The sequence below is a fragment of the Lissotriton vulgaris genome, unplaced genomic scaffold (genome assembly GCF_964263255.1).
Source record: "Lissotriton vulgaris unplaced genomic scaffold, aLisVul1.2 SCAFFOLD_415, whole genome shotgun sequence".
NCBI lineage: Eukaryota > Metazoa > Chordata > Amphibia > Caudata > Salamandridae > Lissotriton > Lissotriton vulgaris.
The window spans coordinates 1,268,252-1,412,430 of record NW_028248207.1 but is presented as its reverse complement, the minus strand read 5'-3'; positions in this window follow the sequence as shown (position 1 = coordinate 1,412,430).

Here is a 144,179-nt window from a genome sequence, read left to right as displayed (position 1 = left end):
CAGTTCGACATAGCACAACCATCTTCTTCACTTTCACTTGATACGGATACAGAAGTGTTTAATGATTTATATGACAATCGACTTTGATCAATGTCTATGTCTTAACAGATGTCGCCGCTTGATCTTGTGGGTGCGCAAACGTTGCTTCTGGAATGTTCTGGCAGCCATATTGTCTTTGCACTGTGATGCACTTTTTCCTTCGCTTTGCAAACAGTCAACATTTTTCTCCTTCCCACAGCCTTTACATATCTGTCCAATGGCAGGACATTTAACTTTGTGTGGAAATTAAAATCCACATCTAAAGCACAAATTCTTTTTACGTTTAGACATCACTTTCTGTGCTTCAGTCTTTTGCTGTGGCTTACTTTTCACACTCATGACTGATTGATTTATTCTGGGCACTTCCGGTCTCCATGTCAGCAGCTGGTCTATCAGAACACTCTTCAGCATTGACAGTAATTAACACTTTCTCCAGAGTTTCTCTCAGCATTTGTAATCTGAATGAATCAGGCAAGCATCCATCAATAACTCTAAAACACATAGCTTATTCATCATTAAATTCATTGAACTTACACTGTTTGATGAATGTGTCGAGGTCTCTCCACAAATACATTAATGCTTTACCAAATTTGTCATTCTTGACTGAAAATGCATATTTCATAATCAACATTAGATTATAGTTGAGATTCAAAGCTTCTTTGATCTGACGGTATGGAACTACTTAGTCAGTTCGCATTTTCTTTTACACCATCACCAGCAAGATTTTAAAGATACTTGGTCATCTTTATCATCAGTCTCTACAAGTGCATGAATGAAATCATCAAATGTCTCTATCCAAACAATCCATCTATCGCCAATATTTTGGTGGTATCAGGAATGCAACAGCTTTGTAGAGTAGTGTGGAACTTAATGACACTGCTTGTGGATCACTGTGAACTGGTTTATGCAAATCATGTGTGAGGAATTGTGACAGGCTGGCCTCTGGATGATCTTTAATGATAATTGGAAACATAACTTTCCAATTGGTCTCCATCGGAAAATACAACCTTTCATTTTTTCTAAACGTCAATTTGCACTTTGACATCAGGTTGACCTACGCCTTGCAACGCTTCTGTTTGCAGCACTATTTTGCAATTTTTGATTATCAATGGCTGCTTTTTGAAAACCTGGTTGTACCCACCTTCAGAGTAAACACTCCATATAACTATCCTGCAAGGCAGCGCAGTACCTTTATGTATGGCCTGACCAGCAGGTTCTTGGCCCATGTGGCACGCACAAGCAGTTTGCTTGGACCACAGCAAACTCTCTGGGAGAGCACCATTGATCTTCAGGTTACTTATCCCCTATCTCGTCGCCAGTTGTAGCGGCCTTCCCAGTCTGGGTGCTAGCCAATGACTAAGCCACACAGAGCTTAGTATCACACTTCTTTATTCTTCTGCATGTAACTGTATACTCAACATTCTAAGCCAGCCATCATTGCATTCCTCTCTTAAACTTATGCCACAGAGTCAATAAGGAGCCAAAAGGATTTAGTCATTGGTAACGGTCATTGCTAATTTGCAAGACATTACAGTGTCTGTACGAGCTTTGGGGCCAGAGTTCCAATAATAACATTATACAGTTTAAACAGCCAGCACTAAAAGACGACAGAGAGGAGACTAAGGAATGCGTTAAACACTGCTACTCTTCAGCCATAACATTATCAATGCAATTAGATTTTATTGTCTGGAGGAGAGGTTTTGATTACCCAGTGCATTCAAACATCAGGAATGTGGATGGTACACCTACTGTGAAACACATCCTCAGTCTACCTACCACCCAAAGAACCGCTCTGGTGGTGTATGGGCTATGGGTGCCTGGTGTCTGGGACAGATACAGGAGCCACACCAATCTATTTGTTACTAAGGCAGCTGTAACTGGGTACTTGCTGGTCAATATGCCAATATACTTTCATACCCTCAGAGGACACAAGAAGTCAGTGGCATTGACACCTAACCCACCAGTGGTGATCACTTGTTGTGGTAGACGTGGATAGTGCCACATATCATTGGGCATAGGACATGCAAGCACCTCAGGCCAGAGGTTGAAGTTACCATGATCCTGAATAACTGAGAAGAACCTCATTTATGTCAGTGTGATCATGGGCTTACTTTGGGCCCTAGATGCTGTGTGGTGATGTTCCTAATTCTGAATAGAGGATCCTAGAGACCTCATGGTGTGAAACAGGCGCAATTCCATGACTGCCCCTATAGATCCTTGTAGGCAGCTAGCTCTCTACTCGACTCATCCAAGGCTACTCTTAGTTTATGCTCAGTTCCTTCATCAGACAAGCATGTAATTCTCTAAACTTACGCCAGTCACAGCAGCACTCTTTCAGAGGGGTCCAGACTTTAGCCCCGTTCAGGGCAGGAGAGTGGAAGCGAGCAGATACTTCACTCCTGGATCTTGGATTCGGATATGCATGTCTACCATAGGTAATAGCAAACAAAAAATCCACCTCTAGGAGGTTTCCTGTGAGCCAGGGAATAGAAGGCATACACAGTATTTCTTAAAAAACCCCTCACACACCAAAAGGGCCCTTGGTGTCATGCTTCATCATCGGGGTCTTCCCGCCCCGGGACGGGGCGTGCTACGACTGGCGACTACGCTGGAGCACTTTCAATTTGTAAGTGCTAGGTGAGGTGTATTTGAGTGAGTGAAAGTAGTGTCAGGGGTGAATGAAAAGTGAGGTTAAAAAATACCTGGCCTTATGAACTCAAAATTAGTTTTTATTGGTCATAGGCTGGTATTGCTAAAAAGGGTGTGTCAGAGAAAACAAAACTAGTTCCTCGGGTGATGTCAACATGTTTCGAGGCCTTGCATGCCTCTTCGTCAGGACGGACGGAGTTAGATCCCTGTCACTCACTATAGTTGCCATCAATTGTGCAAAGTGTATATACAGGTGAAATAAAATACAATACCTATGTGGTTTGAAAGTATGTCTAGTTATAGCCCTGTCAGTATTTCAGATAAATGAGCCTGTAAAAATAAATAAAGAAAGAGCACTTTTCATTCACCCCTGACCCTACTTTCACTCACTCAAATACACCTCACATAGCACTTACAAATTGAAAGTGCTCCAGCGTTCGGAAATCTGCTGCGGGGTAGAAACCAGAGTGCCATCATTGGTATGTATCTGTGCTATTCACCTACTCTCACGCCTCCGGACCGAACATTCGGTCAGGAGGCGTCCGAGTAGGTGAATCGGCCACTAGTATCCTGTAATCAAATTGATGGGATACAAACCCTCCGAGTCCATGGGGCAAAGTTAGGCCCTGCTACATATACCACATGATTAATTTCTTACGTAGGTACTGGATGCATGCTTTATTCCCTTGCAGCATTAATTTGATTTATTTTCTATTTTTTTTTTAATTATTAGCTCATTTGGGCATTATTAGGAGTGATTTCTGACTTGTATAAACTATGGAGGGTGAGCCTTAGCATTTTCCCTTTATCTCCCCTTGTTTTCTGATAAAGAAGAGACTGACTGCTCATTTTCTTCAAAGTAGCTTTTTGTGGCCTGAAGTAAGGATTTCCGTAGCCACCGATCTCGGAGGTAGCCTGGTCTAATGGGGAAGAGTCTCCGATTTTGCGGTTGCGGGTTAAATGATGTATATGTAATGGTGACTGGGGAGTGATCTGAGATACCTCTAGGGAGATGTCTAATGTCTTATCATGCCCAGCATCCCTGTGGCCAACGTGAAAATATAGTCTAATCTAGAGAGACTATTATGAGCCTCAGAGTGAAACTTGTATTGTCTGTCAGTCGGGTGCCTAGTCCACCACACATCCAATAACCCAAGCGCCTCCACGAAGTCCTGTAGTCTGTGGGTCGCCCCTCCTGTCCCTCTCGGAGGCTCTTGGTCCATCTCTGGGTTCATTACTGTGTTAAAGTCTCCCCCTATAATCAATTCCCCAGTGGGTAGAGTAAGCAGGAAGTTCCCCAAGTCCGCGAAAGTAGTCTGGTGCAGCGTCGGTGGGATGTATATCGACACAACATTGTATGGTCTACCGTCCCATTGGTCTGAGACTGCTGCAAAGCGTCCCTGGTCGTCATGGTAGGTCTTCGACACCATCATAGGGAAACGTTTGTTTATCAAGAACCCGACCCCTCTAGACCCAGAGGTAAACTCAGAGTGTACTGCCATGTGGAACCCCCCATCTGTTTAGGGCCTTAACAGTCGTTCCTTGCAAATGTGACTCCTGAATTAATGCCACTGCCTGGTTCTTCCACCTCAAATATTGCAATACCAACCCACGTTTGATTTAGTCTCCCAGCCAGTTTACATTCCAGGAGAGCACCGTTAACTGTGGCGACTGTTGCTGAGTCTCCTGTGTACTTGGGACCGTATCTATCTTCCTGGCCTGTGGCTGGCATGGCAATCAATGGCTGACCAACTTCCAGGGACTGACTCAATACGATCCAACACGGCATGCTTCATAGTTACTTGCCACATATTACCATAAATGGGGGACGTATCCCCAACAAAACCTCCCCTTGCTAACTGACCCGCCCTCCCAACCCTCCTTCCTTCTCCCCTGCCCAGCGGATTTAAAACTACCCGCCACCCCAACTTAGCAGAGTGCTTCAGACTCATAACTGTGTACTTGCGTAACGGTTGGAGGTGTGGGGGGGGGGGTGGGGGGGGGGGGGGGGAAGGAGGTCCATGCTGACCACCTGCCCTTTGCATAGCATCCTTCTAGAGCCTGTAGCGGTGTCATGCATGGTCTGTATCCAGTCTCTTCACTGCAGTAGCTCTCCCTCACATGTTCCATTAATCATTGTCTGAGTCTGCTGTGCCAACGACGCTCCATTAGCGCTCTACCAACTCATCCGAAAGGAGACCCTCAAGCCCCCTCCGCTGCGGAGTATGACCATACGAGGCGATGTTCCCACAGGTGCATTTCCGGGTTATCCGCTGAACTGTGGCGAAGTCACTCCTCTTCGTTGCCTTGCCTTGATTCTCCGTTTGTATCCTGTTTCACCTCTTCCTGTACTTCTGCATCGTCTTGCAAGGATTGCCTCAGTCGTCGTCTTCCCTGCGGTTCCTATTTACCGGCCTCCAGCCCTCCAGCCAATCTTGCGCCTCGCCGGGTGATTCAAAGAACCAAGTTTTACCTTCCACCTCTAGTCACAGCTTGGCTGGAAACAGCATTGTATATTTCAGTTCTCTACTGCGGAGCTCCTTCTTAACCTCCGTAAAGCTGCGTTGTTGGGCCGTGACTGCCGCTGTGTAATACGGATATAATGTCACTGTGCTGTTGTCTATTCGGAGGGGAGGACCTGTCCGGGCTGCCTGGAGGATCGCATCTCTGTCGCGAAAGTTGAAAAGTCTTGCCAGGATAGGCTGCAGGGGTGCTCCCGGTCTGGGTCGCCAGCCCGGGACCCTGTGCGCTCTTTCAACCGAGAAGAATTTGGAGAGTCCTCAAGGGTATAACTGAGTTTGTACCAATTCCTCGACAAATAAGTCCAATGCCGGCCCCTTGACACTTTCCGGAAAGCCAACTAAGCGCACGTTATTGCGCCGAGAGCGCCCTTCCTGGTCATCCAGTTTTGCCGCCAGTTTTTGATTCTCATGTTCCAGTTGAGCCACCTGCTGCTGCAACGTAGTAGTATCCGCAGAGAGGGCTTTTGTAGTGATCTCCACCTCCATCATCCTGGAGTCCATCTTTGAAAAGTCCACCCTCAGCAGCGTCACTTCACTGGAGATGGAGCCTATGGATGTCTGCATCTGTAGTAGGGTGGCCATCACATCTTGTAGCGTAACTTCTTTCTAGAGCCCTGCTGTCTGTCCATTCGCAGCAGGATCTGCAGCTTGTTGCCCAGCTTGCTGGCCCTTTGTTAAGGCATACTTATCTATGCGGTTACTCTGTACTGGTTTTGTTCCTCTGGTACTCGTATCTTCGCCCAGAGGCGCGCCCGGCGCCAACGCCGTCCCAAGGGGCACTTCGGGGTGAACCTGAACCAGAAAGGTCGAGGCAAGCGTCTAGAAGCTTTGCCTCTTTGCCGTTGGGTATCCGGTACTATAGATTGCGTGCACACCGCACTTCATTGCGTCTCAGATGCCCACATCAATGGTGTTTTCTACTGAACTCTATCGAGTATGTTCAGGGCCCTTCTTTCTGATCCTACGCTCAGCCCACTAGTGTCTTCCACGCTCAACGTCTGCAGCTCTCACCTCGCTCCCAATGCTCTTTAAGCTTCCTCCCCACCTATGCCTCCACTTCTCTGCCCTTCGAACTGCAGCCGCCCGCGGCCCCACCGGTGCCAACGTCACAAAGCACCTGGGGCCCCGGGGTTTAGTACTGCCTCGTAGCTTCAGTTTTCAACCCAGATCATTTAGTTCCCCCCGAGTCATGCAGGACTTACTGTAGGGGGAGCACCTCCGGTATCGGCTTCTTTCACCTCATTGGCCGGAGCGAGGGAACAAGGGACCGGCTATACCTGCGATGTCGGGCCGCACTGCGTGACCGTGCGTGCGGCCCGATGGTCACTGTGGCTCCCGGCTTCTTCCTCGGGTGTTGGGCCGCGAATCCGCTTGTTCTCGGCAGCTCCTCGCAACCCACCGGATAGATCCTCCTGCACCGGAGGTAACACTGCGGCTATGCCCGCGCTTCTATCACTTCAGGATATTGGCAGGATTCGCGGGGCAATGTGGCCGGGTCCTGGAGCTCCTCTAGGCTGCGGCCATTTTCTTTGGTCGCTAACCACGCCCCCCTAACAATTTGGATTTGGAACATGTGGAGGCAGTGTCAGCCCTCATATTCATTTCGGCTAACAAAGCTCACTGTAGACCAGAATGGAGTGGTCACCCTATTGCTTCTGGACCTATCAGCAGCATCTGACACTATCCGCCACCACACACTACTATTAACCCCTTAAGTGCTGCTGACGGCCAATGGTCGTCAGCAGCGCTACCTCCCCAGTGCTGCGCACGACCATTGAACGTCCATTCAGCACTAGTTCTAATGGACAGCGCAGCACTGGGGAGAAATGTTTACACGCAGCTAAGGTGTTAAGATTCCATGAATCCCGAATACGTCAAAATGATCTAGAATGGATTGCATTTTACTCAAAGATAGACATAGCTTGGTATACCTACCACCTTTCACATCAGCCCTTCACAATGTGGTATCCCACAGGAGTCCATCATATCTCCACTATTATTTAATATTTACATAACTCCCTTTCCCAGATTGGATTAGCACATAGAACCTCACCTTATACAACTACACAGATGATACGCAAATCATTCTAAAATGGATGGCGAAGAAGACCTCGACAAATCAAAACTTGACTGTCTATGCGCAATAAATGCATGGATAATTAGTAACCACCAAAAGCTCAACCGCCAAAACAGAGTTCATGTGACCAGTGGACAATGGAAAAAACACAATCTGCCGCCATGTGGACTAAGGAACCAGAGGCACCTCCATCGACAGAGGCAAGAAACCTAGACGCAACCATGAATTCAGATCCATCCCTGATACCATGTCTACAAGGTCACAAAGACCAGATCCTTTACAATAAAAACACTGGGGTGTTTCTTCCCATACTGTGGAGACCAACAACATCTACAAACTAATCTCACATTCATATTCTCCAAGGTTGACCATGCCAACAGCCACTACTTTGGCCACCAAATTATCATCAAATGCAAAATGCAACTAATCCAAAACACTGTCGCAAGACTCCTTCCCTGAACTCCTCCTAAGAGAGCTCTTGACTCCAGTTGTGCAATCACTCCACTGGCTACTTGTAGGTAGACTAGCAGTGTTCAAGGAATTCTGCATTGTCCACAAAGCATCACAGAAAAAGGGCCATTATACCTTCAAGTTAAATTCAAGCAATACAAACAAAATAAGTCACTAGCTCTCCAGACCTACACCAGGGATCAGCACATCGCCTCACTTTAAGAAAACCATAGGAGCAACTACTTTTTCAGTGCAAGCTACCAAGCTCTAGAACTCACTAGTAGCCAATGATAGGATGCATTCAGGAGTATTTACACTTCAAAAGAGAGCGGAAATATTGCTATTTCCAAGATAACTACTTCATACCATACTCCTGGGATTCAACCTGAAAAAATAGAATTGCTCTTAGAGTACTATCTACAGTCCACAGTTCTGGAACCGGCCAACAAGCACACAACATTCTATTTCCAGGCAAGTTATGACGCACTGACCCGTGTCTAGACTGGATACATGCGTTGCAGGAGTTTAATCCGCAGGTAGGTGAAAGCGGATGTCTCCCGTTGAGTTACTTCTCTGGATGAGGCCTTTGAGGTTTTCCTATGGGTCTGCCAACCCCATGCCTCGTGATTTTTGAGGAATTGATTTTGAAGTCCGACTCTTGAGAGAATTGATCTAGCTCCCTCATCAGTGCCAAGTGGCAGTATCTGGGTCATTAATGACTGGGGGTAAAGGTTTGATTTATACAGCATTCCGTCCATCGATTGTTGCCACATCACTTTTTGCCTTAAGTGGGATGGGTATGCCTAGATGTGGGTCCCTTGCTTGCTGTGCCACTGGAGTCAACCTAGTCTCGCTGATGAGGGGTGTTACCTAGTAACCGGTCCCAGGATGCTGGTTTCCGGTCCAGGGAGGACCCAGCTTGGCAGTTCGGGCTGGACTGTTCCCTTGAGGAGCAGCGTCAAGACTGATTGGCATATGGCTGAGTCCAAACTGGGGTGACTTAGTGAGCAGAACGATTGACTTAACCCAGATCTCTTGACTGGGGGTGAATGTTTGATTCATTCAGCATTCTGTCCATTTGTTGCCTCAGTAATGAAGGATCGTAGGTTATTGGCGAAGAGACCCAATTTGTGCTCTCTGCCACCTACTGTCAAGCCATATATTGCATGGTTATTTTTGATCCTAGTGTTCCATTATGAGGGCGAAGACTAGGGAGATTGGGGACACCACTGCCGTGTACCCCTAAGTGAGTGTGATTGGCCGAGAATATGAGCCACCGATTTTGAGTTTGGCAGCCGGTTTCTTAAAACTGGCTTGAAGGTTTTCATCTTGAGCCCCAAATAGATCTCATCAAGAACCTTGGACAGATATACTCTATCAAACACCTCCTTGGCTTTGAGGGAGAGGCGAGCCATTGGCTGCTCCACTGTTCAGCCACTTCCATGAGTGCCACAGCTAGCCGTGTGTGGTCATTTGCCGGTCTATTATGAATTAATTTGGATTGGTGCGGAGCTATACGAGGAGCCCATATGTTGCCAAGACAGGCTACAAGGATGGGGGCGAACAACTTCACATCGCAGCGCAGTGGGCCTGAATGTGAAGCAGTGTGTTGGGGATTTACCCGGCTTCAGGAGAAGCATAATATGACATTCTAGTATGGAATCAATAACCACTCCGGATATCAGAAAGGAACTGAACACCCTCACCAGCGGTTCTATCAGTAGGGAGGCGTAGGCGTTATAGAATGTTGCGAAGTACCAGTCTAGGCCTGGTGCTTTTCACAAGGGGAGATTACCAATTGCTGCCTAGACCTCATCTGGAATAAGGATTATGTTACTTACCCTGCAAGTATCGGTTTGTGGCATGTAGTGCTGTAGATTCACATGCTTTGCACACTCCTGCCATCTAGTGCTGGATCCGGATGTGCGCAGGGTGTTTTACTTAAAATTAGTCTTTTGAGTCACAAGATTGAGTCCTCCTCTTGGTAATAATGCGCATGGGCATCAACTCAATTGTTAGGTTGCTTTGCCCCAGGCGGGTGAGAATGGAATGTAAGTAACGGCAGTAAAGAGATGTCCATGTGCAGCAAACTGGGGTCCGGGGAGGAGGGTGGGGGCATGAATCTACAGCCCTACATGGCACGAACAGATGCTTACAGGGTAGGTAACCTAATACGTTCAAGGCATGCGTAGTTATAGATATACATGCTTTGCATAGACTGTAAAGTAGTGTCCCTCAAAGCGGTGGCTAATCTGTGAATGATGCAGTTGTTTGATAGAGTATACTTCGCACTGCCTGCCCTACAATAGCTTGTTTGCATGCCAGAACATCCACACAATAATTCTTTGGTGAAGGTGTGGACCATGTAGCTGCTTTGCAAATATCAGCTAGTGGAATATTTCCCAGTAAGGAAATAGAAGCCCCAAGTTTACGAGTTGTGCAGTCTAGAGGGTGTTGGTAAAGTTCTTTTGGCTGTAATGGAACACGTCTGAATGCATTTCACTATCTATCAGGCTATTTCTAATTTGGATATAGTGTTTCCTTTTTGTGGTGCCGAGAAGGCCACAAAATGTTGTATTGCTTTCCTAAAAGTTTTCCTCTGTCAATGAAGTACATGATGGCTCTTGACATTTAATGTATGTAGTTCTCTTTCTACAACAGTCTGGTTGTGGGAAAAAACACTGGCAACTCAATTGACGGGTTGAGATAAAAGTGTAAGATGACCTTTGGGAGGAATTTGGGGTTGGTGCAAAGAACCACCCAGTCTTTGTGGAGTTGGAAGAATAGTTCTTCTAAGGTTAACGCCTGGAGCTCACTAGCACGTCCAAGTGATATGATGGTAATAAGAAATGCTACCTGACATAATTGAAACTGGAGGGGCAGTTATGTAAGGGTTTGAATGGAGGACCCAGGAGTCTTGTGAGAACAATGTTAAGATTCAATGAGGGCAGAGGTGAAACCCAAGGTATAATCACCCTTTTAAGCCATTCCATGAAGGCCTTAATCACAGGTACTTGAATAATGAGATGTGTGGTCTGTTTTGGAGATAGTTAGCCATTTCTGCTAGGTGTAATCGTATGTATGTGAAAGCGAAGCCAGAGAGCTGTAAATGCAACAAGTAACAGATGAGGTTTTGTTTAGTGGCACTGAATGGATTTATTTATTGTGGCAGTAACAGTCAAATCTATTCCATGTGGCGGTGTAGCATGTCCTTGTGGTTGGTCTACAAGCTTCTTTGGGAATAGTCATACATTCTGATGGGAGATTGAGATATCCGAATTCTATGACCCCAGGAGCCATATCGCTAAGTTTAGTGTTTTAGGATTTGGGTGCATGATAGCTTGACGGTTCTGAGTAAGAAGGTCTAGCCCTTTGGGAAGCGTCTAGGGGGGAAACCCTGAGTTCTAGCAGCACTGTGTACCATGGGTGGCGTACACATGTAGGGCCTACTAGAACGAGTTTGAATGAGGTTTGCCTTTGCCTGGGTTCTGAACCAGAAAGGGCAGGAGAAGGGGGGCGGGCTAGGCAAATATTCCAGACTAATTCATCCACAGAGCATTGCCCTTGATAGAGGGAACCTGGAGGCAAAATCTGGTAATTTCACATCGTGGTTGCAGAACAGATCTATTTGTGGAAATCCCCATTTGTGAAAGTAAGGAAAGAGGACTTGGGGGTGGAGTTCCCACTCGTGGACTTTTTGCTACACCCTGTTGGGGAGGTCTGCAAAGTCGTGGTCTGTCCCAGACAGGTTTACTGCTAACAGAGAAATATTGTGATGTAGAGCCCAATGCCAAACGGTCTGAGTAAGGCGTGAGAAATGTAGAGAGTGTGGCCCCTCCTGCTTTTGTAGATAATACATGGTTGCTGTATTGTCCATCAAGACTAGAACCTCCTTGTCGATGAGTTTAAGTAGGAAGGCTTTCAATCATAGGTGAACAGCTTGCAGCTCTAGGTAATTGATGTGGAGAGTCTGGTGCTTGGAATCCAAGTGGCCCGGACTGTGAGGTCTTGTAAGTGTGCACCCCATCCTGTGAGAGATGTGTCAGGTATCAGTGATGTGGGGAACAGGGTCTAGAAAAAGCCACTACTTTAAGGTGTTGTTGGTATTCCACCACTGCAGGGATTGATGTGTGCGGCTATTTATCAACAATGGATCTCCTAAGTGACTCTGTGACTGAGACCCTTGTTGTGCTAGACATTCCTGTATTGGACGTATGTGAAGTCAAGCATGGGGTACTATGGCAATACAGGATGCCATCATGCCTATGAATTGCAGATTGATATGAAATTGGGATATCAATGTTTAGATATTTTGAATTCTTGTTGTATTGGGATATGCTAATCTTAAGTTTGTGTTTAGAATTGCCTCAGGTATGGCTGTATTTGCGGAGGTTGAAGGTGAGATTTTGTGGGATTGACCGTGAATCCCAATTGGTGAAGGAGATTTATGGTAGGTTGTGTGCATTGCTGACAGACTAGGAGTACTGGAGTACTGGCTTTGATGAGCCAATAGTTCAGATAAGGGAAAACAGGAATGTTCTGTCTGCGCACATGTGCTGCTACCACAGCTAAACACTTGGTGCAGTAGAGATCCCGAAGGGTAGGTCTTTGAATTGGAAGTGTTTTCCTGCTATCACAAATCTGAGATATTTGCGATTAGCAGGGTGTATTGGAATATGGAAATAGGAGTCTTTTATATTGAGGTCTGCTAGAAAGACACCTTGTTTAAGGAGTGGGATCGCATCTTGGAGTGTGACCATATGAAAGTGCTCTGAAAGGATGTAGCGGTTTAGGGGCCTTACATCTAGAATAGGGTATAGAAACACATCCTTTTTGGGATTAGAACGTATAGGGAGTAGACTCCTAAACATTGATGGTGTAGAGGGACGGGTTCTAAAGCTCCTTTGAGAAGAAGAGCTTGAACTTATTGCTTTAGCAGCATTTGATGCTCTGGTAATAACCTGTGGGTTTAAGGTTGTATGTTGGGAGGTGTGGTAATGAGCTGCAGAGAATATCCATGTTGGATAATGTCCAACACCCACTGGTCTGATTATATTATTGACTGTCATGTGGGTAGAAACTGTTGTAGAGGCCCAACAGATGTAGTCGGGGGGAGGGTGAGGGACGTCCTTGTTTGAAGGTGTTCCCCCCCCCGCATGGGAAAGCACCTTTGCTTCTACCTTTAGCATTGTTGTCCCTATAGGAAACTGTAGTTACCTCTGGAGGAGGAATTCAGTCTTTGGCATGGTTAGTAAGAGGTGGAGACTTCCTGAGATGTAGTTTTGGAGCCCCCACGATAACTGGAGCAGTGAAAGGAGTCTCGAGGTCAAGTTGTCTGAAGGGCTCCCATGGCTTTTGCGGTTTGTGTCCTCTTTAATTTTTTCTAGGGCCTCATCAACCTGTGGCCCAAATAGGTGCTCATCAAAAGGGACACTTAAGAGGCTTTGCTGGACCTCTGGCTGAAAGCCTGAAATATGTAGCCAAGCATGGCGGCATAGTAGGATGTTTCTATTGATTTCTCGTGCCGTTATGTCGGCTGAATCAAGGGGACATCTGATAGAAGTATTGGAGAAAAGTTTGCCCTCTTTGACCATTTCTTGTCCCCTTTTTCTGTGCTCATCTGGGAGCTCCTCCATCTCATTTCAGTGAGCACGCTCATACCTGGCCAACAAACCCAGAGAGTTGGCAATACGCCAATGGTTTGCGGATTGGGCAGGTACTCTTTCCTGCTGCGTCGATTAGTTTGCTCTCCTTGTCGCGAGGGGGTGAATTTCCGCTTGTTTTGGAGTTTGCTTTTTTACGAGTACTGGTGACCACTAATGAGTCTGGTGGGACCTGTCCTCTAATAAAATAGGGTCTGAGGGAGAGAGTTTATACTCTTGGTCACCCCTTGGTGTTATGACAGGGTGTTATGACAGGGTCTTTGAAGATGTCTGTGAGAAGCATCATCCCTTTCAACATATGTAGGAATATGTACCCCTTGTGTGTTGTTGACAAGGTTTCAAAAAGAAAATCCTCCTCTATAGGTTCTCTCTGTAATTCAACCTCATGGAAAGCTGTAGCCCTGCCTATTAACTCCTGGTATGTAGTAGAATCATCTGTAGAGGAGGGGCACGCTGAATATAAATCAGGGTCAGGGTCCCCTGGAGGGTCTATGTCATATGCGTTCCAAGGGTCATCTTGTGGTGGTGTACAAAAAGTGTCATCCCCATATCTTGTCCAACTGTGCCATCACTGGGGATCCCTGAGGTGATACGCCTTAAGGATCCTCAATAGACTCTGGTGGAGATGGCGAGTCATGTGGTGGTGGAGGTGGTAGAGGCTGGAAGCACTGTCCATCTTTTTCTTCTTTGGAAGGGTAGGCATGTCAATAGCCTCTTCAAAAGACAATTGTTTCTTACATGGCTATGTTGGAGCCGGAGACTTTGTGAGGATGAGTCCAGTTTGTGGATGTATCTGTATTTGTCTAGGTTTGGTGTCCACTTTCTCATGAAGTTTGTGGAGAATGGGCTCCATCGGAGCCTTGACAGTCTTTTGGGGTGTCGGCTTGGAAGCTTTTGGTTCGGTTTGTTTGCGCTTCAGTGCCAAAGTTCCGCTCTGCACCAAAGATGTGGAAGGTGGCTGGGTACCGATGAATGGGTAGATGCTGAGGGGTCGATGCCAAAGGCTTTGGCTGGTCTTTTGGAGCCAAGCTGGAGGGCAGGGCTTCCAAGCCAGTTGTTCAGTGTTGACCATAGGCACGAGGCAGTGGCGGTCCAAATACCTCTTTTTATAGAGGTGTTGGGTGTATTTCATGGTCTTACACTCACTGCTTTGACCTCTCCTGGGGTTCCTGTGTTTTCGAAGTCCTAGTCACGTTCGGATTCCGAACAGTCTTCGACAGAGAATGCTTCATCCTCAACCACGGAAGTAGGTGGGTGTTTTCCAATGTCTTTGTGGCCAAAGAGGTCGGGAGTGTTGTTGGTGCCCCTCCACTGCATTTCGAGCCAGCATGCTAGTCGATCCCCAGAGTCTCTTTGGAGCAGAAAGCTTGACCGAACTCTCAATCTGCTTCGCTGTGTTCTGGTGACACAGGTTACAGACCTGATGGGAGTCGGTCCATGGGTATTTTGCGTGGCAGCAGGGATAAAAACAGAAAGGCGCGCATTCCATCAGCAGGAGGGATGTTTATGGAGGACCTGTAGAGAGTAAATTCGAGGCCTTAGAGGGGTTGCATTAGAAGCGCGTGGATCCAGGGGGTGATTGTCCTTTGATACACAGAGTAGTACCAAGATAAAAAAATAATATGGGCGTGGGTTAGAATGGATTGGGGGCCGAAAACAGATCTGTACAGTCTCTACCTAGAGCACAAGCATACACGTCCGAACCAAACGGCAGAGAGAAAACATTTTAACAATGGAGTTGATGCCCATGGACAATATCACCAAGAAGAGTCTTCACTCGATCTCATGACTCAAAAGATTTCTTCAAACAAAAACAACTTACACAAATCCGAATCAAACACTAGATGACAGGAGTATGCAACACATGTGTATCTACAGCTACACATGCCTCAAACTGTTTTCTTCAGATGGCGCAACACCTCATCTCTATTCAGGGGAGCGGGGATATAGGTAAGAAGGCAATGATTTTTATGTTGGTCACAGAGATATTGGGCCTGGCAGAGCGCTAAATAGTGGTGGTGAAAGACTGAAATTATGTTGCGAGTCTCTTGTTGAAGGCGGCCCTCTGTCGTCAATCTCCCAGATGTGATTGCATGTGGCGCGAATACCTAATTTATGGGCCAAGAGCCTATCAGACTTATCCCCTGCTCATAGTAATTTTGTTTAATGTAAAGCCGCTTTGTAGTTACTTCCTTCATCAAAATGTGCTCTAGTTAGCTCTCAAGTTGCAACAAAACCAGCAAGGTAACAAGTGACTCACTTCAGCTTGTTGTATCTGTGTTTCCAATTCTGGCTTGCCGAGTTTTGCCACTTGCTCAAATGTTGCTGTACAGGAGAGAAGCTACCCACTGAAGACCGCTTTGGAAGCACCCATCGAGTTGCAGAGGATAACTCAACTGTGTCATTTTTGGTGAAGTAATGTTAGATTACATCTTTAATGCGGTTTTGAAAGGTTTGGTCTCGAAGAGTGATTTCACTGATTACTCATGGCCTTAGAAACGGTCTGGACAACCGGGCATATCGAGAGCCACACCAGGGCGTGATTGGACATCTTTGTGTCCACAAGCCTGGCGAGCAGGTACTGGGAGACCAAGAAATAGTCCAATCATGAGTGCATCTTGAGAACATTCTAATAAAACGTGTAGTCACGCTCCGGAGGGTGTTGTGGCTGCCAGGCGTCCACTTGAGCCAGGTCTAGTATCACCTGGGTTATAGCAGCGGTTGCATGAGGTTCGCACTGCCGGGGGTGAGAGAAATCAAGTCTTGGGTCTAGTGGATAAATTTCCCACACATCACAACCTCACGCATTGCAAAGTGAGAGAGCCTCGGAAAAAGTGGAATACAACTCCTCCCTGTTCCCATTGGGGCCATCTATGGAAGCTATAGTCATCTGGGTGGAACCGAACATCCCATGTATCCCCACGTCGTCCCTCCCAATCTCTTTATGTGCTGTCTAGTTTGAAGAGGTCTCATAGGAGAATAGCCACCCCCTGGTACTTAAGAGTATAACATGAGTGGAACTGTGTAGGGTACCAATAGGAGTGGAGGCCTTTTGTATGGATTAGTGAGAGGTGTCTCCTGCAGGAGTGACATATCTACCTTTTTGTGGCGTAGCCAATTCGTCAAAGCCCTGCACTCGAGCGGGGTATTCAAGCCTTGTACATCGAGGGAAAACGATGTGCAGAATGGTCATTGAAATGTATGTAGGTGATCCCTGCTCATGAGGGTGGCGTAGTGTATGGAGTGTGGCCTCTCCAAGTAAGTCCGGAACTTGGCGCACGTGTCAACAAAAACAAGTAAACAAAATAACAGTAACATTAAAATAGGCAGGAAGACAAGATTCAAGGGGTCAACCCAGCTACAAGACTTCTGTGTGGTCTATAGGCCTTCTCACTAGGGTTGATCGAAGTAGAGAATCTTGACAAATAATGGTTCAACAAGAAAGGTGAGCGGTGGTCCTTGTCCGCTTGACGCCGCTGCTTACGCACTTTATTCTTCGCCCATTAGACTTGGCATCTTTTGGTGTGTTTACCCTGTCTTTTTGCTTTTTGACCTCCCGGTTTTGACTCTGTTTTCACTGGTTTAGTGTCTCTGCGCACTTTCTCACTGCTGTTCAGTGTTAAAGTGAACGTGCTGCTGTTGTATATTTTGTAATTGATTGGTGTTTCCATGATTGGCTGATTTGATTTACTAGTCACTCCTTAGTACAGTGCACCGTGTGTGTCCAGGGTCTGTAAACCAAATGCTGCTAGTCGGCTTGCAGCAATGGTTGTGCCAGTCACACAAGCAGCCTGTAAATGTAACTCTTGTCTGCCATTGAAGAGCCTGTGTGCAGTCTGGTACTGCCATGTTGACTTGGCAAGTGTACCCACTTGCCAGGTCATAACTTTCCATTTTCTTACATATCAGTCACCCCTAAGGTAAGCCCAAGGTACCCCTGTGGGCAGGGTGCAGTGTATGTGAAGGCAGGACATGCCCTGGTGTATGTGGCATGTCTTGATAGTGAATTACAGTCAATTTCGTTTTTCACTATTGCAATGCTAGCTGTTCCTATAGGACAGAATTGGGAGTTTCCTTATAACATTTTATAAACATAACTACCCCTGGGAACAAGGTATGCCTGAACTCAGAATCTAAAGATGCATCTTTTAGTAAAGGTGATTTTTACATTCTGTGTTTGAAAATACCCTTTTTAGTAAGTAGGTATTTTCTTGCTCAGCCATCCAGTGTATCTCTGCGGGGTTTGTGGATGGACTGCCTGGCTTTGGGATGACAGGGGCAGAGGAGGAGCAGTGGCTCCAGAGAGTCTAGATGGGTCAGGGATGGGCTGAATAGACCTGGGCTGCATTTAGAGTAGGGGGAGGAGATTTCCTTTCACCTGAATAGGCCTGGTCTGCCTCTAACAATGCTATCTCCCCCTCCTGCCAGGAAGCTGCACCAGAGAGAAGACCATAGCCCTGGTCTCTCAGTCGCCGCCTGACGAGCGTCCCAGAGCCGCTGTCTGCACCGCGACCAGAGGGCACCGCACTTCGCACTGCAGCACCAGACGCCTGCGCTACGGACTTAAACTGCGAGGGATTCGATCTGCAAAGCGTTTGACTTCAAGGGCCCGACTACTCCCGCACCGAGCTCCAGAACAGACGCCTGCAGACTCCGGGCTTTCGGAGATCAACAAGAGGTTGCAGATGCCCTGCATTTCTAAAGGTTCTGTTTTGCGGGCCTTCCCAACACCGTAGCTGGCCTGCAACGCCGCGGTCAGCCAGAACTGTTTGGATTTGTTAATCACAACGCCGTGATACCCCAGATGGAGCTATTGACTTCAAGGAACTTTATTTCAAGTCTATTTTGACTACTGAAGATTTCGAAGTACTGTATTGTGGATTTTTATCATTTTGTTCTTGTCTTAAGTATATAAAAATATTGGATATTCTTCTAAACCGGTGTGGTGTTCTTTTGTAGTGCTTACATTGTATTACTGTTGGTTATGTGCAAATGCTTTACACACTGCCTCTAAGATAAGCCTACTGGCTTAGCCTTTTAAAATTGGGTGTGCCATTGTATATCCTGGCTTTTGTTATTAAACTCTATACGGACAATTATCCCCCAATCTACTGATTAAAACCCTCTCAGGGTAACAGCTCCCCCGAAACCTATGGGACCATTCGCCTGTGCTGCTGATGCCCTCTTCCCCAGTGTTGCACGACCATCTATACCCTGGCGTTTCCCAGCTGAGGCCCTGATTGACCATGTGTTCTACAATGACATCAGAGACCATATAGTTGAATACTTTCAATCAAATGTGGGCTCTGTGCCCTGCTACGATACACTTTGGGAATCCGTTAAAGACTATATCCGGGGCATTTGTATTGCCATGTAGGCCGGAGTACTGCGATCTGCTGAGATCTCGAGACCACGGAGGACGCGTTGCTGGATCTTAGCGAGCGTGCTCTAGCAGAGGATCCTCCGCCTTCATTACACCACCGCGTGAAGCTTCACGCTGAATTTAAGGACCTTGGTGCTCGCTAGGTTAGCTACCTTGGCAAATGTGTGTGCAAGAGTTTACCGGGAGGGTGTGAGGCCAGGCCGGACACGGGCCAGACTCCTCCGCCCTCAACATCAGTCCTTCATTACACAGTTGCAACTTGAGGACGGTGTATTACTTACACGTGGTGCTGATATCGTCTCCACCCACTCTTGGTTATACACCACTCGCTCCCCCTCCACCCCCCCACAGATGATCTCACTGATTATCTTGCGGAGGTGGCAGTGGTCTGGCTTGATAACGGTCAGTGTCAATTTTTAGTGTCACCTATTACAGCATGGGAATTGTTTCAGGCCATTGACAATCTCAATGGAACTAGCGCCCCAGGCACGGACGGTCTACCTGAAATCTTTTATAAAACATATAATCGTTAATTCCTCATACGCTGGAGGTCTACGCGGAGTCGCTTGAATGCAGACAGATGCCTCTTTCAATGCGAGAGGCCATCATTACTTTTCTCCTTAAACCAGGCAAACCCTTAAACCGATGTGCCTCATATCAACCTTTATCGCTGTTAATCAGGAATATAACAGTTTGGCTAAAGTTCTGGCAACACAGCTATTATTATTAGTAGAGTAAATTATTTCCCCATTCCAATCTGGCTTTGTTCCAAATCGATCCATATCTGTGAATCTACGCACAGTGTTTGCAATCATAAATCAAATAGATCCCAGTCTTCCTGATGCGGCTGTATTACTTGACGCAGAAAAAGCGTTTGATTAATTGGAGTTGCTGATTTCATACGCTTACTCTATACAGACCCATTTGCCAGGCTTCGGGTAAATGGCAAGCTTACCGGACAATTTACCTTATCGTGGGGTACTATACATGGCTGCCCCCTATCGCCGTCGAAGTTCATTATAGCCATAGACGCTTGTGTGCCACCTACAGGAGCGCAATCTCCAACGCGGGTTAGGATTCCATTGTGGTCCCCTTCTGGCCTCACTGTATGCAGATGATATCCTGCTGTTTGTCAGGGATTTGGTCGTTAATCTCTCCTCTTCTCCGTGAGATTGTGCAATTTGGGGCTTTTTGTGGGTTAGTCATGAATTGGAACAAATCTGAACTTTTTCCGCTAACAGATGCTACGGCCCAATTCCCCCCAGACTACCCCCTGCGCTGGTGTGACGAGCCTCTTCGCTATCTAGGTATCCTCTTACATCGCACTGCATCAGAGGTCATTTGCCTCAACTATGGCCCAGCTATTGACTGACTATCGACTCAAATAGACGGCTGGATCAAGCTCCCACTTTCTATTGCTGGTAAGATTGACATCATAAAGATGGTGGTATTACCCCAGTTTCTATACCTCTTCCTTCACATCTCAATCACTTCAAACTTGTTGGATACACTTTGGGATATGCTCACAAGATTCATTGGGGCCAGCAGTCGGGCACAGATCAAGGTGCAGACGTGGACTATGCCCTATCGCGCGGAGGATTTGGCGTCCCGGACTTCCATTTATGTATTCTCTAGTGGCGCAGGCGCCTTTTGCGTATTTTTGGTGCCACCTAGATGCAAGATTGCAGTACCTAAAACCTGAGTGGTTGCAGGCTAATCCCTGTTCTCTTTCCACCATTATCCCACATGACCGTACCAGATCACCCACAGAGATAAAAACACTTCAGATCACATATTGGGCCTGGAAAAGGCTTCGTCAATATCTGGATATTGGGCTCCTCTACTCCCCACACTTGCCACTCCACGACAACCCACGGCTATCTCCAAACATGGAAACATCAACCAAAAGGACTCACTCAATACGGGTTACACAGTATTGGGGATCTGTTCCACGAAGCCCAACTATGCACAGCTGTTGACCTAGCAGGGCGGCAGGATATACCTTACATGGATAAGTTCCTATTGCATAGAAAGGGCACATCCATGCACGCTGCACTTCATTCATCCACCGCCGAGCCTGCTGATTTTTTGCTATTTTCTCGGTTGGGGAGGGAGCGGGCACAGCATGGGAAGAGGACCTGGGGCACTCCCTATCAGATGAGACATAGATGTTTTTCTGCGATCAGACCTGCTTTTATTTCTGGCAATCATCGGCATAAGCTTCTTCATTATAAATACCTACATAGAGCATTGTGAGGTACTAGCCGGAGATTTTCGGGTATCTTGCACTAATGATGGACTCCGACTTAAGCCCTTCCCTGCTGCTCACCTTACTGGAATACGTCAAGCCAGTGAGTACTGGGGTTCGTCACTTTACTGCCATTGCCTTGCTTCTTGCTAAGGCACATTTCAAAACACAGGTGTGCCCCCAGAGTCCCCACAACTAAGGGCAGGATATTAGACCTAATATATTGTTAAACCACTAGTGATATAAAAAAGCTACATTGCAACCACCCTCGTCCAGACCTAAAAATATCTGACAGCCACTTCGTACTTACCGGTTGCTTCACCCAGAGGAGACAGAATGAAGGGGTGCTGAATGGAACCGATGTATGGGGCTGAATGTCCTAATTACTGGGGATTTGGGGACCGGTCACAGATTTGCATTGTATTATTTGCCATTGTCAGATATGATCTGGTTATGTCATGTCTTGCTTATCCCATTTTCTTTATTTCTTCTTTTTTTTCCCTCCCCGAGACTGAAATGCCTGACCTGTTCCCACCTCTATCACTCTGCTGGACTTGTTGCAATATTGGACACTTGGTATCATTAACGATAATGATGCTATGGCTGCTCTCTCATTGTACTATTATCAAATACTTCTGTATGAACCTTTTTCTCTTGGGAAAATATACATATTGTGATCTCTCCTGCATTTGTTTATGTTGGCTTATAACTGATGAAAAGCTTAATAAAATGAATAAAATGTAAAAAAAAAAGATATACCAATGATAAGCTAAAAAATAAAATGTAAAGTCCTTAAATATGTTGGGGTACGGCAGCATAGCTGGCATTCATATTGAGGAGTGTTTCTCAACAGCCAGAACACTTGTGGAGCAGGGGCACGAGGATGCCTACATGTTTCATGGGTAATCATTTTAGAAAATGAACTTTATAGAAATGCGTGTGCAACACCTAAACAGTGACCATGAAATACTCTGCCTTTATCCTTTGGAGCATCTGGTATCCTATGCTCTCAAGTCCCGCAGTTTATTTTGTCTGTGGGGGGACTAAAAATGTATATATAAGTGGATGACGAAAAACTCCGATGGGAGCTTGAAGCGGTAAAAACAATTGTTAAACACAAAAGCTGCTTACTTACTATTTCTCCTAGAAGAACAACGTTTTCTCCTCTTACAACAAATATGCCTCGAGGGATGTCACCATATTTCTTTCCGACATGAATGCGCTCTACTGTCTGATGTAGCACCAGGTTCGCTGTAATAAAGAGGGAACATTAATTAATGTTAGTTTGAGTCCAATTTCCCAAAAATGTATTTGCAAATGTGCACTTTGGAATGAAGAGAACCTTAAAACTGCCTTTAGCCATTGGCCTCGGTCTTGCATTCCATGATTGGTTAGATCTGAATGTGCCGCTGCTCCTAGCAAGTTGACCATCAATGAAAGCATCGCGATCTCAACAAAGATTGTTCAAAAACACAGGGTCCACGTGTTATGAGCTGCACCAATTTTTACTACTGTTCCTTAATACGTTTCATCTTGAGACACAAAAATAGCAATTAGATATTGTCAAACTTTTAACTAATTTGAAGTAAGAAAGTTCGCGTACACCCCTATCGTTCCCCAATTTGTGTCTCTCTCTACCAGAGTACTTACTACTGTTGTGTATCAGTCAAATTTTAAACGAACCACTTATACTCCTACTTAAACTAAATATATTATAAACAGGTTTTACCCTACACGTTTCATCGGTTATCCAACATCACTCAATATCTTCATCTAAAATCGTTACAGACAACTTCAAATGTATTGGGCAGCACAAGCTAAACAGAACTCTATCTTCTGCATGTGTAAAACAAAGCACTTAAACCATGCCTGCAAACATTGGCAATGTAACACCACTGTCTCACACCACAACAATACACACTATAGAACATAGTGGAAAAGCTAGCACAAATGAACATGCCAGCATGAAAGAACCCATACTATCCAAGAACTTACCCACAACTTCAAACAACAATCTTAGCCAACACTACACTGCCTGCAAACATACTAGAAGAGAACACACTAAATCGGTTTCTCCACAGCATCTGGCACAGCCAGCCCTTTAAATTCAGAAAAACCGCTGAATGCACAATCAACCAAACTACCACAATAATCTGACCCCAACCTACACCCCATTACTCACCGTCCAGATATCATGAAATAATTGAATAACTAATTGCACAACAGAACTGAAAGACCGCACTGTTTGGTCCATGACACAGGAATAATAGGGTAGGCAAGGGCATCTGGAATGTTAAGGATGTGCAAAGTTAAAAAAGGTAGAATCCTCAGGCAAGTCATAACCTAGCCTCTGAGGGGGAAAAAAAGGAGGGAAGAAGAGTACGCAAAAACATATGAACCAGAGACAAGGAGTCAATTAGAATACTGGTCAGAACCCAAAGAAGGATTGGAGTACACTAAAAAGAGCTATAAAGACAAGTTAATCCCTTGTCTAAGGAAACGTTAAACCCACCCTAATAATACGAGAGCTGAAGGCTCAGCTAGAAGACAGCAAAAGCCCCAGGAGGGGATGGCCTACCAGCTGAATTTTATAAAAGTAGGGTGGGGGATAGCCGACAGACTACTAGAGATTTATACTGAAGCCTATGAAAGGGGAATACTCCACGCATTCACGAGGGAGGCCCTTCTAGAAATGCTCCTCAAGCCTGACCAGGATAGTTCAGAGGTGCCAAGGCTTAATGTGGATGTGAAAATTCTCAGTAAAATATTAGCCACTAGATTATTAGAGTAACTGCCCCAATTGATTGCAGAAGATCAGGGTAGGTTTATCCCAAGAAAAAAACCCTCTTTGTAACCTACAGAGACTATCGTTGGTGATTCAGCCACCAACTTTAGAAGGTGATCAGTTTGTGCTTGCGCTGCTGGACATCGAACAAGCATTTGATTCCCTGTCATGAGAGTTTTTATGGGAGGCGTTACGCAAGGCTGGCATATAAGGGACCTTTATAAAGTGGGCGAAGTGGTTATATGGTGCTCCCTCAGGGAGGGTGTGAGTGGGGGCGTGGAGTCGCAGATTTTTGCTCTGAGCCAAGGGCCGGTCAGGGGTGCCCCCTGTCGCCCCTGCTCTTCGCCTTGGCAATAGAACCACTGACTTGCCTGTTGAGGGTGATGTTGCAGGGATACAAATCGGGGTGACCACACACGTGGTCTCCCTAAATGCTGATGATGCACTGATATACCTGCACAGCCTGTCGCATTTGGTCCCCATCATGCTGGCAGTTCTGGATGAATTTGGCGGACTCACCAGGCTACGTGTAAATGGCACTAAATTAAAATTGTTTCCATTGGGGATGTTGGCAGATAGGCTGGTGCAGGATTTGCAACAGCGAGACCGCCCATGGGAAACTAAGGGCCAGATGTATCAAAGGATTTTACTCAATCTGTGTTTATGGGAAAATGTATTCATATATATGGCCCTAAGATAAGATACCTGGGGATACAGGTAACACATGGGGCTAGGGAATTTGAAGCAGCAAATATATGCAGGGTGGTTGATGGGCGGAAGCCTACAGTAACATTTTAGAATACACTTCGTCCCTCCTTGATGAGGAAGCTAGCTTTGGTAAATATGATAGTACTTCCTCGATGCCTCTATGTTTTTCAAGGGACCCTTTTCGACATACATAGGAAGTTTTTTCTGGACATAGCTAGGTTGATAGTGGAGTTACCAGGGGCCACTGGGAGGAAGAGAGTTAGCCTGGCTTCTCTAAAGCACCCACGGTGTAAGGGCAGTCTTTTGTTACCCTGTTTGTAATATCTTGCTGCACATCTGCAGCAGCATGCAGTCCACTGACTGGAGGAACAGGAGAACTGGGAATGCAGACTATTGAGGAACACCTGTAAAGGGGTTCCATTGCTGGAGCTATTGATGGGGGTGAGGGCCCTGCCAACCTTTCCATATGTGGTCAGGCAGGTGTGTGGGGCTTGGGAGCGGGAGGCCAAGACTGTGCTGAAAAGGGCTCACTTTGCGCCAGATATTAGCCATCTGGGCATTGCATCCGTTCAAACTTATTGAACGTTCTATGTCCCTACACAAATGGCAGGTTGGCGGTTGTGATACTCTACGAGATTAATACCCCAACAGGTTTATCACCCTTGCCGATGCCATAGAAATTTTCTAACTTGGAACTGGACAATTCCTACAATTTACCATAATTGCAGGTACAGCACACAAGATTTGGCTGTCCTTACCTGAGGTCCCGCAGCCCCCCCCCCCTCCCACTTTGGAAACCCTAATAACCATGGCTGGAGGCTTATCTCACATATATACAGGGCACTGAGCGAGGATGCTCCTCTGCCTGAGCTTTCAGTACTGTTGAAAGTTAAGGAGATAGGTCCCGGGACGTGGGGTAGGCTGGACCGTATATATATTAGAAAAACAAGTGCCACCCCCACTACTATTCAGTGCTCTTTACTTCGAGCAAACAAATCAAGAAATGAATCACCGATCTGTTTGGTACATTTATTTATACCTGTTGTTTAGAAAAGTTCAAAATTTTAGGCTTAAACGAGTTGTCCGAGGAAGACACTCAACATATAACCAATGCTAGACAAAAAAAGAAGAAAATATATTTGACAAAATTCACAAAAACAATTTCACACAAAGGAGAACACACAACTAGTGTGATACACATTTCATAATGAATGGTCATTTAGCAATATTCATTTAGCGACATTAATTTCATGCTAAAACATTCATTGTAGTAATCGGAACATTAGCTCATCAAACAATATATATTCAATGAAGGAGACACGTTCTAGGTGAACCATGGAAGAATGCAGACAAATTAATCAAACAACCAATTGAAACAAGAAAACAATTATGTGTTCTCTGCGTATTCCTCCAATGATGCCGACGCGTTTCGAGACCGTGCAACAAGTTAACGGACTCTCATCAGGGCTCATTCAATGTGGATCTGATAGTGGTTCCGGAGGCCTGATCTCGAGGATCTGAATGTGCCAACACTTGTGGCGGGACCTTGTTATCTAGGACAGTACCGGGAAAACTCCCTGTCCCCTTCTTATTTCAACAGTCCCGTCAAGTTCGGAATCGAACTTGCAAGTCTGACAACGGAGCGCCTACTGAGTTGGCTGCAGACCACGCAATTGGGGTGCAGTGCCATTTTGCTATTACCGGCTTCATCGTAACGTAAGAAGTATCATTGATTGGGCTGGATCCACGGAAACTGAAGCGAAGAACGAACAGCAAGCCCATCTACCTGAGACCACTGACAAAATGCTGAGTGTCCAGGTCTAAAGAAGGAATGACGGGACTGTTGAAATAAGAAGGGGACAGGGAGTTTTCCCGGTACTGTCCTAGATAACAAGGTCCCGCCACAAGTGTTGGCACATTCAGATCCTCGAGATCAGGCCTCCGGAACCACTATCAGATCCACATTGAATGAGCCCTGATGAGAGTCCGTTAACTTGTTGCACGGTCTCGAAACGCGTCGGCATCATTGGAGGAATACGCAGAGAACACATAATTGTTTTCTTGTTTCAATTGGTTGTTTGATTAATTTGTCTGCATTCTTCCATGGTTCACCTAGAACGTGTCTCCTTCATTGAATATATATTGTTTGATGAGCTAATGTTCCGATTACTACAATGAATGTTTTAGCATGAAATTAATGTCGCTAAATGAATATTGCTAAATGACCATTCATTATGAAATGTGTATCACACTAGTTGTGTGTTCTCCTTTGTGTGAAATTGTTTTTGTGAATTTTGTCAAATATATTTTCTTCTTTTTTTGTCTAGCATTGGTTATATGTTGAGTGTCTTCCTCGGACAACTCGTTTAAGCCTAAAATTTTGAACTTTTCTAAACAACAGGTATAAATAAATGTACCAAACAGATCGGTGATTCATTTCTTGATTTGTTTGCTCGAAGTAAAGAGCACTGAATAGTAGTGGGGGTGGCACTTGTTTTTCTGAGCTTTCAGTACAGCATAAATGGCAAGAGAATCTGGAGGCACCCCAAGCCACGAAAGGGATACATGAGGGTATAAAATCGCCAATGCGGGATTCAAACTGCTGCAATGCAATGCGATACATCAGGTGTACCTTTCTCCAAGTAGGTTACATGCTATATACCAGACGCGCTCTTCTGGGTGCCCCCGATACAGAGGGTAGAAATCTGGAGGTGCTCAACATAGATTAATATTGGTCAATAACAGTTCTTGAGATGTTAAGTAAGGCCTCAGGTTGGCGATACCCAGGGAAGGGAGTCCTTGCCTTTAGGAAAAAGAAAAACTGAAGTAGAATTTTTTTTCATTTTGGGGCTTGTATTGGCAAAGCGTAGAATTGACATGGAGTGGCTGTCACCGACTGCACCGAAAGTTGGTTACTGGTTGAAGGATATGGCTGAATATACTAGCGCTGAAGAGAGACATGCACAAGGATAATAAACTGACAGAGTATTTGTGGCCCTGGGTCGCAATGCTCTCTGAGTTGATGACTCCACCAGATGAGTTGTCAACTTAGGAAAGTGAGTGGCTTCGGACAAAGGGACGATATGGTTATAATAGAAGCTATGAGTTGACCTTTAACTTCTGCTTTATAAAAGCCGTGCTTGAACTGTTGCCCTTCTCCTGCCAAGGGAAAATATCAACATTGTATTGTAAGAATGTATTATACGGAGACTGTCTTAGAGCCTGAGGGAAGGGGGGGGCTATAAGAGGGGTTGTGTGGGTTTTTGGCATTGTGTTATCATTTAATTTGTCAATATTAGTAACAAATTTAGAAATGCCCAAAAAATGTATAATTAAAAAAATGGTGCTAGGTGAAACCTACACCACCTCTGCACTATAAGCACAAGCATTCACCAACACATACAAAATGTGTTCAGTGAGAACCCCCCCCTAACACAAACCAAACACATGCCAAATCCACATGGGTTTGGACGGTGAGAGGCAAGGCCCATCCTATAGATTCCCACCAGTAGGGAAAAGCCACACACTCAACTGCACACTCGCTCATCAGGTGTGGGCATATCCACTGATATTGCCCCATCCCCAAAGCAACCAACGTGTTATAAGCACAAACCCACAAGTGAAAACAAGCTCTGCATCAAAGCACTAAAGAATACATTAATAAATGCACTATACAACTATACAATATAAAATAACCTGCAAATGATTAACAACCTAATTTTGCATTATATCAACTATAGGTTATTGTAATTTGGAGAGCCGAAGCTTGTGTTTAAAGAGTGTGACAATACCACAAACAAACGCTGATATGGGCTATACCGTCCACCCTGGGATGTTGCAATAGCACAGGACTATTTCCACATTTGAACTATAGGGGGTTGGATGGCACTTCCGTATTTCCTTTGCAAATGGCCTCAGTGCAGCCACTTGATGGTCAGGGATTTGAGTTTCCGTCCTGGAACATTGATCTAACCCGTACACCCAGACTATACAAGCCACTACCCTGGAAGACCATACATCGACTTCCAACAGAAGCTGTCGTAGCTTGCTCTGAACATCAGTACCTTGCTTCCTCGGGCATTGGTACGGGTCCGACTTCACCATCAATCTGGTGTAACGATGAACATTTCATGCTTGTCAGTAGTTACTCTATCACCTATTCCTGTCTGCATTCTTTCTTAATGGGGGATAACCACTGAACTCTTTACACCTTCCTCACATCACCACAGGACGTTTATCCCATAACAATGGTGCTTCCTTATATTTTCATGTCTCTGCCCACTGTTGATATTCAACACACATTGACTGTCTCTGCCATCTTTCTGAACCAATCACTTTGGTTCTCATTAACGGATCCCAACCTCACATTTGCGTTCCCTCCTACCACCTCTGTGGTTCTTCCACCAACTTCCCTTCACCAGCCTCCTCCTCACTGGTCATCGGGTTTTTTCCCACCCAGTTACTAATGTTCTTCTCCCCATCATTGTCACTATGGGGTTTTCTACTGATATTCGTGCTCTGGCTCCTTCAAAAGGCCCTTTGCAGTTCTCCACCTGTGTATCCTGTGTAGATTACCTATTCTGTAGGAGACAAAATAAAATACTCATGGCATCCACCCATGCCATGTGGTGTCCTATGCTGCTGTTACACCGTACCATACATTCTGCAGATCCTTGCACTGAAAGTTTCTGCATAGTTTGTCAAACAAGACACACACTTTACACACAGCCCAACTGGGTTGTGGACATGTCCCGAAGTGAATGTGGGTGACACCATCGAGATTTAACAGACTGTGTACTAAACAGAAGCATAAGATGACCCAGCGCAGAGCATTAAGTGTGTGTAGCCGTCACTAATGTCCTAGTCCACAAGGTGTTGAACCTCAGACATGACAAGGTACACTGTTTGGATTGAAAGAGCTAAAAAAAATTTAACTGAGTGGAACAAAAAGAGTAGTGCTTAGATTGAGAAAAAAATCGGGTGCCATCACCTTTCAACGCTGCTGTAACTAATAGCCATACTGCAGGTAAAAAACGCTAGTTTGGAGTGGACCTAGCGTTGTTAAAGATTTACATATGGTGTCTGCCAGGGCTACTGTACTTAAAAGCAGGATTTTAGATCTGGAGGACATGGTAAGTTTTCAAGTGCACTTATCCATGGTGTGTGCAATATATTGCTAGAAAATATGCCATATTAGGTCGAAATGGTAGAGAGTAAACCTGTACCCCGTATGGCGTGTTATATTTCTACTGTGTCTGCATGGGCACTGGATACAACTTTGAGGGGAACGGGCTGGAGGGGGTGGGGGGCTGACAGACTCACGTTTACTCAGGGATGACAGCTGATGTATAATTAACTCTGGAGCAGAAAAGGGCTCTCACACATGAAGGATGGGCTAGATTAAGATTGTATGTAAAGCCGGAGGTGATCAGAATGTGCTTGTTCGGGTTAATTGAGAATATAAACTGAGTAGTCAAGGAGAAAGAGGTGTGTACCCAGCTGCTAAATGGATGAAAGGATAAAGTGGATTTTTCATTGGGGTGGATGGGAAGTCCACCACAAGTAATAATATCACAATCTTGTCAAGTCTAGTAACAGTTTCATATTTTAAACATCAGCTCAACCCTTCGTAGCTAGGGCACAGAGTAGAAAGGCTTAACTTAAGAAAATGTGTAAAGCACTTAGAAAGAACACAGGCAAAATATAAAAAGAAAAAGAGAACAAAATACAAATCCCACTCCAATTTAGAATAAAATAATTACAAAAAAGGAGAAATTGAGATATGAATTTTGAAAGTTTTAAGTAAAAACAGAGCTAAAAAGCAATAAGTGGGTCAACTGGTTGCTTTACACATTGACCTAGATGCAATTCAAAGCCAACCTTGATGAAGCTTTTATCAGATACACTAAAGATGGCTGGAGCCGAGACCAAAGCATATTCGCCTCCAGAGCCTCCAGGCAGGGGAAAGGTAACTTTTTAAAACGTACATTTTCCTTAAAATTCATTAAAACCTCAACTTCACCAGTGATTTGTGCTTATTATTAATATTACAAAGAGTCAAAGAATGACATTTGCAGCTGTTTCTAAGCCGAAGATAGCACTATTACATGTAATAGTGCAACTCCGTGTTTTTCTAAGGAACAGCCAGCCTTGCTCAGTAAAAATAGCTTATAGATGCTAGTAACTTTATGGACATGGTTAATATTAACTTTCTACATGTGCTACTTTTAAATACCCTGAACCCTGCCTTATTGGCCAAAAGGTCTACTTAAGGGTGACTTATTAATATTTAGAAGGGAGATTAAGACTTGTCAAAACGGTTTTTTGATAGGTGGAAATACAATTTAAACTGCCACAGTCAGGCTACAATGGTAGGCCTGAAGCCATGTTTACAGTCATTGTAGTGGATGGCACAATAGATACTGCAGTCCACTAGTAATATTTAAGTTACAGGCCCTGGGTACAATCTGCACTATATATTAAGGACATATAGTTTGCTGACTAAGATTATAATTAATACTAACATGTTTTAGCGGTCAGAGGACATGCACTTAGGGACCTGGTTAGCAGAGTCCCACTGCACGGAGTAAAAAAAAAGCACCACTGGTCCACACAAAATTTGGGTGACCACGCAAAAAGAGGCACTTTCCTAAAGGTGAGCTTTACAAATAATTCAAGAATAAGCATGTTGTCATGTAAAATAAGCACACAGAATGAAATCTGTTGGTCACGGACTGTTCTGCGAGCCTCTCCTTCAGCCACTTAAGATTGACTGATGCTTCCGCTGTGTTCAAGTGGGTTAGGTTAAAAGATCATGAAGGAAATGCAGTGTTCCAATATGATACTCTGGTATGAAGGGGAGTATATGAAAAAGCAACATAGCAATCAATAAAGTGTGATGAGAAGTTAAAAAGGCCATGTTTTGAAACTGAAGGTTAAATACAAGTTCACAGAGTGAGGTGAAAACTTTAGGTCACACATTGTTGGTACATTGCATGAAATAAAAAAAAACCTGGTTGAATCAATCAATAAATCACCCTTTGAGTCGGCAGTGTGTGGTGACAGTGGACGCTCAGAAACAAAAATTTTGAGCATGCAGTCTCACGTACTTTGGAGAAAGAAGCAGGTATTGCGAGGGCTACACAAATGTGTGCATAAAAAGATTTAATCTGCAAGCGAAAGAAAAGGCTTCCTTGATCTGTAAATTCACATGAATCATTTTCGCATTTTTACATGGGTTTACAAAATCCATGTTTAGCATTAATTCTACACTGCTGCTGTTCGTATTGAATGCTAGGGTGATGATGATGACTGAGATGATCAAGAATTCTTACGGGACAAGAGAACGGTGAGGGCAAAAGCAGATTCGCACGGAGAAGTGCGGCTCACTGGTTAGAGGAGGCAGACCCTGATGCAGAGGTCAGATCGGGGACCAGGGTTCAATTCCCGACGCGGCAGGGTCTTGAGCTCAAAATGTCCATGGACTCGATAATTCTCGCCTCGGTGCTTACTCGAATCATGGGTTCACACTCTGCAACTCTGGGCAGTAGCTTGCTTAATCTCCACTACGGCCCCACCGCGATGGGATGCCTGGTCCTCACCTTGGGGATGCCCAGTAGGGGATATCTCGCAGGGAAAGCCAGGATATTACCACTTTTTATGTTCTAAAGGTCAGGCTGGGCATTTCCACAGTAGTAGGCTGGGCATGCCCACAGTAGTATGCCTCCATTAAGTAGTGCCTATTATCTCTATTGCACATGTCCTCTATGTCAGCCTTCCTGGAATACTCATTTACTAAGGGCCTGATTTGGATGTCTGGCAGAGAGCCACCAACCTGCGGTCAGAGGCTCTCTGCCCGATATCCTGAGTTTTGCTTCCAACCGCCGTATTTTGATTACAGTGGTTGGATGGAAAAGCGCAAGGGGGTTCCGCTCCTGTTCTAACAGGCTCTGAGAGCCCGTCGGAACAGGAGCGGAATAGTAATCCCTTCAATGAAGTCTGAATTATGATGTCAGTTTCTGACAGCCTTTCCATGTCGGCCTTTCCAACATTGAAAGGCTGTCGGAAAGACATTGGGGGCCCCTAGCAGGGCCCCCTTCCAACCTGGTTCTCCGCTTAAGGGACGGGGGGGGCACATATGGTGCACCCCTGAAAATCCCTGCACATGCGGCAGGCAAACTCCCATTTCTCAATGGGAGCTTGTGCTGTGGGCGGTTTCCACCCACCGCCCAAGCTCCCATAGAGAAATGGGAGTTTGCGACCACACCATGTTCGTTTGCATTGTAATCAGGTGTGTGGAACCGCAGACATACAGATGAGCATTTTGTGCACCGGAACAGTGTTGGTCGGTGGCAACTCCAACCAACATCGTAATGAGGGGCCAAGTGCTTTGTTATCTGTTTCTGCTGCACTACAGACATTTTGAAATACATACCAGAGAGGCCTTGACATCCAGGAGATTAACAACCCATTGGCCAATGTACTTCTTTTGCAGGTAAGATTTTATTATTTGCCTTAAGTTGCCCTCCTCCACCTTATGGAGAGAAGACCAATAGTTAAGGATCTGCTGTTTATATTTAAATATTATGTTAGTGAGACCCAGTTCTAATCTCAGGGAACGGTTTATGGATCCTGTGGGAAAGCGGAGCCATTTTTTTTCCAGGTGTTCATTTCAGTAGTCTGCAACTGCTTAAGCTATTTTGCTGGCATGGCTTCACAGCCATACAATAATAGATTTAACATGTTAGCATTATAGGCTGCTCTTAAAACTTCAACTGACTTGTGGCCCAGAGCAAGGTCCAACCTATGTAATGGACCTGCAATACTCTTTGAACAGGCATCCTGGAGATCTATATGGGGTTTACAATGTAGGACATATCTAAAAAGAAGGCCTACATATCTGTATTCGTTAACACCACTTGGTCCTAATGGGCTGCACTCTTCCTTTCGAAAAGACCATAACTTCTGCTTTGGCCATATTTATTTTAATATCATTGGACTTACAGTATTCCGCTAAGAAATCCAGTTGCATTTGAAGGTCGACCAGCATAAGATCCAACAACACAGAATCATCAGCATAACCACAAAACTGAAAAGGCCTCGGGTACTAATTTTGGTGGAAAAGACAGAACCTGGTTGAATCCTACCATGGCATCTGCAATATACATACATAGAAAACAGGAGCAGAACAAGCATGCACTCCTGTCTAGGTCCATCAGGAGTGGCGATTTTTCTGGACAGCCATCCTTTGCCCCCTAGTTCAACCCTTTTCCACAAGCCTTCATGTCGTTCAATTATCAGCTGTACTAGACCAGAGGGACACTTCCATTCATGCATCTTTTCCCAGAGTAATGCCCTATTAATAGTGTCAAACACAGTTGACAAATCGATATATGACACATAAAGGGGCTGTTTGTTTAAGGGCATATTTTTCGGCCAAGAGATTTAGCATTAAACAATCTGTTGAATAGCCTTTACAGAAACCCATTTGGACCTTAGGTAAAATGTTTGTGTCACTTACCAGAGTCTTTCAATAACCCCAGCAAATGTTTTGCATAAATCTTACTGGGGATGTCCAACAGGGTAATCGTATGATAGCTCAACGGAAGATCCAGTTGACCCTTTTTATACAGCTGAACCCTAATACTACCTTTATAGGTTTCGGGCATGGCAAATCCAATGATTATCGCTCCAAACACCGGAGCAAAGACTTGGGCCCACAAACTAGGGTTGAGTTTGATTATATTAGATGACTGGCTATCAGGGTCCTGAGCCCTAGAAATTTTCAGGCCTTTTATTATAGATTCAATACTACTGACAGAAGAAGCCAGATACCTCTCCCCAACCCCTTTTCTGGGATCCCAGTATACAGGATCCCAGATACCCCCACATTTGATTTTTTCAATTTGTACAGCTCAGTTATATACCGCACCCATGTTTCTTCAGGAGCCGGCACAGCTACAATCAAAAAAATTTTTTAGACAACCCCAACACACCATTAACTAGAAGTAAAGAAGATTGGGGTAGTAGCGGCCCAAAATAGTTGTACCGGAATGACAGGATTCGGTACCTTTGCTCTTCCTTCAGCAATTTAGACTGGCAGGAGAGCTTACTACAGACTTCGTTTTTGATGCTTATTAAGGCGGCCGATTACTAAAACACATGGAAAGTGCTCTGGTCTTGGAAAGTGATTATTTTCTACTGAAGGCCACACGTATGGACTCTGACTAGCAAGTGATTCAGCAAATTATTGTGGTCAATTACAATACGTGGATGGCCCCAGTTTTTGCGTATATGAGACAATATTCTAATTCCTGTGATATTTTCCTATGCATCGAGTGCGACGGTTTTTAGAAGAAATTGCATTACACCAGTGACATTTCTACTTACCTGCCTTGAAAAAGTCAAGTTTGACAAAACGTGCCAGCTGAGTTTTCTCTGGAGGCGTTATTTCTTCCAAATAAACCAACTTTAAATGGAAACAGGATTATGTTCTTTGTCGTAACAGATCATTGTCTGGACTTGTATGTGTTCTAATAATATAGTAAAGCATGTTGTCATATGAACAAGTATCCACTATTGTTCTGGGTTAAGTGCGTTTTTGTCGAGTGCTCCTTGCAGTTCCTCTATATGCACACCATGAACTATGTTGCAGAAGCCCCTAATGCTTCCAGTTCGCAAGGAGACAATTACCGTTGTCCAAACAATCTCCATTTCTTACCAAACTATTCATTGTCATCTCTTTCCTATAGTTGTTCCTATGCAGTTTATCACCTACTTCTAGGTCCATTAAAATGTCCAAATTGTCGGAAGAGATTGCATAATTCAGTGTGGACATCCTCCCATTAACAGAAGTGACCTGTGCCAGCTCATCCCCTACACATCTGCCATTAAGGATAGTCATGTTCTGGCTATCTAACAGTGTAACTAAGTGTTTACCCATCACCCCCAACATCCCATGCCCCAAGCTGGAGAGGCAAAACCGGACACAGAATCCTCAAAGGATTTTCTTTCTCCAATTGGTATTTATCCTTTGACGGGTTGGGGGGGGGGGGGGGGGGTGATCTTAGCTTCAAGGAGGAAAGGTTGAACGGGGTCGACTTGGGGGCCTAGCAATGCAGGCATAGATAGGGGCTAGGCTGCTGCTTTCAAGATATGAACTCTGCTGTTGCTTCGAAATTGGAGAAGTCATCCAGTTACCAAGCACCCAAGTTCCAAAGGCCTCACATGTTTTCACAGCAGGTGTGGCTCCAATCATAAGAGCCCACCTGTATCACATGCCCAATGTCCAGTCCAAGCCGCCAACTGAAGGCATGTGCAGGGCCTTATGGCTTAAGACTGCTCAGCAGACATCTCAACAACAGTGGCCTTGCGTCGCAATGCCTGGCTGCGGTCCACGGAGTTCCCTCATGGACATGTCTTTTGATGGTACTCGCCTGTTTGGCGAGAAGGCAGACAGTACACTGGAGCGTTTCAAGGACTTTCGGGCTACGGCCAAGTCCTTGGGTCTCTCCACCACATGCCCAGCCACGTCTACCTTTCGTGGCCATGGAAGGGGCACCCCAAATTTCAAGCGGAGGCTTGAATGTAAGGCTTGAGTGTAAGCACCCTATGTGATGCAGGTGAGTTGAGGTAGGATTGATTGAGAGTCCCTTGGAAAGGTATTGTGGGTATTTTGTTCCCTTTTTCCCAGCTACTTTTACTTGCAATGTCAGGAGATGAGAGAACGTGAGTGTCTCTGGTAGGTGACCTGTGAAATTGCTTCCATTTCTAACGATAATGGCATTACTCCTAGTCCTACTCCCTCGCCTTCCTTCAGTACAAATGAGGCCCCGCCTCCCATCCAGACCCACCCCCAGCATAAAAACTCTGCCCGCCCCCACCTCCACCTGTACACAAACAAGCCGAGCTAGCACTCAGTTGAACCGCACCGGGAGGGAGGGAGGGTCCTTGAAGGAAGGCGAGGGAGTAGGACTAGGAGTAATGCCATTATCGTTAGAAATGGAAGCATTACCTCCCGTCCCTCCCTCGCCTTCCTTCAGTACAAATGAGGACATAGCAAGCAGAAGAAAACAGGGACGGACAACTGAGTGACAAAGAACACAAAACAGTGCCCAAAACACAGCAGATCAACATCCCCGGCCTCGCAAAGAGGACAAGACTCTGAGGCCCGAACCCCCACCAGAGGAAAAGCCACCAAGACGGAGGACCGAAACCAACAACCCCACGGAGGGGGAAGCCAAACCCCGGAGTCGGACCAAAGCGAACAAACAGAGTCCACCACCCGGAAGGACACCACAACCAGCAGGCACCACAGCAAAAGAGGCCGGACAGCCAAACAGAGCAAACGAGACTCCACAGCCAAGGAAGGAGCAGGACAGAACACAGGCAAAACCACCCCCTAACAGAGCGAAAACGCCGAGCCACCGGAGGGACAAGGGACGGAACCGGACCCAAAACCAGCAGAACCATACAGACCAGACAGAAGGGAACGCACAAGACAGGGCCCAAACACCCCCAAGTGCCCAGCAGGGGCGACAGCAACCAAAAAACAAGGCCCAAAAGCCAAGAGTCGCAACCCAAGTCCCAAAGGAGCCCAAAGGGCGGACCGGACAGGACATCCAACACAAGCAGCAAAGACCCCGAAGGGAAGGACACGTCAGGGCAGGGAATCAAACACCAGACCCGGTAAAGAAAACCAGGCAACAGACCCCAGGCAACATGCAAGGAAGCCAGTAGCACCAAGAAGCAGGAAAGCCGCCCCCCTGCACCCGCAGAGGAGCCACCGACAATCCCAGAAGAGCCCCAGAAGGAGCGAACCGCTACACAAAAAGGAGGCCAGCACCAAGGGAACAACACCAGAGCAGAACCCCGGGCCAAAAGGGCCAGCAAACACCAAGCATAGGACAGCCGAGAGGAGGACCGACGGGAAGCTCGCAAGCCACCGCCAGCCGGCCGAGAACCCCCAACCCAGCCAAGGCCAGCCGCACAACCGCCAGGCAGCAGGGGCAAGCCCCGCACAGAACCCAGGGGAAGGGCACGGAACATCAAAGGGCACGGAACCCCAGGAAGGAACCCACACTGAGCCCAACACAACCCGGACAGGAGAGGAAAACAAGGAGTCCAAGGCCAACAGGGAGCAACCAACCCCCGAGAACAGACCCACAGGGCCCGCACCAGAAACGCCCAGAGCAGCAGAAAAGCAGCGAGGGGGAAGGGGAAGGCACACAGAAAAACCCAGAGGCCAAGGAGAGGGCCAGCCGCCGACCACCCCAAGACCCGGGCCCCTGGCCCAGAGACCAGAATCGGGCCACCCAGGCGCCGCAATAGGACCACCACAGGGAGGCCCCAACGACCCACCAACAGGCTGGACACAGGGAAGGAGCGAGAAACCCCAGGAGGAAGGAGGGACCCAGCACAACAGAACAGCCAGCACACAGGCCACCCGCCAAAGGCAGAGAGCAGACAGCCCCAGCACCCAGACCAGAGTCCACAGACACAGGACAAAGGAAACCAAGGAACAAGGACCAGAACCTGGACCAATGTCAGCAAGAGGACCCCCGGGAGATCAGCAGGAACCAGAACCGGAACCCAAACAGAACCCAGCAAAGCCAAGGACAGGCCGGCGACCGAAGCCACCAAAAGCGGAGCCGGAGGAGCCAGTGAACAACCGGCCATAAGGCAACAGCGGCCGAGCCACCAGGAGAGCACCCCCGGTGACGGACCGACAAGGGCAGCAGGGACAACAGACCCCGGAGACCAACCCAACAGGAGCCGGATGGACAGGCAGAGAAGAAGAAAACGAGCCCAGGCAAACAGAAACACCACAGGAGCCAGGCGCCCCAGCACCCGCAGCCACAGGACCGCCCAAGGAGCCCTGGGACAAAAAGGCCCAAACCCACGAAGGAAGAGAGACCAGGCACCCGGACAAGGGAACGGGGCCGAGCACAGCCCGAAGACGGCACCCCGACAAACCCCAGGCCCAGAGACGGGAACAGCGAAGACACACCCCGGGCCACCAAAAGCCCGACCACCAGAAGAACCAAAAAGGACCTCCTGAACAGACCGAGCAAAAAGACACTCCAGCCGTAAGTCGCAAGAGGCCGACCAGAGAAGGAAGAGGGAACACCCCTGCCGTAAGATGGAGAGCCACGAGAGCAACCGGACATGCCGGAAGACCCAGGCTGAAGGCCCGAGGCCGAAGGGGAAGGACGCAACCCAGAAAACGTGCGTACCACACGCAGAGCCCGCGGAAAAGCCGCCCGAAAGGCCAACACACGGAAGGGAACCGGCCGAAGCCAGGAGCAGACCCCCAGGAGAACCGGAACAGGCACAAAGCCGCCGGACACCATAGCCCCAGCAAAAAACGGGCCGAAGCCAGGAGCAGACCCCCAGGAGAACCGGAACAGGCACAAAGCCGCCGGACACCACAGCCCCAGCAATAAAACGGAGCGGGCCCCAAACCCTAGCCCCACCGACAGGAACCCAGCAGAGGGAACAAAAGGCAAGCAAACAGGACACCCAGTCCAGGAGAGCCACCCAGCAGGAACCGGAGACGGGCACCGGCAGAGGAACCCCAACGAACCGGAGTAACCGGCACCAAGCTGACCCAGCCCCCATGAACCACCGCACATAGGACCCCGTCAACAGAAATGTCCCGCAGACACAGAGGGAGAAATGCCAAAGATGACCACCCACTGACAGGGAATGGACCAGACAGCAGTGACAGGAACCCAACAGGGCACGGCACCCAGAAAAGGAGGCAGCAAGCCAGGGCGAACAAAAGGCCAAAACCATGAGCACCCGAAAGCCAGAGGAGACACCCACAGCGGGGAGAACGGAAAGGCCCCAGTGCAAGGCACGCGGGAAAGGCAGAACTCCCCATCCCAGGCAAGGCAAACAGAGGGCCAAGGTGGCGACACCCAGCCACCACGAGCCGCCGATGCCAACTCCATGAAACCCAACATCAAGGAGGGCACAGAAGAAGCAGAGAACAGGCCAACCAGCGCAACAGCAGCAGCCAAGCAGAACATCAGACCCACCAAGCAGCACGGCCAGGACAGAGTCCGGCAGCACAACGGGAGGAAAGGGGCGACCACCACCAAGAAGCAAAGCCACAGGAGGAAGAGAGGGAGGAGTAGCACAGAAGCTAAACCCCAGACACCACCCGAGCGCGCAAAGAAACCAGAAAACTTTCCAGGATCAACACAGCGCAGAAGGAACACAGAGGGCAGAGGAGAGACCGCCCTACGGCACGACACACAGGCAATCGCCAGCCGGGCAGGCCACAGTGGACAGAGCAGCGCACAACAGTGGGAACAGCATGGAAAAACACCACGCAATGGCAACGCATGCCACACACCACACCGGGCACGAAGGTCAAGCCCTAACCAGAAGGGCCAGGAACAGCAAAGAAAGAACCCCACAGTACCAGCCCGGCAGGAAAAGAGCAAAGCCCCCCCCAACCCCCGACCAGTGCAGGAGTTCAGCGAAAAAGTCATGACAAGAACCCAGCGTCCTACGCAACGCCAAAGGCGGCAGAAGGACCCCCCAAATCCCAGGAAACAGCCCCGAACAGGAGCCTCAGGATGAAGATGGGAGGGCACAGAAGCCACCCGCCGAACCCCAGAACACTGGACAGAGCAGCCTCATACAAGTCAAGCAACAGAAGCAGACACGAGAGGCAGAACACCCCCATACGGAGCCCATGCGGTCAGGGCACCCCAGGGGGACCGGAGAACCAGCAGCAGGGAAGAGGCAGCAAGCCCCAACAACCCCCAGCGACCCAGGGGCAGACAAGCGCCAAGAGCACCACCCTTTTTGAGCGCAAGCATCGCATGTATGAGGCCCCGGGTTCAATCCCCGGCATCTCCAGGAGTCACCGTTCCGTATCTAGGCTCTTTCCAGAAGGCTAGACTGCCATCACAAGGAAACATGGAGCAGCGGCCGGAGACGCACCCCAGGCAGCCAGAGCCCGAGCCACCAAAGGCACGAGAACCGTCGCCAAGCCACAGCACCAAGGGCCGCACTGCAGGGCAAGAGAACCACCTAAGCAGGAACAACATAGGAAAAACGGGCCGAAACCCGCCCTACCTGGCCTCCGAGAAGACAGCATACCGGGAGGAGGCAGCCACACAGCCCGACCCGGAAACGCAGCCCCAGCCACAGGAGGACCGCCGGACACCGCCGAGGATTCTTGAGCCACCGCTCCGCCCCCACACCACGAGGGAGACGAGGAGAGGAGGCACCGCCAGGAGAACGCTGCAGAGGGCACCGCCGTAGCAGAGAACCAGACCGAAGACTCCCCGGCACCGCCACAGGGAGGAGCTGAAAGGTAAGTCCCACTAGGGAGACAGAAAAAAACAGGTGGAGGTGGGGGCGGGCAGAGTTTTTATGCTGGGGGTGGGTCTGGATGGGAGGCGGGGCCTCATTTGTACTGAAGGAAGGCGAGGGAGGGACGGGAGGTAATGCCCTATATTTCTATAGAGGTCAAAGGCTGTTGTCGAGTAGCTAGCCCCTGCTTGGCAGTCCTGGTATTTGCATTGGGGCATAGAAAACGTTTTTTTCAAATCTCCCCCATCTCTTGTTGCCCAGGTAGAGGGGACATGGAAGATTTCGACACCCCTTACTCGTTAACCAGGTAGAGGGTTCCTGGTACCTGGCTTTCACTGGCTCTCCAGCTTGCAGAGGTTGAGGTTCCTGGCATCAAATTGTCTGCTTGAGACCAGTGGTTATTTTCCCCTGTATGACTGTTACATAGATACAACAATTCACACCCTACCCTCCCACTCATTTGTTTTGGCCCTTCACCTGGTGCAGGGGGGCCTGGTACGGACTCACTTTCAGCTGCTCCACTGGTGTTGCCCTGGTTCAGTTATCTATCACTGCGAAGCTCCGTGCAGCCTCCTACTTGGTCACTTGTCCTGGTATGAACATTTTTGGGTTGAGCCTGAGCTACGCACAAGGGCATGCTGTATTAGAGTTTGGACTTGAAACTCCGCCCACTCTGCGCTCATATTTTTCATTAGCTCGTGTCATTGACCTTTGTAAATGCTGGCTTCTGATTAGTTAATAGGCTTGCTAGTCCCTACTTAGGATCGCCTTGTCTTCATTTGTTACCTTATCACCTGCCCCTGCTTCACCAGGAGTCCCTTTTAGAACGAACAGTGCAGAAGTTAGTGCCTGCGAATACGAGGCACGACAGCGCTTTGAGTGCTCACACAGTGCTACATTTGTGCAGCGCTGGTCGCATTGCGCTTAATGTGAGTATTGGGAAGCGTAAGGGGTGGGACTACCATTTTTCTTGCTCGGGCGAAGAAGTTTCTAGGCAGGGTTTTTTCGTTTGTATGTTTCATAACTGCTTCAGGAGGGCCGAAAGGCAGCGCTGGGTAAAATCCCACACTTTATGGTGCTTATCCTGTGGGTGCTCCAGCTTGGAGACCGTCCAATACTAACTGCCCTGGGAAGCATTGCTTTAACATAAACCCACCAAAACAGACTCTGCTCTCCTTTATCCCACCAGGTCATCAGAGGAAAAGGAGAGGTGTATCTCAGGCACCAACATTTTAAATACAACATTGATTGTTTATATAAGTTTATCAAACAATTAATGTTGTTTATATAAGTTTATCAGATGTCTCCATGTCACCAAGGATGCAGTGCTCCACTCCTGAGTTTTAGTTAAAAAACATAGTGCAGACCTGTTCACTTCAGTTGATTCAATTGAACTATAACACAAAAGTAAAGAGTGATTTGAAAAAGAAAAGCCCAGGACGGAGTACTGTGTCCTAGGTTATGTAGAGTGATCTAACAACTTTATTTTTATAGACTTGTCAGGAGTAGTAAGCACTTACTATGGTGCATTATGTTTTTTTCCTTGTATGTATACTTTCATTGATGTATGTATATTGCCTATTTGGCTTACTTGCTTGAGCTAATGCAAATGCCTCCAAATAAAATAGGTGCGTAAAGTGGTTGCGGGGTGACAGGTGCCCTGAATGTTGTGGGATATTAAAGTGGGGATACGTTATCAGTGGTAGGAGGAGGCCCTTTTTAGGACGCAGCCTACCAGACAGCGCAGCTGTCTAGTTTGCCGAAGACATCTTGGAGACTTTCAAAGGTTTACCTAGGAGTGCATTCTGTCCGTTAATTACCATTGGCTTTGTGGTTTGTAACTAACATTTTCTGGATTTTTCTATCCGCTGGCTTAATGTGCTTTAGGATCTCCAGGTTCAGTTTGTCCCTCCTGTTGCCTAAGCTGGGTTTACTGTATTCTTCCACAAACTCGCCTTTTGTAAACAGACTTGAATCTGGTTCTTAACTCGTCACATTTGCTATGCATTTAAAGACTGAGGTCAAATGTCAGGCACTGTCTTCCGAGGCCGCTTGTTTACTTTTCTTTCTCCGACTTTAAAATGAGAGGATTTATGTGACAATCTTCATCCGAACACTGTATAGTTTTATTAGTAAAACTGTATGGTTACGCAAATGTAATGGTAATTTCAATTGTAAATGTGTTGTCTGTAATGGCAGTGTGCTACCACACCATGAATACTCCCCTCTTTGCCACTACACTCTACATTGCACCATTCGACTTTACACCACTCCACACCACTACTCTGCACCATTCCATTTAACACCACTGCACTCTATTCTATGTCAATGCACTCTTCGCCACTCTTCTCTAAACCACTGCACTTCTCTCCACTGCACTCTACACCACTCCAGTCAAGGCCACACCAATCTACTCTGACGAGTTTCACTCTACAACACTATTCTACACCTCTGCACTTTAACACTCAACTCTATGCCCCTACACTCTAAACAAATCAACTGTACACCATTCTAACCTACTCTGCACTCTATGCTGATGCACTCTCCACTACTTTATTCTACGCTATTACACTCCATGCAACACAACGGCACTGCACTCTACTCCACTCAGCGCCACTCTACACTATGCCACTGCACTCTATGTCACTCTTAAGCCCAGCACTCTACTTAACTGCAATCTATGCCACTACACTCTGGCACTCTACGCAGCAACACTGCACTACCAGGCAGCCACTGAATTATCCGCCATTCCATGGCTCTGCACCACTATGCTACTCTACACCACCTCACTCTAATCCACACGACTTTACTCTCCAATCAGTGCCACTCTACTCTATGCCACTCTACACAACTCCACACTATGCCACTCCAATACACGGCACTCTGCCACACCACTCTACACCCCACTCTTCGCCATTCCACTCTACAACACTCCATGCCACTCTCCTCTACGCCACTAACGTTTAGCCATGCTGACCAGCAACCACGCTGGTGTTAAACATGGCACAAACACAATGGAAAGGCCTTAAAGATGCGGACAATTCAACTAAGACGCTCTTTCAAATTGTGAAAGACTTAAACGACCCCACTGCCCTCATGCACAAGCCAGAGCCCTGCCAAGATCTGTGCGATAACCTTTCTAATTTCTTCTATGATAAGATCAACCTAATCTATGCTTCTTTTAGGACAGTCGACAGTTGACGTAGAGGCTACATCCATGCCACATATTATTTCTAAGGACATAAGGTTAAATGCGTTTAAACCTATCACCCTGGACACCGCTCTCAATAAACTTAAGCTTTGCAAATCAGGCTCTCCCCTTGATCCCATGCCCGCTCATGTATTCTCCGCAGTGGCCCCAGCGATACTTCCCCCGCTTCTATCAATCTGGAATTCCACACTCCTTTAAGGCCAGTTTCCGGATACTTGGAAGCAGGCCATCCTTATCCCCCTTCTGAAAAAAACTGGGGCAGACCCTGCCGTTCTGAGCAATTTTCGTCCGATATCACTGCTACCCAAACCAGCAAAAATTTTGGAAAAAATAGTCCAAGAACAACTCACGGACTATTTTGAAAGCAATAATCTCCTGCATGACTCGCAATCCGGCTTTAGGACCGGGTATAGCACAGAGACAGCACTTCTGGAGGTGTCTGAGACCGTGCTGGAGGCGGTGGACAGGGGTGAGACAGCCATGCTTGTGCTTCTCGACCTGTCTGCGGCCTTCGACACGGTCTCCCACGACATCCTCCTGACAAGACTCCGAGAGTTGGGAATCTGTGACACCCCGTTAGCCTGGATCACCTCTTTCCTAACTGATCGGACACAACAAGTATGGTGTAGCCCATTTTGGTCTAAAGATAAAAAACCGCTAGGTTGCGGGGTGCCCCAAGGATCTGCCCTCAGTCCTCTGTTCAACGTTTACGTTGCCCCTCTCACGAAACTGAGTCATCCGGGGTGAGAGTGCTCTCCTACGCTGACGATACACAGCTGATTTTCTCTTTTAAAGATCACTCGCCCCTTGGTTTTACAAATTTTAGAACTTGTCTTGCCAATATCGTAGCCTTGATGACCCACAATACGTTAAAACTCAATACGGACAAAACCGAGGTGCTGTTTTTTAACCAAATGAATCCCATGTCTTCGACCACTTGGTGGTCGCCTGAACTCAACCCAGCACCTTCCCCAGTCACAGTAGCACGCAACCTGGGAGTTCAATTCGACACCGAACTCTTTTAAACCTCAGATCCAGAAAGTCACCTCAGCATGTTTTGGTAAGCTCCACACGTTAAAAAAAATTGCTCCCTTTCTCCCTACGGAATCACTGAAGACGGTGGCGCACGCTTTGATCACTTCGCACCTGGACTATGCGAACAGCCTATATGTGGGACTTCCGGCCTATCTCCTGCATCGGCTGCAGATCGTGCAGAATGCCGCGGCTAGACTGATTTGTAAAGTCCCCTTTCGCCACTCCATCTCACCCTTCCTGAGGAAATTGCATTGGCTTCCGATCTCTGCTCGCGTTAAATTCAAGGCCCTGGTACTTGTTTTCAGGGCTCTGAATGGAAAGGGTCCTGGATATCTCAGACAGACTGAAACCGGTCCACTCTTCCCTCAATCTCAGATCCAACCACCTCCCCCTCCTACTCCCTCCCAGATTCCGCCGGGTAAGGAAAGGTGGTAGAGCTTTTGCTGTAAATGCCTCAAAATTATGGAATGCCCTCCCTATCAGCCTCCGTCTCATCGACACCGAATCCTAGTTCAGGGGTAAACTAAAGACACTCTTATTTTCTGGCTGTTAGCTTTCCCTTGTTGACTCTCTCTCAAATCTGCAATCTTAGCGCCGGGACACCCCCGTCGGGGGTAGCCGTGCGCTTAACAAATGTCAGCTATGCTGACGACACACAATTAGTGGTATCCCTGTCCCATCCTAAACAACAGAAAGCCGATCTCTTCAACTGCCTTACGCAGGTCCATTGTTGGATGAACAGATCGGCCCTAAAACTGAATGGGACAAAAACCGAGGTCCTTATACTTGGTCCGAAAGGAACCTCACTCCCCACGGACAGCTGGCCAACTTGTCTGGGCCCTCCCCCTGACCCTAAGCCAGAAGTGAAAAGTCTGGGTGTGTGGATCGATTCTGATCTCACTTTCGCTTCGCAGGCAAAGAAGGTGGCAGGGACTTGCTTTGGTCTCTTAAAATCTCTGAGGAAAGTCCTGCCCCTTCTCCCCCCCAAATCCCAAAAACTATTAATCCAAGGTCTCATAATTTCGAGACTGGATTATAGTAATGTGATTTATCTGGGTGCTCCCGAAGCGACCCTTACTAAACTGCAGAGAATCCAGAACACCGCCGCCCGGATCATCACAAACACCCCGGCCAGATCGTCCGCTAAACCAGCCCTCAAACTCCTTCATTGGCTCCCCATCAGGGAGAGAGTCAAATTTAAGGCCCTGTGTCTTGTTCACAAAACACTGCATAACCAAGGCCCCCCAGTCCTCAGCAAATTCATTACCCCCTACATATCTTCTAGATCCCTTCGGTCCAATGCAGAAAACCTTGTCAATACCCCCAGATTCAGGAAAACCCGATCAGGAGGAAGACGCTTCTCGGTACAAGCCGCTCGCCTTTGGAATTCACTCCCTCATGACCTGCGACTTGAGCCACAATACCTGCGCTTCAGGAAGCTGCTAAAAACACATCTCTTCCCATAACCTGTGTTATTTTTGATCTTTTATCCTTTCATCCTTCCCCGCTCCTGCTTCTCCCGCTCCTCAGATCTGGTTAATTAGGGTTCTTTAACGCTGGGATACCTCCGGGTGACTATCGCGCTCTATAAAAATAAATAATAATAATAATAATAATAATATAATAATAATAATATAGCTCTTGCATAGGAGAGACCTATTAGCTTTGCTACTGCTAGTTTCCCTTGCTTTCACTGGGGTCATGGCATCCTTGCTGAGGCAACTGTTTGCTGGACAAGAAAATGCCTCCACAATGACATTTTCTGACCTAACCGCTCTTCAGGAGGCATAAATTATGCAAAATTTCACTTCGCATAAAATAAAATTGTCCAGGCCTATTTCAAATTTTAAATAATCTAGACTTCTGGGTCAGAGTACTCCTTCACTAGCTCCAAGAACCGGTCAGACACAACTGTTGAAATGGCAGGAGCACAAAATTCCACGTGATACTTTTAGAAATCCAATAGTGAAAAAATAAAACAAAATCTTGAGCGCACCAGTTTACAAAACACACAAACGCAGGATTTAAGAATCCAAAGCAGGTCACGTACTGTAAAATATGTGGCGAGTAATATCCGCATGGGTGAAACAGACACACCATTTCACAAGTGCAAGAATATCAACTCCGAGCCCTGGGCAAGGATTAAACTGTGAAAGCAGCCACGGCGGATTGCCTTCGGTGCCAGTAACTTCACCCTGTGAAGAGAAAGGGCGCAAGGAAGGGGGCTGGGAATGTGATCGGTTATATCTGGGAAACCTAGCAACGGCGCAAACAATGACTTAAAAATAGTCTCACCTATAAAGAATATGAAAAAAACAGCCGCAGGGAAAAACTTTCCAACACGAGGATGGGCAGGCAAAGAACATTCCCCTCCCCTCGAGCTCATCAGCCTCTCCCATGAGCACAAATAAACGGATTAGCCTGCTAAAGTAAATGCCGTGCATAATTCGAGCATATTAGAGTACATGGGTCAAATGATCGTTACTAGGGCCCACATGGCAAGCTCAAAGTCTAAAGCCCTCAACTAACGAGACCCTTTCGATGTAAGAAACAATGGAAGACTTGCTTTGTAAATTTATAAACCGAACTAGATAGATTTGTCCTGGAGAGCAATACCGCTAATCATTGGCCAGATTTAGGAGAGAGAGCTCCATAGCTGCTGGTCTCACTCCCTTCTTTTGCATGTTAGACCTTCAAGGGAAAGGTTGTACCCGAAACAGAACTGAGCAGGCCTACAAGCTCTAAACTGGCTTCATTAATACAAACAGTTAATATATAACAGCTGCCGATAGGTGGTTTGGGCTTATCACACATTAACTCCGCCTACATTAATTTTCCAAATCAATACAGGAAAGGGTTCATACTAGGAGGACGTTTAAATTAAAGACACTAATGTCAACAACGGGGGCGATAAGGCGGAAGGTACAGAAGAATGGGTTGGGACGAGAAGAGGAGCAGCGTGAGGAGGGAACTAAGGTAGAGTGTAGTGGGAAGTGTAGTGACGGTAAAAGGAGGGATGCATCAAACAGCAGTGACGAAACCGGTACACAGCATAGAGAGGAGTATGGATGGACTAGGAACAGAACCTATATGAGTGAGAGGAGGAAGAAAAGGACCGAAGGGAGCAGAGCACTGGGGGGAGGGGAAAAAAGCCCTTAACAGAACATCACCAAAATATTGACAGACTTGTACGCCCTGATGGATAAGAAAGGCTGCGACCAGGACCATAACATCCTGCGGACTGTATTCGAGCTAACGGGGAAGTCTCATTGTAATATCATGCTTCATCTGCCACATGAATACTGGTATGTATATGAATCAGTTGGAAATCAACTGAGGTCAGCTTCGTAATGCCTCCTAGCCCACTCACAATGCCAAATAGTATTTAACAAGATCAAGGGTTTTGACCTCTTTGCTGGACCAAAAGGGGAGTAAATTGATAGCACCCACATCCCCCTGGGCGCTTCGGATCAACCCCTTCGAGTGGCCTCCACAGCAAGGCGGACTGACATTTAACTTGCAATATGACTCCTGATCAGGACTTGCACAAGTAGCCTCAAATGATAGGCTCTGCCAAAACATGAGGGTTGCTATTGGGTCACATGTGGTGATTTTAGGCTATTTAAGGGGCCTTAAGTTTGTTTTTTTCTTCTTTCGTTGATAGTTATTTTTCTTTCTAATAAATTTTGTATCCACTTTGGACCTGGGGACCTATTGGGTACGTCCTCGGCAGCGGTTCTGCTGTGCAGAGGACCTAACCATTACGTCATGGCACTGCCCCACGGGGGAAGCGCTTGCCCTCCCCCCAGTGGGGCAACCACCCACATGACTTCACTGGGGATGGCAGTGGAAACGCTTCCGCTGCCACCCTCGGCATGCCGGTCATCAAGTGGCGGTGTGTGAGTAGCAACTTCTTCTGGTCACTACACAGAGTGCTAGCCAAACGGATGTATGACGTTACAACGCATACTTTTACCACGCATGCCTTTACAACGCGGTTTTTACAACACATGCCTTTACAACGCATAGCGCTTTGGGGTGCTGGATAGTGAAAAGTTTAATCTACTATTCCAACTCCAGTCCCCGTGGACACTAGGGAAGGTGTTGGATAGTAAATTAAACTTATTCCCTATCCTAGAGCGCCCCCCCCAGCGCAAAGCGTTGTAATGGTTTGCGTTGTAATGACTGCGTTGTAATGGTAGTGCGTGGTAAAAGATTCGTTGTAAGGGTTGTATATCTAGCCAAACACCAGTCCACACACACCATCAGGGTGGTGTCACTCTTGTGGATCCCAAGTGTTCTTACCCAAAATGCCCTGCAAACCTCTAAATGGGACTTGTCACACATTTTCCTTGCATTACTGTGTCACCTTCTTCTAGAATTAGAAAGAAGCCACAAATTCCCTACAGCCCAGCATTCACTCAGGTCTCCCGATAAAAATGGTACCTCACTGGTGTGGGTGGGCAAAGTGTCTAACACCAGGAATAGCCCAAACATATCGTAGAGGCATCAAAAATGATCAATCACAAAACGACCTGGTTTTGCAAGGGTGTCACCTGCGTTTTTTGTACCGGGTTTAACGGCCAGGTATGGAAATCTACCAAACCCAGATATTTCTGAAAACTAGACAATCAGGGGAGTCCAAGGATGTGTGGCTTGCGTGTATCCCTCAACGTTTTTCTAACCAGAATCCCCTGCAAACCTCGAATTGTGTTGGAAAAAAATCCCATTGTTCTCTTATTTCTGTGGGTAAATTGCTGTGTCGGCACTAACTTCCTACCAATCAGCGTTTCCCTTGGTCCCCTGAGTAAAATGATACCTCACCTGTGAGGGTGGGCCAAGGCCCTGCGGCTGAGAAAGGTCAAAAACGTAGTGATTAAGGGCATAGCACAGAGTTCCAAGTGCTACATTTTTGTTTATATACATTTTTAGGTTGACTCTGCATTGGCCACCCACACAAGTGAGGTGTCATTTTTAATCGGGAGACCAAGGCGAATGCTAGGTGGTAGGAAATTTGTGGCTGCGCGGTGATCCCAGACAAAAATGTAAGGAAAATGTGAATTTTCTTAGCTAAATTTGAGGTTTGCAGGGGATTCTGGGTAGAAAAACATTGTGAGAGCTACTCAAGCCACACATCCTTGGACTCCCCTGGATGTCTCGTTTTCAGAAATATCTGGGTTTGGTAGGTTTCCCTACTTGGCTGCCGAGCCCTGGACCAAAACCAGGTGATACCCTTGCAAAACCAGGTCTGTGATCAAGAAATTTCAAGTCTCCACAGTAAGTTTTGGGCCATTTCCTATTATGGGCACTAGGCCTACACACACAGGAGGTACTGTTTTTATCGGGAGACTTGGAGGAATGCTGGGTGGGTGGACGTTCGTGCCTCCCCACAGATTTCAGAACTTCCCATCACAGAAATGTGAGGAAAACATGTTTGAGGTTTGCAAGGGATTCTGGGTAACAGAACCTGGTGAGAGCCATGCAAGTCACCCCCTGGATTCCCCTGGGTGTCTAGTTTTAAAACATCTTCAGGTTTGCTAGGTTTCCAAGGTGCAGGCTGAGCTAGGATCCAAAATCCACAGCTAGGCACACTGCATAAAAAGGGTCAGTTTTCTCTGGAAAAATTTGATGTGTCCACGTTGCGTTTTGGCCAGCATCCTGTTGCGGGCACTAGGCCTACCCATATAAGTAAGGTACCATTTTTTAATCGGGAGACTTGAGGGAATGCTGGGTAGGTGAAAGTTTGTGGCTCCCAGCAGATTTAAGAACTCTCCATCACAGACATTTCAGGAAAATGTTTTTTTTTTTTACAAAGTTTGAGGTTTGCAGGGGATTCTGGGTAACAGAATCTGGTGAGAGTCGAGCAATTCACCCATCCTTGATTCCCCTGGGTGTCTAGTTTAAAACAAGCATTGGAAATGCAATAGGTCTCGCATTAGGAAAGTTTGAGCTATTGGTATTGTAAATGACACTTTTTATTTATGTGTTGGTTTTGAAAGTAGCAAAATTAATAGCTTTGTCAGTTACAATGTCAATAGTTTTAACTTTTGCAAATGTGACACCTATAGCATTTGTAATGCAATGTGTGTTGTATTTACGTGACTTAGATGTATTGATATTACAAATAACAATGGCTTTTAATTTTGTAAATAATTAATACTTAAATAAAAGTTATTGTAATTTATAATGGCAATAGCTTAAACGTTTGTAAATAACTTTTGTGAAGATTATGTTCAGTGTATTTTATTGTGACGACAATCCAAGAACATTGCATTTGCACCTACACACACAGAGCCACACACATGTAGATGTGGTGGTGGTGGATCTGGGGGATATGGTGGTGGTGGATGTGGATGTGGGGGTGGATGTGGGGGTGGATGTGGGGGTGGATGTGGGGGTGGTGGTGGAGGTGGATGTGGGGGTGGTGGTGGAGGTGGTGGTGGAAGTGGTGGTGGAAGTGGTGGTGGATGTGGTGTTGATGTGGTGGATGTGGTGGATGTGGTGGATGTGGTGGATGTGGTGGATGTGGATGTGGTGAAAGTGGTGGTGGAAGTGATGGTGGTGGGTGTGGTGGATGTGGTGGTGGATGTGGTGGTGGTGGATGTGGGGGTGGATGTGGGGGTGGATGTGGGGGTGGATGTGGGGGTGGATGTGGGGGTGGATGTGGGGGTGGTGGTGGAGGTGGATGTGGGGGTGGTGGTGGAGGTGGATGTGGGGGTGGTGGTGGAGGTGGTGGGGGTGGTGGTGGTGGTGGTGGAGGTGGTCGATGTGGTGTTGATGTGGTGGATGTGGTGGATGTGGTGGTGGTGGATGTGGTGGTTGTGGATGTGGTGGATGCAGTGGTGAAAGTGGTGGTGGAAGTGATGGTGGTGGGTGTGGTGGATGCAGTGGTGGATGTGGTGGTGGATGTGGTGGTGGATGCGGTGGTGGTGGATGTGGTGGTGGTGGATGTGGTGGTGGTGGATGCGGTGGTGGTGGATGCGGTGGTGGTGGTGGATGTGGTGGTGGTGGATGTGGTGGTGGTGGATGCGGTGATGGATGTGGTGGTGGTGGTGGATGTGGTGGTGGATGTGGTGGTGGTGGATGTGGTGGTGGTGGATGTGGTGGTGGATGTGGTGGTGGTGGTGGTGGATGTGGTGGTGGTGGTGGATGTGGTGGTGGTGGTGGATGTGGTGGTGGTGGTGGATGTGGTGGTGGATGTGGTGGTGGTGGTGAATGTGGTGGTGGTGGTGGATGTGGTGGTGGATGCGGTGGTGGATGCGGTGGATGTAGTGGTGGTGGATGCGGTGGTGGATGTGGTGGTGGTGGTGGTGGATGTGGTGGTGGTGGATGTGGTGGTGGATGTGGTGGTGGATGTGGTGGTGGATGTGGTGGTGGATGTGGTGGTGGATGTGGTGGTGGATGTGGTGGTGGATGTGGTGGTGGATGTGGTGGTGGTGGTGGTGGTGGTGGTGGATGTGAAGGTGATGGATGTGATGGTGGATGTGATGGTGGATGTGGTGGTGGATGTGGTGGTGGATGTGGTGGTGGATGTGGTGGTGATGGTGGATGTGGTGGTGTTGTGGTGGATGCGGTGGTGGTGGATGTGGTGGCGGTGGATGCAGTGGAAGTGGTGGTGGATGTGGTGGTGGATGCGGTGGATGTGGTGGTGGTGAAGTGGTGGTGGTGGTGGATGTGGTGGTGGTGGATGTGGTGGTGGTGGATGTGGTGGTGGATGCGGTGGATGTGGTGGTGGATGCGGTGGTGGATGCGGTGGTGGATGTGGTGGTGGATGTGGTGGTGGATGTGGTGGTGGATGTGGTGGTGGATGTGGTGGTGGATGTGGTGGTGGATGTGGTGGTGGATGTGGTGGTGGATGTGGTGGTGGATGCGGTGGTGGATGCGGTGGTGGTGGATGCGGTGGAAGTGGTGTATGTGGTGGTGTATGTGGTGGTGGATGTCATGGTGGATGTGAAGGTGATGGATGTGATGGTGGATGTGGTGGTGGATGTGGTGGTGGATGTGATGGTGGATGCGGTGGTGGTGGATGCGGTGGAAGTGGTGTATGTGGTGGTGGATGTGGTGGTGGATGTCATGGTGGATGTGAAGGTGATGGATGTGATGGTGGATGTGGTGGTGGATGTGATGGTGGATGTGATGGTGGATGTGATGGTGGATGTGGTGGTGTTGTGGTGGATGTGGTGGTGTTGTGGTGGATGTGGTGGTGTTGTGGTGTTGTAGTGGATGTGGTGGTGTTGTGGTGGATGTGGTGGTGTTGTGGTGTTGTAGTGGATGTGGTGGTGTTGTGGTGTTGTAGTGGATGTGGTGGTGTTGTGGTGTTGTTGTGGTGGATGTGGTGGTTGTGGATGTGGATGTGGTGGTGGATGAGGTGGTTGTGGATGTGGATGTGGTGGTGGATGAGGTGGTGGTGGATGAGGTGGTGGTGGATGAGGTGGTGGTGTGGTGGTGGATGAGGTGGTGGTGGAGGTGGTGGTGGTGGATGAGGTGGTTGTGGATGTGGATGTGGTGGTGGATGAGGTGGTTGTGGATGTGGATGTGGTGGTGGATGAGGTGGTGGTGGATGAGGTGGTGGTGGATGAGGTGGTGGTGGATGAGGTGGTGGTGGATGAGGTGGTGGTGGATGAGGTGGTGGTGGATGAGGTGGTGGTGGAGGTGGTGGTGGTGGATGAGGTGGTGGTGGTGGATGAGGTGGTGGTGGTGGATGAGGTGGTGTTGTGGTGTTGTAGTGGATGTGGTGGTGTTGTGGTGTTGTAGTGGATGTGGTGGTGTTGTGGTGTTGTTGTGGTGGATGTGGTGGTTGTGGATGTGGATGTGGTGGTGGATGAGGTGGTGGTGTGGTGGTGGATGAGGTGGTGGTGGAGGTGGTGGTGTGGTGGTGGATGAGGTGGTGGTGGAGGTGGTGGTGGTGGTGGATGAGGTGGTTGTGGATGTGGATGTGGTGGTGGATGAGGTGGTGGTGGATGAGGTGGTGGTGTGGTGGTGGATGAGGTGGTGGTGGAGGTGGTGGTGGTGGATGAGGTGGTGGTGGATGAGGTGGTGGTGGATGAGGTGGTGGTGGATGAGGTGGTGGTGGATGAGGTGGTGGTGGATGAGGTGGTGGTGTGGTGGTGGATGAGGTGGTGGTGGTGGATGAGGTGGTGGTGGATGAGGTGGTGGTGGATGAGGTGGTGGTGGATGAGGTGGTGGTGGATGAGGTGGTGGTGGATGAGGTGGTGGTGGATGAGGTGGTGGTGGATGAGGTGGTGGTGGATGAGGTGGTGGTGGATGAAGTGGTGGTGGATGAAGTGGTGGTGGATGAGGTGGTGGTGGATGAGGTGGTGGTGGGTGAGGTGGTGGTGGGTGAGGTGGTGGTGGGTGAGGTGGTGGTGGGTGAGGTGGTGGTGGGTGAGGTGGTGGTGGGTGAGGTGGTGGTGGGTGAGGTGGTGGTGGGTGAGGTGGTGGTGGGTGAGGTGGTGGTGGGTGAGGTGGTGGTGGATGAGGTGGTGGTGGATGAGGTGGTGGTGGATGAGGTGGTGGTGGATGAGGTGGTGGTGGATGAGGTGGTGGTGGATGCGGTGGTGGTGGATGCGGTGGTGGTGGATGCGGTGGTGGTGGATGCGGTGGTGGTGGATGTGGTGGTGGATGTGGTGGTGGTGAAGTGGTGGTGGATGTGGTGGTGGTGAAGTGGTGGTGGATGTGGTGGTGGTGGATGTGGTGGTGGATGTCATGGTGGATGTGATGGTGGATGTGATGGTGGATGTGATGGTGGATGTGGTGGTGGATGTGGTGGTGGATGTGGTGGTGGATGTGGTGGTGGATGTGATGGTGATGGTGGATGTGGTGGTGATGGTGGATGTGGTGGATGTGGTGGATGCGGTGGTGGTGGTAGTGGTGGATGGGGTGGTGGTTGTAGTGGATGTGGTGGTGGATGCGGTGGTGGTGGATGCGGTGGTGGTGGATGCAGTGGCGGTGGATGCAGTGGCGGTGGATGCAGTGGCGGTGGATGCAGTGGTGGTGGATGCAGTGGTGGTGGATGCAGTGGTGGTGGATGCAGTGGTGGTGGATGCAGTGGTGGTGGATGCGGTGGTGGTGGATGCGGTGGTGGTGGATGCGGTGGTGGTGGATGCGGTGGTGGTGGATGCGGTGGTGGTGGATGCGGTGGTGGTGGATGCGGTGGTGGTGGATGCGGTGGTGGTGGATGCGGTGGTGGTGGATGTGATGGTGGAGGTGGATGTCATGGTGGATGTGGAGGTGATGGTGGATGTGGTGGTGTTGGTGGATGTGGTGGTGTTGGTGGATGCGGTGGTGGTGGATGCGGTGGTGGTGGATGTGATGGTGGAGGTGGATGTCATGGTGGATGTGGAGGTGATGGTGGATGTGGTGGTGTTGGTGGATGTGGTGGTGTTGGTGGATGTGGTGGTGGTGGTGGATGTGGTGGATGTGGTGGATGTGGTGGATGTGGTGGATGTGGTGGATGTGGTGGATGTGGTGGATGTGGTGGTTGCAGTGGATGTGGTGGTGGTGGATGCAGTGGATGTGGTGGTGGATGCAGTGGATGTGGTGGTGGATGCAGTGGATGTGGTGGTGGATGTGGTGGTGGATGCGGTGGTGGATGTGGTGGTGGATGTGGTGGTGGATGCGGTGGTGGATGTGGCGGTGGATGTCATGGTGGATGTGGTGGATGCGGGGGTGGTGGTTGTAGTGGATGTGGTGGTGGATGTAGTGGTGGTGGTGGTGGATGCGGTGGTGGTGGTGGTGGATGCGGTGGTGGTGAATGTGGTGGTGGTGGATGTGGTGGTGGATGTCATGGTGGATGTGGAGGTGATGGTGGATGTGTTGGTGAAAGCACAAGGAGGCAATAAGGCCTCAAAGGGTGCCTGGCATAACACCCTCTTCCCCTATTTCCACCCCCAAAAAGATTCCGCTGACCACATAAACCCATTACTGACGTGCCAAAGTCTAACCCAGTATAAGTATACCCTACGTGGTTTTCAAACAGTTGGTGTGCAGGGGTATAGAAGCTGAAATTAAGAACAGAAGAGGACTGGGATGGATAAGCAAGGTCGGAGGTCAAACATGCCATCTCAAATTCTTTCGGGTGGGGGCAAGGAACGCACAGCAGGAAGTGTCGGCCTGTGTCAAAGCAGCAGCCAGCTGGGAGATGAGCACGTGCCTTTTGGGGGTGGGCTGTTGCAGAGAGTGCTCATGTGACCTTCCTCAACACAAACAATGCGCATTCAAACCCTCCAGGGGAGGGGGCGGGGAGGAGATGAACAATAAACCTCGGCCCTAAATGTGCAGCCGTGCTCCAAAGCATTCATTGGTTTTAATGAGGTAGAGCCACACAAAGACTTCACAGGACACCATCACTGAGATGGAGTTCAAAACTCGGGTACACGTAAGGAAGAAAAAAAAGTCTAATTAGTGAAGGGGTTAATCAAGTTTAAAAAAAATTAAGTAAAGCATATAAATGAAGTCTGGAATATACAGAAAAAAGCAATTTTTCTAGTCAGCAGAACTGCAAACTGCCAAAAACAAAAGACATATATCGCTCTCTAAACATCCAGCTTCAAGGAACCTGGCGGACCAAGAACAGTAGGTAGGTTTCGCAAGGGGGTATGAAAATGGCTACATTAACGTGCAGACAGGACCGCTCTATATGCTGGCAATAAACATGTTAATTTAAGAATAAAAGCAAGCTCTGCATAGGAGTTTAGCATAACACCACGGGTGCTTCCTAGCAGACACGGTACTCTGAAAAGATAACCGCTTTCTAGTTTTAATTTGCAGAGGAAAACGGGATACTTATTGGCACAGATAAAAAAGGTACTTATTGTAACCCGAAAAGATCGTTTAAACCCCCCAAAAATATTTAAAAATTGAAGAAAACGATATTGTCCCTGCAGCACTGGCAGTGAAGCACACTTGAGGCAGATGACGTGAGGAGACAAAATGCTATAAGAGAATACGAGCCGATTTGCTCAAGTACGGTGACTCACTGCCCCATATTGTATGATGTGGTGAGATTGACAGTTAAAAAGATCAATGGACGACAATTACTGACTCCGAGCCCCTCTAAGTATGCGCACATGCATGCATTATTTTGATTACAAGCGAGGATGAGGAAGGATTGCATTAAGTGGCCGCTGCCAGCCACAACAACTAATCTTAAAGCAGAAAGCTATACACGACCCCTTCCCCTCCTAGCCGCGTAATATCTATGAGGGACAGAGCGAAACAAGGAGAAACACGAGAGACGGCCAGCGGCCGTCAAAGTGAAAGTACAGCCGGCTGAGGGCATTGCTGAGGGGAGTGGGGATGAGAAATGCGACACGGCGGGCAAGGGAGGGGGCGGAGCGGGGAGAGCGGCATGAGGGTGTGAAGCAGCAGGGGAGGAGTGCTGCTGGCGATTGACTGGCGATTTGATGATGTGCACGTGCATTTTAGGTCAATGCGCTTGCGCATTGACCTAAAAGCGCACGGGCACAGCATCAAATCGCCAGTCAATCGCCAGTCTAGGTAAAGCTTATTTAAGCCCCTATAGAGCTTCGCCAGCTATGCGCATGCGCACAGCAGACGAGCCCTAAAAATGTACAGGTTTGCTAGGTTTCCCTAGGTGCCGGCAGAACTAGGGCTCAAAATCCATTGCTAGGCATTTTGAAAAAAAAAAGGGTTTGTTTTGTGTTTAAAAATTTGATGTGTCCATGTTGCGTTTTGCCCTGTTTCCGCTTACGGGGATACAAGTGAGGTACCATTTTTATCAGGAGACTTCGGGGGAACACACAATAATAGAAAAAGTATTATTACCAGTCGTCTTTATGCATTTCTGCCATCCAAATGCATTTCTGCCAGCAAATGTAAGACTGTGTGCAAAAAATATTACATTTGGAGAAATGCCCCCTTATTCACCTGCTAGTATGACTACCCACAAATTCAGAGATGTGCAAATAACCACTGCTTCTAAATTCCATATCTTGTTGCCATTTCGGAAATACATAGGTTTCCTTGAAACCTAATTTTTCACTCTTTGCATTTTACAAAATGATTTGCTGTATACCCGGTACACAATGAAAAAACATTGCTAGGTATAGCTCAGTTATTGGCTCTGGATACCTCGGGTTCTTTGTCAACCTACAAGCCCGACATATCCCCTCAACCAGAAAGGTCCGGCAGACGTATCGATATAATGCTTTAAAAAAATCTAGCATAGTTAGAAAAAGATACAGGTGAAAATGTAGGCACAAATGGCGGTTTTCTTTCAACACTATTTCAGTATTCTTTCATTTCAACTGTTCATTTCTATAGGAATGCCTTGAAGGATCTCAACAAATCACCACCCCTTGCTGAATTCAGAATTCTGTCTTCTTTTAAAAAATGTATAGCTTTCCGGGATCCATTATTGGTTTCAGACCCATTTCTACCACTAACTGGAAGGCGGTTTTAAGCATAAAAATAAAAAAATAGGCTATGTCCCAATAAAAAGGCAAAACTGTAGAACATTTTGGTTTTCTGACAAAAGGATGCCTGTTCTTGAAAGCGGAGATGGTTATTTTAGCACCACAAACCCTTCATGCATACCATTTGCAGGGGGAAAAAACAGACGCTGTCTTCTGTTGCACTTTTTTTCCCCATTTTTTAACAAAAAATATGGTTAAATAATTTAGCTGTATTTTGCCTAATGTCTTAGTCCCCTCCAAGGGAATCTACAAACAATGGGTACCTTTAGGATCCTCAGGATGTTGGGAAAATGGAAGAAAATTTGGCATGGTTACTTATGTTGACAAAAAGATATGGGGGCCTAAACACAAACTACCCCAAATAGCCCCAAAAAAAAGGCATGGCATGGGGGGAGGGGGAGGTCTGGCAGCGAATGGTTTAAGTACACTGCGAGATGGCGGTTTCACCCTCAGCCGGTGAGCCAATAAGATGTGTCGCTGAGATAATCGTATATTTCTGCAAGTCTTTATAACATTTCAACAAGATTTTGAAACAAAACTGAGGCTGGCAGATGCTGTCTTAGATCCACATATTAAACATGGCTTTAAAAATTGAATAACCGAGATAAAGTGTAAAACCCGGGGAAAAAAAGGCTAATGCATCATATGTAGAGTAATGGAATTCCATTAAACATGCACCGATATCAAAAGAGAAGGAAAACAATTTTGTGGATGTGATGTGCAATGTAATAATTGGTGCTCACCCAGATAACTAATGACCTTGTTAATTGGGTACAGGCTAGCGTCGAGTACAATGGCAACCCACATTATAATAATAATGTGCACAAACAGACCACTGTGAAACGCCGAGCCGCCAAACCCAGACGTTTACTTTGAAGTCTGTGGTAGAACAATGTGCTGTATGTTCTTGTAAGAACGTTTGAACATGGAAATCAAATATCTTGACAACACACAAGGTAAACAAGCACAAAGAATTCATTAACATTTTTGAGAGAGAAGAGCGAATAATAGTCGCTGACTAGTGCTCTTCTCAAAAACACAGTGCATCAAAAAAATGGACAGCCGCAGCATAATTTCTTAGTCCCTAGCATAGCAAAGATGCCATGGGCAGATCCTCCACTATGCCGGAGAAGCGTCGCCCCACTGCTGACAGGCAGCAGACAGAAGAAAAATAAAATGACAAAACTATTTTATTATCATCCACCAAGTCTAGGGCGGGCCCATGAAGCAGCATCATCAACAGGAGGACGAGGAGGAGGAGGAATTTTAGGCACTGAAAGTGCCCCCGTCGCTTTGGCCGGCCATCTCAGGACTTCCAAACCGACATGCGCACTTTGATATCTCCAGGTTGTTCCTTGGAGATATCGGCAGTGCTCAGGAGCACAAGTTCCCAGGAGCACAAGTTCCCAGTCCCTGGAACATGAAACCGGACCGCTTCATCAGAGTTCTTTCATGCTGGGTAATAGCATGAGAGCAGCGTTGGGATTGTGTGGGGAGTCTGGGAGCCTGTGCTCATTTGGACTGCAGTGCCGTGATCAGAGCGGCGCAGGAGCAGATGATCACGACTCTATAGGACCCTGTTATTGCCTCAGACCGAAGCTGTGACAAAACAGCCAGTTGGAGGCGGGAAGGGGAAAAGAGGTTCTGGGGGGGGAAGTCAGTTGTGGCACAGTAGAGGTTTGAGCATTTAGCTGCCTGTGACCATCTTTGAATAAAGAACGTTTCCAGCCAGCACAGTGTCGTAACACTCAGACATGACTACTGGAGACGAGAGAGGTATCGCCCACCCATGAGGCAATAAACCCGCCCGACGGCTCATCAGCGAGTGTGCTTGTTACCTCTATGTGAGCCCTCAACAGTTCTCGGAGCGCTGGCTTTAGACACGCATGCCGTCCGACCTCCCGCCTAGTATCCATACCGCCACACCTGCTTGGAGCCTCCTGCATGGCACCCTTACAGATGCCCGAGCCTCAGTTATGCCCCTACACATAGCAAGGATCTTCATGGCTCCTTCTGCATGTCATGGAGCCTCAGTGCAAGTACCAGCACCCCAGGCCTTGTTCCCCTACTTCCGGTCATCTTGAATTGGGAAAACATACACCTGTATCCAGGCTCTATCATTTACTGTGAACCATGTTGATTTGGAAAGGCTCACCACTTTGCCCATTCCTCAAGCGGTCTTTCTAACTGGCGGCCATTCTACAGTGAGACATTCCCTAGCTTAATCCTGCCTTGCACTGTTCCCCCACACAAATGTCTCTGGTGCCTGGCGGACACAGAGACTGTTTGCATGGCTCCCATCTATGCTGTGAGTACAAGTTGCACGCCTCACCCAAGCTACCATATCCACTGATCGACGGCCCTCATACAACGCTGCAGCCTTCCTGAAGCCACTGCCACCCTTCGACACGAACAACAACAACATTTGGGTGAGATGGGCTGACTAGATTGAGAAACTTCATTGAAGCCTTAGATGGATCATATGACTCAAACTTTGCAGGGTATGGCATCAAAGAGACCCTCAAGAAAACCCCTAAAGGTTAAGCCAACACATCGGAAAATAAAAGACAAACTCGCCAAGAAATTCAACCCTGCCACCACCACGGACTATAAACATATTCTGAAGCTTTCACCAGCAACTAAGAGAGTGAATGATGAATTAGTTGAGCACCTAGAAAACCTCAAACAGGGGGTATGGCTTGAGCGCCGATGGGAGAGGCGGCATGAGCTGGTGGCTCCGTGCCCGAACCCTTAAGACATCCTGTTAAAACCTATACTAGGCTGCAAAATTAATGCTTCGAGTGTCGGAGAAGTAGGTGAAGAGAACCCGACCGACCTCGGGGCACCCGGAGCCTCCTGCACGACCCAGGCGCGAGTTGCGGTACTAGAGCGGCTCCATGAGAAACTGCAAAATGGCGGCGGAGAAAAGCAAGTAAAAACTACCGCAACTCGGAAACCTCTAAGAAAGCCAGCGCGGGGGTACAATGAGAGCGCCAGGACCTGGAAGACTCACCCTGTTGCGACCGTGGAGAAGAAGGCAGGCACGTCGAGCCGAGCACCTCAACGCCCGGAGTATCCTGCGGGCTGAAAGGAAAAGCCAAAATGGCGGCCGGGGGCTGTCCGACCCTTGAGGTGCGGGATGGTGAAGACGCGGACCAGGGACAATGCCATCAGCGGGCTGGGCAGGAGAGCAAGTACAGCGGAGTAGAACCTACGAGCGCGGACAAGGAGGCGGAGAGTCGGTAAGCGGAGGAGCGCCTGGGGGCCAGCCAATACAGCACGGAGATCGCAGGCCTGGAAAGAGGACAACCGAGTGGCCCAGGGTCCCTGAGTGACACGGCAGCGGAGAAAAGACGAGCGGAGACTAACACGCTGGAAGGGGAGACAAACCGCCGGCTGCAGTGCCCGACAGCAGAGCCCGGGTAAGTGTGGTGAAGTGTGCCTGGACCCTGTACTGCAGAGATGGGAGCGGGAGACAGGTACACAACACCGCATGAGCGAGGGCAGGGGTGCGAGGACAACCGCGACAGGCTGAGGGAGTGGACCCAGAAAGACACAAGGAAGGGGCACCGAGGGGGCTGAGAACAGATCATGGACACAATACGATTGAGTGGGAAAAGAGAACACCCCAGGGCCCATGAACTACGTGAAGGGCAAATTAAAGCAACTAGTTGAGGACAGAGACTCTGGAAGCAGGAAGAAAGGACCCGGTGGCATGTTGTAAGGAGCGAGTGCTGATGAGAGCTGAGCAGGGAGCGGAGCGCTGCCATCTGGGTCAAGAGAAAGCCCGAGGGGCGGACACTGTAAAAACTGAAAGCTGAGCTGCACACGGATGCACGGCTAGGCGGGTAAGGCAAAAGGGCCCGTGATAATAGGCGATAGCAGGAACAGGAAATAACGGGCGGTAGGGGCCTTACAGGAATTGACTGCAGGACTTCCGTTCTGCGGTGGTGAGATACCCAGTGACCACACCATCAAGGATTGGACTCTGTGACACCCACGGTTCGAACCTTAAGAGATATTGCACATACGAACAGGGTGATTGATGATAACCAGGAGATTAGACTAAGCAGCGGGAATCAGTGAGGCCTTGCGCAACACGGCATAGCTATAAAGAACAGAGTGACGACCGGTTGAGGGATATGAAACTGAAAAACAGGAAAGAGGCTGCGGGGCAGGACGACACTCGCAGAGCAAAGCGAGGGTGCGAGGAAGCGATGTCGGAAACAGGGCTACGTCAACATCTTGATAAGATCCTAGAAGCGATTGCGGCAACGAAAGAAGCCCTACAGCAGGACATTGTGCAGGTTGCAACTGGGCTAGGGCTCCTGCGTGCAGACCACTCGAAGCTGGTAGATAGAGTGAAAGCGAACGAAATGGCCCTTCAAGACCTGATGCCGTCCCATGCAGCTGTGGAGCTCAAACTAGAGAATGCTCTGGAACGTATAGAGACATTGGAAAAGAGGGCAGAAGATTCCGAAAGTAGAAACCGACGCAACAACATACGCCTAGTGGGCCTGCCGGAGAAAAAGGAAGGAGCCAATATGATTGCTTACTTGGAGAACTGGCTCAAAACAGAGGTTGCTCCGGAGGGACTGTCTTCCTACTTCACGCTTGAGAGAGTGCATAGGGTCCCAGCTCGGCAGCCGCTACCTGGCTGTCCACCTTGACCAGTGGTGGCCAAGTTACTCCACTATAAAGATAGAGATATGCTGATTGAAAGAGCACGTACAGCAGGGCCCTTCACAGTAGGAAATAGTAAAGTCACAATATTTCCAGATTACACGCAGGAGATTCAGAGACGCAGGGCTTCCTATCTGGCAGTTAAGAAAGAGCTCAGAGAGGAAGGGATCCAGTACTCATTGATCTTCCCGGCAAAGTTAAGAGTTATTGTAGATGGCACTACACAGTTGTTTTTTACACCCGAAAAAGCGTGGACATGGCTTGAAACGTACAGAGCGGGCACAGATCATGAAGGCCAACACCTAAAACATCCCAGATGCGTAAATCCCAACGGATGCGGAAAAGAAACAAGAGCCTGCGGAAATAGCAGTTAACTCAAATAGCTGCGGACAGACAAGGGGCATTGACAGCGACGGCAGAGATAACTGGATCACAGAGGACTGAGTCGGCGGTGGGAACAGAATCTGAGGAAGACAAGATGAGATCGAACACTGAATTCTCAGAAACGAATAGCAGTAGGGGTCCGGCGGTTACGCCCAGAACAGCGGAAGGCATGCTGGATGAATAACCTACCCGAGCGAACTCTAGCAGCTAACAAACCAACTTGGACTGGTTAAGCATGCAATTGTGCCTGGGGGCGGCAGGGGGTAGGGCAAATGCAGCAAGTTACCATATGGAATCAAGGACGGTGGGGCCTGGGGCGAGTGCCGCTGTCTGTCGGAACAGAGTTACCCCTCAATTGCCCTTAAGGCAACCTGTAGTGGCTACTACAGGATATAGTTGTGTGAATTGTTGTAAAGTTTGGATGGGGGCTGATAGCTTGATATTAGGTCCTGTTCTGGGGTGGAGGGTGTCTTGACAGGCTTTTTGGCTCTATTTCGGAGTGATAAAGACTTTAATCTTGCTCACATCTAGGATATGTATTCCTAGCTTGTGTTGGCTCTTAAGCCCTTTCTTCCAGACCTAGAAGAGGATAGTTGCTTTATATGATGATGGATCCCTTACTCTAATCCATCTATTGCCTATTGCCTTTCATTATTTTGCCTATAGTAGAGGGTGGATCCTGTGGTCCTGACTTTATATTACACATTAGTATGGTTTATGTAGGTACTCTGATAGAGCTAAGGGTTACTTCATCCTTCTCAGGCCTACAAGGCCCAGAACTAGCTAGACTCCATTTTGATGAAGCTGAGAGGCTTCAAGGGGAAAGGTAATGTTTATAGTTAAGGCTGTTGTGTGCTAGGGGAAAACCAGTCAGGACTGGTTCTTATCCGAGGAATGTGTTTGTCTCTTGGGCCCAGACGCAACATGCAGCTGGCCACTGCGGTTGCGCAAAGAGCTCTGGAGCTAGCACAGGAATTCGGTGGGAGGCAGCCCTCTGTTGGAAATTTCCATGAGGGGAGAGGAATCCATATTAGTGAATTGCAGAAGAGGAGGAGTGGTCAGTTCAGTTTGGTTCTTGAAGAGTGAAGAGTAGGACGTCTGCTGGAGCTGCAGAATACCGTGCAGTTCTATTGGCTTTCTGGAATGGAGAAAGAAGGTAGATGATTGCTGAAGCTGAAGAGAGAGCAGTAACTATCAGCTGGGACTGCCAGTTTTTCAGAGAGCATTAAAGCAGATGGAGGAGCTGAGGCTGTCAGCTGGAGCAATTGAGCCAGAGGCGTGTAGCTGTGGTGACGGAGGGAGAGACAGAGAGAGAGAGAGAGCCCTGGTCCCACCCGAGAGAGAGAAATCTTCCTTCTAATAGGTGAGGTAGTCTAAACTAGTCCCCTTTTCACTTACACCTTAATCTTGTTCTTATTCCCTAGGCTATTGTATGTCTAATCCTTTTCTTTCAGCGGTGTGTTAAAGTTCCTGTTAGTCATAGAGACCCCGCAGATCTGTGTATGTGTTCTATTGCCATATTGTAATAAAGATACCCCAGTTCTTAGTGAACTAGTGTGCATGTGTTGTTCTTAAGATAGAGCTAACCTTTCTTCTAACCAGATGCTGTATAGCAACTGACGGATCAAAAGGGAGTAGGAGCGCTTAAATCAGGGAATAACTCTTAGACACAGTGTGTATATCTTTTGTCCCCATACAGTGGTGGTAACCTTGTCTCCTAGTCAGGTATTACTGTTTGAACAGATGTTACCCCTGATCAGGTAAGTGATAACTGAATAATTAGGGAGAGAGAGGAGACCTGGAACTAAGGGATAAAGTATATACTAAGTAATTCGGCCATCCCATAATATTATTGTAGTAGCGAACCCTTAGTGAATAGCGAGAGAGACTTCCCAACATAGAGAGACAGAGAGCTGAAGGTATTCATAGGAAAGTGGTCGTCATTGGTAAGTGGCGTTAGTGAGAGCACTGATTGTGGTCAGTGTGTAGATCTGCCGGATTGCAGATCGGATTGTAAGTGAATGAGAACACCAGGTAGGAGACTGGTGCTTAGGACCGCCGGATTGTGGACCGGATAAAGAGTGAGCACTGGGGCTGCAGCCCAGTGTGTATGGCACGCCGGATTGTGTGTCGAGTGAGCACTGAGGGTGAGCAGTGTGTATACCCGCAAGATTGCGGCTTGAGTGAGCACTGAGGGTAAGCAGTGTGTAATGGTAGATAATCAGAACTGCCCCAGGGTAGATTAGTCTGGACCCATGTGGTCGCGAGACTATGAGGTATAAGTGTGGTGTAAGGCATGGATGTCCTTAGTAATCAGTGAGTATTCTTAGTATCCCTATAGATTTAGTGGTGTTTCTGATGATATGAGCTTGTATATTGCGAGTTCCCCATCCTCAGGTAGGTACCCAGGTGCCTGGATAGATGGGTCCTGAGGAGGGAGGTGGTTACGTTCCGGCTGGGTTGGAGGGGCTCTCAGGAGCTGATCCCATCTAGTCTAGAACCCGGTCGTTACAGAGGGATGAGGGTGTTGATGCATGGGGGGATAACGGTGGTGTGGGCGAACATAACACGAGAAGTATGAAGCTGAGAGGTAAACACAATGGGAGCAATACCTGAACTGCGATGTATCACATGGAACATAAGGGGTTTGAATACGACAAGGCGGCACAAGGTTCATGCTTATCTATTGAGGAGGGGAATCCAAATAGCCCTACTACAAGAGACACATCTTACCAGAGCAGAGGGTCGGCGCTGCAGCGTAGGTGGAGGGGACAAGTTTTAGCACAGCATACTATGCATTCGCTAGGGGAGTGCTAATCTGGGTGAGAGCGGGTGTCCCTTTCCAGGCCACGTGACACGACTTAGATCCAAAGGGCAGATATGTAGCGGTGGAAGGAAGGCTATACGGTAGGGACATCGTACTATGTAGTATATATGCCCCAAATGTAGACCAGGTACGCTTTTTGGATCGACTATCGGGAGCACTGGCACACTATTTGGCTGGTCCTGCAATAGTGGGAGGTGATTTTAATGCAATAACGGACATAGAACTGGACAGGTAACATCCTCCGCTAGCCAACTCCCCAGTTCGGAGATTAGCCAAAAGCAGATCAGACTGGCAAGACAGATGGGGGTTAATAGATACATGGCACAAGCAACATCCCAGAGACAGAGATTATTCATTCTTTTCGTCAATACATGAGCTTCATGTCAGGATAGACAATTCTATGCTCTCACTCGATTGGCCATGTGGCTGCACACTCTGAGTACCTCACAAGAACTATATCTGATCACAACCCGCAGTTACTGTCGATTAATTGGCTGCGTGCGCGGTCCACGATCCCTACATGGCGGCTCCACCCAGAAACACTGGAAGACCAAGTCTTTCCTACAGAAATAAAAAAGGGCATTGAACATTACTTTGAGGAAAATTGGGTAATGGCTTCTACCAGAGCAGTTGAATGGGGCGCCTTTAAAGTCGTCATAAGGGGGCTATGTATCAGTAAATATTCAGGAGCCAGGAAAGTGGTGCTTAATGATGTGACAAAAGCAGAGGATAAACTGAGGGAAATGGAAAGGCGACGGCCGGAGCAGCAGACGCTACAAGAGCAGCTACTAGAAGCCAAAGAATGGTAGCGATTGAAGTTGAGCGGTTGCGAAGCTTTGACCATAACAGCTATGTGGCGAGAGTACATGCAGAAGGGGATAAAGTAGGAACACTGTTGGCACGGCTAGCGAGCCCAGTACCGAAGGGTGGCCCGATCATGAGAATAGAAAACGGACACAGGAGTTATGGTTTATTCACAAGCAGAGATGCTTTCTCAGTTTTTAAATTACTATGAATCTCTGTACAAGAGTGCGCTGGAGGCACAGGGTATGGACATAGAGGAGTATCTGGCAGAGATCCCACTCCCACAGTTAGAAGTAGAGCAGGCAAAGCTACTAGGGCAGGGAATAACACTAGCTGAGTTCCGGTGTGCAATTAAAGACATGACCCGGAATAAAACACCGGGAGTAGATGGTCTACCCGTTGAATTCTACGCACAATACATAGACATTTTGGCACCCCACTTATTGGTGGTCTACACAGAGGCCAGGGAGCTAGGCCACCTGTCTGTGTCAATGCGAGAGGCGCTGATTATCCCCCTACTAAAACCAGAGCGGGCGGATGCAGATGTGGCCTCTTACAGGCCATTATCCATGCTGACTGTGGACTATAAGATTTTGAGTCGGATATTGGCGACCCGACTCCTGCCACACATGACTACGCTGGTGCATGCAGACCAACTGGGGTTCCTCCCAACTAGGAACACTGCTTCGAACATACGCAGATTATTACGGGTTATTGGTGAGGACAAACATGACTCGCGATCACCAGCGGTCCTTTCTGTAGACATAGAGAAGGCGTTTGACAGCCTGGAGTGGGCATTCCTACACAGGTCGCTGGAACGGTTCGGACTGGGCGAACGATTTGGAAACTGGACGAGAGTATTGTATTCCTCGGCGACGTCCAGGATACGACTAGGATGTAATATCCACCCAATACCCAGTTCTGAGGCGGACGAGGCAGGGATGCTCGTTATCTCCACTGCTATTTGCAATGGCAATAGAGCCCCTCGCGGTCCGAGCACGATCAGGAAAAATTTACCAGGGGTTGAGGTTCAATGGCATACCGCAGTATATATCTTTGTACGCGGAGGATTTGCTCCTCTTCTTGGAGAACAATGAGGAAGCATTGCAAGGAGCAATATCTTTGCTCTTGCGATATGGGGAGATATCGGGCCTTAAGGTAAATTGGCGTAAGAAGTGCCTCTTCCCGATCCGGCCTTGTTTGAATCCACCAATGTTAGTTGGAGAGATCACATGGGAACCGACGTGCCTCACCTATTTAGGGGTCAGGATCTATCATGACAACGTAAACTTGCTGGAGGGGAATGTAGGGCGCTGTATAAAGGCCCTGAAGGGGTGTATGGCGTTCTGGTCAACACTCCCTCTATCGGTGGTGGGAAGAGTAGGTTTGCTAAATAGGTGGCTTTACCCGGATTGCTATACTATTTCCCTACCGTACAAATTTGGATACCACCACGAATATTTAAAGAACTAAGGTCTCTGACCATAAGCTTTCTGTGGGGTAACGGGAGAAGGCGAGTAGCGCTGACTACTTTGATGAGACCTAAGCCGGTGGGCGGAATGGCTGTACCTGATTTTGAGCTCTATTATTTGGCGGCGCAGCTGCAGGTTCTAACACAAGGTACTGCAGTGGAATTCAGGGGTCCTGAAAATAGGCGGGGAAAGGGGATACAACATCATGTGCTCTCTTACATAGTCCTACAGCAGAAACTTGACCTGAGGGACCTAACCATGGAAGAGAGGACGCTGAGGCTATGCTGGAATAGGAGCCAACGTAAAGCTGGGGTAGCCCATCCGTATGCACCAGAGATTCCGCTGGGAATGCTGACGGCACTTCTGCATGGAGGGGACTGGACTCCCCTATTGGAATGGGAACAACTGGGAATCCAAATGGTGGGGGACTTGTACATGGATGGGGAGCTGGTGCCCTTTCAGGCGCTACAAGAAATGTATGGTCTCCCCGAAGGTAGCTTACTGATTCATGCAGCGGCGATTCGGAAGCACTGAAGAGGTGGACAGGCGGAGCCAGTGACTACAATGGCCTGCCAATATGTCGTAATGGCAGTGGGAACCATTAACGCGGTCACATGCCTCCAATCTAGGACGTTGCATGAAGGATGGCGACCATTAATAGATCTGAAATTAAAATGGGAAGCGAGTATAGGACGACCAATACCAGATGCAACATGGGACCACATTCTTAAAAGAGCATGGAAAGGGAGCAGGAATGTGCGGTTCCAGCAGGTACAATTCTTTATACTACTTCCAGCTTACCTGACCTCAGGAAAGATTAGGAAATATTTCCAGGTCCAGGACGCGGAATGCCCTAGATGCTTAGAGAGGGATGTGGAACTGGAACATATGCTATGGCACTGCCAGACTATGGGGAGTTATTGGGCAGAAGTAGGGGAACTCTTGAATGCAGTGACAGATAGACAGCTAGACTACGACATGGCAACGTGCTTGCTGCACTGGTTCCCACACAAAGCTAAAACTAAAATAACTAGCAAGTTTATTGATCTAGGGCTATTGTTAGCTAAGCGAGAAATAACTTGGCATTGGAAGTCAAGGGAAGGACCATCAAGCAAGCGCTGGCGCACAGAGTTCTGTAAGTGGGCGAGTAGCGAGAGTGTCGTCAGGTTCCAACAAGCTAAACGAGTGGAAAATGACAAGGCTTTGGAGATGGCAAGAGCTTGGGAAGCACTGGTCCAGATTTTGCTGGAACCACAATCGAAGGAAGGAGATGAATAAGTAATTATCGTGCATGTGATCATCAAAAAGTGAACAATAATGTGAATAACTTTCTGTACAGCTGATACTGTGATGAGATATGGGAATCTGAACGTGCCCACACCAACGAGCGTAAGGGGGGAGGGATTTAAGGGGCGAGTTGGGAGTTAAACAGGGGGACATATTTGATGGATGTGGATGATGTGATAAATGTTTTACACTGTATTGTGGAAAAAAATCCAATAAAATATGTAAAAAAATAAAATAGAAAATCTCAAACACTGTTGCTTCTCTGAATTTTCCAACAAGGAAACCATGCGCCTCAGGAACATTGGCGCTGTCAATCTGAAGCCTTCCACAGCACTCCCTCTATCCAAGATGCTAGCCACGGCCCGCACGGAAGAACGTGCTGACAAACAAGTGGCTGACAGGGAAGCAGGTGTGAACACCACAAAGTGATAGCTGTAGGTAACAGTCACCAGATATGCAAAGACAAAAACAGACCATGACTTCCAGAACCCACAAGACCATGCAGGTGTGGGTTGGCATACCCGTAAGATGGGAAGTCCCTACGTCTACCACACCTAAACGAAGCACCAGCCCTTCGATCGCAGCAGACTCAAAGACAAGCCAAGTAGTGAGAACTGACCCCATCCCAAATCAAACAGACCTCACCATCACTTGAGGACTCTTCTCATAACAACCGGAGGCCAGCTGCCAACCGCGCCATCCTCTCAATCGACCACATCACCAGCCAGTGATAGCGAGGAGGATGGATACCTTACGATGAGGTCAACTCACAGATTGTTTTTGCATTTGTCACGCTGAGTGGGACGGGCATGCTCAGACGGGAGTCCTGTGCTCTCCACACCACTGGAGTCAAGCTTTCCTGGCTGGTGACGGCTGATAGCCAGACACCGGTCCTAGGATGCTTGATTCCGGTCCAGGGAAGACATGGCTTGGCAGTTCGGGCTTGACTGTTCCCATGAGGCACAGGGCCAAGGCTGATTTGCATATAGCCATGTCTGAACTGGGTTGGTGTGGTGAGCAAAAAAAACTGATGGATTTAGGCCCAGATCTTTGTACTGGGGTGAATGTATGACATTGTTCTGCATTCTGTCCATCAACTGTTGTTTTTGCATTTGTCAGCCTGAGTGGGACGGGTATCCTCAGACGTGAGTCCCGTGCTCTCCACACCACTGGAGTCAAGCTATCCTGGCTGATGACGGCTGATAGCCAGAAACCGGTTCTAGAATGCTTGATTCCGGTCCAGGGAAGACATGGCTTGGCAGTTCGGGCTGGACTGTACCCATGAGGCACAGGGTCAAGGTAATTTACATATGGCCAAGTCTGAACTGGGTTGGTCTGGTGAGCAAAAAAAACAATGGATTTAGGCCCAGATCTCTGTACTGGGGTGAATGTATGACATTGTTCTGCATTCTGTCCATCAACTGTTGTTTTTGCACAGATCTATGGCCCGCGACCTACAGCTGCCCTCTCACTGAATGGGCGAACCATGGCTTCATCATCGACAGTGGTGCCTCTGTCAATGTGGTCAGTAGGTGAGACCTGGCCACCCTCCAATGCTATATACAGTTGGTTGAAACTCGAAAGCGAATCTATGTTTGGGCAGAACACATGCCAATACACTGCATAGGGAAGTTCACTGCATCTCTCGCATACAAGGAGCAAAGCACTGCTGCCACTTTCTACATCACAGACTGACAATCTTCTGTACTCAGGGTCTTCTGTCTGCATACTACCACCAGTCTGTGACTCATGCATGTACCCACAGAAACTGAGATCGTCAACCACGTCCGTCTGCCAAAAGCCAACAGAAAGTGCCCGGTTGTTCACATGGGCCTGAATAGACAGTCCATATCTTTCATAATTGACAGCGGGGCATCATTCAACGGGATGCATTTCGAACATTTCATCGAACTTGACCCAGCCCGACAACACTCGCCCTCGCTCATCAAGGTCTACACGTGGTCTGTTTCCAAGCCTTTTCAGAGCCGTGGCTCCTTCAAGGTGAGCCTAACACATGGTATCTCATTCATCTGCGGCAAGGCATCGAGTGCCTGCCTCCTCAGTTTCACCATGGCAACTGATATGGGTCTCATCTCGGTCAACTTCCACCTTAAGACAGGCCCTGTCATTTCTCCAACTTTCTTCAGTGGCCTCGGCAAACTGAAAGATGTCCATGTCTGCCTTCAAAAAGAGGAGTATTTGCCCAGTGGCACAGGAGAATTGCATTCTACTTACAAAAAGCGGTGTAAAGAGAAATAGAGAGTCTCTTCAGCCTGGACATTGATGAACCATTCAAATGACCCACCCCTTCTGTGTCTCCCACCGTTGTAGTCCCAAAAAAGGATAGGCAAGGGGGGATGGCCTAATGTGTGTTGATATGTGCCAACCGAACAAGGTGACTGTGCGAGAATGTCATCCTGATCCACATGTTGCAGACATGAATACCCACCTCAATGGGGCGAATATCTTCCCCAAATTAGATCTCAACAAAGGGTACCATCAGATCGAATTAAAGGAACAGTGTTGCTACATTACAACGTCTTGCACTCACCTGTGCCTTTTCCGCTATAATAGATTGCATTGCGGCATCTCAACTCTTACTGAAATATTCTAGGAGGTCATTCGCATAGGTCATCCAGCCTGAACCGAACACACTAACCTACCTTGATGACATTCTCGTTTTTCCGCAAGGAGCATGATGCTGCACTAGACAAGGTATTGCCTGGCTGGCCTCACCCTTCATACTGATAAATGAGAGTTCTACAAAACCAAGTTGAAATTTTACAGACACCTGTTCTCAGAGACAGGTATGATGCCTGATTTTGAATAGGTTGCTGCTCTCACTGCTAGCCCACCGAATGTCGTTCACATGCTCTGCTCGTTTTTGGGCATGGCTAGCATTTATGCCAGATGCCCCACTTCATCACCTCACAAAGCAGAAGATGCCCTTCCAGTGGTCGCAGGACAGTGAGCACAGTTTCCAGAAAATAAAGGCTGCTCTTGCCAAGGCCACTGTTATGGTTTACTTGGACCCTAAGCTGTCCACGAAAGTGACTACTAAAGCGAGCCCAGTGGGTCTCTGTGCTATTCTGGCATAACTCTCTGGAACCCCTGAGGCCCAGCGGCATGTCGTCGCCAATGCCAGAAGAAGTCTGACACCAAAAAAAGCCTACGCTCAACCGGAGAATGAGATTCTATCAGTAGTGTGGGCCTGTGAACATTTCCATATCTTCTTAAATGGCAAAAAGTTCATCATAACAGACCTCCAGGCTCTTCTAAACATCTTTCGGAACCCCAAAGCCAAAATGCCTTCTAGGATTGAATAGTGAAGGATAAACTTCCAGGAAGCGACGTCATCATCCATAAACCAGGCAAACAGCTCAACCCAGCAGGTCACTTCCCAGACAGTCACTGCATTCAACAAAAAGGCACTCACCCATTGCCGAGGAATATCTTCAGTTCATAGTTGTCACTAGTATGTCTCCTGCACTCTAGATTCCTCAAATTGTGGAGGTAATAAAGGATGATGGTAACTTAACTCATCATACACCTCATTAACCAACACAAGTGGAAGCACAGAGAAGATTGGAGGTGACTCGGAATACATTAAGGCCTACAATGTCAAGGATGGCGTGGCAGTCACATGAGATGGACTTGTCCTGAGAGGGTTACGCATCGTGATCACTAAGAAGCTCCGCACACAAGCTGTTGACCTAGCACTCGAAGGGCACAGAGGAATAGTTGCCACCAATAGGGCACTCAGAGACTGAGGTTCCCTGGTTTGGATGCAATGGTAAAGAACGTAACTGTGGAAATGCCACCATTGCATCTGCTTTTCGCTAGCCAAACAACGCCTGCCTCTGGAGAGGTCAGAAATCCTGGCGGGTGTGTGGGAAAGAGTAGCAGTTGACTACTTCAGCCCACTTGAGTCTGGAAAATTTCTTCTGGTAGTAGCAGACGAATAGTCACAGTTCCCACTACTCAAAATGGTCTCATCTACTGGAGATGTCAAAGTAATCAGGATCCTGGATGACAGCTTTGCAAATTGGAGGTTTCCCAAAATCCTGAAGTCTCACAATGGTCCGCCATTCACCAGTGGTGACTTCAGAGAATTCCTGAACTGCCTAGGTATTGAACATCAATGAATAACGCCGCTTTGGCCTCAAGCCAATGAAATAGAAGAGTGATACATGGGGACCCTCAAGAGGACAGTGCAGACGGCCAACAAAGAGACTTGCACTTGAGGAAGCCCTCGGTCAAGGTCTACTAGCTTATCCGACCACCCTGCACTCAACTGGAGAAAGTCCTGCCAGGCTCCTGCTTCGCAGGTTTGTTCGCACCAAACTGCCACAAAAGACTCATGAATGGCACTTGAACCCAAACACTGTCAAGGCCACAAACTTGAGAATAGAAGAGGCAAATGAAAGCTCACGAAGAAGCCAAGCAGTGAGAGCAAGTAACCCTCCCTGAAGCAGGCGACTGGGCAGCAGTCCAGCAGAGACCACAAATAAAAAATGGAGACCCCATATAACACCAAGCCGCTTCAAGTCTTAACAGACAAGAGGAGTATGGTCACGTCATCTCGCCCTGGGAAACCCATTAGCCAGAATGCATCACATTATAAGGCCTACCACACTACTCAAGACAATGACTATCCCTCAGCCGTGACACAGACATCGGCAGAGGTCACGGGTGAACTGATAGATAATGAACCACCTACTCCACTAGTGACTACAAGGTCAGGCCGGGTTGTGATCAGGGCTTGACTGCTTACTGAAGACATCTGAACTCAGTAAGCACAATAGAGCCCATGTTTAAACAGGGGGAGGTGTAGAGTCTGGCTCTCTAGGACCCTGCGATTGCCATCGACCGAAGCGGAGATGAGACAGCCTGCCGGAGGCGGGAGGAGAGGAGTCCCGGAGGAAACAGATGTGGCACAGCGGAGGTGCAAGCATGTTGCTGCCATACATGAGAGTTTGAATAAGAAAAATGCTACTTACCAAGTCAAGTCAAAAAGATTTTATTTGTGTTGGTACTCGACAGAGGACCACAAATATTACATTTTACACATTCAAATAAGAATTTCATTATTTATCAATATAAAGGTAAAAAAGATTCTAAAAATGTATAAAGATTATGGCATACAAATTCATTCGGAGGCTGCATGCACAATAATATAAGTTCTCTCACCCTTGTAATTCTGCAGGAACGGTAGATAGGGTCAAGGTATCTTGCACGAGCTATGGTTACATTTAGATTTGGACATATGAATAATAAATGCTCTAAATTCTGAACACCCCCTTCGCACAATGTACATTTTGGCGATCCTCCAGGGAGCCATCTTGATGTATACGCTAAAACAGGTAGGATGCCCAGTCGAAGCATAGTAACCGCCCTCCTTGCACCATGCGTCAAGGAAAACCCGATATAAGGCTGGCTTTGTTTATATTCCAGTAAGTCTGCAAAGGGTTTATAAGTTGATAGTTTGTTGCAATGATCGAAGTCCAGTTCATAGCTCAATTTAGGGGTGAAACATTTTAAGAAAAGTTTTATTTGCGCTGGTGACCAGGTAAGCAGTAAGTCTGGACTAATTTTTGCCATTCGAAATGCAACAATCATATTCTCTAGAAAAGTTTGCTTTTTGGCTTCCAGCCCAAAAGTCTCTTTTTTCAGTAATGATCTTAGAGTATTCTCTTTTGCATGCAGTAGATTGTAGGCCCACCTAATTACGTTAGCCACAGCTGTAGCAAAAGAGCTTGTGATAGATAATTCTAATCTCAGTGCTTGAACAGGTACAGAGTCTGAGACCTTCATGATCCTTTTTAGAATTTTTCCTTCTTTGCGATCCATGAAGAACCATTGCTTTATGGGGATATACTCCGTCGCATAGGATAATACTGGCGGTATTTTGACTCAGTATATTTTTAACATTGAGGAAAAATGCCTGTTCCCAGTGGCACTGTAGAGTCTTGAGAGGGCCGCGGCATGTAGTTCGGATTTCCTTTGTAGGTTTTTTTATCTGTGTTGTATTTGTTAAATTCTTCGAAAGGATCCTGCCAAGGTAGGGATATTCATTAACCTCTTCTATCTTTTCTCCTCCAAGCCTCCAGCTGTATTTCGCGCTTTGTTTCCTCCCAGAAAAGGCTACCACTTTTGTTTTCTTTACATTTGGAATTAAGAAATTTTCTTTGGAATATTTGTGCAAGATATCCAATGATCTTTATAATCCAAAAGGAGTGAGGTCTAACACTATGTCATCAGCATAGAGCAATGCATGTATGCTTTGTTTGGCTATTTTAGGAGGTAAACTGGAGCCCAGTTGCAGCTGATATGGCAAGTCACTTAGATATAGGGAGAATAAAATCGGGGCTAAAAGGCACCCTTGTTTTAGTCCATTATCTGTTCTAATTATTTTTGTTAGGCCTTTTTCTCCCCCCATTTGGACTTGACACCAAGTATTGGTATGAAGGTTTACTATGGTTTGCAGCAGTTGTTCATGAATTCCAAGCCTCCTTAGTTTTCTCCATAGTGTTGGTCGATCTACACGGTCGAACGCCGTAGTATAGTCAATGAATGCTGCATATACAACCTGGGTTTTCCGAGTTACATATTTATCTAGAGTGGCCTGAATGATCGCGATGTTGTCTGTAACAGAATGTTTAGGTCTAAAACCTGCTTGGAACATAGGTATTAGACCCAACGAAAAAGCCCAGTCTTTCAAGCGATTTAGTACTTCTGCTGCAAATATTTTTCCTACGGCGTCCATAAGTGCTATTTGACGGTAGTTCCCTGCTAGGATCCTACTTCCCTTTTTGTGTATGGGGATGATGATGCTCCCCTGCCATGATTTAGGTACTTGTCCGATGTTATAGATATGGTAAAAGAGGGGGCTTAGCAATTGACTCCACTCCTTTGGGTCCGCTTGCAAAACCTTGATCGGTATCTGATCAGGGCCAGAGGCTCCTGTGCTTCTTGCTTTTCGAATGTTCATTTCAACGGATATAACTGTGGTTTTAGTTATTGGTCGATTATCTTTTTCTGTAATGTAGTCCTCGCTATTTTCATCTGGTTTTGTTAGATTTGCTTTATAAAGATCTGACAAATAAGTTTCCCAATCATTCGGAGGGACCGGTATAGTTTGCAATTTCTTTTTTGATCCTGTTATTTTTGTGATTAAAAACCAATATTTGCGCTGGTTTAGTTTTTTTGCTGCTAATTGAATGTCGACCCAATTGCGATCTTGCATTGCTTTTTTGTTGCTTAGGTTCTCACATCTCAATTGATTTTTTAGTTTGTTTATTTCCTTCTTCATAGACGGTGAGGGGTTCACATATTGGGCACGTATAAGTTTATTGAGCTTTTTCTTTATTACAGAGTTCTGAATAGTGTGTTTGTTTTTGTCTTTCCTCTTGCTATTTCCTACTGTGCCCTTTTGTAACGCATTTAAAATAAAGTTTTTGATATCCTTAATGATGAGTTCGAAGTTTTCTATTGGATTATCCGAATATATTTTTGCTAGAAATTGAGAGTGTTCAATCAGTGTTGAAATTCTATCCAGAGTCGAAGAGTTCCAGAATACGCGTCTCTTTTCACTTTTTATCATTATTGTACTTTTATGGTAAATAATGTGACAGGCTGGTGTAGATTTGGGTATCCAGTCTGTGGTTAGATGCATTTGTGCATGATCACTCTCTTGAGTAAACTGAGTGTGCAAATACGTGACTGTATCCAGCAGATCCATACTACTAATGATGTAGTCTATAATGGATAGGGTTCCATTGCCCCGTCTAGTGTAATTTGCCGGGGTGTCCCCTTCCATATTGCCATTCAGTATTACTCCATTTATATTCGGCAGTGCTGATAGTAACAATTTGCCTCTTTTGTCAGTTAGTATACCTTTGGGAAAGTGTGGAGTTGTTATTTCCATTGATTCTTCTATATATAATTTTGCCCACTTGTTGATTTCAGAATTAGAGATTTTGCCATTGAAATCTCCCACGATTAAGTAAGACAAATAGAGTTGGTCTTCTGTTATCTTCATAATATTTTCCATAATATCTAAGAATATGGTATCCAGATTTTTGCCAGGAGGGGCATATACATTGAAGAGCAGGATTGCCTTTTGGGGAGCTGTACTATGTATTTTTATGGAAATTTTGATGCACTGTAAATTATCTAGTTTTGTATCTACTATTTCCTGCGCCCACGAGTGATCTTCCCTCAGTAGAATGGCCAAACCGCCTTTTGCGTGACCACGTTTGGTGGGTATTGCTGGGATATCATAGACATAATAGCCTTTATGGGAGAAGGGTTCAGTCGCCCAGGTTTCTTGTGGGATCAGGATATCAGGCTGGTTACTCGTGGCTTCAGATATTTTGTTTTTAGTTCTACCAGCGAAATTCCAGGATGTAATTTTTAATCCAGTGCTAAACAGGTTGTCGTAGAGTGGTCGTAACTTTGTTGCTGTTTAGAGTCTCCGAGACCCAAGACCAGGACTTTATGCTATTGTTATTTTCGATTTCTTTTGAATCATGATACCATACTGCCCTTTCTCCATTATCCACCTGAATTTTTAGGGTATCTTTCCCTGAAAAGTTTGATCCTGAGTACATAATTCCCAAGTCTTCTGTTACGTTAAAATTTCTATGAAGTTTTTTGACGTGTGTGTTGGAAATTAATCGTATTTGATCGTTGTACCATATTGGGATTTTATTGACCATTGGTTCCACTCTTTCAACTACGTCATATCCATGTTTATGTAGTATCTCCTTTTCGTTGAGTATGATCCCTGGAAGAACTGATGACCAGAATGTTACCGTCACTAGTTTGATATTATCTTTTTTGGGGAAGATCACTAAATCAAGTTCATTGCTGGTCAGTGATTGTAAAGACCTTATGTGATGTAGAAGATTAATAATCCTTCCTCTATTAATTGGGGCTGAGTCAGTAGGAAAAAGTTCCTCAAATTGTAGAATTTTGGAGTGTGACTCTTCACCCTTTTGTCTGTACCTATTGATATCTTCACTTGGATTTATTTTTATTAGACCTGTTTGTACAGAGGGTCTGATTGGAGCATACTCTTTTGCTCTTGGATCCAAATGGTTCATATTTTCTTCGAAATTTCTGATATCGGTTTTCGACTTTTCAATAATTTGAGGCTTTATATTATCACCGGGTTGTTCCTCTTGAGATTTATAGATAGTGGTAGGTTTTTGGAATTTTAGTTTACGGGTTTTTTTCTTTTGGATACTTCTTACTGGTTTTTTTCTCCTTTTTTTTCCTCCTTCTTGGTTATGTTCCGTTTTTTTGTTAACTATCATTTCTTCTTTTTCGTCGCTTGGTATATTATTAATGCGTGTTTCCTGGGCATCTTTTGCAGGATCATTTTTGTGTATGTCTGTTATGTTTGTTTTTGAAAAAATTGGGTATTGTTTAACCTTTTGTTGAGGTTTTTCTTTAAATAATTTTTTTAGAGAATATATTACTGATTAGTTTTGGTTATCCAACTTTTGGTTTTGTTGAGTTTGGATTTCTGATGTCTGAGTACCAAAATCCTGTTTTGTTTTCTCCCGATCGTTATTATATTCTTTTAAGATGATCCATTGATCATGTTTGGTTTTAGATATCACATTACTTTTCTCTGCTTCAGAAGGATCTTTTTTCCTTTTTTCTTCAACTAGATGTTTTAATATACCAATTTGAACATCCAAGGTTTGGTCAGAATTTTCTAAGATATTCCCTAAAAATGAAAGAACTGATTCCAATATTTCTTGGAGTGAAAAGAGGGCCTTTGACATTGGTGTAGCTGTGTAAATGATATTATTACTTTTAAGATTGAAAGGGTCCAATGAAGAATCGAGTGAAAGAACTTGAGGAGACGTTTTTTTCTGAAGACTGTTGGTAGTCTTAAGTTCTGACTTTCGATCCATTAAGTTTGATTTATTAATACATAATTCCTCAAGTAGCGATGAACTCCCACGGCTTTTTATAGGAGTTGAGGTTTTTAAGTGAGTCGCCTCGTGATCCAAGGATTGTAGGTCTTTTGGAGAGCAAAATAGTTTATTACTTGAGTCAGGATCCAGATGGCACAATTTTTGTTGTGATTGAAGTTTCATTGAGGTACTTTCTACTGCCCCAGTGGTTACTGGTGAGTTGAGAGTAATTTCTTTTTCCGGTTTATGTGTTTCTAGTTCCTTTTTAGTTGTAAGGGTAGAGAAATATGTACTGATTGCCGGGGTGTGAGTTATTCGACCATGTTTTATAGCTTTATCTGAGGATTTCCGTACTGCATTGTCGGTACCCATTCTTTTCATAAATATTGTGCGGGATCGCAGTTTTTTGAATCCCATTTCTTATCCAATTGACGGTCTGATGAAATTTCTAGGTAACTAGATTCGCCAAGAATCAGTTTTTACTGTTGCTATTGGAAAATTCCTGACATTCCTGTACCAACCTTCACTTTGCTTGCGATGTCTATATTAGGCCAGTTTCTATGGTCAATTATTTACTGGTGAAGACCTTACTCTCATAGATCCGTAGGTTTGTGCGCAAAAGGTAAGTGGGGTGGCCCGTCCCGTCCTCGTACGTCCCCGGACGGCCACAGACGGCCCGCCCTTTGCCCGGGCTTCGCCCGGCGTCCCGCTCGCATCCCGCGACGCGGGAGTAATGATGTAGTTATATACTTGCAGGTGGTGGGCGTGTCCGTGGGCGGGAGCGCCGGGGGAAGAGGAACCAGCTGGGCTACCTGAAAGATGCTGGTCCTCGCAGTCCCCCGGCTCGCTGAAGTTTTGGTCCCAAGCCTCAACCCGTGGGTCTCAAGCTGGGAGCGTATCACCAGCCCTGCCGATTGCAGGGCTCGCTCACACCAGCGAGTCCTCGTCGAGGGGAGGCTATAGGAGGCAAGCAAGATGAAATGCAGGACGGACTTTCACTCCGTTGGTGAAAAAACAAACAGCACAGTTCCTCTCGATAAGGTGAGTGGCGCCCGCGAAGCGGGGGTCTTGAAAGATATTCACAGCAGGTGGTGGGCGTGTCCGTGGGCGGGAGCGCCGGGGGAAGAGGAACCAGCTGGGCTACCTGAAGGATGCTGGTCCTCGCAGACCCCTGGCTCGCTGAAGTTTTGGTCCCAAGCCTCAACCCGTGGGTCTCAAGCTGGGAGCGTATCACCAGCCCTGCCGATTGCAGGGCTCGCTCACACCAGCGAGTCCTCGTCGAGGGGAGGCTATAGGAGGCAAGCGAGATGAAATGCAGGACGGACTTTCACTCCGTTGGTGAAAAAACAAACAGCACAGTTCCTCTCGATAAGGTGAGTGGCGCCCGCAAAGCGGGGGTCTTGAAAGATATTCACAGCAGGTGGTGGGCGTGTCCGTGGGCGGGAGCGCCGGGGGAAGAGGAACCAGCTGGGCTACCTGAAGGATGCTGGTCCTCGCAGTCCCCTGGCTCGCTGAAGTTTTGGTCCCAAGCCTCAACCCGTGGGTCTCAAGCTGGGAGCGTATCACCAGCCCTGCCGATTGCATGGCTCGCTCACACCAGCGAGTCCTCGTCGAGGGGAGGCTATAGGAGGCAAGCGAGATGAAATGCAGGACGGACTTTCACTCCGTTGGTGAAAAAACAAACAGCACAGTTCCTCTCGATAAGGTGAGTGGCCTTATCCTCTCGATAAGTGTTCTTGGCATGTAGGGCTGCAGAGCCACACACTATTGCATAGATCACCATCTGGTGGTGGGCCCAGATGATTACACTTGGTTGTTGTCTTGGAAGAGTCTTTGTCTGTTGGATGACTCCTCCTGTAGATCGTAGTGCGCATGGGCATTGACTTCATCGTCAGATTGTTTTCGCCATTGGGGAAATGATGGAGTTGTAGGAGTACAGAAAAGGATGTCCATGTCATGTGTATCTAGTTAAGATATTACTGGAACAGATATAGGTAGCCGGGTGGGCGTGTTTGGCTCTGCAGCCCTACATGCCAAGAACAGATGCATACTGGTAAGTAGCATTTTCCGTTCGAGGCATATGCGCTGCATACCACACACTATTGCATCGATTGCATAGCAGTTTTCTCAGCGGCGACTACCCGCATCTGTTGCAGTAGTTTGAAATAGTGTTTTGAGTACAGCCTGGCCCACACTAGCTTGTTGTTTTGCCTGCACATCTACACAGTAGAGTTTTGTAAATGTGTGCAGAGTAGAACACGCAGCTGCTTTACAGATATCATCTAGGGGTATATTTCATAGGAATGCCATAGATGCCCCTAATTTATGGGTAATTAAACAACAGGGGGTGGTGATGGACAGAGTTTCTGAATTAAGCAGAATACTCTCACCCAGTCAAGAGATCAGGGCTTAATCCAACACCGTTTTTTAGCTCACTGAACCATCCCAGTTCAGAACCTGGCTATATGCAAATTAGTCTCATTGCACCATCAGGCAGACGGCCCTGTCTAACGCTGGAATCGAGAAGCGCAAGCCTTTCTTCGACACGGGTAACTGGAAATACTGTCGAAGACGATACCGATGGTGTGATGTAGGACTGGAAGTCAAAAAGAGATTGGTAACGGGACCGAACGATAAACACATCCGAGCCCGATGGCGGGAAAAAACAATCTGACGAGGGAGTCGATGCCCATGCGCACTACGATCTACAGGAGGGGTCATCCAACAGACAAAGACTCTTCCAAGACAACAAAGTGTTATCATCCGGGCCCACCACTAGATGGTGATCTATGCAATAGTGTGTGGTCTGCAGCCCATTTGCCTCGAACAGAAAGTTTCCAGCTGACACCATGTCGGGTCTCATTGCTACACTCCGACATGACAACTCTGGATTTTTTCCCTGCAACAGTGTAGGATTCGGTGCACACTTTGTTAACCCCTCCCTCCCCTTATCCTGGGCCTCTACCTTCCACAGACACCCTCAACCTGGCTTCAAACAACCATAAATCGCTCTGCCTGCCCACTGAGAATCCAAGCTGGCCATAGAGGCTATTAACTAACCTTGAACCCTTACGTGGCCCTAACATTACTAACATCATCATTCAAATGATGGCTGGGAGTAGGTGCCAAAGGGGGAGTGCCACTGAATGATACTTTTACACTTTGGTAAGAGTATGTTGCCAATCATGCATTTTATTACATTTTAAATGGATAGCTGCAATATTGTAATGTTTATACATATTTATAGAGTGTCAATGTTATGAATGATTTGGAAAAATACATTTTAATTAGGGGAGGGAGGGGCTTCATGATTTATTTTTAGTTTTTTAGTTTCAACACCGATGGGGGCACGCAATAAAGTTTGAAGATCACTGCTTCAGCCAGTCCTTACAGACCCCAGCACCACATTGCTAACCCAGAAAGTCAATCACACGGTCAGTCTCATCTGCTAACATCTGCAGCACTTGCTAGTCAAATTTGAATCCTTTCTGATTTAATTCAGTCTTTTAAACTTGAGCAAATTGCCTATCCTAGCTCATCTCATCCAGCTTGTTAAGTAACATGGTAGGGTGCATTTTTCTATCCCGAGATAACCTATGGGGGCCCAGTAGTCAAGTGAGTCTAGTTTTGCTTACACTAGGGTGACCAACCGTTTGTAAATTTCATGGACCGTCCATAATTTGGACCTCAAATCCGTTGTCCGTGATGATCCCTTTTACGGACGCCTTTTTGTCTGTAATTTTGGGCTTTGCAGGAAACAGCACTGTTCCCTTGCATGGAGTCTCAACTCCCTGATGGGGACGACTCACACTCATCCTCAAGCAGAAGAGCAGCCCTCACCCTGCACATTGTCAATTCTGTATGCGGCTGGTTACCACATACAGAATGACAATGGGCCAGTCTGGGTTGTTAAAGCATGTGCGGGCCTCCTCCTGCTTTGGTCTAGGGCAGGGCATTATGTCAGATGGAAGAAATGTGCAAACACGCCAATGCTGCTAAGTGAGAATCCAGTTCTTGAAAAGAAGCTGGTGAAACGTTAAAAAGAAGGGGCTAGAGTTCTTTCACAGTCTCATTTTAGAACGGATGCATTTTCAATATTATATTCAAGGAAGCCATGGTTGCTGCTTTTTATTTTATGCAACTAACAACCATTAACAAAGCCAATAGTTCTGGCTTGTTGTAGGTGTAACATTACTTGTTGTGTTATATAACTGGTATTTTGCCTCTTCTCTCGTTATATCCAGTCAGGCGGTACACTATACTAAGCATGGATTTTAGCTAGGGTGTTTTAAACCACGCTCTTAATTACATCGAACACCCCCTATGGAGAGACCCCCCCAGTTTTTTCATCCCACTTAATGACCTGGAAACAACACCATGTCACAGTCACCTAACGCCTGGCACTGTGCATCATGCAGGACTCATGACTTCCACTTTTTTTCCAGATTGCCTGCAGTGCAGGGGCATAGTGAAGCCTACCCCCACCCTTTGCTATAGGAACTACAACAAGGGTGAAATTCATGATGGCCCTGTTCTGTCTGCAACTCTGCAGAAAGGCTCAGCTCATAATTAATATGAAAAGGTGGGCGAGTGAGTAAGTGAAGGGATGCGTGGAGGGATTAGTGAAAGAGTGAATGGATGGATAATGATAGAAATGGTGGATGGATGGGTAAAAGGGTGGATGGATGGGTAAAAGGGTGGGTGAATTGAACTGATAAGTGAAAGGGTAAATGGAGGGGCGGATGAGTGAAAGGGTGGATACAAGTATGGATGACTGAATGAAAGTGAGGTGTTAGATGGACAAAAGGATGAATAGATGATTGAAGGAGTGAAAGGGTGGATGAATGAGAATAGACGAATGGATGAGTGATCGGGTCAATGGATGGATTCATGAGTGGGTGGGTGGATGGAAGGAAGGCTGGCTAAGTGAAAGGGTCGATGGAGAGAGAAAGGGAGGATTGATGGATGACTGAAAGGGTGAATGGGTGGAAAGATGAGTGACAGGGTGGATGGATTAGTAAGTGAAAGGATGGCTGAAAGGGTAATTGGCTGGATGGATGAGTGGACGGATGGATGGGTGGTACAGTCGATGGATGGGTGAGTGGGTGTAACAGTGGATTGATGAGAGTACGGATGGGTGAGTGAAAGGGTGGATAGAGGGATGGATGAGTGAAATGATGGATGGAAGGATACATGGATAGATTTGCAAATGGTTGAATATGTTTGGATATGAATTGGCTTACTTATATACTATTGCGCTACCTCTGATGTGTCTGTAAAACTTACCTTCTGTCTCGAAGTTTTGTCCTGAATTTTGACCTCCTGTCCTGAATTTTTGTCCTACCCTTTGTCCTGAATTTTTACACTCACCGTCCACACATGCAAGTTGGTCACCCTTAGTTACACTGACTTAACACCAACCACTGGCCATTTTGGTCTGTATTTAAAGAACAGGAAGAGGCGTTCTCCTCTGGTTTTTCAATAACCTATGATCCACATCAACAAGCAGATCCCGTAAAGAGTAAAAAAAACTCCATCTATAGCAGCCCTGGTTGTTTGTGGTGGTGGGAGGCGGGGCATTTACAGGCTGAATAACACCACGTGGACTGTAATACCTCTCATCTTCCTGTAACCTTCTGGTCAACACTCTATGCTGTGGTAACTGTTTTGCACAATTCAAACTTTCCTATAGTCCAGTCTGTACTCCTAACCCTCGAAAAATGAAATCAAGAAAACGTTCATTTGTTTTCAAAATTATCAGCCACTCTCTCTTGCTCCACATAATGAATATTAATGATCAACTCTTAATAGTGCTGCACGGGGACACATATTAGAAAGCTCTACAGAAAACAAGCATTTGCAATGCAATAGGTCTCGTATTAGGAAAGTTTGTTATTTGTCTTGTACATGACAAATTTGTTATTTATGTGTTATTTTTGAAAATTGTGAAAATAATAGCTTTGTCATTTACAATGCTAATACTATTTTTTGACAATGTGCGACACCCATAGCATTTTTAACCGCATCGGCGCTCAGAGAATTCTGCTCGCATGCTGGGATTTTCAAAATACCATGCTTCATGACGAGCTGGGCTCGGCATCAGCGTGCGAGGAGGCTACGCCATGACGAGCCCAGGTCGTCATGAGCGTGGAAGGGGTTAATGCAACATGTTTTAGAAGTATTGATTTTACAAATAACAATGGGTTTAAAAAAAATAATAATACTTAAATAAAAGTTATTGTAATTTATAATGGCAATAGCTTAAACTTTTGTAATTAACTTTTGTGAAGATTGTGTTCAGTATTTTATTGTCACTAAAATATAAGAACAGAAGGGAAATATCAACATTTTTTTGTGACACTTGTAATAAAGCTTGAAACATTGTGAGAACATATTTGAACCAGTTGTTCAATGTTTGCACAGATTGATACTGTGGTGGCGCTGAGTGATGTTGTGGTGGCGACAAGTGATGCAGTGGCGTTCATTGATGCAGTAGTAGTGCATAGTGATGTTGTGGGGCCCCTGAGTGATGCTGTTGTGCGATAGATAGAGGGAGGGTGATAGATGGCTAGAGGGAGGGCGATAGATGGCTAGAGGGAGGGCGATAGATGGCTAGAGGGAGGGCGATAGATGGCTAGAGTGAGGGCGATAGATGGCTAGAGTGAGGGCGATAGATAGATAGAGTGAGGGCGATAGATAGAGTGAGGGCGATAGATAGAGTGAGGGCGATAGATAGAGTGAGGGCGATAGATAGAGTGAGGGCGATAGATAGAGTGAGGGCGATAGATAGAGTGAGGGCGATAGATAGAGTGAGGGCGATAGATAGAGTGAGGGCGATAGATAGAGTGAGGGCGATAGATAGAGTGAGGGCGATAGATAGAGTGAGGGCGATAGATAGAGTGAGGGCGATAGATAGAGTGAGGGCGATTGATAGAGTGAGGGCGATTGATAGAGTGAGGGCGATTGATAGAGTGAGGGCGATTGATAGAGTGAGGGCGATTGATAGAGTGAGGGCGATTGATAGAGTGAGGGCGATTGATAGAGTGAGGGCGATTGATAGAGTGAGGGCGATTGATAGAGTGAGGGCGATTGATAGAGTGAGGGCGATCGATAGAGTGAGGGCGATCGATAGAGTGAGGGCGATTGATAGAGTGAGGGCGATTGATAGAGTGAGGGCGATTGATAGAGTGAGGGCGATTGATAGAGTGAGGGCGATTGATAGAGTGAGGGCGATTGATAGAGTGAGGGCGATAGATAGAGTGAGGGCGATAGATAGAGTGAGGGCGATAGATAGAGTGAGGGCGATAGATAGAGTGAGGGCGATAGATAGAGGGCGATAGATAGAGTGAGGGCGATAGATAGAGTGAGGGCGATAGATAGAGTGAGGGCGATAGAGTGAGGGCGATAGATAGAGTGAGGGCGATAGATGTGTGTGATTGTATGTGTGTGTGTGTGTGTGTGTGTGTGTGTGTGTGTGTGTGTGCGTGTGTGTGCATGGTTGTATGTATATGTGTGCGGTTACAGACGGATGTATGTGGAAGAGAGCAGTAGATAAGCATATTATAAGAGAACAGGGAGTTAAAGAAGGAAGTGGGTGGAAGAGAGCAGCAGATCAGCACAGGAGAGAACGGAGTTAAAGAAGGAGGTGGGTGGAAGAGGAGCAGATCAGCACATGAGAAGAGAACAGGGAGTTAAGTAAGGAAGCGGGTGGAAGAGAGCAACATTAGCACAGGAGAAGATAAAAGGAAGTTAGAGAAGGAGGCGGGTGAAAGAGAACAGCAGATCAGCACAGGAGAAGAGAAAAGGGAGTTAAAGAAGGTGGCGGGTGGAAGAGAACAGCAGATTAGCACAGGAGAAGAGAACAGGGAGTTAAAGAAGGAGGCGGGTGGAAGAGAGCAGCAGATCATTTCTCCTGTGCTGAACAGGGAGTTAAAGAAGGAGGTGGGTTTTAGAGAGCTGCAGATCAGCACAGGTGAAGAGAACGGGGAGTTAAAGAAGGGGGTGGGGTGGAAGAGAACAGCAGATCGGCACAGAAGAAGAGAACAGGGAGTTAAAGAAGGAGGCGGTGGAAGAGAACAGCAGATCGGCACAGGAGAAGGGAAGAGAACAGGGAGTTAGAGAATGAGGCGGTGTAATAGAGCAGTAGATTAGTACGGAAGAATAGAAGAGAACAGGGAATTAGAGAAGGAGGTGGATGGAAGAGAGCATCAGATCAGCACAGCAAAAGAGAACAGGGAGTTAGAGAAGGAAGTGAGGTGGAAGAGAGCAGCAGATTAGCACAGCAGAAGAGAACAGTGAGTTAAAGAAGGAGGCTGGTGGAATAGAATAGAAAATCAGCACAGGAGAAGAGAGCAGGGAGTTACAGAAGGAGGCGGTGTAGAAAAACAGCAGATCAGTAGAGGAGAAGAGAAAAGGGAGTTAGAGAAGGAGGCGGATGGAAGAGAGCAAAAAGATGATCACAGGAGAAGGAAACAAGGAGTTAGAGAATGAGGCGATTGTAAGAGAGCAGCAGAACAGAACATGGAGTTAAAGAAGGAGGCGGGTGGAAGAGAGTAGCAGATCAGCACAGGAGAAGAGAAGAGTACAGGGAGTTAAAGAAGGAGGCGTTTGGAAGAGAACAGCAGATTAGCACAAGAGAAAAGAACAGAGTTAAAGAAGGAGGCGGGGTGTTTGAGAGCAGCAGATCAGCACAGGTGAAGAGAAAATGGAGTTAAAGAAGGATGTGGAGTGGAAGAGAACAGCAGATCAGCACGGGATAAGAACAGGGATTTAAAGAAGGAGGTGGGGTGGAAGAGAACAGCAGATCAGATCAGCACGAGGGAAGAGAAAAGGGAGTTAGAGAAGGAGGCGGGTGAAAGAACAGCAGATCAGCACAAAATAATAGAAAAAGGGAGTTAAAGAAGGAGGCGGGTGGAAGAGAACAGCAGATCAGCACGAGGGAAGAGAGCAGGGAGTTAGAAAAGGAGGCGGGTGAAAGAACAGCAGTTTAGCACAGAAGAGAAAAGGGAGTTAAAGAAGGAGGTGGGGTGAAAGAGAACAGCAGATTAGCACATGAGAAGAGAGCAGGGAGTTAAGTAAGGAAGCGGGTGGAAGAGAACAACATTAGAACAGGAGAAGAGAACAGTGAGTTAGAGAAGGGGGCAGGGTGAAAGAACAGCAGAACAGCACAGGAGAAGAGAAAAGGAAGTTAGAGAAGGAGGCGGGTCAAAGAGAACAGCACAGGAGAAGAGAAAAGGAAGTTAGAGAAGGAGGCAGGTGAAAGAACAGCAGATCAGCACGGGAGAAAAGAACAGGGAGTTAGAGAAGTAGGCGGATGGAAGTTAGCTTAAAGATTATCACAGGAGAAGAGAACAGGGAGTTAGTGAATGATGCTGGAGGAAGAGAGCAGCAGATCCACATGTGAGAAGAGAACAGGGCGTTAGAGAAGGAGGTTGTGGAAAGGAACAGCGGATCTGTCACAAATTTAAAAAAAACACTGACATAAATATTTAGGTTGTTTATACAAGATAAATCACGGTCTTAGACACATTATTCATGTAACACAGAAGCTCCACAGCGAGTGGAAAGTAGGTGTAGATAGGGGCACTCCTGGATAGATTAGAGAAGAATAAGAATTACGAGTGAAATCATATATAGTGTATAAAATGATTTCAGATTAAGACCGTCTGACAATATTCTTTCTAATCCGGCCACAAGTCAATGGATACACTTTATGAATGCTGGGTTTGTCTGCATATGGAGACGTTTTCGTCACGGCCATATGGGTTGAAATGGCGACATTTCGACCCCAAAAACATTTTTTGGGGGAAAGCATTGTACTGAAGGACCTCCAAACGGAAGTAACCAGCTTGGCAAGACCCCGGGCGAGCTCCCAGGCAATTCCGCGCCACAGGGGCTGCCAGCAACCAAACAGATTCTGAAAGTTTGTTCATGGATGAAGTAATTAGCAGTGCGACTGTAAATGTAAAAAAAATGTGTGCACACGTTTCACTTTGCCTGTGAAGCCAGACATGAAAGGCTGTCCCTGTTGGTCTATTTGGAGACCCCTTCTTCGTTGCCCAGCCCAACACCCCCTAGAGCTGTGGCAGGGATTTAGCACCCTAAGTGGGCCGGTCATTGGGCCGATGGGCTGGTGAAGTGGACCACACGAAAAGGTGAATTCGTTGTTAATGGGCCTCAGTTTATGAGCATGTTGTCTGCTGTCAACAGACTGCTATGGAATACCATGGTCGAGGGAGGGAAGTGTAGTATCAGCAGTTACTTTACTGTATAGAAAAAAACAATTATTTGATAATATATTACAAGATAAATAAACATTAAGATCGAGAAAACATCGAAACTGTCACTAAGATGGACTAAATACATTTAGCTTAAGCGTTTAAAAGATGAAAAGAGGAAAGATCGAACATTTGACAAATTGTCAAATAAAACTAAAATCACTTGACGAGAGCCAATACTAATAGCGTGATTGGTGAACCTGATGCTAGCTCCCCATGAACAGATTTCCAAGGAATTTAACTTTTATGTAATGTTTTTATACAAGGGAATGTTCTTTTTAATGTTGAATGTTTTAATTGTATCTTTTATGGTCTAAATGACCGAAATAAAGAATTTTTGGATTGGATTGGCTAGCTGTGACAAACGCCCTTCTTAAATATTTTCTCCTAAGGTCCAATAATGCCGGGCAGAAACAATTAGGGCTCACAGATTCCTCCTACCTGCTAAGATCGCAGCCTGTGCGTATTGTACACGACTGAAAGGCACAGCGCAGGAACAGGGAAAGAGAAAGGATGAAAGCTGGGGTGAACAGAGACGGGAACTAATAGAAGAAATGCACGCCTCAGGATAGTGAAGAGATAGTGAAACTAGAGTGGGACGGGTGTGCGTAGAAGACTTTGGAGATAGGATAGGTGGTCGGTGTGTGTTGGGCCGAAGAAGATGTATGTAGTACGGAACAAAAACAAGCTCTCTGCATTGCTGAGGGGGGGGGAGTGGCAGCTAAATGGTGGTGCGCGAGCGGCTTCCTTTCATGCTGAGCGCGTGAAGTGGCAAACTCTGGCATTGCGCAGAGGGGGCGGGGGAGGAGCATTCCTTTGAAATCTGAAGCTCTCTGCATTGCTGTGGCGGGTCTGATGCGATGATGCGGGGCACATGCCGAGGCTCTGGAGCAAATGCCAAGCGCGTGCACGGAGCACATGCACTGTGCATAATCCGCCTGCCAAAGCCCTCTTGGTAAGCTTTCCTGATGCAGCTCTATGTCTCGAGCTCTAAAACGCAAGCGCATTGGCAGGTCGAGACCTAAAAAGACATGATCGCACTCACAACAGGCATTTAAGGATATTTAGCACCATCTTCTGGGAGCCAAATGAAATACTTTTGTCAGAGTTCACAAAAAAAGCAAAAACAAACCACACATGTAAGAAAATAGGAAAACTAACATCCTAAGAAGAATAGTCAGTATATCAGACCAATACTTTCAAGGACCCTAGCTCACTATTCGACACCCTACACCTTATAAGTTGTCTGAATTCTGTGGTTTGAAGAACATTCTGAAAACATTCAAGTACACTACATAATTTCTCAGATTACATGACCGATACGGATTAAGACGCGTTTTAAAAAAGATTCAACGGTCACCTCTGATGCTTCAAAACACTGAGGATAGTAGCTCATTTAGGAGAAATGTGATCTGACTGGAGGGCATAAACAAAAGAAATAAAGGGAGGACAAGCTATATTGTTCCCTATGGCATTTAATGAAATTATTATTAAGTATTGTGGAGGGTATGGCACGGTAATATTGAGAGGGTCCTAAATAAAAGGGGTGGAAAGTCAGACGCCAGAGATGTATTATACACTGTAAAAAGAGGCACAGTGCCGGAAAAGTTAGTTGTGCGCTTCACACGGACCTCTGACAGTCAAAATACATAATAAAATAAAAAGCTCAGCACGATGTAACATGGAGCTATCAAGACAAAGAAATTGCTGCTTTTTATCCACGATCCACAAGAAATAATTTATCAGATATATGCAGAGGTAGGCCCAAGTGCCTTGGACATGACGAAGAACAAATTACTTAATTGGAGGTTAACCAGAGTAAAGCAAATATTAATCAGAGTGATGTAATCACATTTCCGGGGTAAGCAATCCCACAGGTTGTGTATTGCAGCACTGCTTACTTGGAGATAGAGAAGAAGCGGGTAAACTAGTAAAAGAATAGCACTGCAATGGGTCACTCTAAAAAGAACAAACGCCAGGACTGTGTTACAAGCATCTGAGCCATGAAACAGCTTAATCACTTTCACCAAATCTATACTACCATTATAAAAAGAGAACTTGCACCTTTTGGCCAGGTAAACTCGGGAACCACAGCACCAATCTACACACCCGATACATCTATGAAAATGTCAGGGTGTGTAGATTGACATAGGCTATATCAATTTTTCGAAAAAAGTAAATAAAAAAAATTTAGTTTTTAAACAAAGTAGTCCCCTGAAAGTAGCGCCGGCCGGGACCTAGCGTGGCCGCTACGCGACGTGCGTGATGACAAAGGAGGAGGGCGGTGCATTGACGAGCAGCTGTGCAGTGAGGAGTGGCGGCACAGGTAAGGAAAGGGAAAGCGAGACTGTATAATGCAAATGCAAATGTCTGAGCGCGAATGAGTCGGGCGGGAGGGGGGCGAGTGTGAGTCGGGGCGGAAGGGGGCGCGAGTGAGTCGGGGCGGGAGGGGGCGCGAGTGAGTCGGGGCGGGAGGGAGTCGGTGCGGGAGGGGGTGTACTGCCCCCAGGCCCTTTCTGCCCCAGGCAACGCTGGGGCGGGCTGCTAGTATTAAATATAAAAGCATGGACCAATTTGTTGTGTGATTGAAAGTAAGCCAAGTGTGACATACAGTGAATTCACTAAGGGAAGAAGGGATGGAGTGATAGCAGCAGACCGTGAAGAGACAGGAAAACAAGAGAACGAAAGAGGGAGAAAATTCGGAATAAATCAGAAGAAATTCAGTTTTAAATAAATTTAGGCTTAACAACTTATAGGACAACCACTTACGAATAACCAAACCAGACATTAAATTTATAGATGTTAACAACAGCTAACAGTCTGAAGAGGTTATTTACTTAAACTGCAAGTTCAGTTTCCAGCATTGGTATCACTCAAATAAGCAAAGGCTTGAATCATTCCCCACAACAATTAGAAGAAGGGTCTAAGGGCAAGTTTAATATTTAGATATAGTTGAATCATTCCCCGTCATCAGGTTCGGAAACCCTAATATTATTAACATAGAAACAAAAATTGTTAAACGAGGCTCAACAAAAGTCTTTGTTTACTAATATTTCCACCTCATTTGAAACAACCCAATCGTCAGCCAATATGGTGGATGTGCTGAGCTCTTGTTCCCCAAGGGGTTACCAAAGCTCAGATTTCAAAGCACAAGCATTAAGCATAGATAGACAGAGCAAGCCTCTGACAGGGAGGAGGTAGAGATTCACATGGAAGATTACAATTGTGGAGAACTAGTGTTACCGGCAACTAATTTCTTCTTCAGTAATGGATCTTTCATAGATTCACATGTTTAGATCAGAACAGTAAGCAGTACAAAATAGAATTAATACACTAAGTAGGCTAACCTTCAATGTTATGTGTATTTGTAATGACAAAAGAAACCAAAGGTTGCACAGAACAGTATGACTCAATGACATATTCAGATAATGATTGGTAAAGTATGCTGACTCTTCAACGTCACTGCACTGCATATGTCCTGTAGCGGCACTCTTGCCTTGAGTGCAACGGTCTCCAGCATGCTCTTGGCGCAATGTGGTATAATTTTACTTCCGATGGTACACATTGCTTTATTGTAGCAGAGGGTGACACAGGCTGAGAGAGCATACAACACCTTGTGTAGAGCAGAGCCCAGACCCTGCTGCAATGCCTGGAGGAGACAAAGAGCTGATCAAACGTCAGTGGGTACCTTAAGCATGTAATTCAGAGTCTTATATAAAGACACCTCTTTTATGAAGATAGTTCTCAGATTGTAAAAGCTTGAAACTCTCCTACTCTTCTTGCTGAAGTCAAAGTTAGCAGAAGTTACGCTGTCTAAGAAATGGGATCTATTTTATGAACCGGTTCGAAGGGCAGAAGGACTAGCTGGCCAAACAGTGTTCAGTTCCCATGACATTGAGAGTTTCTGGGCAGAAGGAAAAGAAATAAAAATTCCTTCATGTACCGTTTGAGGACTCTCTGAGAAAAGAGGGAGAGAACATCGATCTATCTCATGAATCTCAAAATTGCTGGCAGGTCCACTCTCACTGAAAACAATTTCAGTCCGTTCTTAGTGTGTTGGAGTAGGTAATCATTTTAGCTGATGAGACGCCACAGATGGACCTTCAGCAGTATTGGTGGATTCGAGACAGCCAGACTAGGTGAGTGAACTAAAAGAGGCACGGTCACGCTGATGGTATCATCAGCAGCAACCGATGGGTTGAAGGGAAAAAGACAAGGGCCATTATTCATTTAATAGAAAAGATCCTGCCCTTGGAGCCCAGTTCACAATGTCTCCTAGAATATTAGTATTACTTTTCTACCAGGGTTGCAATTAGATCTAGGGTGATGTGACCCCAGTAACAGAATATTTGTTATAATATGGCCTTGTGAGAGCTCCCTTTTGTGACAATCTGATAGGGAGCACAAGTGTACCTGCATGGTCATTCTGAAAGCTTGTCAGATGTTTCACTGAGATGGCCACCTCATTCACTATAGCCAAATCCAATAGTCAGTGTGTTTCCGGTCAAAGGATAGAAGTCCTCGTACAGACAGCTAATATTAAAGTATCTTCGGTGAACTGCATTTACCATAATGCTAAGGGGTAAACGGTGCTGGGAGGTGAGGCAGTATACTCCCATCTCACAACCTGTTTGAAAAGGCTCCCTTGAGTCATTGAGCTGACGAGCTTTTGGAGAAGCACCTGTGCGTCAGTGAGAGGTACTGAGATCTGAGAGGATTGTGGCAGCTTTCTCAGCACCTTCAGATGAAATTAATTTTTTTGTCTCTACTGACTAAGAATAATATCCAGAAACACGTGTCTAGAGATTTACAGCACTAACCTGCATCAACTTTGGGGAAACACTACAGCTAATATTCACGTAGGCATTTACTGTGAACTGCATTTACCACAATGAAAAGGGGCAAACTGTGCTGGAGGCGAGGCAGTGAGCTCCCATCCCCCTTCTACATCTGTGTTAGTCAATACATGGATGCTGTGTTCCTAGTTCTGATGAGAATAGCCTAGTTTGCCAGTCGTTGAAGGAATGCCTGTAGGTTCATACTGCAGGATCATAGCTAAAGAATGATGCCTTATGCCTCAAGCCTCCTACTATAAGCAAGATGTAAGCAAATGACCTAACCATATCTAATAGACAGATTGACAGCAGCACATACAAAGGTGAGCTCAGACTTGGCCAATGAAAATTAATTGTGGTTGGTCAAGATTGAGGACTGCATATATGAGCTGGGACTGGGACCGTTCCTGTTGTATTCCACCCTGAAAAGTGCGGTTGGACGGACATGGGGATCAGAAAAGATCAACCCGAAACTGTGGGACAGTTGAGGAGGATTCATCAACAAATGAACAAAACAGGTCAGGGATAGAAAATTCCTCTCTTGTCAAGCTAGATTTATTCAGATGAACTATTTTTAGGGAGTACTCGCCCTTTCTGGAGAGTTGAAAATCCTCTAGCTTCAGTCACAAAACAAAAAGTAAATGTAGGAAGACAAACTGACTTTTGACCTCTGTCTCTGAAAGCAGAACAAATGTGACAAGATGAGATTTAAAAAATGTATAAGGCCTGGTAATAAACACTACCAGGACACCAGTACGCACTACTCAAATTCAATTTAACGTTAGTACATTATTTTAATTTTTACAAACAATAAACAGAATCATTGTCTCATTCATATTAAAGTTTCCATTATTGAGAAAAAAACGCTCTATTTCCACATTAAATGCCTATAAAATAAGTAGTTCATACAACTCAAAATCAAAACAATTCATCAACACCCAATGCATTTCGGGGCGGGAGCCCCTTCGTCAGGGGTTTGTGTGTGAGGAAGAAAGAAGAAAAGAAAGAAAGAAATCACATTACTCTCGATGCAGGAGAAAACTAGGTATCAAGTTTCTATGTTAAACAGACTTCTTACCACAAGTGCGCTGGAATTGTGAATTCCAATAAAACTGAATGAAATTGAGTAACCTGGACGAGGAAAAACAATATAGAATTTGTTTTTGGTATATACACCCACTCAAAAATGTGAATACCTACTATTCCCTGTATTAAATGACCTGTTACCTGTATGACTATCTGCATGAAAATCTGCGGAAAACAAAGGGAGATCGAAAAAAATCTATAAGAAAACACGTGCAGCAAGAGATGCTCAAACCTTTAGTACATGTTGAGAATAATAAAGCTCACCTTATCTATGGTATTGTGGTAAGAAGTCTGTTTAACATAGAAACTTGATACCTAGTTTTCTCCTGCATCGAGAGTAATGTGATTTCTTTTTCTTTTCTTCTTTCTTCCTCACACACAGACCCCTGACGAAGGGGCTCCCGCCCCGAAATGCATTGGGTGTTGATGAATTGTTTTGATTTTGAGTTGTATGAACTACGTATTTTATTGGCATTTAATGTGGAAATAGAGCGTTTTTTTTCTCAATAATGGAAACTTTAATATGAATGAGACAATGATTCTGTTTATTGTTTGTAAAAATTAAAAGAATGTACTAACGTTAAATTGAATTTGAGTAGTGCGTACTGGTGTCCTGGTAGTGTTTATTACCAGGCCTTATACATTTGTCAAATATAGTTTGCAGGCTACATACCAGCACAGCACACATACCGGATTAACATTGAAAAATTCAGTGAACTGAGTGCAGCACCCCTCCAGATTCAAGATGAGATTTAAAGGCATCTTTATAGCTCACAAAGGGAAAGAGATATAAAAATGCCTTTAAATCTAATCTAGTCACATTTGCTGGCTTTCAGAGACAGGTCAAAAGTCAGTTTATCTTCCTACATTTATTTTTCCTTTCTGTGACTTAAGTTAGAGGATTTTGTAAAGTGAACTGTGTGACAATTGAACAGTGCAAAGCATGTTAAATGAAAGACTAAGAAGTCAGGCTGGTTTCCCTAATAACACTGAAATAATGAAGTGAACTTTTTCAAACATTTAAATATATTTCACTAGTTATTTAGACCCATTTTTGTAATTCTATGGTGAAAAAATATTTTTATAGGATCGAAACAAATTAGAACACTTTACTTGGTGATGTGCAAATTTTAAATATTTGTGTTGAAACCCAATTTCCAAACATTGTTAATGCCCTATTATCAGTAAAACTGCATGTTAGTGGGAAAGTTTGGTGGCCATTTCAATGGAAAATATGCTATCTGTAAATGACCGTGCACTACCAGATCATGCTTTGGTACTATATTTATGGAAAGTGCATTTTTAAACCTGAACTGGGAATTATTAGTGCTTCTGCCCAGATGACAATGCTATTAGTAAACTAAAGAGGCAAGCCAGGGATCATGTGTACCCTATATATGGGCTTGATTCTTGCTATACATGGAGCAAACATTTAGTCTAGTAAATAAAGGTTTTTTGTACAGCAGAAATAGTGAACTTGCATATTTGAAAGTACTCTCTTATGTGATAATGAAGAAAAAGGCAGCTCTATAAGACAAAATACTTGCCTAGGATCACACAATTTGAGACCAGTTCACTACATTACAAGTACATTACAGTTCGGTCGAGTAGATTAAAATTACTAGACTTGCAAGTATAGTGACATTTTTATGATTTTTCGAGCCCTGCAGGTCATAACAGATTTATACCTGGCGCTATTGTAGAACCCTTCTAGGGCATCTCAGGCACTCAGACTGGTGGGAGAGTAGCCTGGAGACTGACAAACTGGGGAAATTATGGGTTTTTTGTCTGAGCTTAGAAAAACGAATAGTTTCTTACCTGTCTGTATAGTTTTGTAGCTTGAAGATCTATCTGGATTCACTATGCGGTGCATATTCCGCTATCTAGTGGTTGGGTCCGGAATCGTAGTCTTTTTTCTCTTTTTTTTCCGTAACCCAGGTGGGCGTCGACGTCCCACCATTTGGTGTACCTTCGGTGACGTCGGCATGCTTCCGGCGGAAGATCCCACCCTTGGGCACCATCTTCGGATTCTTTTTTTCTCTTTTTTGTCCTTGTAGTGAATCCATGGCTATGTTTGTTAAACCTTTCTTCAACGTAATTCTTTTCACGTATCTTGTAAGCTTCAACTTGCTTTCTATTTCATGTGTTTCCACCTTCTTCTCCAGCCTCATCTTTCTAGCGGAGGCGGGTGGGTTCGCTAGTGAATCCAGAAAGATCTTCAAGCTGCAAAACTACACCGACAGGTAAGAAACTATTCGTTTGGCTGCGTGAATCTTTCTGGATTCACTATGCTGTGCATAGATTTTGTAGCGGTTTTGTTACTTTTGTGGCGGCTGGGTGGAAGATGAGCGTTAGTTGTTGAATATATGTTGAAGCACTCTTTGTCCTAATTGTGGTTCCTTGTTCATCTGTACATCCAAGCAATAGTGCTTAGTGAACATGTGCACTGAAGCCCATGTTGCCGCCAGGCATATGTCCTGAATTTGTGTGTTGGCCAGAAAGGCAATTGTTGCTCCTTTCTTTCTGGTCGAGTGGGCCTGTGCCCCTCCTGTTAGCTCCTGGCCTGCTTGCTTGTGGCAGAATTGTATCGTTTGTGCAATCCATCGAGCTATGGTGTTCTCAGTCACTGGTCTACCCAGGTAACTGTTTGCGAAGGATACGAAGAACTGTTTTGTCTTCCTGTGTTCCTTCGTCCTTTCAATGTAGTGCATCACTGCCCTTCTTGCATCTAGAGTGTGGAGCGCCCTCTCAGCGCTTGTCTTGGGGTTCTGGAAGAAGCTAGGAATTTGAATACTCAGATTCATGTGGAACCTTGACACCACCTTTGGCATGAAGTGCGGGTCTGTTCTCATCACGACCCTGTCACTGTGTATCTGGGTGTATGGTTCCTGCAGTGTTAGTGCCTGTAGTTCGCTCACCCTGCGTAGCGAGGTGATTGCTACCAGAAAGGCCGCTTTCATTGTCAGCATTTGCAGTGATGCCTTGTGGATGGGTTCGAAAGGTGCTTTCATGAGCTCTGTCAGTACCACATTCAGGTTCCAAGCCGGCGGCGGCATCCTTTTTAGTGGCGCTATTCTTTTAGCCCCTTCTAGGAATCTTTTCACTACTTGAGATGTAAAGAAGCTTCTCCCTGTTTCTCCTCTTGTGTATGCCACAATCGCTGCCAGGTGTACCCTCAGCGAGGATGAGCTTCGCTTAGCTTTTATTAGGTGCGTGAGGTATCTTAGCACCGTTGATTCCTTGTTCAGCTTTCTATGGAGTTTTTTCTTGCAGCACCATTGAGTGAATCTTTTCCATTTTTCCCCATAGCACTTGCGTGTGCTGGGCCTTCTTGCCTCCCGCAGCACCCGCAGGGTGCTTTCTGGTAGTTTTAGATGTGGGAACTCTGAGTCCTCAGGAGCCAAGCTGAGAGGCTGAGGTTCTCCGGCTCTGGGTGTAGAACTTCTCTGTTTTCCATGGAGAAAAGGTCTCTTCTTTTTGAGAACTTGTGGGGTGGGCCATGCGCCATCTCCATTATCTGTGAATACCAGGTCTGCCTGGCCCATTGTGGTGCCACCAGGATGAGCGTCATGTTGCTTGTCGTGCATTTGTTGAGAACCCTGGGGATCAGTGGTATCGGGGGGAAAAGCATAGGCAAAAGTTTTTGACCAGCTTATCCATAAGGCATTCCCCTGGGATAGTGCCTCTGGTTGTCTGGATGCAAAGTACTGGCATTTTGCAATCTGGCATGTAGCAAACAGGTCTATTGTCGGAGTGCCCCACCTCCTGAATAGTCTTTCTGTTTCCTGTATGTTGAGTTCCCACTTGTGGGATGCTGAAGTCTGCCTGCTGAGCCAATCCGCTTCTACATTGTCCTTCCCTGGCAGGTGTATGGCTAGCAGGTCTATTTTGAGTGGTACTGCCCATCTCCAGATTTCCCGTGCCAAGCTTGACAGAGGGAATGATTGAGTTCCCCCCTGCTTGTTGATGTAAAACATCGTTGTGGTGTTGTCTGTTTGTATCAGCACCTTTTGGTTGTACAGTTGTTTCTGAAAGGCCTTGAGGGCAAGCAACACTGTTTTCAGCTCTAGGTAATTGATGTGTCTGACCGCATCCGCTGGGCTCCACAGACCTCTCACTCTGAGCCTGTTCATGTGAGCGCCCCATCCCTTCTGGGATGCGTCTGTGGTGCTGGTCACTGTTGGGTCCGGTGGCGCTAGAGGCTTCCCTAATGTTATCCTCTCTTTGGTCCACCACTTCATTTCTTCCTGCACCTTGTGCGTTACAACCACTAGATCCTCCCAACTTCCTGTAGCTTGTGACCATTGGTGTTGCAGCCACTCTTGGAGTGGTCTCATTTGTAGGCGTACATTGGGGACCAGGTGTATGCATGACGCCATCATTCCCAAGATCTTGCTCACTGTCCTCACTGTCAGAGCTCTCCCCTTCTGGTAGTGACGTTTCTTCCTCAGTAGGCTGAGTGTCCTCTTTTCGCTGGGTAACACCCTGCATTGGACGGTGTTGATTTGAGCTCCCAGGAAGATCTTCACTTGCTCTGGTTCCATCGAGCATTTTCCCCAATGTATGGAGAATCCCAGGCCTGTTAGCATTCTTGTGACTTGCTCTGCATGAACCTTGCATGTCCTGTAAGAGCTTGCCTTTATGAGCCAGTCATCGAGGTAGGGGTACACGTGTATCCCCTCTTTGCAAATGCAGGGCCACTGCTGCGAGGCATTTGGTGAATACCCTTGGTGCGGACTTTAGACCGAATGCCAGGGTTGTGAATTGGTAGTGGTCCTTGTTTACTGTGAATCTTAGCATGTGCTTGTGCTGCCTGTTCATGGGGATGTGCAGGTATGCATCTTTGAGGTCTACGGTGGACAAGAAGTCCCCGGCCTTTATCTGTGGGATGACCTCTTGTAGGGACGTCATCTTGAATTTTTGAGTCTTTACATACTTGTTTAGGAACCGTAGATCCAGGATGGGTCTTAGGCTTTCGTCCACTTTTGGCACCAGGAAGTAGTTAAAGTACACTCCCCTGTTCCGTTCTTTGAATGGGACCGGTTCAATGGCCTTATTGATGGCTATAATTGAGTCTGCTGAAACTGTCCCCTGGATGTAAGGGGGGTCCTGGGAGGAGAACTTGTACTTTTTCTCCATCCTTGGCGTGACTGACCTGAAAGTAGCTGGTTCTCTGAACGCCTCTTTGCCCTGTGCCATGATACTCTTCAGCATGGGCAGGAAGTGGCTTTTTGTCTGTGCGGGGAGCAAGGTTTCCAGCAGGAAATCTGCCTTAGCCTTCTCCTCCTCCAATTTGACTCCATAAGCTGCTGCAGCCTTCTTGACGACCTCCTAGTAGGCCCCAATGTTGTCTGGCGGCGAAGGCCTCGAGGGGTATGTCTCCAGAGCCTCCTCTGGGTTTTCAGCCTCGATGTCCTGCCAATCCTGGTCCTGAGTCGTCGAGGATCCCGAGTCGTAGCTCGAACGGGGGTCCCCATAATCACCCTCTGTGTAATAGAGGTCCTCCTCTTCTCCCTGCTCAGAGGGCTCTGGAGCTTTCGGCGGCTCTTCGGCATCAAACTCCTCGTGTTCTTCTATGTCTTCAAGGACAGTCATGGGCTTCGAAGGGATCCTGTAACTTTTCATTTTTTCTTCGAAGTCCCTCTTCCTCTGGATGATGTTTTCCATCTCAGCCTCGAGCCTTCTTTTCTTTCTCTCCATCTGTGCGGCCTGCTCGGCGTCGAGCGTTTCGGCAGCCCTCTTAGACAGCCCCGTTGACGTCGAAGCGGCTCTCGGGTCTTTCTCCTTTAAAGTCGAGGATCCCTTTTCGTGAGCTTGCTTTGACGACCTTTGCTTTTCGCTGGTCTTTGCCGTCTGGGAGTCCTTCTCGAAGGATCCGCTGGGCTGTTTTTCGGGGACCGCAGCTTCGGTCGTCGAAGATTGACGCCGGTGCTCCCTTTGAGGTTCTAGACCAGGGGTCTCCAAACTGGTCCTGGAGGGCCGGATCCATGCCAGTGTTTTTGGATATCCCCATTAAAATACATGTAGTAATTTCAATAATCTGGCATGGATCCGGCCCTCCAGGACCGGTTTGGAGACCCCTGCTCTAGACTGATTTTCGAAAGTCACCCTCAGGTTTTCGAGGCCCTGTTCGGGGTCGTAGACTCTCCTACCTTGTCTGACGATTTCTTATCGGTCTCTGCGACCGTGGAGACATCTGGACCTTCGGCGATGTTGTCCTAGTCGTCGGTGGAAAGGCCCAGGTCGTACAGCGACGGGGCCTTGCCCTTGCATCGTGTGGTGAGCTATCCTCTGTTTTTCCCGAATCCTCAGTGTCTTCGGTGTGAAGACTGAGCAGGCGTTGTAGTCCTTGCTCTCATGGTCGATAGACAGACTGAGGTTTCAGACCGGGTGCTGGTCTCTCTGCGAGTACTTGTGGTGGCAATTACGGCAGAATTTAAATGGTGTGTTGTCCATTACTGCGCTCAGGGGTCCCCCTATGTGCGCATTCTCCGTCGGACGGCGAAGATCTCAAGGTTCCTCTCTTTCATCGTCCCGGCTCCGATGATCTACTTCTCCTGGTCTTCTTGAGTTTTTTTCTGAAGAAATTTGCGTATTTTTCTCCTTTTCTCCTCCAAAACTTCTGGAGCTTCACGCGACGATCCAGACCCAACGGCGGAAAAAAGAATCTGAAGATGGCGCCCAAGGGTAGGAGCTTCCGTCGGAAGCATGCCGACGTCACCGAAGGTACACCAAATAGTGGGACGTCGACGCCCACCTGGGCTACGAAAAAAAAAAAAAAAAGAGAGAAAAAAAAAGGACTATGATTCCGGACCCAACCACCAGATAGCGGAATATGCACAGCATAGTGAATCCAGAAAGATTCATGTTGCAAAAATGGTACTTGGAAATTCACCATTCTGTTTCAACCAATTTAATTATGTGCACCACACTTATCTAACCCTGGACAAAATAAGGAAAATGTACATAGGGGCACAGATCACTTAGCAGAGGTTGCAGATTTTGTACACATGGAATGGACTTGCCCAACACAATCTCATTCTTGAGCATTGGTAACACAATGCATATCCTTTTTTTTTTCTTCTTTTTTTTATTGAGAAATTGGTTGACAGTAGAAAAAACTTAAAATTCATTATACAAGAGTTAGAAACATTACAACCGACACTACAAAGCATAAAAATCCTTGGAATCCAATAGAGTCTTAAAAATGGAAAGACATCTTATATAAATAGTCGTACAGGTAGACAGAGATTATGCATTAAGCGATGAATATAAAAAACGCGAAACAGATTGTTATATAATTCCACACCGTATGATTACAACTACAGCCTAGTGGCCCTCCAAGCAGCCACCAGTGCCCAGACCTTAAGACCCATTTCCCTTGCACTTTTACCCTTAAGCTCGTAAAGGGCAGCCTCTAAATTGTGTATACCTAGGAGTCTGGTCAATCACATCTGGAAAGATGGTGCCACCGTATCTTTCCAGGAAGCTGAAATAAGAATACGGAGCACTACTACTATGATAAAAACCAGAGCCTCCGTCTCAGTTTTTAGAGCGAGTTTACTTTTGCAGCCTACAATCATCAGTGTTGGGGATAGATTTATCTTAATATCTAGGAGTCCCTCCCAGAATGCCTCGATCTCCTTTTTAATCATTTTGAGTTTTTCACACTGATAGAACATGTGTATGAGATCCACTGGGCCCTCCAAATATCTGGGACATCTGTTATACTCCCTCTTCCCCCATTCAAATAGCTTAGTAGGTGTATAATATAGGTTAAAAAGCATTTTAAAATGTTGCGCTTTTAGGTTAGAGCAGTGGTTCCCAAACTTTTTTGACCTGTGGCTCCCTTGACCGAGTTGGCGGTTGGCCGTGGCTCCCGACAATTTTTTTGCCAGTGGGTCAGGCAGCTCACTGTGCTAGGCACGGATTTTTGGCTTGAGTGTTTTAGGCCACGCCCTTTATTACATCGGCCACGCCCCTTTGAGAGCCCCCCACGCCCCCCAGGATGTAGGAGTTGCTGACATTCCCGGTACAATGGTCACGTACCCACAGGACATGGTATCCCTCGGTGCCCCCACCGGGGATGTCCACGCTCTGTGTGATCTAGTTCCCGTGCCCCTTGCTGCTGGCAGTGCCTGGGGTTCTCCATGCCTTCCTCGCCAGGGCTTTGCACGACGATGGTGAATCTAAATGTGCCCCTATAGCGATTGGCGAAGGTAAGTACTTGCCCGCCTGGAAGGGTCCGGGGTGCTGCACTGCCCCCCGGGCCGCGCTCCAGTGCGCCAGGCTGCCCCGGTCCGACAGCAGGTGGGGCGGGGTCGCAAAGTCCCGGCCATCCATGCTGCGTGGGGAGAGGTCCTGCGAGGGGCTCCGGGTACACAGCAACCCGGCACCGCAGCAGGGCGCTGAGGGAATTATCATAGTGCAAGAGCAGTAGACCACTTACCTATCGACATAAAATGCAATCAGAATTTTACACAATGTGCTTTACAGCAGGGACATGGACCCTCTATGCTACTTTGAGTCAAATATGTGATTGAACAAGCCACAGAACTCTCCCAGAACTGCATTGACCAACAGAGTTATGTTACCACTATTTTAATCTCCTCAAAATTGCAGGGCACACAAAGATCTCTTCAGCAGGTGTCTTACCCTGTACGATATTTTAAAACGCAGCCTCTGTCACCAATTAGGTAAAAAAATCTGCCACGTGTCCCTGTGGGCAATTTCTTTGCAGCAGATTTTAATAAAAAAGTATAAGTTGACAGCATACATGCTAATAGACCCTATTCAGACTGGACACCCGGTCGGAATGGCTTTATTTTGATTGCCTCCCACCTGCAATTGCATCTTCTTCCATAGAATTCAATGGGAGAAATACATTCTTCCGATTATTTTCTTTTAACTTCCCAATTTTCTCTTAAATATTTGCAGGTATGGTTGGCAGCTACACTTTTTTAAAGCTCCGGCCATTCGTGACTCCAAGCCCCCTTCCTCTGCCACACTTTGACCCCCAATCTATGGATTCCCAGAAGTAAAATTGTTTTTTTAGGTCTCGCCTGTCGATGCGCATGCGCATCGAGCAAGCGAGACTATGGGGGCTTATCCACTCTTTATCCAACTTGCAAGGAATCGTGGCGATTCCTTGCAGTGCCCGTGACTTTTAAGCTCAATGCGCAGCGCATTGAGCTTAAAAGCGCGTGCACATGCCCCCAGCCGCCTGCCTTGCCTACTCTCCCGCCCCCTCACTTCTTGATTGCACGGCCGCTAGGCCGTGCCTCCCCTACTCTCCTCCTCCTACTCTCCTCCCCTCGCCGTCTGTTCCCGCACTCCTCCCACACCCCCGCTCCGCCCCCTCCCCTGCCTGCCATGTCGCGTCGCATTTCTCCTCCCCCCTCCCCTTATCTGGCCTTCCCTCCGTCTGTTCCCTCTCCCCGCTCCGCCCCCTCCCCTGCCCGCCGTGAGCCCCAGGGATTCCACATGGCGAAAGGCCTCAATGGACTTACGCTTCAGTCTGAACCTCCCTGTCAGCCAATATGCCTACTCCGCTAGTGCCCACATATCCTGCCAAACACTGGCGTACGCATTCCTGTAACGAGCAGGGATCTCCTAGCAAGAGCCTTGTGCACACGTGGTGAAGGAAACTCTGCGACAGAGGCCCGACCTCGCAACTTCCAAAATGTTGGCCCCGGGAAATCCTCACGTCACCGGCCCCTGGCGGGCCTCCACAGTAAGTTACTTCACCCTGCAAGCCGGGCTTGGTACCTCTGGAGCGGATCGCTCACTACCTGCTCGCCGGCTCGTGCCCTACCAGATTGCGGGGATCGAGAGCAGGCAAAGCCTTGCATAAAGTGACGCTGTCTGGCCCAAGCAACCCCCGCTGAGCATACTGCGCCCCACGCTACATCAGGGTTACCTCAAGTACGCTTATAAATCCACCTCTTTCATACCCCGAGCTACTCTGCCTGCATCCTTGCCTGAAGCGCACTTTTCCTGTCACTCTGGGCTATCTAGGCCGCTCCGACACCATCGCAATTGTGGCGCTGAGAACTATTCCGCTACCCTGAACTCTGCAGTCTGGCGGGCAAAGTTTGGTGCTGAACGCCCATGGAGTCGTTTCCTCTACTGCGGAGGGGGCTGGGTGCAGCAGTTACACTGCATGTAGGGCATTTCACCAGCACAGTGCCACTTTCCTCTGAGCTGGACGCCCTGGGCCCTCTGCATTGTGGCTGCTGTAAGATATTAGACCTTGCCCCTACGCCATTGGCACTCGTTCGCACGTTTTCCAAGCGCAGTAGCGGATGCATCGTATCCACAACGCATGGGTAATAACTTGTTGAATTGAGACGTCTGATCATTGCTCCAGGGCCTGCGATACTGCACTACCTTGTGCTTAGCTGCTCTCATTCTAGGCTGGCATCCCTGCACTGCTCATCTCCTGTGAACTCTACAGTGGTTGTGCATAAATTTAATGTACCTGCTAGACATGGTGGGGCATGTACTCCCTTTGTTTGAGTGGTTCGTACTTTGATCCTTAACGTCATTGTGCGAATCACCCTTCTTGCAGGTGAGGGCCCCACCTTCCACCCATAGTAAGGACGCAGATACATAAGCACCCTTCACTTGTTGGGCTTGTGAGATGCACCACCGCTGCTGCTGATACTCGGACGCCATTCCACCTTCTGTTTGAGGAGCCAGCACGTGTGCGCTTCCCACTCCTGTTGGACACTTTGTCCCCAGTACTAACTGCTCCTACGATCATGGGTAAGCCAAATGGCCGTCAACCCAAACTTGTTTTCGAAGCCAAAAAAGCTGTTACATGCTCTGACTCTGAAAATTGGGGACAGTTAAGTGTTGAGCCCCTGCCCGCCGTGTCGCATTTCTCCTCCCCCCTACCCTTATCTGGCCTTCCCTCCGTCTGTTCCCTCTCCCCGCTCCGCCCCCTCCCCTGTCCGCCGTGTCGCATTTCTCCTCCCCCTCCCCTTATCTGGCCTTCCCTCCGTCTGTTCCCTCTCCCCGCTCCGCCCCCTCCCCTGCCCGCCGTGTCGCATTTTTTTTTAAATCACCACTTACCCCCTACCCCCCAGCAATGCCAACACTGACGCAGTGCTCGGTGTTTCTCTTGTTATTGCATTGGTTTGAGTTCGCTGATTGTTTTGTAAAGCTCTCACCCACCCTCACCCTCACCCACCCTCAACCCCTCACCCTCACCCACCCTCAACCCCTCACCCTCACCCACCCTCACTCACCCTTACTCACCCTCACCCTCCCTCACCCACCCTCACCCTCACCCTCACCCACCCTCACCCTCACCCACCCTTACTCACCCTCACCCTCCCTCACCCACCCTCACCCTCACCCACCCTCACCCACCCTCACCCACCCTCACCCACCCTCACCCACCCTCACCCTCACCCACCCTCACTCACCCTCACCCTCACTCACCCACCCTCACCCACCCTCACTCACCCTCACCCTTACTCACCCTCACTCACCCACCCTCACCCACCCTCAACCCCTCACCCACCATCAACCCCTCAACCCCTCACTCACCCACCCTCACTCACCCTCAACCCCTCACCCACCATCAACCCCTCAACCCCTCACTCACCCTCACCCTCACCCACCATCAACCCCTCAACCCCTCACTCACCCTCACCCTCACCCACCATCAACCCCTCAACCCCTCACTCACCCTCACTCACCCTCACCCACCCTCACCCACCCTCACCCACCCTCACCCTCACCCTCCCTCACCCACCCTCACCCTCACTCACCCTCACCCACCATCAACCCCTCAACCCCTCACTCACCCTCACCCTCACTCACCCTCACCCTCACTCACCCACTCACCCTCACCCTCACTCACCCTCACCCTCACTCACCCACTCACCCTCACTCACCCTCACTCACCCTCACTCACCCTCACTCACCCTCACTCACCCTCACTCACCCTCACTCACCCTCACTCACCCTCACTCACCCTCACTCACCCTCACTCACCCTCACCCTCACCCTCACCCTCACCCTCACCCTCACCCACTCAGCGCAACCACAGCATCTTCACTAAATATATTTAATAAACTTTAAGCTATTGGCAATATAAAACAAAATCCATTTTATTTACGTATTAATTATTAATTTTTTTTTAAAGCCATTGATTTTTTTTATATCAATACATATAAGTCACATATAAGTCCCGTTAATACAAAACATGTTGCTTTACAAATGCTAGAGGTGTCACATTTACAAAAATTATAACTATTGGCTTTGTAAAGAAGAAAGCTATTAATTTAGCTATTTAGAAAAAACAACACATAAATAAAAAACAAAAAAATAAATAACACCTATAGCTCAAACTTTACTACTGCGAGACCTATTGCATTTCCAATGCTTGTAATTCCAGTACTGTTCAGGCCGATTCCCTGACTTGTTGTGCGCTCTGCCTTCGATAGCTGCAGAACCTGGCCTGGGCGTCAGACATACTAGGGAAGCCCGAGGAGGGGTGAAATGTCCAGGCTCCTGATGGATCCCTCGAGGATGTGCGGAGGGTCACACGGCGCTGCCGCGGCCTCTACCATGCGGCCGGGCGGCAAAGGTGGGGTCCGTGCGACAACCGAGAGCCGGCCGGAGTCTGGTCATTCACACCCATTTTACATGGAGGGAAGACACATCCTATGCGGCGCCCCTGGCTTCTCATCACGGCGCACCGGGGCGCCGCGGCGCACACTTTGGGAACCACAGGGTTAGAGGATCATAAAAATCTTTTATCCAGCTGCAGTGCTCTATCCAGGTCAACATCGGAGTCTTCTAGTTTTAGGGCCCATGTGGTCTCAGTTTTTTCCATATCATCCTGGATTTCCTCCGTTAGTGTTCTATATATGCCTACACAATGCATATCCAATTTGACTGTTTCGATCCTGGCCATGGACGCACTGAGTGCCTACTGGATGTACATCAAATTACTAAGCCGGCAAAGCACCTTGTACGTTTTTAGAGTTTAGTCTTGGTGTTGGCAAAAAATCTTATAGCCATGGCATGGAAATCCAATATGGCTCCAACTCTGGAACTTTGGCATAAAGAAGTGGCTAAATGGACGGGGGAGATGATGGCGGTTAACACATATGTGACTCAGGGATGGGAAGTGATGACTCCCTGATTAATGGGACATTTACTTGGAGAAACTGGATCCGAAATCAGATCCATGAATAGGTAATGGGAATAGAAAGAAAAGTGTATAAGTACTCACTCACTCTGTGCATCCAGATGTAAGAGGGGTGCAATGGGAAACAGTCTAATCTAATAAGTTAAAACACAGGCACGGCAGAGTGAAGACTGGAGGTGATATGTGGGGGAGCGGGTAAGGTCCTACCGATCTATGCAGTTGTCATACTGGGGGGATGGGGTGGGGTGAATGTTGCATGCAGTATTTTTACTGTAGTTATTTTAGATGTAGCAGACAAATTGACAAGAATGTGACCTCAAGCCTGCACAGGTTGTGAGAGATATGTACCTCATAATGTTACACCACAATGCTACGTGGTGTGCCATATGTCAAAATGTATATAAAAGTTGTGAGTACTAAAGATATTTCATTAAAAAAATCAGCTTGTGAAATGCTGCACAATATCCAGTTCCTGATAGGAAGAATTTCAGCACCTTGGCACAAAGAGCTACCTCACTAACTCTCAATCTCAGAATATCTATTACTCTTCTTTCTAGAATATCAGTCTCTGCTGCTTCTCATTTGCAGCGTTTCTCAACTTGTGGTTTCATGTGCAGAGATTTGAATCCACTATCAATTAATCTGTGGGCAAAGAACAACTGAACAGTACTGAATGCAACCTCACAAAAATAACAAGGTGTTTCATACCAAACTGATCGATGCTTCTCAAATATCCTATCAAAGTTCTACCATCTCGGAGGAGCACCAGGTGTTTTTCTGAAAGAAAAGAAAGGGGTTTAGGAAAACAAGGATATGTTGTGGGAAGACCATAAAACAAAAAGGCGTAGAAGATACAGTCACATAGCATAATTGACTATGCTTTGTAAGCAAACATTGTAAAGAATAATGAAAATGATCAACAAGAATGAAAAGAAAATCTAGCATTTGCCAAGTAACTACAGAAGCTTTATACACCACAGTTGAGAAGTGCAAGTACTCGTGCCACGATCTTTGGAGACTTGCTCCCCCCATCAAGGGTTTGCCTTGCCCACGTGCAGTTCCTGATTGTGTTCTGGCCAAATGCCCCAATTGTGGTTTTCACCTTCACCCCCCCCCCTTTCCCCACGTTCAGTCAATAACGCCACTGTCACTAATATTAGGGCGGGACTGATCAATGCTAGATCTGTGGTGAGGCATGCCGCTGATGTGTATGAACTACTGGTGGACGGCCAGTTGGAGGTACTGTTCCTCACGGAGACGTGGATGACCAGTACTTCCGCTCCCAGCGTGGAACTTGCTGTCCCCAGGGGGGGGTGGATTAGCAGTTGTTTTTAGGGAGGGGTGGAGCTTTGCTTCTGAGCCTCCGATTGCGGGTGTAGGGGGTGAGGTTCTTCACTTCTCTATAAAAACTTCCCCCCACTTCACCTTAGGTGGCTCTCTGATCTACAGGCCCCCGGGCCAGGCTAATCACTTTTTGGACTCCCTAGAGGAATATATAGTGCCGCGCGCCTTATGTTTCCCCAAGTTTCTTTTGGTCGGTGACTTAAATATTCATATGGATGTTCCTGACTCCCCTGAAGCCCGTAGGCTTGGGGAAATTCTCGAGCTTGCTCAGCTCAAACAATGGGTGACCGCTCCGACGCATGCGGGTGGTCATCTGCTCGATCTGGTTTGCTCCAACTTCCCCATTCAGTCTGTGACCGTTGAAAAAACAACCTGGTCCGACCATGATCTGGTCAGGTTTACGTGGGAGAGGGCAGAACCCAGTCTCCCACCTCCCATTTGTCATCCTCAAAAGATCAACCTGCCCACGTTCAGACAGGCCTTGTCCAGAACCCGCCCAAAATCTAAGACACTTCTGGACGATGCGGTCTGCGAGTTCAATGAGTGGGTACGGCAGGCAGTGACTGCCTCTACTAAGCAAACCACGCTAACTAGAGCCAGACCCTCTCCCTCTCCCTCTCAACCTTGGTTCTCCCCTGAACTGAGGGAGATGAAATTGGGGTGCAAAAAAACTTGAACAAGCGTGGAGATGTGGATATAGCGCTGAGGCCAAGTCCGCTCTACGGCTCGCCCAAGAAGACTACTATGCAGCCATCAAGGTAGCTAAGGCAGGGCGCATCGCTAAAGCAGATAACAACAGCAGAGAGATCTTCGCTATTGTTAAAAGCTTTGTGTCACCTGTTGCTAATGCTGTTTCCCTGCCGTCCTCTGCGCAATGGTGCGAGGAGTTGTCCACCTTCTTTATCACTAAAATAGCGAGGATTCAGCAGGACCTTCTAGCGGCTCTTCCCGCCGACTGCTTAGCAGCTGACTTGTGTCCTTCATTGGGTCCATGCCCGGGACAGCAGCTTATGAACTTCGCACCAATTGCGGAGAGTGCTGTTCTCCCTCTCCTCCAGTCCCTGAAATCCGGCTCCCCAGCTGACCCGTGCCCAGCCCGAGTGCTTTCGGAGGTGGCGGAAATAGTCTGCGCTGAGATCACGCAGATAGTGAATCTCTCCCTGGCCGCAGGCGAGGTGCCTCTAGTTTGGAAGCAGGCCAAACTTCTGCCGCTTCTGAAAAAAACGGGTCTGGATGTGACGGTTCCCGGGAACTACCGTCCCATTTCCCTTTTACCGGCACTCACGAAAATCTGTGAGAAGGTGGTTCTTCAACAACTGGAGAGCTTTGTTGAAGCCTCCAATGCCCTCCACCCTGCTCAATCGGGCTTCAGGGCTGCATACAGCACCGAGACGGCGCTGGTGGAGATGACCGAGGCAATTCGGGACTGCCTAGACGGGGGTGGCAGAGCGGTCCTAATTTTATTGGACCTCTCTGCCGCGTTCGATACCGTCCCTTATGAGCTCCTCCTCGGCCGGCTGTCTGCCATTGGTATTGGGGGGGTTGTTCTAGACTGGCTGTCCTCTTTTTTGTCCGACAGGACCCAGCAGGTCTGGATGCCTCCCCACGCCTCTGAGCCTAAACCATTACTTACAGGGGTCCCGCAGGGGTCCACTCTTAGCCCCTTACTGTTCAATGTTTACATCACCCCCCTGGTTTATCTAGCGGAACAGTTTGGGACTAAGATCATAGGGTACGTAGATGACACCCAACTGCTGTTCACCTGGCCAGACGATAATCTGGATACGTCGGCAGTCCATCTGTGTTTGTCCTCTGTATTTCGCTGGCTAACGCAGGCCCAGCTGAAGTGCAACAAGGACAAATCTGAAGTGCTTTTTTATGGTTCCTTCCCCACCTCGTTCAAGAACACACTGCGGCCTCCCAATATTCCCAGCCCGAAAGAGATGGGGAGACCTGCCAAAAACCTTGGCATCTGGTTCTCAGAGGATCTCAGATTCGAAGACCATATTAAAAAGCTTACAGGCACCTGCTTTGCCACTCTGAGAACTCCGCAAATTTTTCCCCCTGCTCCCTAGGGATGCTAAGGAGACGGTTGCTCGGGCGCTCATACTGGCAAGGTTGGATTATGCAAATGCACTGTTCAGTGGCATTCCGGCCTATTTGGTGAAACGTCTGCAAATCATCCAGAATGCGGCTGTCCGTCTATTACTTAACATCCCTAGATGGAAGAGCGTCCGCGCTGAAATGCGCACGCTCCACTGGCTTCCGGTTGCACAGCGCATCCTGTTTAAATCTCTGGTGCTTGCGTTCCGTGCAACTCACAATCAAGGCCCCCTGTATTTGAAAAAGATTTACCAGTTATGCCCCTGCACGCACCCTCAGATCTTCCACTCTGTTCAAATTGTCCCTTCCCCGTTTCAGACGAGCTAGACTCGGTGGCCAATCGATCTCCGTGATCGTGGCTCGGGCCTGGAATGCTCTCCCTCTCCATCTGCGCTCTACGTCAACAGTGGCTGCATTCAAAAAACACCTGAAAACACATTTGTTCAAGAGTGCAATCTAAGATGACTTCTCGCTGCTTTGCTGTCTACCTCTCCCGTACCCGCGCCAGGATACTCTCAAGTAACGGAGCGCGCTATAAAATGGTTTATACATACATACATACATACATACACTGCGGCCAGCGAGCGTAGAGTGGGAGTTCAAACAAGGGTTTTGGGGGGATTCTCCCCCCAAGAAAACTTTAAAAAAGAGTGGACAAATGGTCCATTTTTAAGCAAATTTGAGGAAGCAGGAAGCTTAATAAAGCAATTTGTGCTGGGCCTAAACTGCCCTCACAGGCTTATCTACAAGTGCCCCATCTCAGCACATCTTAAACACTGATAGGCTGGCCACCCAACCTTACTTGCAGATCTCACATTGTTTGATGGTAAAGCCGAAGAGTGGATCTCCTATCTCACTGATTTATCTTTCTTGGCCTTCTGCGGCTCCTCCACTTTCCACCTGCCCTCCTACCGGTTAGTGAGCCCCATGGTTCTGTCCTGGACCTGTCTGTTTTTTTACCCTTTACTGTTGACCCATGTTATTAGGCTTCATGGAGTACCCGAAGTCATTGTCTCCGATAGAGGGCCTCAGTTCATAGCCAGGTTTTGGAAGTTTTGGTGTCAGGCTCTGGGCATTCGATCCTCTCTTTCAACCAGTTTCCATCCACAAACGGATGGACAAACGGAAAGGTTGAATCAAACCCTGAAGAAGTATCTTCGGTGTTACGCTGCAGAGGCTCAGGATTCGTGGGTTTCATTACTGTGGCTGGCTGAAGTAGCGTACAACAACGCTTGGCACTGTTCCTTGGGGGTGTCTCCTTTTTGTGCTACCTATGGGTACGACGCTAAAATCCTTCCTATTACCATTCCTGATGTCGTATCCAATCAGCCTACCGTATTGGGTCAGATGCGTAAGGTTCAGGCCATCCACAAGACAATCAGGACCCATCTGATAAAAGCTAAGAGTGAGTATAAGAAATACGAGGATAGACACAGGAGACAAGGGCCATCTTATGCGGTAGGGGATAAGGTATGGCTTTCAACAAAAAACATCAGATTCAAACTTCGCAGCATTTTTCACAGTGGAAAGGGTATTCAGCTGAGGATGACTCTTGGGAACCTGTGACCAACATCCACGCTCCTGAGGCCATACGGTCTTTCCATCGTAGGTTCCCCCTGCGGCCTGGTCCTAGTAGGCGCTGAGAAGGGGGACATACTGTCAGGGTCTGACTAGGCGCCTGCATGAAACTCCGGGAGGACTGCTTAAGTATATTCCGACAATAGCATGGAAAACTACATTTCCCAGAAGCCTCGGCTGAGGCTACTTTAGGTGGAATGACACGCATCCTGTTGCGTGTTATTCCGGCGTTTTGGGTTCAGCGAGAGAGAAGCCGCCTCTCGTTCCTCCGGGTTTTCTTCTGGGGAAACTCTTGTTCTGGATACCGCGGTGAAAAGGTAGGAGCGGAATCCCGTCTCTATTTACCGGCATTGAGCGGAGCCCTGTGGTGGCCGCCACGCATTGCCGTCTTGACATCGCGTGCAGTGAAGGAACTGCACGCATATTCTTTGATTCGATTTCTTTTGATGCGGAGCGTAGTGGTTTTCTGCCCCACGTTACCGTATCGTTCTGAACTTGGTTTACTTACTGTTGCATATTTGATTCTTCCTGACTACGGTGGCGTAGGTGGTGCACGGTGGTGGTCGCAGCTACGTGACACCAGAACAAGCTGCTTGTTTCTATATAAGTGTGTTGATTTGATTCAAGTGCAAGCGGAGCGCTGTGGCGGTCGCAGCTACGCGTTTCCGTGAGTGATACTAAGGACTACATGAGGTGTTGTGTCCTAATAGTATTAGCCTGAGATAATACTATTAAACACCCATCGTTCTTTCTTTTGGATTCTTTTGTTTCTTATCTGTGGAAATCAAACTGATTGTTCTTCTACTCGATTCGGCAGAGCGGAATGCTGTGGTTCTTGCTTCCCACGCATTGCCGTGTTCTGCGTTTCTATCTTCTGTGCTGCCTCTCTTTGGTTCTTGTCAGTCCTCCTCTTCAGTGTGATTAGTGGGAAGCTCTCCCAGGAACCCCTTATGTTAAATTGCAGTTACTTGTAGAAGGTATGAGAGGCATAGCATACTAGGTTCAATTTTCACAGTTGTGTATATGATCCTTGGTCTCACTGTATTTATGTTTCATATAGGACGAGTATACAGGCAAAGAGGGATAACAGAGATGCATTTTCAGAATTCCTGCTTTTATCCACAGGTATTCAGATTATCATATTGCAGAAAGGAACAGTGTTCTTATCTCTGTGTATTTTGTCGTTTCAGATATTCCCTTTCCCCGCAGACCCCTCCCTTTCCTTCCCTGTTTATTATTTTGTATTTACCCCTCACCTAATGGCTCAAATCCTCTGTTGACATTTAATCAGAGGGTTTGTGACGTTTGGAGGTGGGCTGTATGATCATCATCCGGATCCTGTGGAGCGTACCTGACAACAAGCTCCTTGACTCACTGCAAAGCTACTCCCAGTGTAAAACATGTCTACCACTAACAATCACTTGGAATGTAAGAGGGATGCATACACCAGCACGTAGATATGAAACATACTCCTACCTCAAGTGCCGAGCAGCGCACATAGCATTATTACAGGAGAGGCGCCGTACACGGCCGGAGGCCCACAGGCTCACACGTAGATGGAGGTAAAGGATTTACCATAGGCTACTCCTCATACAGGGGGTGCTTATTTGGATATGATTGGGGGTTCCCTTCATTGTGGATGAGTCAGATTGACAAACATGGTCGCTATGTATTTGTAAGGGCCAGTCTCAATGGTAAAACACATTACTTGGGAACGTCTATGTTCCCAACACATTATCCGGAGTACTGGCCCGCTGGAGCAAGGTCCCCTGGTTAATAGGAGGGGACTTCAATGCAGTTCGACACCGCAGTAGACAGGTCATTCCCACCGCTCCCACAAACAGCTGCCACATCTAATGCCTGGGCTTTAGTGGACTGGCTACACCACTGGCATGTAACCGACATCTGCAGGGCAATAAACCAACAAACGCAAAGCTATCCCTTTTATGACCCGCCACACGCACTACATGTCCGTATCAACTGGTTTCTGGGAACGGCTTCAATGATTACTGGATGCCGCCAAATACATAACGCACTCGGATCACAATCCCCACCTTCTTCAGATGAGATGGGAGAGAGATGAAAAAGGTCAAGCGCTTATGGCACCTCCAACCAGCAGCGCTTGAAGAGCGTCATTAGTCACTACTATTACCACCTTCGAGATAAATGCAGATTCGGTCACCGACAAAGGAGTTGAATGGGAAGCACTCCAAGTTGTGGTGAGAAGACAGCACCTAGGCCCGAGATGGTGCATTCATAGGCAGCTAGATCGAGAAGTAACACGCCTCTAAAATTTGCTCCTTCAATTGGAGTCTGGTGCGATACTGGATCCGGACGGCTTGAGTAAACTTGATGAGACGCGGCACGAGCACGGGGAAGTGCTAGAACGGCTGCGATGCCTAACTACGCTGCACATTCTGCTCGCATTCATGCTAGAGCGGAAAGAGTAGGCCGCCCTGGCATGGCTGATCAGAGAGGAGCAAACAGGGTGGCCAATCCTCTTACTGCGTTCAATGTCGGGGGATCTGCTGACCACTCAACAGGAGATACACCAAGAATTTGTTAAACACTACACAACATTATACAAAACGGTCATTAGCACGGACCCGGAGCGATTAAGACCTTCCTTTCCCCTCTCTCCCTGCCAACTGTGATCCAGTCGCAGTGGGTGGAGCTGGATGAGCCAATCACGCTTCTCGAGCTCCAAGTAGCCATAAGAGCGCTAGCTACAGGTAAGACACCTGGGCCAGATGGACTGCCAGTTGAATAGTACAAGGCGTATGCACCACTACTGCCCCCACATTTGCTTGCGTTCTATGAAAAATCACTAGAGGCGACCGTCCTCCCGACAACGCTTCGTGAGTCTCTACTCGTGTCATTACACAAACCGGATAGGAATCCTGAACTGCTGGGTTCCAATTGCCCGCTAGCGCTTTTAAACACAGACTACAAGATCCTGGCTAAAATACTGGTAGATAGTTTGGCTCCTCTAATGCCTCGATTGGTGCACGCCGATCAAAATGGCTTTATACCTGCCGCAGTACATCCCTAAATATACGCAGTTTCTTCCGAGTAGCTAAATATTCTGCAGAGCGTTGGCCGCACGGAGGCTCCATATATTAGACATGGAGAAAGTGTATGACACGCTAGAGTGGGAGTTCTTGTTCCCCACTCTATCCGCGTATGGATTGGGCACCCATTTCCTTAGTCGTCAGAGTGCTTTACATCCTTTCAACCGCTAAGGTCAAGACAGGCCCTTACATGTCAGAGGTCGATACCCATTGGCTGTGGCACCAGGGAGGGATGTACACTTTCCCAGCTACTGTTCTCCCTGGCCATTGAACCATTGGCAGAAACCCTTCGATGGGGTGGAGAAGAGTGGGAGATCCCATTGGGCAATGGAATACATGCTGTTTCCCTGTACCCAGATGACCTGCTTCTATTTTCCGAGACATAAGAGGACCCTGCGATAACATAGCAAAAATGCGAGCCGACTTTGCATCCCTATCCGGCCTGCTAGTAAATTGGACAAAATCGTGCCTATACCAGTTTGCTGCATTTGCCCCAGACCCAGCACTAAAGGCTAATGGCACATGGGCGCATTGGCAGCCATCTGTGTCCTGCTACTTAGGTGTCAGGATCTATCACCAACCAGGGGATCTGCTGGAGGGGAACCTTGTGAGGGCTATTGGCACAATTAAGCCTTTCTAGCGCACCCTCCCCAGATGGTAATGGGTCACATAGAGCTCCTTAAAATGATCCGCGGCTCTTATATTACTTCACCAATCTGCCACTCTATATTCGACCCCCAGTCTTTTGCTCATTTGACCGCAACATGCAAGAATTCATTTGGCATGGCGCATGATGCAGAGTTGCACAAACTAAGCTGTTTTTGCAGACAGGAAGGTTTAGCAGCATCCAATATGGAGCATTACTACCTGGCGGCGCAACTTCAATGGACAGCCAGATGGATTGGTGGGCTATACTTGGCAGATACGGCCATGCAGTTGCCAGGTAGGACACACTTGTCAATAATAAGCTTTCTTCACCTGGAAGGAAGCGGGCAACTCCTATCCAACTGATGCTGGAGGTTGATTACAGATACTTCTATCGCAGTTTACGCCTTGTGAGAAGTGTGATCTCATACATGCCTTCCTTTCTCATACAGGGCACACCAAGGGGCAACGTGCCTTCGCAGGAACTGAACTTTGACTTGGGTAAGGCGGGACTACAGACCCTAGGAGACCTATATCGTGACGGACAGTTAGAGCCCTTTGATGTCCTAGTTGATGAAAATGAACTACTGCGGGCCAATTCCTACTTTATACCTCACTAACCACGACGCTGCGAGCATTATTGGTTGGGGGGGTGGGGAGGGTGGACATATCGCAAGAACCCTCAACACACCTTACCATCCAATATATGCAGGTGTTGGGAACGGGGATAAACCTCACCCAATGGTTCGCTGACTGAGAATGCATGCGCGCAACTGCTGACATCTCTCAGGCAGCACTGGGACACTGATCTTCAAAGGCCATGCACAGACCAAGAATGGGTGGCTATACTGGAAGGGCGTACACACATGCCTAGAAATACCAGATTTCGCCTCATACAGTATTTTATAATACACAGGGCATACCTGACGCCAGCAAAAAAAAAAAAAAATTAAAAAAAAAAATTTTTTAGACACACCGATTCTCATTGCCCCAGGTGTAACCTGGTAGACGCAAATTTTCTGCACATGATTTGGAACTGCACGACCCTTACCTCCTATTGGGATGCTGTAGTCACTTATTTGTCAAACAGCACTGGGCGTGTGGTGGACAGCACTTGGGAAATGTGCCTACTGTGACACCACCGTAGATCCAAAAAGTACAAAGCAACATCCAGGTTTATAGACCAAGGGCTGCTTGCAAACAAACGTTGAAAGCCACCGGAGCCCCGGCCCAAGATAGCCTGGTTTCACTTGTTAACGACCTGGGTGCAAGCAGAGAGCGTTGCTTTCCATCTGGAGGATACCCTGTGGGTTCGTAAGCTCCCGGTGGTGGCCGCATGGGACACAATTTTCTTAGACTTCCGTACCGCCTGGCAGGCAAATGTAGAGCCCCAGGTGCTCATCATGGGCAATGACGACACACAAGCCATCAAGAGCCATGAAGTAAAGCAGGGACACATGTACGATCCAATGGGCAACCTGTCGCAAGACCTACTACCTAATCTCACACATATGCAGAGTACACAATATTTGATGGAAAAGGAGGGACTTAAACCTGATCAGTAAATCGGAATATAAGCGCGAGGGAGCAATAGAGAGCTAAGTTGGGCAACAGTTGATATTGTTCACACCCTGATCCCGCCTTTCCCCTACCCTGACCCTTCACCTTCCCCACCCACCCTTCCTTGCACCACACATGCTGCACACAAATATGTGAATCAATGACAGAGACAAGATGTCAAACTTATTGGGCACACTACTTGGCGGTTGACCTTTCGTCATACACTGAAGCCAGACATTGACAGAGATTATGATATGCATTACTGCTCAACTTTATCTCAACCTGAAATGCCAATGTGAACTGACTGTAATCTTCGCTGTTCTGTGCACATGTATACTGTCTCTAATTAACCACAAAAGTTAACACATTTAAACAAAAAAAAAATTAACACAATTGTGGACCTTTTACTTGTGAAGGACTCACATGCTATGCAACTTCCTTACAAGTTAATTATAAATACGTATCAAATAGAAGACTTTGTGGCCACCAACAGAATGATCATAAAATGTAAACAGTCAGTTCACAGTATTTTTTCAGTGAGCAAGTGTACTTTAGATGTTACTTCAGAATTTTGATAAGTAACCAACCCTCACAGAAAAGGAACTGGGATAATCGTCACACAGTAACTAATATCAGGAAATGTATTTATTTATTAATTTATTAAGCTTTTAGAGCGTGACAGCTACCCAAAAAGGGTTTCCCGGCGCTAGATAAGGCAGTGTGCTTGAGGACCGAAGTTGCCGAAGTACTGGAAACTTTATTGATTGAACAGCCAGGTCTTGATGGCTCTGCGAAATCGGACATAGCTGGTTTCTGTCCGGATGTTCAAGGAAAGGTAACAAATTATCAGCAGAATAAAATTGGTTGCAAGAGTCCACTCTATGAGCTGCACACTGAACCACGCACATTTTTACCCAGTCAATTGTGTGCAGGTTGATTCCAGGTAGGAAACTGCTCTGCATAGCTGCCAAGGTTTCAGATTGCTATGTGTAATTAATTATGAGTGACATTTCAACGACTGAGTGGCAGTTTCTCGAGAGCAAGATTAAGCAATGAAGATAAGGAAAACAAATATTAGAAATGACACCCATTTGAGCAACGAGAAACTCTTAAGGGCCTGTGACCAACATTAAATTAGGACGCTCATTGACAATACCAGACTATCACAATTTCAGTGATAGTAGCATAGTGCTGCAGGCAAATATGCACATGTTAAAAAGCATTCATAAAGAACTTACATACAAGAAGGAATTATATACTTTTATAGTATGAGAAACTACCTGAATGAGGAGCATAGTCAAACAAAATGTACACTTGTATAAAAGGTCAATTTGTATGCCAGCTTTTGTGTGGAACGTTGAGTGGAAGCTATTATGCCTAAATGCATCACCTCTACTCATTCACTGTGCCTATGTTCACTTACATTCACACTCAAACTCGGAGGTTTTGTGTCCTTTAAATCATTTTTGCCTAATTCATAAAAGTTTTAATTCCTACGCTAGTTCGGAAGTCCGCTTTTTGGTTTGATTGAGTTTCCATCGCTTTCTAAAGTATCACAAATATTGTACTATAGTAGGGTCAACTCAATTATTAGATTCAACCCACTGAACAAAAGTAGTATTTTGCGCCACACAAGTGATATATGTGAAATACACAAGAACGAACATACAGCTCATACATTCAGCTTAGCAGCTCGCAGGAGGCTGTCTATTAGAGAGAGAAGGCGATTGAATTAAATGGCGCCTGCATGACTAAAGCTGGGAGAAGGGACTGATTTACATGCACTTACAGTAAGTAAGACTTTTTTGCCGCCGCATGCAGGCACGTTATGCAAACTGAACTTGTAACATATTAAAGCTGGTGTGCGCCATCGATTAACACTTTGTTTTTCTCTTGAGTGCCAGAGTCTGACTGGCCTATAGGGCAATATGACAGTGCCAGAAGGACATTAGTGTGCATGCTATTTGCCAGATTAGTTACTACACAAAAAGGCAAGTGTTGCAAATAGATTTGACACGTTGTCTTTGCACCAATATAAAGTTAGCACAATACAGTCCTTGGTAACCTCAAAAAGAACCCTCTCGTCGGTTAAATGCCAACCTTACGTGTAATAGTGACATTCATAGCTCCAAATTAACTCTTATATACTGTAGGAACTAGGGACCGCTAGCCTCGTTCCCATCTTTACACTCTTGCGCCTCGCCTCACCTCCCGACTGATACTTGCTTGAGTTTGTCATAGAACTCTATTATATAATTCAGTGTCATTTATTAGAGGTGTGGGGAATGGCTGGGAAGACTTCCTCCTATGTAAAGGTATTGTGGATTTAAGTGCCAGACTGAAGCCCAGGATACGTGTGGAACGGTAAAAGCTGCTGTCAGCATGCAAATGCAACATTAAATTAAATGTGAAATCTAAACAGAACTGTCCCCGACATGGATTACCTCAAGGGGCTACACTGGCCCACAGTCCCCGCTGCACAGTTTGTTGTTGTGCGGGCTCAGCTGCCACTGTGTCACTGCTCTCAGTCACCTCCTGCATCCAACCTGGAGGAAAGAGGGCTGAGCATATAACAGTGAGCACCTCAAACTCCTCAGGTCAGTGTGCCGCCAGCTTGCACTGCCTGCGGCCTACCTTTACGTGTCCTGTCACAGCTGCGCAGCCATTGGGCAAATACTTGCAGTCACCCTTGTGACGTTAGGTTACGTGAATCAGAATGCTGGGACTGGGTAAAATGTATCTAGAGTGGAGCGCAGCTGAGTCAGCCTCCAAGCTGCGAGACGCACGAACTAGCGCTGCCAGTTTTGCTCAGACAGCAACACTGCAAATTAGTATACCCCAGCGGTACGGCTTGACACTGAGGAAGCGCTATAATGCGTGATAATTATTTTTAACGCTGTGATGCGGGGAATTACCTTCAAATTCAAATGGAGAAGTGTGGCTCACTGGTTAGAGCAGGCAGACCCTGAAGCAGAGGTCAGACCCGGGACCAGGGTTCGATTCCCGACGCGGCAGGGTGTTGAGCTGAAATGTTCACGGACTCGATAATTCTCGCTTCGGTGCCTGACCTAATCATGGGTTCACACTCTGCAACTCTGGGCATTAAGCTTGCTTAATCTCCACAACGGCCCCCCTGCGGCGGGATGCCTGGCTTTCACCTTGGGGATGCCCTGTAGGGGCTATCTCACAGGGAAAAACCAGGACGGGTTCCCAAGGCAAGCGCGGAGATACCCCTTCGGGGGTCGATTCTGGCGCTATATAAGAAATGCAATAATAATAATAATAATAAATGCGTTAGGCTAACGTGTGATGCGTAGCACTTGTCCGGACTGGCGCCGTAGATTAAAGGAACAACTACATTTGAACCATACTAATGAATGATCTCTGCTAGGGCCCGATTAAAGACAATCACCTGATGGGGAAAATTACTGGTACAAGAACTCTGCTGGGGGGACACCTTTAATGAAACTATGCTGAGACAGGCAGGAGACGTAGTCCAATAAATACAGACATGCTACTCCATCTTGGAGTCATTACTAACATCACAAGACAGTAATCCACATTAGACCATAGCAAGGGCTTCAGATAACATTATGTGTGTGTAGTATTATATTCCTTACTTTAGGAAGTTAAGAGTACATTTTGTAGGGTTTTTTAAAAAAGAGGAAAAAAACAATTCCAATTAAAGCACCACTGAGTTGGCAACAAGGGATTGTTATTAGTGCCAAGAAACCGCATTGGTGGTAAACGTGCACTTTACAATAAATAAATAAATGTGTGAGGTTTGTTTATTAATAAGGAACTAAAATTAGTGATGATGGATACTTTCAGTCACATATTTGTTACCTTTTGAGATCCCTAGGAGCCAGACAGGAATTGGACCTTTTTCAAAGCAACAGCTCCCGCACGCCAGCAGATGGCGCCACAGGACAGGTTGCTGCAACCTTGTTCAGCCTCTGGAAGTTGTAGCGCGAAGCCGTATATCGGCTCAAAGGGCGCAATGTCAGGTCCTTCATTTCCATAGCACCGCTCCGAACTTTAGGTTTTCACAAAAGCCACATTTACAGAAAAGATACTATGCTAGTAGGTAAATGACCCCTCCAAATAACAGCGCTTTAAGCCGTGCTGCAGGAAGTAGATGTACACTACAAGGTTCAACACAATGTCTGCCTGTGGCGTTTTAAAATCTGAATCAGCTAAATGGATAATAAAAATGCACTCCTGTTTTGTAACAGGTTGCTCTGTGTAAACAGTAAATTTAACAACTTTCTTAAGAATGCTGCCGAGCACCCTCGGTCTTTGGAAATAACTGTGATAAATCTAACAGGCTACTTCCAGAAGGAAATTAGTTCAAACCCCTCTGCGAACTTCTATATAGGCTAATCCGAGTCGCTTTCTTTGGAGGCCAACTTGTTGCCGATGTACAACAAAAATAAACTCAAAGGTATTTTAATTGTAAATATTGCATCATGCATTTTAAAAACGGGACACCGCTTGAAGTCAAGCGACAAACGCTCCCTTGTGCACCTGAGACAATCTGAGACAATTGGTGGTGAAGTTATACATTGCTCAACACAAAAATATAGGTAGGTTGTGCTCTAAATAGCAGATCCACGGCCAGTCCCACTACAGATCACTCTATTCAGTTAAGTCCAAGTTGAAGTCAAGGAGCATGTCACCCTGTAAGCACAGGAAGTGTAAGCAGGACTTGTCCTTGTCTCGGCACTCCTCCGGGGAGAAGACGAGCAGCCGCACTCCAAGGACTGGATTCCCCTGCCCTTGCCCGATTCGGAGCCTATTCCAAAACGTGTCCCAAGCAAAGCCTGAGCTCTCCAGGGTGTTCTCAACATCAGTTTCTCTCTCCAAGAGATTACCAAGGCCACCCTGCTGTTTTGGATGAACTCCAATGCCTTTCCCTCAAAGCCAGTACTATAACAGGTTAGAAGCCTTGTTTGAATTGAATTCCAACATTGTTCAAGTGCTCAAAAATGTTCAGCACTAAGAAGAGGCAGATGAGGAGGGAGAAGATTTGCTGCTCACTCATTACAGTGATGTTGACCAATACTTAGATCTCCAGAATGTCAATGGCTTAGAGACAGAACTGGACTCTCCAAAGGGACACTCCACAGAGAGCAGCGCCTCTTTTGCATTATTAGTTCACAGAGAAGTAGAAGCACTGGGCCTACAGTTACCTACCAAACAAACTAAAGCAAACTTACTGATAAATCATAGAGCCAGCTACTTCTAAGCCCTTAAGGGTTAATGCCCTATTACTTACCGGCAATCTTCATTACTCCTGGTCCCGTTGTCCTCGCCCCATTCATGCACAAAGTGAGATAACCTATCTCGCTGACAGAGAAAGAGATCAATGGAATGCTGTCCCATACCCCTCCCAGCATTCCTCCAGCAATACCAAGCCCGGATGAAGGCAGGCTAGAACGGGAGGGAGGGAAGTAATGAATGGACGAGGACAACAGGACCAGGAGTAATAAAGATTACCAGTAAGTAATAGTCCCTCCAGGCCTTGTCCCATTCATGCACAAAATAAGAATACCCAAGCAACCACCGGCATTCATCCACAACAAACCACCAGGACAAAAATCACAGCAAAACCCAGTGATTTATTGAACAGAACAAGAAATTCATGAGCAAGCAGCACGCGGTACTCCCAAACCTAATTTAGCATCATCCTCCAGCAAATTCTGGAGCAGAGGCCTCACAAAGGTATTAGAGGACCAAGTGGTCGCCCTACAGATCTCAGACAGGGGAACCCCCTGAACCTCAGCCCAGGAGGCTGTCACCCCTGGGTAGAGCACCCCAGCCTGAGGAAACCCAAAAAGAGTGTAAACCAACCCAATGACCTGCTTAAGCTAACGATCAATGGAAGCAGAAGAAGCCTTCCCACCACGAGAGGAAACCCCAAAAGAAACAAAAAAGGGAGCCAGATTTCCGAAAAGAGTTAGTGTGGTCTAAATAGACATGCAAAGCCCTGCAAACATCCAACAAAGACCAAGGAAGGTCATCGGGAGAGTCAAGATCAGACCCCATATCAGAAACAGAGAAGAAACTTTCGGAAAAAAGCAGAATGCAATCGAAGGACCACACCTTAATCAGAAAAGGACAAAAACGGCTCCCATGACATCAAGGCCCCGAACTCCCCCAGACGGCGAGCAGAGGTAATGGCTACAAGAAAAAACACTTTAAATGTAACAAATGTGATGTCCACTTCAGTCAGAGGCTCAAACGCCCGTAGAACCAAAAGAAAGGAAGATGGAAGCAAACAATGGAAAGGAAGATCGCACCACAGGATGCGACAAGGAAAGACTGCGCAGCAGAGACCAAATCTTCCACATCTGACAAATTCCCTCAAGGGGAACAGAAAGCCCGAACAGTGGCCAACTGAGCAAGCAAAGTGGAAACTGTCAAACCTTTCTCAAAACCCTCCCTGAGGAATTGCAGCACCTCCTGCAAAGAGCACACCAAAGGGGACAAACCCAGAGCCAGACACCAGCACTGAAAATTACCCCAATGAAGCCCATAGGATTTTAAGGTAGAAGGCCCTCAAGACTGCTGAAGAGCCACCGCTAAACGTTGGGAAAAACCAGCTGATGCCACCCCTGCCTCAACTTCTCAACTCCCCTGCCTCTGAACCAGCAACTGTCGGAGTTTGTGGAGCAGCATCAGCTGCTTGACAACACTCCGTTTGGATTCCGCAAATGCCATGGCACGGAAACCGCCCTTCTAAAAGCGGCCGATGACATCAGAGCCATACGAGATCAGGGGGGACAGCAGTCCTGGTCCTGCTGGATCTCTCTGCGGCCTTCGACACGGTCGACCACAAGATCCTGGCCGACCGTGTCGAACGACTAGGGGTCCAGAAAACAGCGCTGGGCCTACTTGTATCGTTTTTGGCTAACAGAACTCAGGCGGTATCCCTAGGACCATACCAATCCTCTAAGGTGTCCCTGCCTTGTGGAGTCCCCCAAGGCTCGTCCCTAAGTCCGACACTATTTAACATCTATGTGTCGGACCTTGCTAGTGTCATCAAAGCATTTGGGATGAGCCTGACCTCCTACGCCGACGACACCCAACTGGTATTGGCCATCAAAGGGAATGGTGAGGAAGTGGCCAATCTATTCACTAGAGGAATGGTGGCCATAGGTGACTGGATGGCCACGAATTGTCTTAAACTCAATTCAGAAAAAACTGAAGTGGTCATTTTTGGTCACCTCTCCCCGGGCTGGTCACCAGCTTGGTGGCCAACATCGTTTGGAACTCCTCCTAGTCCAGCCATCAAAGTTAGAAATTTGGGCGTCACTTTTGATGTAGGTCTAATTTTCATGGCACACGCCAACAAGACTGCTGCAACAGCTCACATGAAACTCAGAATGATCAGGAAAATACTACCCTACCTACCGGATACTGCTGGGAGAACCCTGGTCAGCTCATTGGTCTTGTCCGCCCTGGACTACTGTAATGCCGTCTTCCTAATTGCACAATCCCGGGTGACAAACAAGATGCAGTCAATTCAAAATGCAGCCGCTCGGGGGAGGAGCCAAGATGGCGACGGGTGAGGACGTGTAGGCTCCCGGCTCCCGCGGCTACCTATCCTCCGTCCCGGAATCCTGATCCCTATCCTGTCCTAGTTGGCGGCGGAATGTGCGCTATGTTGTGCAGGCTTGTTTCGTCGTTCCCGCGCCTCTCAGCTCGCCCGGCGGCCGAAGATATTTGACCGGAGACTTTGAGCCCTGGCCCCGAGACGACGCCGCCGACCGTCCCTGAGCCTGGTAGACTGCGGAGCGGCCGTCCTGCCCGCGATCCGTTGCCGATGAGGGGGTGGCTGCTTCCCCTCGAGCTGAGCTCTTGGTAGTATCGCCTGCTGTGGTAAGCCGTGATCGGCGCCCTGTGCTTCATCACCCCTCGAGGAGCCCTGCAAGCTACGCGTCTTTGTTTGAGACGGGTGGCAAGAAGACCGGACACACAGCCATATTGTGACTGTGCTGAATGCCTACACCCGCGGCTCGGTGAGGCGGCCTGCGGTGCTGCAGCCCTTAGTTTTGGCCGCGCAGCTTCCATCGCTTCTCCGGGCTTGCCGCCCTGTGCTGTGGACAGTTGCACTGTTTTCAACTATCAACTCCCCCCGTGCCTCGATCGCCAGGATGAGCGCCATTGCCTCAGAAACTGGGGGCGGACACCCGTCCCAGTCTACTGGATATGTAGCCCGCCGAGCACTGGGGTCCAATTTGCTCGTTCCTTTCCGGGAACATGACTGCGAGAGTCTCCTGCCGCCACTCTCCTACGGATCTATCCTGGCCGTTCTCACTGAATTGAGGACTGAAATGTGTGTGGGTTTTCGAGCGCTGGGTGAGCGCTTCGACACAATGGCGGCTGACCTACGGAGGGATCGTGCTGCGGAGGGCCGGCCACTTCTGGGTCTCTCCTCATCTGCACCTACGGGGGAAGCTGTGCCTTGCTTTCCTGGCGGGGGAGACACGGCCACTTTAGCCTTTACGGACGCCTGCCACCGGCCGACCAGTGCTTTGACCTGTGAGACTTTGTTTCCCTTGGCTCCGGGACTTCTAACTCTGCCGCCTGCAACAGTGTTGCAGCCTCATGCCCGGGACTCGCAACAGCTGGCCCCCCCGGCGGATTTCTTATTGTTGCCTTTCTCCAGCGCTCCGGATACTCCACATTTCCCCGATGGACTGCGGAACTTCATTGATACGGACGATGGACATATTGGTGACGTTCTATTGATGCTATGTGTGAATGTTTCACTCTCCTTTGCAATGCGGCCATGTTGGTTCTTTGTTTTGATGGGGGCGGGCCTTCTTCATGGGCTCCATTTTGAGATCTGTCCGAGGTCGGGTCAGGGCTAGGTTTCTTCTTGCGCTGCCGGTTGTTTAGCTGATTGGACCGGGATTAGAGGTGGCACGCATTGGTTTCAGTCGCACACGTTATAATGTCCTTCCCTGCCTGCTTTCGTGTTACTGTTTACTTCTTAATAATTGCATATTGCGTGGGGATTGTGGATTTGACTGGGGGGCTGGGAATGTTTGAAATGGCTCCTCCTCCCGCTTCCTTTGTAGCTTTTGAGAGTCGCAGATTAGAACGGTCTAGTCTCACTCTCTATATTTCATAGTGATTTTTATTCTTTTTCCTTTTTTCTCCTTTCTTCTCTTCTCTTTCTTGAACTGCATTTCGGGTTCTTTATGGGGCGACAGACACATTGTCGGGGGGGGTAGGCCGTAGCCTCCGCTTGGTGTAGGGTGGGGGGGTATATTTTAATTTCTTTTAATTTCTATGGGCCTTTTTCTTATTTTTCTGCGCTTTCTCACACTGTTTTCTTTCTGGGTCTGTGATAGGGGATAGTTGGGAGTGGGCGGCGCTGGGAGTGGCACGAGCGTGGTTCCTGTTGCCTGCTTTGTTATTCTATTGTATTGCCACTCTGAAGGGGTGTTCCATGTAATTGATGCTAGTATTCCTGTTGCCTACTCATGTGGACTTAATGTACGGACTCGGATCTCCTTTGTACCTATCCTACATTGTTTTCTAGATTTAAAATTAAAATTAACCTCCATTGTTCCTTAGGCGTGATATCCAATATTCTCCAGTGTAACTGATGACTAATTGCTTATCGAGATTGTCAACTATTGCGTCTTCGTATTGCTTGCACTTGTGCTCAACCAGTCTTCGTGGCCAGCCTCAGGGTTGTGGGCCCGTATTTGTACTTTTGTGGATGCACCAATAAAGGTTTTCAAAAATTTAAAAAAAAAAAAAAAAAAAAAATGCAGCCGCTCGGATGCTGGCGGGACTTCCCAAGTTTGCACCTGTCTCAAACACCATCAGGGAACTTCACTGGCTCCCGATACGCAGCCGTATCAAATTTAAATCATTGTGTATGGTTTACAAGGCACTCAACAATCAAGGCCCCCATTTCCTTAAACACAACCTTCTCCACTACACCCCAACCCGTTCCCTCCGCTCCTCATCATAATCACCTAGTAGTGCCTCGTACTAGAACAGTCACTTGGGGCGATAGGCGCTTCCTGGTCGCCGCCCCTAGACTCTGGAACATCCTTCCTCTACATATCAGGACCAGCCCCTCCCTGTTCATATTCCGCAAACAACTTAAGACGTGGTTATTCGACCAATAGTTCTGTATTTTCTGTAGGTGTTCCCAGATGCTGATCCATTCCCTTAAGCCAGCGCCGAGACGCCTACGGGTATTCGCCGCGCTTTAAAAATGCCAATAAATAAATAAATAAACTTCTACACCGACAGCTGCAGCCGTGGAAGACAACAGAGCAGATCGCAGGGGAGACAGAGAGCAAGGAAGAAACCAGGGACCCTGCACAGCTAACAGCCTCAGTGTGGGGAACCAGGACCTCCAAGGCCAAAACAGAACCACCACCACAACCTCCCTAGACTCCCGGCTCAGACGAGCCAAAAAAAAGGGAATTAGAGCCAGTGGAGGGAAAGCATAGAGAAGGCGAGATGGCCAAGGAATGGTCACAAGGGTGGACACAGTTTAAATCACGAGCTGCACGGTAGCGAGAGAGATAACAGTTTATGTGAAAACAGAGAGAACATGAAGAAGTTAGGCTGCCGGTTGTGGCTTTTTAAGGTAACTCACAGTGGGTTAAATTGTAGGGGGCACGGGAAAGGTGGTTTTGAATTGGAAGCAGGATGGATGTTATGTTGTGTATTTGGGATGATTGAAAGAAGGGAGAGCATTGCATTAGAGTGGGTGGCACGAACTGGGTATTAGTTTATTAGCATTGAGATTTAGGGAGGGTTGGAATGTAATGGGAAGGCATGGTTTAGGGGATTGGGTGAATCATACAAGTTTTTTCATTAGTTAGATTTGCATGATATATGGTTTAAGTATTTTTCGGTGAGGGGTGTTTTGAGAGAGGAGGATGTTAGGGATTTTTATTTTATTTGGTTAAGGATAATTAATACATTTTTTGAGAGTAGAGTGGGGGTGATTGAGGGTTGATGCGGGTGAGGACACTGTCCTGTATTTTGTAGGTTGAAGGTTTATATTTAAGTGGTCAGCTGAGCTGTCTCGTTTATCTGTTTTAGAGACCCCTGACGAAGAGCCTTATGGCTTGAAATGCATTGGGTATTATCTCATGGACCTACTCAGTTGTAAGATTGACCTTGACTGTCGCCATATAAAAGCCTGGATGGGCATGCAGGAGAGGCATGAGAAAAAGTTGAATAAAATATCTTGGTGAAAATCCCGCTTTATCCGCAGTGATTGAAATCACATGGAAAATTAATGAAATAAGGAAGCATGGAAAATATTGGTAGAAACTGGTCTAAATGGAATACTCCGCATCTATCGTGGGGAACATTTCCCATTTTGCATTGAGACAGTCTGGTGCGCGAGCAATGTGCCCTATGGAATTCAAGGAATGGTCAGGGCATCCACTTCCCAGGAGCCCTCCTGACGACCCCGGGAGCAGAAACTGGGGAGCTGAGCATTGAACCGGGAAGCAAAGAGGTTAAGATAAGGAATACCAAACCTCCTGCACATAAGCTGAATGGCCACTGGCGTCAGAGCGAACTCCTGAGAGGCTGGGAAATAACGGCTGAAGGCATCCGCCACCTCGGTGTCCACCCTTCTGAATATGAACCACCAATAGGGACAACAGATGCCCCTCCGCCCAACCGAACAAGGGGACCACCACCGCATTCAGAGACTAGGACCTGGAACCCCCCTGATGATTCAGGTAGGCCACCGACACCATGTTGTCGGAATGAACTACCACATTGCGTCCGAACAACTGCCTGCGAAACCCCATCACAGCACAGAGCAGCGCAGTCAATTCCAGACAACTGGAAGAGTGCCGACCCTTCTGAAGGGACCAACAACCCTGAAGAGACTGAGAATCCAATGTCGCCCCCCCACCCGAAAGATGTAACATCTGTAGTCAGTACCGCCGGAGGAGAGGGCTGCAGCGGCAGACCCAGAGAAAGATGGTCCGACACCATCCACCAGAGCAGGGCAGGGAGGATGGAAGGGGACACAGGAAGCAGAAGGCCAGATTGCAAGACAGAGGATCCCAAGGAGCCAGCAGGTACAACCATAGGACGGAGGTGAAAACGCGCCAACGTAAACACTGTCGTCGCCATGAGACCCAGAAGCCGCAACCAGAGACGGGCCAGAAAGGAACCCCCCACCCAGAACCTCTGAGCAAGAGACCGCAAGGTGTCCACTCGAGGAACCAGCAGGAACACCCTGCTGAGATCGGTGCAAAAGCAAGCCCAAATGAAAGTAAAGTCCTGTGAGGGTGCCAGCTGACACTTGGGAAGATTCAGAAGAAACCCATGAACCTTCAATGCAGAGCACACCACATCCTGAACCACCAACAACTGGGCCAGAGAGGGAGCATGAATCAACCAATCGTCCAGGTAAGGGTAAACCAGACCACCCTGAAGATGTAAGGAAGCCACCAATAGAGCCACCACCTTGGTGAACACTCACGGCGCAGACCTCAGGCCAAAAGGCAGGACCTGAAACTGAAAGGGACAACCCTGAATGCAAAACCTCAGGAACCGACGAGACCAAGGGTGAATCTGGACATGATAGTAAACGTTCTGGATATCGAGGGTGCACATGAAATGTCCCAGAAGCACCAATGGAATCACCAGCAGAAGAGTTTCCATATGAAAAGGCAGATGAACCACCCATTTGTTTAGGGCCTTCGAAACCAGGACCAGCCTAAACCCCTGTCACTTTGGGAACCAGGAATATCAGAGTAAAACCCCCTCCCCACCTCTAGAGGAGGAACCTTCTGAATTGTCCCTTTCTGTAAAAGAGATTCAAACCCCAGAGACAGATTGGCCCTCTTGGTCTGGCAGGATGGCCAAGAAGTCTGACCAATACCGGACTCCGGAGGAGGTTCCGAGAACTCGATGACATGACCCTGACGAATAATGTCCAGTCCCCATATGTATGAACATGACTGCACCCAAGCAGGATTAACCGCAGCCGACCTCCGACCAACAATCCGGGAGCTACAGCCATATAGTCTGGAACGAGGCTTGGTGGGGCAGGGGCCTTAGCCATCCTATCCCAACCCCGACCAGAAGAACTTCCCATGGCCCCTGGAAAACTGCCTACGGGTGGGTGGAAAAAAGATTTAGGCTTAGAGGAAACAGAAGCAGCAGATAAAGGAAGAGTGTTTTCTCCCTTTAAACAATTTATGTAATTTTTCCTCCAACTCTTTCCCAAATATTATGGTCCTCTGAAAAGGTAAGCGCAAGGCACAAACTTTTTGAGCAGAGGCAGTCTTCCAGTCCTTTAGCACCAGATTGCGACGAGCAGCCACACCCACTCCACCGGAGAGGGCAGAGGCCCTCACCACATCGAGTGAGACATCCGAGAGGAACTCCACCTGCCTCTCGATATATATTCCAAAAGCCCAGAACAGTCGGAAGCATCATCCATTGACTGATACAGAGCTTTGATATCGGAAAGCAGAGATTGTGCCACATATGTATCATAAATGTGGGCCCTCAGAGCCAGATGTGAACCAGAGTGCACCTTCCATAGGGAAGCATCCACTTTTTTGTCAACCGGGTCCTTAAGCACAGCATCCTCGGCCAAGGAAGTACGACCCACAAGACTGGCCACAAAGGAATCAATAGGAATAGAGTCAGGTAATTCCTTAGCCATATCTTGTAGAGGGTAAATTTTTGCATTAAAACGAGGAAGCATGATAAAATCGAGAACCTTCCATTTCCTCTTCAAGACCTCCCAGATGTAAGGATGGACAGGTACAGCGACAGCGCTTTAAAACTGGCGCAACAAGGGACCACCGCACGTGCTAGGAGCCTCCTCATCAGGAAACCCCATGTGAGATTTGACATGTTTTTGTAATTCAGGCAACATATCCTTGTCGATGAACTTTCCCTTGTGCTCCACGTCCCCCATCCATTCAGCCTCAGAATCCAATGAATTAAGATGAATGTACTGGCAGAGGGCCCTTGAGAAGAGCTCCACAACCCCCATCTCACGTAGAGTCCCCCAGATTAGGCGGTTAATCCTTGCAACATCCCCCTCCCTGCTGCGCTTAGCCCTGGCCGGAGAAGGGGTGGAAAAGGACTCGGTGGAAGAGGAGGAGGAGCGCTCCTATGACAACTTTTGCGGGTAAGTTTGCCCATGACAGACAACCAAAAACACCAAGACAAGAAAACGCAGTTTAAGAAGGTCCCAGAGAAGGACTACCAGGAGTAACATGACACAGTCAATCCTCAACAAGAATGTTCAAGTTCAGTGAAACAAAGTTGAAGCTATTTGAGGAAAACAAGAGGATTCAGCAAACCCGGCCCCTGCCCGCTGGAAACCATAGACGGAAGAACAAATTCCTCAGAATCATCCAAAAATGCCAACGAAATGGACCGATATGCGGTATTTACCACTGCTGGCTCCTAAATGCCCACAGCGATGGAGCCCGTCTTAGCAGCACCTGACTTCCGGCCCCGCCTGCTACCCGTAAGTCAGGCAACGCGACCCGAAGAAATCAGGGAATCGGAACCCTCCCGCAGGAGACACACGCAGCATCTCCCGACGAGGCCGGCAATCAGGAGGCACGGATCAGGACACCAGCATCTAACAGTCGGAGGAGTAGCTGCCACTCCCCCCAAGCCCAGCAGGGAGCGAGAGGAAGCCGCACAGGCACAAATTCACCACCCAGCAGCAAAACTCAAGTCCAACATTCCAGGAGTGTCAGTACTCCTGCATCGTCCTTCTATTAGTGGAACAGAAAAAGAAAAAAAAGAAAAAATATTTAAGAACAGGAGTAATGCTGGGAGGGATTCGCTTATATACTCCCAGAGGGAGGAGGAGTGACAGCATTCCTGCTTTCTTTTTTTCTGTCAGCAAGATGGGTTATCTCACATTGTGAATAAACGGGACGAGGACAAGGAGGGACCTGGGGGTAATCCCAACATATCCAGACAGAGTTGAAGCAGAAGGATGCAATCTGCAATAGAGTCTTTTCCTCTGCCAGTTTGGCAGGGATATCTCGGAATACAGGCTGCATTCTGGAGTGCTTTGTGTAGAAGTTGACAAATTCATGAACGCCTTCACTCAGACAATCCAAGAGACAGGCCATTACAAAATATGGTAAGGAGGTAATTTCTTTAATGTATAGATAAAAATCATTCACAATAAATTCATCAATTTAAGATATTATCAGCTAAGATCAACATTAAAATGTGACAAATTATCTAAATACTATATAATTAAAATCTTTCAATCAGTTCATGTTCGCCCGTGACAGGCGGACAGCCTCCTAAGAAAAACATAACGCATGCTATATGTTTGTTAAGTAGGAGCTAAAAAAACGATGCATCACATATTGTCCTACATCCAGATTCGAGCAATGTCTGGCACAACAGCTTTCTTCCTAAATCAAGTAAGACCAGGCATATACATGTAGTATATTCGATTCTAGATAGGCTTTACATAAGCAACACACAGGCTAATCCTGCTCCCAGACTCCTGCCAAGAGCCATTAAATTGGAGAATTGAGATATAAAATATTCTGAGATGTAAGAATTAGTTTACCTTAAACGTCAAGTTGGAGTAAAGATATAGCAGTCTTTTCCTAGTGCAAATGTGCTGTGTATAGTTCGAATACTTGAAGTATAAACATAGATCTACTTAATTTGATATGCTGATGTTTCTTATGATTGACTTTAAAATGTGCTTGTGTGTAGGCGAAGACTGATTGGTAATAGCATCAAAATATGGTAATTGACGTTCAATGATTGTGGAGTTGATTTAGTTTCCTAAGAAAAAGGTTCTTAAAAATAATGATCTTAGAGTATCATGATCAGCTCTAGCACAATTGCAAAAGTAATTAGTTGATATTCACAAAAAGACACTAAGGAAGACATTTATAATTCTAGATGCATTATACAGTGGGGAGTAGTAGACATTAACTTAAGTATCATGTGAACTGACTGCATAAACATGATTGCAAGGATATGTATTTTCTTGGGAGGGAGAGCAAGCGAGCCACATAAAAGCACATACACAGGTTTATGAGTAGTTCAATCACTTGAGAGTCCCAGAACTCTGCTTCTATATTCATTTGAGAATCTCTTCAGAGCAGCATCTGCTTCCCAATGTATATATGCCAGGCTGGTTAGATGTAAATGTCAGTTTACTTTATCATCTAAAATTAGACCCAAATATAGGTATCTAGGTATACAGTCTAGAATTCAGGGAGAACCATTACAAATAATTAAAACATAAGAGGGACCAAAATACAACCCTTCTTTAATCTGTTAGTAGTACTGATCTGAGGGGAGGATCCCTTCCCACTTGAGAACATTATTTACAGATAGGTTTTTGTGCGAAATTCAATGAGGAAGTGCAATTATGTGCTCTTGATTATCTATGACTGCAATTTGGACTGTAGGTGATTCCTGTCTATTTTGTCAAAAGCCTAAGAATAATCAACAAAGAAGACTAAGTCTGACAGTTTTAGAACACTGGCGAGCAGCCAAATATTCAGTGCCATAATATCTGTGGTAAACAGTTGGCATGAAAGCCGGTTTGAGTAAATTTAAGCAGACCCTTTGCCCAGTCCTATTCATATAGTTTACCTAAAAAGGGTTTAGCCAAGAGTTCACCATCAAAACCAAGTAGTGCTATAACATGATCATTTTTAGGGTCTGACTGCAAGCCACACTGATGTAGTGGTTATAGGACGGAACCTTTACAAGAACAAGATAGGACCACAAAGTTATAACTGTTGATAAAGAGGTGTTGAGTGCCTCATATAGTGATGGCATTGTACAATACCAGAGTGCCACCAACTACAATGACGTCAGGATCCATGTTGTTATTTGTTGTTTCATGAGCAAACACGAATCATACGTGGACGTCATGACCGACCTATCTCTCGGATTGCAGTCTTTTTAGGTCAGGAGGGAGGCCCAAAGCTCTACCTTCAAAGTGGTGAAAGCTACAGCCTTTGCCAAGAGTTAAGCAGCATGAGCTCAGTGGCAGCAGTATACTGTGTAGTGATCAGTAAAAGTGGCCAGTCCTTTTAGGTCGAGCCTGGGCAGCACATGCTCTACGAGGCATGCTGTATTAAGAGTATGAACTTGAAGCCCCGCCCACTCTCCGCCCATATTTATCATTGGCTTGTGTCATTGCTCATTGCCCTTCGTAAATGCTAGCTTCTGATTCGCTAATAGGCGTTAGTCCCTCCTGGTCTTCATTTGTAACCCCCATGAGGACTGGCCCTTTTACTTCGGTTGTTACAGGCTACGTCTTATTTAGTTTGTAAGCACTATTTTCTTTGAGTTTTTTCCTACTGCAGGCACCCCATGCTTTCCTGCAATATTCAGAACACCATGCCCACACCATGCCCGCTTTTACTTTCCAAGCAGCCATGCTTAATGGCGGCTGCTTCTTTGAAATGCAATAGGTCTCGCATTTAAAAGAGTTTGAGCTATTGGCATTGTAAGCGACAATGCCTGTTATTTGTGTCAATTATCAAAACAGATAAATAAAAGGCATTTACAATCCCAATAGCTTAAACTCTCGCAAATGAGAGACCTATTGCATTGCAAATGCTTGTTACTTATATGACTGGAGTGAGGCCTACACGCTAACTCGTGTAAAGTTCCACTGCTGTGTGCTTAACTCACTCTAGCCTACATCAGGTTAGCTTGTTGTTCTTTTAAGTGAGTGTGTGTTAAATACAATTGCTAGGTATATATGTGTGCCTTTGAATGGTATAATAGAGGGTAGATTCTGGGTTCCTGTTTAGGAAATCCAGGGAAGACTGGAGTAGCATGAGGAAGTAGGGAACCCCTCCCCCCACCACACCACACACAAGCAAAGGGATTTGTGGATTGCTGCACTCCTGTGAGCTGGAGGAAGAGAGAGCCAGGATCTTCAGTATACTTCAAATAGTGCCATCTGATTTGGAGAGAGGTCACTGGAAAGGGGCTTGGGCACATCTCAGGAAGGATAATCAGCTGATAAGAGAATCATAATGAGTAGGGCTGAGGCCCTGGGGTTTATCTTTTGATACGCATCACTGTGGTTGACCTCAAGGTGTGAACCTCTAGTTAATCCCATGGTCTGTGCTGTGAGGCCATTAGATGTTGAGTGTCTACTGCTGTGACATACTGCTTTCTGGAGGAAGAACAGTGCAGAGTGGAGGGCACTTTTAAAAGGAAGCAGACCCCAACAAAGTTCAAAGACTCTGACCCTAAATCATATTTGGTGTCTGGAAGTGGACTATAAAGAGAGCTAGAGGCCCCAGAAATCATCAATTGTCAGGCTGTGCGAGGAGGGGAAGTTCTGAAAGACTTCTGCCTGTGACCAGGGCTGGAGGCAAAGGCCTGCAAGTCTCCCAGCTGGGTGAGGGAACATAAACCAGAGGATACAAAACCACCTGCCCCTGCAACTCCAGTGCCTACCTCCTTGGCAATACCAGTGGGCCCTGTGAGTAAGAAGACCGCACTAGAGAGAGTGAAGTTCAGTGGGAAATCCTGGTGAATAGATCTCTGAAGCGAATTGTGAGGAGACAATTTCTGCACCAATCGTGCTGCAGCCCTAGGCAGAGAGAAGTTGGCGACCCCGTATATTAAGAGGGGCCACCGTGAAGATTACGGCTGTGCCGATCGGGTCATCACCCGTGTGCAGTGTAAGTCAGCGTCCCTGGATGCCAGAGGGGACCACAGTGAAGTTTGCGAAGCTGATCTGGTTGTCACCCATGTAGGGTATGTAAGTTGGCGACGCTTGTAAGCAAGCAGGGGCTGCAGTGAAGAGGGAACTGCTGCTCTGCTGACTGGGCTGTCGCCCGAGTGGAGACCAGGTGTGGTGACCCAATATTCCAGAGGGACCCACAGGAGGAAGAAAAGGATTGCAGCCTGGTGAAAGTCATCATCGTGAGGAGAGTCCACTGTAGTGGCCCATGCAGCCCCAAGCCCAACTGAGGATCAGAACCAGAAGCCACTGAAATTCCCCCTCCCCACTCCACCCCCTTTGTGAGGAAAAACTACAGGAAATGTAATGCATCAGAGCAACGTCGAGGACACCCATCATTGGTGATACTTACCAAAGACTCTGGTCGGACAATCACTGCGGGTGCAGGCACGACCAAGCGAAGGGCCAGAATGCTCCAAGGTAATTTGTTTGCCAAATAGCGCTCCTGCACTGAACACTTAACTTTCAAATAGGGACTCCTAAGACTCAGACTGCTAATGGGGACTAACCTCAATATCCCCTATAGTGAATCAGGAATAGCCACTACCGGTAGTGAGAGGGTACTAGGACTTTGTGTCTGCTGTATTTCACTTTGTGGTTGTGTACAAATACTCCTTTTGTAAAAAAAAAAGTATAAGACTGGACGATGATTTATTGCTGCTATTAAACGTATTTTGAGTTGTGAGCATGTGTTTACCACCCCCCATGTCTACCTTTCCACCTCCACCTCCCAGAGAAGCCTTGAATTGCTCAACCCACGCTACCACTGAGTGTAAAGTGCTGATGTGGTATTTGGCCTAGTTCCTTGGGATCCCCAGTAGGACGGGCCCAGGGACAACAGGAGTAAAGCCTCAACCCCATGGTGGGGCCCAGTACCTCTGCACCTCTGAACAGGTTCTTAAAAGGACATTCTACATCAATATATGGGGTTATCCTTAGGCCAAGCAAGTGGAATAATGGAAGACTGGATGTTATGTGCAACCCCACCTCGCAATTGGAAATGATGATGTTATTGTTGACCCCAGTGGGCTGAGTGAGGTGGTTGTCTGGTTAACAGAGTATAAATTTGATACGAAAGGTTTCCAAGTTTCAAAAGTGATGTTATAAGTATAGATATTCACCCTACGATTCAGACCAAGCCCCATGAATCTCGATTTACTATGTGGTCAAATAATTGCGCCCAGATGCAATCCTCTTTATAGCTTACTAGCAGCTCGTCCCGACATTGTCCGGGTATGAATTACTGCCGGCCAGTAGTATATTGTTTTGTAGGATTTCGTTTTGATAGCATTTCTTATCTGTGACAGGCCTGTGAAACGCTCAGATTCACAGTGCACTGCTGATGCACTTAAGAGTGCGCGTTCAGTAGTGTGTGAACTCGAGTTTCCCTACTTTATTTTTCCTTGCAATATTATATAGCGCAAACTCGACAACATGGCATGAGCACAGTTTACATTACAGAAGAACACATTCATTTGTGGTAGGCACGGGGAGACAAAGCGATTTGCCTGGAATCACAGGATGTTGAGCTGATGCCGAGATTCGAACGTAGCTCTCCAGCTCTAAAGTTCGCACTTCTAGAACTTGGGGCGGGAGGTGTATCTAAAAGTGTATGTCTGTGCTGGCCATCAATGAGAGAGTCCTGTGCATTTTTCAAATGGGTGGTGAAAAAATATGAGTATGTTGCTGGAGATGTGGGCTGGCGTGCCACCAGTGTAATTACCGGGGGAGGGTAAACACCCATTATTCCGCAACTTTCTTTCCGCATACCATCACTTCGCATACTTTCATTACGAAAGTACCATGACTCCGCAATGCCATTATAACGCATGGCATTACATTTTATATGCTTTTACTATGCATACATTTACAACGAAATTCGTTGTAAATGCATGAATGGTAAAAGCATGTTTTTTTTAATGTTTGGATAAGGTAAGTATGGGTATAGGGGGATATATGTTTTGGGGTACTGAGGTATATGTTTTGGGGTGTTTGGGTATTTTAAGGGTTAAGATGTAGTTTTGGGTTATGGGGTACAGGGGTGGGTTTAGGGATAGGTATGGGTTTTAGGGTACAGGGGTATTTAGGGTTCAGGGCTAGGTTTGGGTTTTGGGGTACAGGGGTATTTTAGGGTTCAGGGGTAGGTTTGGGTTTTGGGGTACAGGGTTATTTTTAGGGTTCAGGGCTAGGTTTGGGTTTTGGGGTACAGGGGTATTTTTAGGGTTCAGGGCTAGGTTTTGGGGTACAGGGGTACAGGGGTATTTTTAGGGTTCAGGGCTAGGTTTTGGGGTACAGGGGTATTTTAGGGTTCAGGGCTAGGTTTTGGGGTACAGTGGCATTTTTAGGGTTCATGGCTAGGTTTGGGTTTTGGGGTGCAGGGGTATTTTAAGGGTTCAGTGCTAGGTTTGGGTGTTGGGGTACAGGGGTATTTTAGGGTACAGGGTATATTTATAGGGTTAAGATGGGTTAGTGTTTAAGGGTGTTGGGGTATTTTAAGGGGTAAGGGTGGGTTAGGATTATGGGGTGCAGGTGTATTTAAAGGGAGCAGGGTGGGATTAGCACACGATATGAGACATGGCATGAAGGGGGGAACGTACCACACGCCCCAGCGTTTGTCACGCCCCCAGCACACGCCCACAGCACAACGCAGACACGCCCACAATGTACCACTTTGCTGGTACGGTTCTTTTACCTTTTAAATGTATATGGTGGGCGTCTGCATAGCCTATGTCCTTCTGCTGCAAATGCCCTTTCCAATGCTGTATTGGGTGTTGCGATTGGTGCTGTGGTTCCTGAGATTACCCGCCTCAAAGGTTTGGGCTCTCTCTTTATTATATTAGTATGGATAATACTACACGCTAGTTGCCTCTAGTTAGATTATTATTTTACTTTTTTTTTTTAATAGTCAAATCTCACATTGAGGAAATTGACAGCAGACTGACTTCCTGTATTTCCTTGCTCAGTCAATAGCTGGCCAAAACTGCTTTACTAGTTAAAATCCCCTTAAAACTGAGTCATGTGGGGAGGAGCCACAAGCTTGACCAAGATGGCCGCGTGAAAGCTCGGCTACGAGGACTCCTTTCCTCCTCCGGATGGATCATGAAATAAATCCTGAGCCCACCACCCGACGGCCGAACTGCAGCGACGGTCCCCGCGGCATTTCAGGGCCAAAACCAACATCAGAGCCCTGAGTTAGCAAGCGGCTTACTCGCCTCCCAAGCCGGGGGCTAGAGTAAAGGCCGGGTCCAGCCGCGAATTGAACAACATCGGGGCCGGAAACTGTAACTGCTACCTGCGCTTGCAGAGTCGGCCTGGACACATGGGGACGCCAAATTGTGAGGAAAACCTGCCCTGCCGTTGGCCCAAGCACTGTACGGGACGGGCGCTCCGCAGGAATAATTGGGCAGAGGAGACCTTGAGTGAGAAGCTGTGTCCTCCGTAACAAACAAACAGCTGTGGTGGCCCCGGAGGGCCGTGAGACGGAGGTGCAAACTCTCGGGCCGGGGAATTACAACATGATCTGCCTGCCTGGGCGCGATGCCCTAAAGTGAATCAGCAGAGCTCCAGGGGGCCTAAGTCTCTGGGTGAGTGTGGCGCAACAGCACTGGAAGAAGTCGGCAGAGGTGCCTGGCCATCGAGAACAGCGCAGAAAGACGCGGGACAGTTGGGCCCGGGGAGGGAGCCGGCCCAGTGTGCCCGATTGCAACGAGGGAGACAGAGAGACCTGGTGTGCCTCGCTTGTGGAGACGGCTGTGGGGGAGTGCCCACACAATTATCACAGGCAGAGGTAGGGCACCATATCTGGACTATCGCGGCTCGCCTTCCTGAGCTTGGAGCGGGAGGCGCCACTACAAAGAGGTGTCACCCTTGTGCCGCTTGCGGGTGGAGGGGCCCGGCAGTGCCTACTTCTCATGCCCCCCGCATAGTGGTCTGCAACACAGGACGGAGAAGAACTAATTTTCTTGTAAGTGACAGTCCTCGTGGGGAAGTGGCGGCCTTCGTTTGATGGGGGAACCTGCATGGGTGCTGGTGTCCCTGGTGGAAGGTTCTGTGCCCCGGCTCGTTGATTAAAGTGCAGGGAGATGTGTTGGCCGGTCATTGGTTCTGTGACGGGGCGGATATCGGTGCATCAATAGAACCGGGTTCCCAGACCTCAGGAAAATTGTCGTGATTCGCTAAAGTGAAGCGGGGAGTGGCGACCGCCCGGATGGCAATAAAGCCGGGCGCAGACGAGGTCCTGCCCAGGTCCTCGAAAGGATCGAAGCATATCCAATCGAATAAGCTGGACCGCTACACAATGCCTAAAGGATCCCCAGTTGAATCAAGGAAGACCCTGTCGTCGGGGGGAGACTCACAAAGTGGCCCCACGGAACCAACACTAACAGATGTCATGGCGGCTATAAATGGGGTCCAATCATCCCTGGGGGGAAAATTAAATCCTTGGACAATAAACTAGACACGGTCACAATAGAGGTTAACCTGATACGGGCAGATCAAGTAGGGTGAGAAAGTTATATCGTTTGATATCCGGACCACTAGTTTGATCGACGATATGGCGTTGCTGCAGCAGGAGGTACGGGACCTCACGACTTCCCGAGATGTTAGGGACCGGAAGCTTGATAAATATGAGAGGAGAGCCAGGCGTAATAACATACGCATTCTTGGGGTGACCGAGAAATCGGAGGGCCCGGCGTCTGATTTGTTGAAGACATGGTCCTTAATCATCTCAAGCCTAAGGGTCTTAACAACTCTTTTACAATAGAACGGGCCCCATAGAGTGCCAGGAGGGAGGCCCAGACCGGGGGCACCCCCTCGCCCCATGATCGCCAGGGTGCTGAACTTTGACAGAGATGCAATCCTACAGGCGGCGCAAGCAGGGCCCCCCAGCGATACGAAAATGCAACGCTTTCCTTCTTCCCAGACTTCACCCAGGTGGTACAGAAATAAAAGCAAAGTTTCCTCCCAGTGAAGAAGAAACTTAGGGAGAAGGGCCTTAGATATGCCATGATGTGTCTGGCTCGGCTGCGGATGGAAATCGAAGGGGAAGGCCTGGTTCTTTGATAACCCTAAAGTGGCATTGGACTAGATCGACAGCAGGCCCTCTGTCGAGTCAGAGGAGCGAGACCTTGGCGGGGGAGAGGAACGACTGGAACAATAATGATGTAGGCTGTGGGAACCTTTACACTGTTTGACAGAGTCGGGTGGCGGGCGGTTCTGCAGCTTAATCCTTTGCTAGAGCTAAGACTGCTGTGAACTAACCGGGGGTTCAGGGCAATACCTTGGGGGTGGGGGGTGAGGGGTGGGGCATTGGTTACCTCCTGGTTACTACCTTTAGTTAGTTTAGTAGGCTGGGTATTGGGCGACAGGCACACTGCGAGTTGGGGATGGGCGTTAGCCATATGCAGGGGTGCAGAGAGGGGGGGTGGGGCGAGGGGCAAACGTGGATGTTTGGTTCAGAGATTTCATGGTATGCAAGATCGTTTGCAATGTGGTTTTTCCTGTTTTTTTTCTTTTTCGCATCAGGTGAAAATGCTGTGACTGTGTTGTGCCCATATCGGTTAAATGTCAAGCGCTAGTCAGGGGTCAGGGATAAAAGTGCTAAGCTGGAATGTAAATAGCTTGGGGGACAGGATTAAGAGAGGAACGGTTAACCAGTTGATTAGAAGACACTCCCCAGACGTAGTGCTACTGCAGGAGACTCATCTCATGGGCAATCGTTGCATGGCACTCCATAAAGAGGGTTATAAGTTGGTGGCACACGCTGGGTTTACCACGGGGTCCAGGGGGGTTGGTATCCTGGTGAAGAACTCGTTACCCCTAACCATTCAGGC